The sequence below is a fragment of the Rhinoraja longicauda genome, chromosome 5 (genome assembly GCF_053455715.1).
Source record: "Rhinoraja longicauda isolate Sanriku21f chromosome 5, sRhiLon1.1, whole genome shotgun sequence".
NCBI lineage: Eukaryota > Metazoa > Chordata > Chondrichthyes > Rajiformes > Arhynchobatidae > Rhinoraja > Rhinoraja longicauda.
Genome location: NC_135957.1, coordinates 78,339,462 through 78,483,640, shown reverse-complemented (window position 1 = coordinate 78,483,640; position 144,179 = coordinate 78,339,462). Strand labels below are relative to the sequence as shown.

At 43.5% G+C, this 144,179-nt stretch overlaps 2 protein-coding genes across 10 annotated transcripts in view; one reads left to right on the top strand and one right to left on the bottom strand.

Moving 5' to 3' along the window:
• mrap2a (melanocortin 2 receptor accessory protein 2a) overlaps positions 1-15,726 on the top strand; it is a 17,742-nt gene extending 2,016 nt beyond the window's left edge. Inside the window, exons 2-4 of one of the 2 annotated variants that reach the window (XM_078400247.1) lie at positions 6,326-6,450; positions 10,046-10,145; positions 15,140-15,726. In XM_078400247.1, the coding sequence (XP_078256373.1) occupies positions 6,326-6,450; positions 10,046-10,145; positions 15,140-15,530 (616 nt within the window). In that variant the 3' untranslated portion in view covers positions 15,531-15,726. Of the gene's footprint in view, positions 1-6,325; positions 6,451-10,045; positions 10,146-15,136 lie in introns of both variants that reach the window. The other variant, XM_078400246.1, reaches the window with a different exon arrangement.
• An 8,806-nt stretch (positions 15,727-24,532) lies between these two features.
• On the bottom strand, positions 24,533-139,890 carry cep162 (centrosomal protein 162). Of its 8 annotated transcripts, none has more exons than XM_078399843.1 (28): positions 139,133-139,315; positions 134,623-134,722; positions 125,701-125,839; positions 125,285-125,419; positions 120,857-121,009; positions 116,999-117,185; positions 115,617-115,693; positions 113,717-113,850; positions 107,819-107,846; positions 104,702-104,836; positions 100,397-100,582; positions 92,498-92,579; positions 88,988-89,276; positions 86,619-86,814; positions 85,772-85,941; positions 82,742-82,993; positions 76,033-76,164; positions 73,011-73,123; positions 72,257-72,371; positions 70,128-70,254; positions 68,012-68,175; positions 64,116-64,220; positions 53,438-53,665; positions 47,651-48,285; positions 45,167-45,308; positions 40,984-41,082; positions 34,070-34,204; positions 24,533-24,658 (listed from the first exon to the last, which is right to left on the bottom strand). In XM_078399843.1, exons 2-28 carry the CDS (start codon positions 134,680-134,682, stop codon positions 24,605-24,607), a joined length of 4,272 nt encoding a protein of 1,423 aa, XP_078255969.1. In that variant the 5' UTR covers positions 134,683-134,722; positions 139,133-139,315; the 3' UTR covers positions 24,533-24,604. The 8 variants fall into 8 exon arrangements, with proteins under 8 accessions (XP_078255969.1, XP_078255964.1, XP_078255965.1 ...); XM_078399838.1 differs by lacking the exons at positions 24,533-24,658; positions 139,133-139,315 and adding exons at positions 28,117-29,124; positions 139,825-139,890; XM_078399839.1 differs by lacking the exon at positions 24,533-24,658 and adding an exon at positions 28,117-29,124 and having other exon boundaries at positions 139,129-139,315.
• Positions 139,891-144,179: the final 4,289 nt, after the last annotated feature.

Sequence of the window (144,179 nt, the reverse complement as noted above, 5' to 3'; positions counted from 1 at the left end):
GCCCGAGAGACCTGTTTCTGCATACATTGACTCTATAACTGTATTAATAAACATCTTTTGTCATGGATGGAAACCTCACCCACGTCTCCTCTGTGTCCCACAGTTAATAAGTTAATAGGTTCATAAGTTATAGAAGAATTAGGCCATTCGGCCCATCAAGTCTACACCTCCATTCAATCATGGCTGATCTCTTTCAACTCAAACCCATTCTCCTGCCTTCTCTCCATAACCCCTGTGGTAATCAAGAATCTGTCTATCTATGCCTTAACAATATCCACTGGCGTGGCCTCCACAGCTCTCTGTGGCAAAGAATTCCACAGATTCACCACCTTCTGACTAAAGAAATTCATCCTCACCTCCTTTCTAAAGGTGCGTGCTTTTATTCTGAGGCTATGACCTCTGGTCCTAGACTCTCCCACTAGTGGAAACATCCTCTCCACATCCGCCGTTCACTATTTGAACTTGAACTTGTAGTTCTGCCCTCGCTCCCCCTGACCCCAGACGGAACAAGGATAGAGTTCCCCAGGTCCTCACCTTTCACTCTCCCAACCTCCGCATCCAACACTTCATCCTCCAACATTTACGACACCTTCAATGTGATCCCACCAGCAGTCACATCTTCCCTTCTCCACCCCCTTAAGACTCTGACTATCTACCCAATCTATACCTCTCATCATTTTATATTAGGTCGTTCCTCGGCCTCCAACACCCATTTTGCCTACATATATACAGTATATATAAAATACAGAGACCTCCTTGCTGATATTTGTGCAAAACCATGGTTGGTAGGTCTCCTGTCAGTGGTGCAGCAGTAGAGTTGCTGCCTTTCAGCGCCATAGACCCAGGTTCGAGCCAGACTACGGGTGCTGTCTGTATGGAGTTTGTACGTTCTCCCCACGACCGTGTGGGTTTTCTCCGGGTGCTCCGGTTAACACCCACACTCCAAAGACGTACAGGTCTAAAGGTTAATTGGCTCCGTAAAATTGTAAATTGTCCCTAGTGTTGGAGAGTGCTGGTGTACAGGGTGATCGCTGGTCAGCACAGACTCGGTGGGTTGAAGGGCCTGTTTCCACACGATATCTCTGAAGTCCAGAGTAAAGCCTAAATAAAACGTCTGCTGGACATGACTCTGCCACCAGCCTTGGTGTTCTACGACCAAGCCAATTTTTGATTCCCTCAGCCAAAGTATGCATGGACCCAACGTGCCTTATTCTTCAGGACCAGAGAACCTTGTTGAATGTTTTACTAAACCGCACGTCGAGGGGAAATGGAGGGGTGATGAATGGCAGATTAATGTAAGAAGGAGGACAAAGGAGCGGGGGGGGGGGGGGGGGAGGAGGGAATGGGACTGTACTAGGGTGGGGGTCAACGACATGACAAGAACGAGGGATGGCATGAGATTACTTGATATTAGAGAATTACCCCATTTTTTTCCTCTTTGTTTCCCCTCCCCCTTGGCCCCTTTACCCACATCCCACCCTTCAGCTTTGCATTTTACTCGTTCTCTCCAGATCTGACACACTTTGTTTCCTTTTCATCTCTAGCCTTTCTCACTTACTCCACCCATTTGCCAATGGAACACCCCCTCAGAATTTTACATACTCTTATCAGGTCTCCAACTGTTTTCAGAGAAAACAACACAAGTTATTCCAACCTCTCTTATTAGCTAATTCAAGATTCAAGATTCAAGAGATTCAAGATATCTTTGTCATCCAAAAAACAAGTTTTTTGGACGAAATTCAGTCACCCACAGTCCAACAATAAAGCATTAAAATAGGCAAATTACACAATAAAAGCATTAAAATAGGCAAATGACACAACCCCAAATTACACAACCCCAAAAAGGAACATCCATCACAGTGAGTCTCCTCCAGTCCTCTCCTCACTGTGATGGAAGGCCACAATGTCTTTTCCCTTCCCCTGCCATCTTCTCCCGCGGTCAGGTTGTAGTGGTTGCAGGCCGCGCCGGACGGTGGAAGGTCCGCAGCGGGCCGACCCAAGCCCCGCGTCCGGGGCGGGCGAACACGCTGCCGCTGCACGTCGGGGCGGTCGTGGCTCCCGACATTCAAGCCCCCACCCAGCAGAGAATCTAATACCCTCTAATCTAGGTCTATACTCATTTACCAAAGCTGAACTGTCAGAAAGGATGGTTCATGCCGACATGTAATAAGGTTGTACAGTGTGGATACAAGGCCCTTCGGCCCAACTTGCCCACGCCGACCAACATGCCCCATCGACACCACTCACACCTGCTTGCATTTGGCCCAGATCCCTTAAACGTAACCCATCCATGACCCACCCGTCCAAATGTTTCTTAAACGTTGTGACATTTACATATTCTGTTGTGCTGCAGCAAGTAAGAATTTATTTGTTCTATCATCTGGGACAAATGACAATAAAACACTCTTGACTCTTGATAGTTGAGAGGAGAGATGCAGAAAAAGGAACTGCAGATGATGGTTTCCAAAAAAAAGACACAAAGTGCTGGAGTAACTCTAGAGAGCATGGATAGGTGACATTTAGGGTCGGGAAGCGAGTACTAGTATGAAGAAGGGTCCCAACCAGAAATGTCACCTATCCATGTTATGCAGAGATGCTGCCTGACCCGCTGAATTACTCCAGCACTGTGTGCCTTGAGAGGAAACACATCTATATATTCTTTTTCCAAAATATAACTATTGGTTTAATGTGAATGTTTTTCTGCAATGCAAGTTAGTAAAACATTAGAGGTTTGATTGGGATCTTGTTCAATATGAGTTTAGTTACACTGAACGATTGCAAGACATCACACCATGTATCTCCAACTCGGAGCATCGAACGCTTAAGGTGCCCTGAGATTTGATCCTTTAAGAAGGCATTGCTTGTGAAACTGTCAGACCGATGATTACTAAAGGGACATCCATTTGGAAGAGAGCATGATGTGGGCTTCTCCTCAAGTTACTGGGTAATTGATGAGTGTCTGTGTGATCTTCTCAGCAAAAATGAAAGCACTGCTGTGCAAGGAGTGGGTTGAATCACAAGGGAGATGTTGTGTAGAGGAACAGAGGACACTTGGTTTGCTGTGATGGGGACACAGGAACTGCAGATGATAATACTGTAAGGTTCAGGAACCAAGGCTGCCGGAAAATACAGTGGTGGACCTGTATTGCATTCAAGGTTATGCTTGGTGCTTGGTCCCATATATCTTTTTTATTCTATGTTGGGTCAATAGACAATAAACAATAGGTGCAGGAGTAGGCCGTTCGGCCCTTCGAGCCAGCACCGCCATTCAATATGATCATGGCTGATCATTCTCAATCAGTACCCCGTTCCTGCCTTCTCCCCATACCCCCTGACTCCGCTATCCTTAAGAGCTCTATCTAGCTCTCTCTTGAATGCATACAGAGAATTGGCCTCCACTGCCTTCTGAGGCAGAGAATTCCACAGATTCACAACTCTCTGACTGAAAAAGTTTTTCCTCATCTCCGTTCTAAATGGCCTACCCCTTATTCTTAAACTGTGGCCCCTTGTTCTGGACTCCCCCAACATTAGGAACATGTTTCCTGCCTCTAACGTGTCCAACCCCTTAATAATCTTATACGTTTCGATAAGATCCCCTCTCATCCTTCTAAATTCCAGTGTATACAAGCCTAGTCGCTCCAGTCTTTCCACATATGACAGTCCCGCCATTCTGGGAATTAACCTAGTAAACCTATGCTGCATGCCCTCAATAGCAAGAATATCCTTCCTCAAATTTGGAGACCAGAACTGCACACAGTACTCCAGGTGTGGTCTCACTAGGGCCCTGTACAACTGCAGAAGGACCTCTTTGCTCCTATACTCAACTCCTCTTGTTATGACATTCCATTGGCTTTCTTCACTGCCTGCTGTACCTGCATGCTTCCTTTCAGTGACTGATGCACGAGGACACCCAGATCTCGTTGTACGTCCCCTTTTCCTAACTTGACACCATTCAGGTAATACTCTTCTTACCACCAAAGTGGATAACCTCACACTAATCCACATTAAACTGCATCTGCCATGCATCCGCCCACTCACACAACCTGTCCAAGTCACCCTGCAACCTCATAGCAACTTCCTCATAGTTCACACTACCACCCAGCTTTTTATCATCTGCAAATTTGCTAATGGTACTTTTAATCCCTTCATTCAAGTCTTTAATTTATATTAATTGGGGCACAAATGGTCTCCAGGTTTAATGCAGTGAGGGGTGGGTTGGGGCCATCCACTTGGAGATTAAACTGTAACTGAGCTGAGGGCCACCACAATCAGAACTGCCATTTTGGGGGTTACTGTAATAAATGCTTCATTTTTCTTTTAGTTTGAGTTTAATTTAGTTTAGGGGTACAGCGCCCTTTGGCCCACCGAGTCCTCGCCGACCAATGATCCCCGCACACTAACACTATCCTACACACACTAGGGACAATTTACAATTATACCAAGCCAAATATCCTACAAACTGACACATCTTTGCACAACCAGCACTGCTCCCAGCGGACGAGTCAACAATAACAGCTAAGAACACACAGAAAACTGATGACAATTTATGTATCTTTTATTTATAATGAATGATCTCTTGCTCTCCACTTTGCTGCTGTAACACTGTAAATTTCCCCGGTGTGGGACGAATAAAGGAATATATTATTATTATTATTATTATCTTTGGAGTGTGGGAGGAAACTGGAGCACCCGGAGAAAACCCACGCAGGTCACGGGGAGAAGGTACAAACTCCGTACAGACAGCACCTTTAGTCAGGATTGAATCCAGGTTTCTGGCGCTGTGAGGCAGCAACTCTACCGCTATCATTTTAAAAATCATTTTCTATAATTTAAAATATCTTAAGGTCTCAGCTACGCGATTTTTAAGGCGACTGCCGGCGACTGTCAAAGTCGTAGCAGATCGCCGAAATTTTATTTTACCCTACGACAATGACCACGCCAATGCCAAGTCAGGTCGATACAAGTTTTTTTTTTTGTGAAACTAGCACCTGGCTAAGAGATTACACCGTCTTCGGAAACATCGCGAAATTCCCACGCTTACCTGACCGTCAAACTGTCGCCTCCAATCTACCTGTCAAATGTTCTGACGGTAAATAAATTGGTTAAACAAAACTATCTTCTGGTATCTTCAAATGCCTTTTCTTAATTTAATATTACGTGCTTCTAAATGCATCTGCGACAACCTAGCAAATCTGGGGACAGCATGCGACAGCGCCCGCAATAAGCTACGATACCTGGCGACAAGCCAGCTGTGGCCGAGAAATTTATAGCAGGAAATTTTTTCTGCGATGTGCTGAGATCCGCTACGATTCATTGAAGACTCCTCACGATCATGCCCGCGACACCCCGGCGAACTCTCGGCGACAGCCTAGTCACCGGCAGTCGCCTTAAAATCAACAGGCCCTTTACCGCCTCTGGTTTGTCATTTAAGCAGCCTAAGTATTAATCCATGATTTTGCTAACCATAGTCCTGTGAATATCGCCCATTGTCACAATATCATCAGCTCTGTATTTCATCAGTTGAGATGCAATATGACACTTGTGTTTTTTGAGTTCAACTGTGGAGAATTAATTTTTCCCCGCAATTTCTTTTGTTACGAAGCCAGTTGGAAAGGAACCCATCATCGTTGAGTATTGGAAATTATCCAAGTGTTCTTGTTTGATGTGACACGGTGGGTCACTGAATGACTAAATTGATTCCACCTGCACTCTGAATGGATTTGCAGACAGGTTTCTATATTAAAGTCCAATTATTTAATGAATGCACATTGCAATTTTATTTGGAATATACTTTTGGTTTGATTGGAGGATGGTTTGGGAACAGCTCCATCCAAGAACGCAAGAAATTGCAGAGAATTGCAAACACAGCCCAGACCATCACACAAACCAACCTCCCTTTCATTGACACCATTTATACCTCACGCTGCCTCGGCAAATCAAGGACCCTGGCCACTTCCTCTTCCCCCCTTTCCCATCGGGCAAAAGGTATAGAAGTGTGAAAACGCACATCACCAGATTCAGGGATAATTTCTTTCCAGCTGTTATCAGGCAACTGAATCATCCTACCACAACCAGAGAGCTGTCCTGAGCTACTGTCCTCATTGGGAAACCTCAGCCTTTACTAGGCATTATCTTGCACTGAACCTTATTCGCCTCATTCTCCTTATCTTGTATCTGTCCACTGTGGGCAGCAGCAGGATTGTAATCATGTATTGTCTTTCTGGTTAGCACGCAACAAAAGCCTTTCACTGTACCTCGGTACATGTGACAATAAACTAAACTGAATAAACTGAACTCAAACTCAGGCTGTTATGGTTTGTTACAGGTGTGAAATGTCTACGGATAATCCCACTACCAACAAGACAACTGTCTCTAACAGTGATTATGTCTGGGGCTATGAGTATTATGACTACGAACCAGTTTCCTTTGAAGGTCTGAAGGCACACAGATGTAAGTTTTTAATGTGAACAGTAATGATCTTCCAATGTTCAACAGTTCAACAGTTCAACAGAGCTTTATTTGTCATTCGGCACCAAGGGTTACAAGTGGCAAACTAATCATTTTTTAATCAGGCCAACAATGTGTCGAGCTTATTGGACTGTGGGCTAAGGAGTAATGTTTCCTACATTATAACAGTATAACAGTATAACAGAACTTTATTGTCATTCGGTATAAATACCGAACGAAATTTCAGCAGTCACAAGACACAGCAAAAAAAAGAAAAGAACACAGGACACACGAGGACACAGGACACGGAGGGGAAGAGACTCGACAAGCTGGTCAGGAAGGCCAGCTCTGTCCTGGGTTGCCCCCTCGACTCAGTACAGGCGGTGGGAGAGAGGAGGATGATGGCAAAGATAACATCGCTGCTGGACAACGACTCCCACCCCATGCAGGACATTGTCACTGCACTGAGTAGCTCCTTCAGTGACAGACTCCTTCACCCCAAGTGTGTGAAGGAGAGATATCGGAGGTCCTTCCTTCCCGCTGCTGTGAGACTGTACAACCAGCAATGCTCCCAGCAGACCAGTCAACAGACCAGTTATCAGTAACAGTTTAAAAAAAACACAGTAAATTATGACAATTATCCTTATCTTTATTTTTATTTATAATGAATGTCTCTTGCTATCCATGTTGCTGCTGTAACACTGCAAATTTCCTCAGTGTGGGACAAATAAAGGAATATATATATATATGTCCCGCTGAGTTACTCCTGATGGATTCCAATATATATATATATAATTTTTGGTTTAAATCGAGGGTAGACACAATATGCTGGAGTAACTCAGCGGGACAGGCAGCATCTCTGGAGAGAAGGAATGGGTGAAGTTTTGGGTATAGATCAGCATCTGCAGTTCTTTCCTACACATTAGAATCCATCTGTTCAGATCAGAATCTCTCACCATTTTGAAGACCTGCCATCCTGATGTAGCCCAAAGCAGGCTTGATTTAATGCATGTGCTGCAGAATTTCACAAAATAGGAGGGTGTACAAGGAAGTCAGAAAAACTAACCGGGTGCATGAAACTCTAAAACCTCTGTTCAGCTTTAAGTGGATTAAAAAATATGTAGGAATGGGGTAGGAAATAGGAGAGAGATGCAACAACAATAAAGATACTACAAAAGGCTTGGACAGAGTGGATGTGGGGAGGATGTTTTGAATTTGTGGAATTCTCTGCTACAGAAGACAGTGGAGGACAATTCACTGGATGAATTTAAAAGAGAGTTAGATAGAGCTCTATGGGTTAGTGGAATCAAGGGGATATGAGGAGAAGGCAGGCACGGGTTACTGATTGTAGATGATCAGCCGTGATCACAATGAATGGCGGTGCTGGCTCGAAGGGCCAAATGGCCTCCTCTCGCACCTATTTTCTAGGTTTCTATGTTTCTAAAGCCTTGTCCTCTAATACTTCTATCAGGTCTCCCTGCAACCTCCGGCAGTGTTGCCCCATTTTTTTAGGTTATCGTCACGTGTACCGAGGTACAGTGAAAAGCTTTTGTTGCGTGCTAACCAGTCAGCGGAAAGACAATACACGATTACAGTCAAGCCGTCCACAGTGTACGGAAGTAGGTTAAAGACAATAATGTTTAGATTTTTTAGATTTAGATTTAGAGATACAGCGCGGAAACAGGCCCTTCGGCCCACCGGGTCCGCGCCGCCCAGCGATCCCCGCACACTAACACTATCCTACATCCTAGGGACAATTTTTTTAACATTTGCCCAGCCAATTAACCTACATACCTGTACGTCTTTGGAGTGTGGGAGGAAACCGAAGATCTCGGAGAAAACCCACGCAGGTCACGGGGAGAACGTACAAACTCCGTACAGACGGCGCCCGTAGTCAGGATCGAACCCGAGTCTCCGGCGCTGCATTCGCTGTAAGGCAGCAACTCTACCGCTGCGCCACCATGCCGTGGATTAGTATAAGAACATAAAGTAAGAAACGCTGCCATTGGAGTAGAGGTTTAAAGAGTGGAGCGATTGTAATGAATGATTGCATATCTGCTTCAGGGACCAGCAGGCAGAGAGTCGCCTGGCTTGGGCGTCATCTTGCCTGGATTTTGATTTTATTCACATACGACATTTGGCTTCTGCCATTAATATCATTGCCTGACAAAGTCTGCTCCTCGTCATCACCTCTATGTGGTCCTGGGATAAGCTCCAACCACTGAATCCTTGAAAGATGTATTCCAAGCTCCTGGACTGCAAAGCAAACATTAGCCATTCAGGCCAAGCATTACTGACCTAGCCATGGAGTCATGCTTGGAGCCATTCAGCCCAACTCACCCATGCTGTCCATCTACACTAGTCCTAGATAGAGCTCTTAAGGATAGCGGAGTCAGGGGGTATGGGGAGAAGGCAGGAACGGGGTACTGATTGAAAATGATCAGCCATGATCACATTGAATAGCGGTGCTGGCTCGAAGGGCTGAATGGCCTCCTCTTGCACCTATTGTCTAATGTCTTTTGTCCCTCTTGCCCACATTTGACCCATATCTGCACATCCCTAAATGTTAGACCCAGATAGAAGTGCACAGCATCTCTCTATGCTACAGTGTGGCCCAACTGGTAGAGCTGCTGCCTCACAGCGCCAGAGACCTGGGTTCGATCCTGACCTCGGTTGCTGTCTGCGTGTAGTTTGCAGGTTCTCTCTGTGACTGCGTGGGTTTCCTCCAGGTGCTCCGGTTTCCTCCCACATCCTAAAATCATGCAGGTTTGTGAGCTAATTGGCCTCTGTAAATTGCTGCTCATGAGTGGATGTGAAAAAGGGGGATAGACAATAGACAATAGGTGCAGGAGGATGCCATTCGGCCCTTCGAGCCAGCACCGCCATTCAATGTGATCATGGCTGATCATTCTCAATCAGTACCCCGTCCCTGCCTTCTCCCCATATCCCCTGACTCCGCTATCCTTAAGAGCTCTATCCAGCTCTCTCTTGAATGCATTCAGAGAATTGGCCTCCACTGCCTTCTGAGGCAGAGAATTCCACAGATTCACAACTCTCTGACTGAAAAAGTTTTTCCTCATCTCAGTTCTAAATGGCCTACCCCTTATTCTTAAACTGTGGCCCCTTGTTCTGGACTCCCCCAACATTGGGAACATGTTTCCTGCCTCTAACGTGTCCAACCCCTTAATAATCTTATACGTTTCGATAAGATCTCCTCTCATCCTTCTAAATTCCAGTGTATACAAGCCTAGTCGCTCTAGTCTTTCAACATATAACAGTCCCGCCATTCCGGGAATTAACCTAGTAAACCTACACTGCACGCCCTCAATAGCAAGAATATCCTTCCTCAAATTTGGCTAGTTTACCCTCGTACCTCATCTTTTCTCCCCGTATTGCCTTCTTAGTCATCTTCTGGGATAACATAGAACGAGTGCTTTCTGGCGATCCATGATTGGCGTGGACTCTGTGGGCCGGAGGGCCTTTTACCATACTATCTTTCAATCAAAAAAGAATTTACCAGATTGCTATTTCATGGGAAACATTGCAACTGTGCTAATATTGAAGCTCCAGGAATGAAAAACAAAATGCTCTTTTGCAGACTCCATCGTGATTGGGTTTTGGGTCGGCCTGGCCGTGTTCGTCCTCTTCATGTTTTTCGTGTTGACGCTCTTGACCAAGACGGGAGCACCACACCAAGAGTGAGTGGAGGCATTGCTCTTCTTGAAACTCCCATGGAGGCCGTTAAAGTCATAACACCTGCACTGATGATAGATAGATGATAGATGATAGATGATAGATGATAGATGATAGATGATAGATGGATGGATGGATGGATGGATGGATGGATGGATGGATGGATGGATGGATGGATGGATGGATGGATGGATGGATGGATGGATGGATGGATGGATGGATGGATAAAGCTGGCGTAATTCAGCGGGGCAGGCAGCATCTCTGGAGAGAAGGGACGGGTGACTTTTTGGGTTGAGACCCTTCTTCAGACTGAAAGTCACAGGGAAAGGGAAACGAGACATATAAATGATGATGTAGAATGATTGAAAGATATGCAAAAAAATAACGATGATAAAGGAAACAGCCCACAGGCTGAAGGATCGCCCAGTCTATGTTTGGTCTCGCTGAACCTCTGCCTCACCTGAAAGGACTGTTGGACAGAGTCGAGGGAGGAGGTATTGGGTAAGGTGTTGCATCTTCTGCGAGACCAAACATAGACTGGGCGATCCTTCAGCCCTTGGCCTGTTTCCTTTATCATGATTACTTTATCCATATCTTTCATTCATTGTTCTTTATCTCTCTACATCATCGTCTATATCTCTCGTTTCCCTTTCCCATGACTTTCAATCTGAGACTTTCAATCTCAACTCGAAATGTCACCCATTCCTTCTCTTCAGAGATGCTGCCTGCCCTGCTGAGTTACTCCAGCTTTTCATGGCTATCACCTGCAGTTCCTTCCTACTTAGATGGATAGACTGTGATATGATAATTGAAAGACAGATCAGCCATGATTGAATGGTGGAGTAGACTTGATGGGCCGAATGGCTTAATTCTGCTCCTATAACTAATGATCTAATTGGTATGATAGAAACACAGAAAGTTATCTCAAATCTCTGATGTACCACACCATTACCCCATGCAAATAATTTCAACATAAAGCTGGAAATGTTCGGTTTAATTTAAGGGTGGTTGAATAATAAAAATCCTGCCTTATTTTGCTTCACCTCTAACAATGTCTTATATTATCTGAAAGGGCACCTGATCGTGCTGTGTGGTTTAGATATTGATGTTGTGGAAAACAAACAATTGCCGCATCATTTGTTCTTGTTTCTTCAGACAATATTGACAGTGCAGGAAAATAGCTGCAATTATTTTTCTTTCAACTATAGTTGAAGGCTGAGAGAACAAAACAGTGGGATGATCAGATTAGTTTATTGTCATGCACATCAGAGTGCAATGAAATCCATTATTCATATGGATCTCACAGTGAACATTATATAAATATACTACACCAAGTGGACCAGTTGGGCCCAAACCTCTCCTGCATTGGTGCAACACCCTCTCCGCTCCCCTCCCCACCGGTCCCCTCTCTCCCCACCGGTCCCCTCTCTCCCCTCCCCCCCCCCCTCTCCTCCCTCCCTCCCTCCCCCTCCCTCCCTAGGAGATAGATTTAAACTTTAAAATGTGAATAACTTAATATATAACACCCGATTTCAATGAAACTTCTTCCATTAGCACCAAAGGGACGACGGTGAGGAAGGTGGGCCTAAAATTGTTGCGCTATCGTGTACCGCTTTGACTGTAGTTCAGGAACAAACAAACAAACAAATTAGAGTATTGATATATATTGATATATATAAAGTAATGGTGAACAACAACAGTGCAGAATGGTGCAAAATGTACATGATTGGCAAAGGGTTGCATCTGCAGTTTCTTGTGCCTCCAAAATATGTTTAGTTTAGTTTAGCTTCCAGGTACAGCGTGAAATCAGGCCCTTCGGCCCGCCCATGTCTATGCCAATCACACCTGTTCACACTAGTTGTATGTTATGTCTATTCCATGGAGTGCAGGAGGATGAGGGGAGATCTTATAGAGGTGTACAAAATCATGAGAGGAATAGATTGGGTAGATGCACAGTCTCTTGCCCAGAGAAGGTGAATCGAGCACCAGAGGACATAGATTCAAGGTGAAGGGGAAAAGATTTAATAGCAATCCGAGGGGTAACTTTTTCACACAAAGGGTGGTGGGTGTATGGAACAAGCTGCCGGAGGAGGTAGCTGAGGCTGGGACTATCCCAACATTTAAGAACCAGTTAGATAGGAACATGGATTGGACAGATTTGGAGGGATATGGACCAAGCGCAGGCAAGTGGGACTAGTGTAGCTGGGACATTGTTTGCTGGTGTGGGAGAGTTGGGCCGAAGGGCCTGTTGGGCCGAAGGGCACTGTATCACTGTATGTCTCTGTATGTCTCTACGACTCGATCCCACTTTCTCACCCACTCCTTGCACATTAGGAGTATTTTACAGAGGCCAATTATCTGACAAACCCACACATTTATTTGGGGACTGGGAGGAAACCAGAGCATCAGGAGGAAGTTCAAAAGGATCAAAGGTTTCAAAGGTCTTTTGTTGTCACAGGTACCAATTAAGGTACAGTGATATGCGAATTACCATACAGCCATATGAAAAAAAAGCAACAAGACACATAACAACATAAAAGTTACCATAATAGACAATAGACAATAGGTGCAGGAGGTAGGCCATTCGGCCCTTCGAGCCAGCACCACCATTCAATGTGATCATGGCTGATCATTCTCAATCAGTACCCTGTTCCTGCCTTCTCCCCATACCCCCTGACTCCGTTATCCTTAAGAGCTCTATCTAGCTCTCTCTTGAATGCATTCAGAGAACATAAACATCCACCACAGCGGATTTCCCACATTCCTCATTGCGATGGAAGGCAAAAAAGTCACATTTCTTCCTCTTTATTCTCTCGCTGTCGGGGCAGTCATCTGTCGGGGCCATCAAAGCTCCCGCAGCCGGCGGTCAAGGCTCCCGCGTCGGGGTGATCGAAGCTCCTGTGTCGGGCTGGTCAATGCTCCCGCATCAGCGCGATCAAAGCTCCCACGTCGGGGCGGTCGAAACTTCCACGGCTTGGAGCTCCCGAAGTCGGTCTCTGACCAGAGACCGCGAGCTCCGTGATGCTATGTCCGCAAGCACCCACGGTTGGAGCTCTGAGGTCGATCCCTGATAAAGGGATCGCGGGCTCCGCGATGTTAAAGTCCCGTAGGCTTCCGCGGTGGAGCTCTTGAAATCGATCTCCAGCAAAGGCCGCTAACTCCCCGATGTCAGGCCGCAGTGCGGACGGAGATATGATACGGAAAAAAATCGCATCTCCGTCGAGGTAGGAGATTAGAAGAAGTTTCCCACCACCCCACTCCCACCCCCACATAAAACAAGCTAAAGAACACTAAAAATATATATTTAACACATACGATTAAAATACAAAGAAGGAAAGGACATGCAGACTGTTGGCAGGGCATCCATTGCTGGCGCCACCCGGTGGTTGACTCGGTTACAGAGAGAACATGCAAACTCCACATAGACAGCATCCGAGGTCAAGATTGAACCCTGGTGTTGTGAGGCAGCAGCTCTACCAGCTGCGCTTCTGTGCTGTCCAGTGTGAAAAAGACATATGGCAGCCATGCCTTCATTGTTTGAGGCATTGAGAAAAGGAATTGGGATGTCATATTACAGTTGTAAAAATCATTGGTTGGCCCACTCTTGCAGTATAGTTTAGTTTAGTTTAGTTTGGAGATACAGCACGGAAACAGGCCCTTCGGCCCACTGAGTCCGTGCCGACCAGCGATCCCCGCACATTAACACTATCCTACACACACTAGGGACAATTTACAATTCTACCAATCCAATTAACCTACAAACCTGCAGGAAACATGTTCCCAATGTTGGGGGAGTCCAGAACGAGGGGCCACACGTTAAGAATAAAGGGTAGGCCATTTAGGACGGAGATGAGGAAAAACTTTTTCACACAGAGAGCTGTAAATCTGTGGAATTCTCTGCCTCAGAAGGCAGTGGAGGCCAATTCTCTGGATGCTTTCAAGAGAGTTAGTTAGATAGAGCTCTTAATGATAGTGGAGTCAGAGGGTATGGGGAGAAGGCAGGAACGGGGTACTGATTGTGGATGATCAGCCATATCACATTGAATGGCTGAGCTGGCTCGAAGGACCGAATGGCCTACTCCGGCACCTATTGTCTATTATCTATTGTCTATTGTCAAAGCTGTACGTCTTTGGAGTATATACAGTTGTGTGTTTTTTTGATCGCCACACCTTAGGAGCATTGACGTTATGTGAGAGAAAGAGCAGAAACGATTAATAGGAATTTTGGAGGACTTGTGTCATTAGGAGTGTTTAGATAGGCTGAGATTATTCTAATGCCTGAAAGCATCGATTTAGGGTGAGAAAGGGATAGATTTAAAGGAAAGCTGTGAGGCAGGTTTCTCTTAAAGAGGATGGTGTAAGAGGTGGCAGCAGATACAGGTACAACAACAAGATTTAAAAGACATTTGGAAAAGCACATGGATAGGAAAAGTTTAGAAGGATTAGGACGGCACAGAGGCACAGCAGTAGAGCTGCTGCCTCACAGCGCCAGAGATCCAGGTTCAATTCTGACTATGGGTGCTGTCTACGGAGTTTGTTGTGACCGCATGGATTTTCTCCAGGTGCTCCGGTTTCCTCCCATACTCCAAAGACGTGCAGGTTTGTGGGTTAATTGCCCCTTCTGTAAATTGAAAATTGTCCCTTGTGTGTAGATTAGTGCTAGTGTACAGGATGATGGCTGGTCAGCTTGGGCTCTGTGCGCAAGAGGGCCTGTTTCCACATTGTGTCTCTCTCTAAAGGATATGGGCCAAACGCAGGCAAACAGGACTAGCGTAGATAGGCATAATGGTTGGCATGGACCAGGTGGGCCGTTGGGCATGTTTCCTTGCAATATTGATCAGCCATGATCGCATTGAATGGCGGTGCTGGCTCGAAGGGCCGAATGGCCTACTAATGCACCTATTGTTTATTGTCTAATATTGCTCGATGAATCTATAATTTTTCTTGATTGCGTACTTTGTTTCTGAGAAATGTTTTCTAAAACTTGATCTTTTAGCAGAAACCTGGACCTCACCACAAAGCAACAAAGAGCAAACAGCCTTGCCATTAACTATCTCACGTGCAGAACGGATAAAGCCTTTTGCCACCCGGCTGGTGAGGAGACCCGGTCTCTCTTTCATTTCTACGGAAACAAAGTTGGACATTTGGAAAGACAATTGATGGTCAAAGCATCTGATCCAGGAAACAATGACCTTCCCGCTGAAGAACGAGGTGGAAGGAGTGATGGGGTAGATGATGCCGTGGACTATCTGGGCCAGTTTGACATCCCAAACTGTGTGAGCTCAGATCAAAGCTCCTCGCTGACTGAAGATGATCTACTGATGTGCGAGCAGCCACTTATTCTTAACCAGCCAGAGAGGCTGCAGGTTCTACATCAAATATCTGACTAGCTCATAAAATAACACTGCTAAATTACAGAAATATAATGGTTTAAAAATTGTGAATTGTGCAGAATGTTGTAAAAATAATGTTTGTGTTTGGCCAGTACTATTTTGTTACTCTCTTTCACTGCGCATGTCACACCATCTGTTTTAACAGGCTACCCTTCAGTAGTATAAGAAAATAACTGCAGATGCTGGTACAAATCGAAGGTATTTATTCACAAAATGCTGGAGTAACTCAGCAGGTCAGGCAGCATCTCGGGAGAGAAGGAATGGGTGACGTTTCGGGTCGGGTCTGAAGAAGGGTCTCGACCCGAAACGTCACCCATTCCTTCTCTCCCGAGATGCTGCCTGACCTGCTGAGTTACTCCAGCATTTTGTGAATAAATACCCTTCAGTAGTCATTGATTTCTTTTTAGTAATTACTCCTTCAGGACTTTCCCGTTCTCTCTCAACACATTTGGGCGGCACAGTGGCGTAGTGGCGGAGTTGCTGCCTTACAGTGGCAGAGGCCCAGGTTCGATCCTGACTTTAGGTGCTGTTTGTACGGAGTTTGTACGTTCTCCCCTTGACCACATGGGGTTTCTCCGGGTGCTCCGGTTTCCTCCCCACACTCCAAAGACGTACAGGTTTGTAGGTTAATCGGCTTCGGTAAAGATTGTAAATTGTCCCTAGTGTGTGTAGGATAGTGCTAGTACATGGGGATCGCTGGTCGGCGAGGACTCGGCAGGCCGATGGTCCTGTTTCTGCGCTGTATCTCTAAACTAAACTAAACTAAACACTTCAGCTAATATGAACTACCTTTCAATCATTGTTCTCTTGTATATTTTAATAAGTCCTTTCACACAACATGTTCTGCACCTCCATCACGCGATGTCCCTTTGATCCCATTCCATCGGGTGGCGCCACCAGCATTGGCTGCCTCGCCAACAGTCTATCTGTCCTTTCTTCTGCTTTTGTTATTTTAGGTATGCGTTAAAAGTATGTTTTAGTGTTCCTTGGTTTGTTTTATGTGGGGGGTGGGGGGTGGGGAGTTGGGGGAAACTTTTTTTCAATCTCTAACCTCGACGGAAATGCTATTGTTTCCATATCGTATATGGAAAATAGGCGGCCTACCATCGAGGAGTTGGTGGCCTTTCCTGGAGACCAGCCCGGCGCGGACTATAACATCGCGGAGCTTGCGATCCTTTGTCGGGGATCAACTGTGGAGAGCTCCAACCGCGGGACCTGTGGACTTTAACACCGTGAAGCCCGCGGTCTCTGGTAAGAAGGGGCCGACTCGGGAGCTCCATGCCGCGGAGAGTTTTCAACCGTCCCGACGGGGGAGTTTCGATCATCCCGACGCGAGGGCTTCGGACAGTCGGCAGCGGCGACTGCGGACGTTTCAACAGCCCCGACCGCGGGTGAACAAAGAGGAAGTTGATTGAACTTTATTACCTTCCATCACAGTGAGGAATGTGGAATCCGCTGTGGAGGATGTCTATGTTAAATTTTATTTTATGTGGCTGTGTGTCTTGTTGCTTTTCACTTAGTATAGCTGTATGGTAACTCAAGTTTCACTGTACCTGTATGGTACATGTGACAATAAATTGATCTTGAAATCTTGATCTGGACATCTTCAGTATGAACTGTGAATTTTCAGCTCTGCCCACATGCTATTTCTGATCATTTAAGGTTGGTTAATTTGGTTGTTTAACAGTTTCACATGTTTTCAAATTGTTTAACGTAATATTTAATAAATATTTTTATTACATTGAATTGTTTTAATTTTTGTTTCACACAGGTTGTCAATTAATTTAAAAACAGTATTTAATTCCTTTTTAAAATTCTAAATTAAAGTACTTAAGTATTTTGCGATATATTATAATAGAAGTACTAATATTGCAATATAGAAACAGAAAATATGTGCAGGAGTAGGCCATTCGGCCCATCGAGCCAGCATCGCCATTCAATATGATCATGGCCGATCATCTAAAATCAGTACCCCGTTCCTGCTTTCTCCCCCTATCCCTTGTTCCCTTTAGCCCTATGAGCTGAATCTGACTATCTTGTAAACATCAATTGAATTGGCCTCCACTGCCTTTTGTGACAGAGAATTCCAACTCTCTGGGTGAAATTTTTTTCCCGCATCTCAGCCCTAGATGACCTACCCCTTATTCTTAAACTGTGACCCCTGGTTCTGGACTCCCCCAACAAGGGGAATATTTTCCTGCATTTAGCCTGTCCAATCCCTTAAGAACTGTATATGTTTCCATAAGATCCCCTCTCATCCTTCTAAATTCCAGTGAATACAAGCCCAGTTGACCCATTCTTTCATCATATATCAACCCTGCCATCCCAGGAATTACCCTGGTGAACCAACACTGCACTGCCTCAATAGCAAGAATATCCTTTCTCAAATTGGGAGACCAAACTAGTCTGATTAGCCTGTCATCAGTGGTGGGGAAGATGCTGGAGTCAATTATAAAAGACAAAATTGCGAAGCATTTGTATAGCAGTAAGAGGATCGTTCCGAGTCAGCATGGATTTACGAAGGGGAAATAATGCTTGACTAATCTTCTGGAATTTTTTGAGGATGCAACTAGGAAAATTGACAGGGGAGAGCCGGTGGATGTAGTGTACCTCGACTTTCAGAAAGCCTTCGACAAGGTCCCACATAGGAGATTAGTGTGCAAAATTAGAGCACATGGTATTGGGGGTAGGGTACTGACATGGATAAAAAATTGGTTGGCAGACAGAAAGCAAAGAGTGGGGATAAATGGGTCCCTTTCGGAATGGCAGGCAGTGACTAGTGGGGTACCGCAAGGCTCGGTGCTGGGACCGCAGCTATTTACAATATACATTAATGACTTGGATGAAAGGATTAAAAGTACCATTAGCAAATTTGCAGATGATACAAAGCTGGGTGGCAGTGTGAACTGTGAGGAAGATGCTATGAGGTTGCAGGGTGACTTGGACAGGTATGTGTGAGTGGGCGGATGCGTGGCAGATGCAGTTTAATGTGGATAAGTGTGAGGTTATCCACTTTGGTGGTAAGAATAGGAAGGCAGATTATTATCTGAATGGTGTCAAGTTAGGAAAAGGGGATGCACAATGAGATCTGGGTGTCCTAGTGCAGCAGTCACTGAAAGGAAGCAATTTATTCACAAAATGCTGGAGTAACTCAGCAGGTCAGGCAGCATCTCGGGAGAGAAGGAATGGGTGACGTTTCGGGTCGAGACCCTTCTTCAGACTGAAAGGAAGCATGCAGGTACAGCAGGCAGTGAAGAAAGCCAATGGAATGTTGGCCTTCATAACAAGAGGACTTGAGTATAGGAGCAAAGAAGTTCTTCTGCGGTTGTACAGGGCCCTAGTGAGACCACACCTGGAGTACTATGTGCAGTTTTGGTCTCCAAATTTGAGGAAGGATATTCTTACTATTGAGGGCGTGCAGCGTAGGTTTACTAGGTTAATTCCCAGAATGGCGGGACTGTCATATGTTGAAAGACTGGAGCGGCTAGGCTTGTATACACTGGAATTTAGAAGGATGAGAGGGGATCTTATCGAAACATATAAGATTATTAAGGGGTTGGACATGTTAGAGGCAGGAAACATGTTCCCAATGTTGGTGGAGTCCAGAACCAGGGGCCACAGTTTAAGAATAAGGAGTCGGCCATTTAGAATGGAGATGAGGAAAAACTTTTTCAGTCAGAGAGTTGTAAATCTGTGGAATTCTCTGGCTCAGAAGGCAGTGGAGGCCAATTCTCTGAATGCATTCAAGAGAGAGCTAGATAGAGCTCTTAAGGATAGCGGAGTCAGGAAGTATGGGAAGAAGGCAGGAACGGGGTACTGATTGAGAATGATCAGCCATGATCACATTGAATGGTGGTGCTGGCTCGAAGGGCTGAATGGCCTACTCCTGCACCTATTGTCTATTGTCAAACTGTACACAGTACTCCAGGTGCGGTCTCACCAGGGCTTGTGCAGATTTTCCTAATCTGACATCATTTAGAGGATGGCCCTCTACCTTCTTTACTCCTTTTCATTTCCAACTGCCGGCGGGACATGAACCGCCTCAACATTTCCACTCCCCTGACTAACTCTAACCACTTCCCCGCTGAACATACAGCCCTCCGCTCACTCTGCGGCAACCCTGACGATAATCAAACCCACCGACAAGGGAAGCGCCGTGGTAGTCTGGCGCTCTGACCTCCACTGGGCTGAGGCCAGGTGACAACTTTCAGACACCTCCTCCTACCTATCCTTGGACCATGACCCCCACAGACGAGCACCAGACCTTAATAATCATAATCATACCTTATTAGCCAAGTATGTTTTGCAACATACGAGGAATTTGTTTTGCCATATTGGCGTACCAATAAAACACACAAAATATATTTTAACATAAACATCCACCACAGTGACTGCCCCACATTCCTCACTGTGATTGAAGGCGAAAAAAAGTTCAATCTTCTTACCTTCTTTGTCCTCCCGTGGTCGGGTGCCATGAGCCTTCCGTTGACGGGGCGATCTTGGCTCCCATAGCCGGCAGTCGAGCCCCCCGTGTCGGGGCGATTAAGCTCCTGCATCGGGGGCGGGATAATCTCAGCTCCCTCGCGCCGGGTAATCCGACCCAGGTCGGGGCTTGTTGAACCAACCTTCTGCGGCTTTGGAGCTTCCCGACATCGGTCTCTCCCCGAGACTGCGAGCTCCTCGATGTTGAAATCCACAGGTCGCGGTTGGAGCGTCGATCCCAGGCAGGGGATGGTAAGTTCACGGCCCCACGGTGGGGCTCAAAGTCAGTCCCGAGCAAGGCCACCAGCTCCATGATGTTAGGCCGCAGAGCGACCGGAGATACGATCCAGAAAACAATCGCATCTCCGGCAAGGTAAGAGATTGAAAAAAAGTTTCCCCCGACCCCCCCCCCCCGCCCGGCCCCACATAAAACAAACCAGAGAACATTAACACATACTTTTAAAACACACTAAAAATAACAAAAAATACAAAAAGACAGAGAGACCATTGCTGACGGCGCCCAGTGGAATATCACACACCATTTCTGATTTTATTACTTCTGCTCTCTGCCCTCTAAAGCCTCCTACCTTATCATTCCCCAGCCCCGCATGGCCCGATTTTATCTTCTCCCCAAAATCCACAAACAGAACTGTCCTGGCAGACCCATTGTTTCTGCTTGTTCACATACCTTGACTCCATCCTATCCCCTCTGGTCCAATCCCTCCCTACCTATGACCAAGACACCTCACACGCTCTTCGTCTCTTCAACGACTTCCGTTTTCCAGCCCCTCATATTTACCATGGATGTCCAGTCACTGTACACCTCCATCCCCCACCAGGAAGGTCTTAAAGCCCTCTGTTTCTTCGCCGACTGCAGAACCAGCCAATTTCCATCTACCAATACTCTCCTCCGCCTAGCAGAGCTGGTCTTTACCCTCAACAACTTCTCCTTCGACTCCTCCCACTTCCAAGGCGTAGCTATGGGCACTCGCATGGGCCCGAGCTATGCCTGCCTCTTTGTAGGGTATGTCGAACATTCCCTGTTCCAGGCATTGACTGGCCCTATCCCCGAACTCTACCTCCGCTACATTGCCGACTGCATTGGTGCTACCTCTTGTACCCATGCAGAACTCACTGACTTCATCAACTTCACAACTAATTTCTATCCTGCACTCAAATTCACTTGGACCATCTCCGACATCTCCCTACCGTTTCTGGATCTCACCGTCTCCATCACAGGAGACAGACTAGTGACCAACATCTACTACAAACCTACTGACTCCCATAACCCTAACCCTAACCCTATCTAGACTACACTTCTTCCCTCCCTGCTTCCTATAAAGCTCTATCCTCTACTCCCAATTCCTCCGTCTATGCCGCATCTGTGCCCAGGATGAGGTGTTCCATACCAGGGGATCGGAAATGTCCTCATTCTTTAGGAACCGGGTGTCTTCCACTCTTCCATTATAGATGAGACTCTCACTCGGGTCTCCTCGATATCCCGCAGCTCTATTCTTGCTCCTCCTCACCCCATACGCAACAAGGACCGAGTCCCACTTATCCTCGCCTTCCACCCCATCAGCCATCACTTACAGCATATAATCCCCCAGCATTTTTGCCACCTCCAACGGGATCCCACTACTGGCCACATCTTCCCATCTCCTCCCCTTTCTGCTTTCCGCAGAGACCGTTCCCTCCGCAACTCTCTGGTCAACTCATCCCTTCCCAACCAAACTACCCCCTCCCCAGATACTTTCCCCTGCAACCGCAGGAGATGCAACACCTGACCCTTTAGCTCCCCCCTCAACTCCATCCATGGACCCTAACAGTCTTTTCAGGTGAGATAAAGGTTCACTTGCACCTCCTCCAACCTCATCTACTCTATCTGCTGTCCCAGGTGTTAACTTCTGTACATCGGCGAGACCAAGCGCAGACTCGGCGATCGTTTTGCTGAACACCTCCGCTCAGTCTGCCTTAAACTACCTGATCTCCCAGTTGCTCAGCACTTTAACTTCCCCTTCCATTCCCAATCTGACCTTTCTGTCACTCCTCCATTGTTAGAGTGAGGCCCAGCGCAAATTGGAGGAACAGCACCTCATACTTCGCTTGGGTAGCTTACAGCCCAGCGGTATGAACATTGACTTCTCTAACTTCAAATAGCCATTGCTTTTTCTCTCTCTCCATCCCCTCCCCTTCCCAGTTCTCCCACCAATCTTACTGTCTCCCACTACATTCGATCTCTGTCCCACCTACACCCCGTCATCAGTCTGAAGGAGGGTCTCAACCCGAAACGTCACCCATTCCTTCTCTCCAGAGATGCTGCTCGTCCTGCTGAGTTACGCCAGCATTTTGTGTCTACCATTCAGATAATAATCTGCCTTCTTGATCTTGCCACCAAAGTGGATAACCTCACATTTATCCACATTATACTGCATCTGCCATGCATCTGCCCACTCACCCAACCTATCCAAGTCACCCTGCAGCCTCACAGCATCCTCCTCGCAGCTCACACTGCCACCCAGCTTTGTGTCATCCGCAAACTTGGAGATGTTACATTTAATCCCCTCGTCTAAATTATTAATGATATCAATAATATAGTAGAGCGACACATTGGCGCCGCTGGTAGAGCTGCTACCTCAGTCCAGAGTTCGGGGTTCGATCCTGACCTTGGGTGCTCTCTGTGCAGAGTTTGTACGTTCTCCGTGACCATACAGGTTTCCTCTGGGAGCTCCGGTTTCCTCCCACATCCCAAAAGACAGGCAGGTTTGTAGGTTAACTGGCCTCTGTGAAATTACCCTAACTGTGTCGGGAGTGGGCGAGAAAGTGTTTTAGTTTTTAGTTTTAAAGATACAGCATGGAAACAGGCCCTTCGGCCAACCGAGTCCGCGCCGACCAGCGATCCCGGCGCATTAACACTATCCTACACACGCTAGGGACAATTTCACAATTATACCAAGCCAATGAACCTACGCCTTTGGGGTGTGGGAGGAAACCAATGATATCGGTGAAAAGCCTCGTGGGTCACAGACAGCACCCACAGTCAGGATAGAACCCGGATCTCTGGCGCTGTAAGTCAGCAATTCTACCACTGCGCCACCGTGCCGGCCAAGTGGGATGAGAAAGAATTAGTCTGAAGGGTGATCAAACGGCAGTGGGCCAGTGTTTCCATGCTGTATCTCTACAGCCAAAGAGTTAATCAGCATGGAAACAGGCTTTGGCCAAACATGCCCATTCCGACCAACATGCCCCATCTACATACAGTCCCACGTGCTGGTGTTTGGCTAATATCCCTCTAAACCTATCCTATCCGTGTACCTGTCCAAATGTTTTTTAAACATTGTGATGGTACCAGCCTCCACGACCTCCTCTGGCAGCCCATTCTGTACACCTATCACCCTTTGTGCAGAGTTGATGGGCCTAGCAGCCTAATTCTGCTCCTAGAACTTATCAACTTAGATGACCTCAGGAAAGGTGGAGCCGGCAATGACCCATTGTTGGCTGGGGAAACACATGGGTTCCTCTCCACACCAGATGTTCTGGATTCTTACCAGGGCCCATGGATATATCGGTCGGTGGATTGATTGGCCACTGTAAGCGGGTTAAGTGATTGAGAAATAGGTGGGGTGGGGCAGAGGAAGAATTGATAGAGTTTCCGGAGGGAAGACTAGGGCAGATGGGAGGCCGAAGGTAGGCAAGTACACAACATTTCAGTGTGCCAAGATGATGACTTGCAAGTATGACTGATCACAGCAGCTTTTCAGTGAAGGTAATCCTTACTTTAAATTTGTAGGAGCTTAGAGTAACTAGTGGTTTACGTCTGAGATTAGTTCCACCATTGCACAAGCTGGAGCTTTATTCCAGAATCCTGTTGAAATTGTTGCAGATTTTTGGATTTCAATTTCACCAAACAGGTTTGCCTTTTGGCCCACACGATCTCCCGGTTGCCAAACATTTTAACTCCCTGTCCCATTCCCACACTGACTCCGTCCTGGACCTCCTCCATTGTCAGAGTGAGGCCACATAAAAAATCAAAGGAACAGCACCTCATATTTCGCTTGGGCAGCTTGCAGCCCAGTGGTATGAACGCTGATTTCTCTCATTTCAAGTAACTCCTGCATTCCTTTCCCCTCCCCCATCCTAGTCGTCCTACAAGTATCACTGTTCGCTTCCTTGTATCTTTCTCGTGAACACTTCCACAGCCAACAATGGTCCATTATGGACTCCACCCTTCCTGAGGTCATCTGTTGCCGTCCCAGATTTGTTCTGACCTTCTCTATCTTTCAGTCTGAAGAAAGGTTCTGACCCGAAACGTCACTTATTCCCTTTCCCAAGAGAATGCTGCCTGACCTGCTGAGTTACTCCAGAATCTTGTGTCTATCTTTGGTATAAACCAGCATCTACAGTTCCTTCCTACACAGGGTTAAAACATTCTCTGTTAAACTGTTTTCCACAAGACACATGCTGTAGGTCATAAAGCTACACGAATAAATGCTTTCAGTATAATTTATATTAATTGATCTCAAATCTGTCATGTTACATAATGTATTTATGAACACGTTACTTGCGTTAACTTGAACTGAGATATTCCATCAGCTTGCCTTATTATTAGGAATTTTGAAAAACCATTCATTGGAAATCAGGCCCTGAAAAGAAAATTAATTAGGGTCAAAAGATTCTTTGTGATTACGAAAGAATCCAAATTGCTGCCGCACTCAAATAACCTGCTGCTGGACTGTACAAAGACAAACAAGGCAGCAGATGCTAGAATTGCTAAAATGCGATGCTAACATCACATTTTCAAGTAAAAAAAGAGGCAACCTTCGAAGCTTATGATGGCCATTGTGGATTGAGCACAGGTACTTCGCAAAAGGATTGTTTGTACATCTTCCCTACAGCCATCAGGCTATTAAACACCACAACCTCCAGGGAAAAGGGATGGCATCCTTACAGGAGGGAAGGCGGGTGTGGGACTAGTCAACATTGCAAGATAAGTGTCAGAGATGGTACTGGAGAATTTTGAGGGCCAGGTAAAACTCGGCAGCAAAGGTGATGAAATTGATAAGTTCAGCGAAAGTGAAGAAAGCAGCACCAATGTAGTCATTGATGTGGAAAAAAGTTGGGGGATGGGTGCTGGAATGGGCAATGAAAAAGAATGGCATAGTTAGAGCACTGTTTTCAACAGGGATGTGACTCCATTGATCTGCCGAAAGTGGGAGGAAGCAAAAGACAGGTTGTTGGGAGCATGGACAAGTTCCACCATGCAGGTAAGAGCGTTAGTGGATGGGAACTGATTTGGTTTTTAATCAAAAAGACAGAGGGCTAAAATACCTTCCTGATGGAGGATAGAGATGTATCAAGATTGGATAGTGGTGGTAAAAATGAGCCAATTGAGACGAGAGATTTGGAAGTTAGGGCAATGGTGGATGGATTGAGAGGAGTCCTGGATTTAAATAAGAAAGGATTAGACATGGATAGAGTCTAAGTATAAGAAATTGGTTCAGTGGGGCAAGAGAAACCAGAACTGATAGGCCTCCCAGGGTAGTCCTGTTTATGGATCTTGGGCAGAAGGTAGAAGTGTTAGTGCAGGGTTGGGGCCCAATGATGTTGGAGACCATGAAGGAGAGATTTACTGATATGATGGCATCTAGGATCCTAGAACCATCCAGGATCCTGGCAGTGCGTTCCAGGCACCCACCACTATCTGGGATAACTAAGCTTCCAGAATGAGAGTCACAGCATTGATCCATTTATGGACAAAGGTTGAATGTACTTTCAAAACCACAATACAGTAGTGACTTGAACATGTCCTCTGCTAGATTAGTTAATAATAGCACTAAATGGCTGTCACAAATAATTTAGAATTGATAATGTAAATTTGGCAACTTCATTATTCAAAGGGAAGTCTCACAACTAATTGCAATCCTCACAAATAGTTTATGTTTTTAGTGGAAAAAATAATCTGGCATTTTAATGTGTCGGAAAAAACTGCAGATGCTGGTTCAAATCGAAGGTAGACACAAAATGCTGGAGTAACTCAGCGGGACAGGCAGCATCTCTGGAGAGGAGTGACGTTTCAGGTTGAGACCCTTCTTCAGACTGAAGAAGGGTCTCGACCCGAAACATCACCCATTCCTTCTCTCCAGAGATGCTGCCTGTCCCGCTGAGTTACTCCAGCATTTTAATGATCTGACATCCCAGTAATGTCATAGTTACACAGCAGGGAAACAGGCCATTCAGCTCAACTTTCTCATGTCTCTCTAAACCATTCCTATCCACATTTTACCTGTACACCTGTGCACATCCACATCAGTCTGAAGAAGGGTCTCAACCCGAAACATCACCCATTCCTTCTATCCAGAGTTGCTGCCTGTCCTGCTGAGTTACTCCAGCATTTTGTGTTTATCTTTGATACGAGCTAGCGTCTGCAATTCCTTTATACACATCTTTTAAGTATTGTTAGGTACTGTTTGCAGGTACTATTGCAATATTTAAGAAACATTTAGACAGGTACATGGATAGGGTAGTTTACAGGGATTTGGGCCAAAAGCAGACTGGTGGGACTAGTATAGATGGGGAATATTGGTCGGCTTGGGCAAATTGGGCCAAAGGGCCTATTTCCACACTGTATGATGTCCTTAGCTCCCTACTGTACTCCCTGTACACACATGACTGTGTGGCCAGGTTCAGCTCCAACTCCATCATCAGGTTTGCTGATGACACTGTGGTGGTGGGCCTGATCTCCGATAACGACGAGAAGGCCTACCGGGAGGAGGTGGCTGTTCTGGCATTCTGGTGTCAAGACAATAGCCTCCTCTTGAATGTCACAAAAACTAAGGAGCTGATTGTGGACTTTAGAAGGGCTCAACATCCGAGGACGTACACGCCACTGGAGTTAAATGGGATTACTGTGGATAGGGTGAGCAGCTTTAAATACCTGGGAGTCCACATCACAGAGGATCTGACATGGATAACACACATTGCCGCACTGGTGAGTAAGGCAAGGCAGTGCCTTTACCACCTCAGACAGTTGAGGAAATTTAGGGTCTCTCTGAGGATCCTTCAGTGCTTCTACTCTGGGGCTGTAGAAAGCATCTTGTCCGGGAACATCACAATCTGGTTTGGGAACAGCTCTGCCCAGGACAGGAAGGCTCAGCGGAGAGTAGTGCGTTCGGCTGAACGCACTATGGGAACTACACTCGCCCCCCTGCAGGACCTATACATCAGGAGGTGCAGATCCAGAGCCAGCAACATTATGGGGGACCCCTACCACCCCAGCAAGGGACTGTTCCAGCTGCTACGGCAGGTCAGGCAAACGCCTCCGCTGTCACACTGTGAAAACAGAGAGGGTGAGACGGAGTTTCTTCCCACAGGCCACCAGGACCATTAACTCTCATATCACCAGGGACTAATTTAATTTACTGTATTAAATTTTTTTTTGTGTTAATTTTTTTTTTCCTATTCTGTTTTGTAGTTTAGCACAATCCGCAGGCGTTGTCACTTTCATTTCACTGCACATCTTGTATATGTATGTGCCAAATAAACTTGACTTGACTCTATGACTCTTATGGTACCTGCCTCAACTACCTCCTCTGGCAGTTCGTTCCATATACCCATCACCCTCTGAGAAAAAGTTAAATTAAATCTTTCCCTCGCACATTAAACCCATGTCCTCTGCTTCATGATTCCCCCACCCTGTGTAAAAGACTATGTGCATCTACCCTATCTATTCCTACTGTATGTCGGGTTACATTAATTTGAAGCAATCTTCAAAAGATTACAACCTGAATTTTAGTTTACACCAGTCACTGGATTTACTGTGGAAACTGTATCCAAATTTTTTCCTGTTTGTTCAGTGGTTGGATGAGAAGAAATATTAACATCCCAATTAAGGCAATGTTATAGAATCTACTTATTTGTACATTTATATACAGTGAATGCATATATCAGATTCCATTTTAAAATTACCTCAGAAAACATCAATAGGGTTCCAAATAAAGGGCAAAGGTAGTGTTGAGCATCCTGAGTCTGAAGCTGAACATTTTGATGCAAAACTAGTATGATTTATTATGACAAAACCAAAATAAACTTAAATATACTTCAATTTGTTGTACATTACCAAAAGAAAATATACATTTCATTGGAACAAGCTGACTTTGATAGGTACTTTACCAAAATGTTTACAGTTCAAGAACATACCAAAAAACCCCACTAATATGTACAGTTGTAAATGGACAAAGAGATATTTAATAACTGGTCTCTTCTCCTGTGTTATGGATGGATAATTTTTATTGGGGTATTCCGTTTTAAAAACTATTTGGCAATGTTATTCTCACTGAAGTTGTTATAAATTAAGGGGAAATGGTCATCTAAATCAATCATTGCTTCAAAATAGGTCGTTATGCACCGTTTATACATAATTTACCATATACTGGCCCTAATATCCGATAATGGAGTAGTAACATATGAATGACGAGCATATCTGCCAAAAATATGTACAAAAATATGTACAAAAATATTAATCTGTTCAAAAACAAATGGATGACTATCATAACAGTATTTCAGATACACATCACTGTCTTTCAGATTTGCTAGGTAGTAATATATCAATGAGGCGTTCTGAGTGAAAGGACTTTAATAAGGAAATTAGATGTACTCAAGCAAGATTCCCATAATAGGTTGAGCCGATTGGCTCGAACTGCAGGAAGCTAAAACTGTCAGATAAGGGGAAAGGTGTCAAGCATTTCATCCAGTTTATGACCTTCGTAAACACACGTACAACGGGTTTTGTGAGCAGTCGTCAAGATGGCAGGGCCTCACAGGCTACTTGTCTGCATACACATCCCAGTGAGACACTCTATAACATAATAAAAGTGAATCTTTTTTTATAGTATTACAATTGCCTAGTAAATGTCGAGATATTCTGTCGAATGGAACTAGGAGCTGGAATAACAACTCCTTGTCTCTGCAGTTCACGGAGAACGTCCAGTATCGAATCGAGTTCTGCTCTGAAATTTTCCAGTTCATAATTTTTCAAATATGCCAGCTTCTTCCACTTCTCGACCTCTTGAATATAATCTGCATCAGCACAGTGCCGAGTTTTCTCAATTAACTGAATTGGTAAATAAAAGAACAAAGGATTAATGGAGATGTAATACACAGTGCCATAATGTTGGGACAAAGACCCATCATTTATTTATTTGCCTCTGTACTCCACAATTTGAGATTTGTAATAGAAACAATCACATGTAGTTAAAGAGCACATTGTCAGATTTTAATAAAAGCCATTTTTATACATTTTGGTTTCACCATGCAGAAATTACAGCAGTGTTTATACATAGTCCCCCCATTTCAGGGCAGCATTATGTTTGGGACACAGAAATGTCATGTAAATGAAAGTAGTCATGTTTAATATTTTGTTGCATGTACTTTGCATGCAATGACTGCTTGAGGTCTGTGATTCATGGACTTCACCAGTTGCTGGGTGTCTTCTCTGGTGAAGCTCTGCCAGGCCTGCACTGCAGCTATCTTTAGCTTATGCTTGTTTTGGGGACTAGTTCCCTTCAGTTTTCTCTACAGCATATAAAAGGCAAAGGGTGATTGACTTGGCCACTCAAGAATTGACCATTTTTTTAGGTTTGAAAAACTCCTTTGGTGCTTTAGCAGTATGTTTGGGATCATTGTCTTGCTCTAGAATGAACCATCGGCCAATGAGTTTTGAGGCATTTGTTTGAACTTGAGCAGATAGGATGTGTCTGTGCACTTCAGAATTCATTATGCTACTACCAAGAGCAGTTGTATCATTAATGAAGATACGTGAGCCAGTACCTTCAGCAGCCATACATGCCCAGGCGATAACATCCTCACCACCGTGTTTCACACATGATGTGGAATGCTTTGGATATTGGGCAGTTCCTTCTCTCCTCCATACTTTGCTCTTGCCATCACTCTGATATCAGTTAATCTTCATCTCACCTGTCCACAAGACCTTTTTCCAGAACTATGGTTGCTCTTTTAAATACTTCTTGCAAACTGAAATCTGGCCATCCTATTTTTGCGGCTAACCAGTGGTTTGCATCTTGCAGTGTAGTCTCTGTGTTTCTATTCATGAAGTCTTCTGCGGATGGTGGTCATTGACAAATCCACACCTGACTCCTGAAGAGTGTTTCTGATCTGTTTCGGACAGGTGTTTGAGGATTTTTCATTATTCTAGAGAGAATTCTTCTGTCACCAGCTGTGGAGGTCTTCCTTGGCCTGGCAGTCCCTTTGCGATTAGTATTTATCGGAGTATTTATTTTCAGTATTTATTAGAAACCCACACCATCCTGGCCACACACTCATTTCACCCCTGCCATCGGGAAAAAGGTGCAGGAGCCTGAAAACTGTAACGTCCAGGTTCAGAAACAGTTTCTTCCCTACACCCATCAGGCTATTTAACACTACAACCTCAAATAAGCTCTGAACTACAATAGACTATTATTATTATTGCACTACTTTGTTTGTTTTTTGTATGTACGTATGTGTGTCTGTATATATATATATATATATATATTCCCCCTTCACCTTAAACCTAGGCCCCCTGTAGTGAATATAAGCCCAGTCGATTCATTCTTTCATCATGTCAGTCCCGCCATCCCAGGAATTAACTTGGTGAACCTATGCTGCACTCCCTCAATAGCAAGAATGTCCTTCCTCAAATTAGAAGACCAAAATTGCACACAGTACTCCAGGTGTGGACCCCCAATACCATGTGCTCTAATTTTACAAACTAATATCTTGTGCGGGACCTTGTCAAAGGCTTTTTGAAAGTCCAGATACACCACCTCCACTGTCTCTCCCTTATCCAATCTACATGTTAATGGGAAGTTTAAGAACTTGCTGTTAAAATAGCCAGAAGTGTAATACCTTGTTGAAGATGTAATTTGTTTTCAAACCTATAACCCATCTATGAAATTTGCATAATAATCTCGCTAGCCCCAAGAAAAAATGTTGCAAAAATTGTTTATGTCTTAGGTAATCATTTCAAATTTTTATGCATGTTAATTGTTCAAAATATAAAAATATTTTAGCTTTTATTTAATTTAAAATTATGTATAAATGCCTCCCATCTTTCTGCTTCACTTTATAAAGGTTTAAGTGATCTATGGGAAAACTCTAATGTGATGGGCAGGTTGTAGCGACCATAGAGTGGTCCTAGATGTCGAACCCTCAGATTGGCCAGCAAGGTCACGTGTGGGTGCGACCGTAAGGATTGGTCCAGGGAGTGAGACCGCTGATTGGACAGCGTGGTCACGTGCGGCTTTGGCGCCAAAAAGGTTCAGTTGAGAGACATCTTCGAAGAGAATAGTTAGTTTTAATGGTTGTCTGTAATCTCGTTATGTAAACTTTGTGATCGAATATTGCTGTCGCAATAAACTTCTTCAACAAAGAACAAGCCTCCAGACTCGCCATATTGGTGACCCCGACGTGATCCAGCCGATCACCTACCATGAGTGAACACGACGCCTCGTTTTTGGCTTCTATGCCCGGCGCACCGGAGCTAAGCGCGGTCAGCGTTCACCTTCTGTCGTTTTGGGCACATCAACCACAATCTTGGTTTGTCCATACCGAAGCCCAGTTTCACTTAAGAAACATCTCGGCAGATGCGACAAAGTACTACTACCTCGTCAGCGCTCTACCGCCGGAGACGACCGCACGGGTGATGCGGTTCATCGTCAACCCTCCCGCAGAAGACAAGTATGAGGCCATGAAGGCACTGTTATTACGAACCTTCGGATTCAGTAGGCATGACCGAGCTAAGCGGATCTCGGAGATCGGCTGTCCGTTCTCATGGCTGAAATGTTAGCGCTAGCAGGTGAACACACGGATTGCCTCATTTTCGAGCAGGCATTCCGAGAGAAGCTTCCCGAAGATGTCAAACTCATGCTCACGGATTGTTCTTTTAAGGACCCCGTGGCATATGCAGAAAAAGCCGATGCGCACCCGAGCGCCTCCGCCCCCACGGCCCTGATGGTTGATGCGTCTGACGTGGCGGTGGGAGGAGTTTTGGAACAGCAGGTCGGTGGCCTTTGGCAGCCCTTGGCGTTTTTCAGCCGGCAACTGAGTTCGGCTGAGCTGAAATATAGCGCCTTTGACCGAGAACTTCTGGCTCTCTACTTAGCTGTCCGTCACTTTAGGTATTTCCTAGAAGGCCGCCCGTTTGTGGCTTTTACGGACCATAAACCGTTAACTTTTTCCAAATTGTCCGACCCATGGTCGGCCCGCCAGCAGCGGCACCTGACTGCCATCTCCGAGTTCACCACCTATGTCCGTCATGTCACGGGTAAGCTTAATGCCGTTGCTGACGCCCTGTCTCGGCCAGCTGTTTCCCCCATTTCAGCGGTGGACTGCGAGGTGGATCCCCAGGAGCTTGCGGAGGCACAGCTCCTGGCGGACACCGCGGCATACCAGTCCACCACTTCAGGGTTGAAGTTGGCTCAGGTGGCCTGCGGGCCGGCGGGCACAAAAGTCTGGTGTGATGTTTCCCTCCCCCGTCCCAGTCCGGTGGTGCCGCCCTCACGGGCTGGCGCTCCCGTCCATCCGCTCCACCTCTGCCTTAGTAGCCGCTCGGTTTGTGTGGCATGGCCTGTGAAAGCAGGTAGCTGCTTGGGCCCGTTCCTGCATTCCCTGCCAGACCGCTAAAGTCCAACGCCATGTCCAGCCCCCGGTACAAGAGTTAGTGGTCTGTTTTTTCCACATTCATGTGGATTTAGTGCAAATATGGGAGTGAATGGCGGAAATGATCAAATTGTTCATAGTTCAAAGTCATAGGAGCACAATTAGGCCATTCGGCCCATGGAGTCCACTCTGCCATTCAATCATGGCTGATCTATCTTTCCCTCTCAACCCCATTCTCCTACCTTTACCCCATAACAGGGCCCTAGTGAGACCGCACCTGGAGTACTGTGTGCAGTTTTGGTCCCCAAATTTGAGGAAGGATATTCTTGCTATTGAGGGCGTGCAGCGTAGGTTTACTAGGTTAATTCCCGGAATGGCGGGACTGTCGTATGTTGAAAGACTGGAGCGACTAGGCTTGTATACACTGGAATTTAGAAGGATGAGGGGATCTTATCAAAACATATAAGATTATTAAGGGGTTGGACACGTTAGAGGCAGGAAACATGTTCCCAATGTTGGGGGAGTCCAGAACAAGGGGCCACAGTTTAAGAATAAGGGGTAGGCCATTTAGAACGGAGATGAGGAAAAACTTTTTCAGTCAGAGAGTTGTAAATCTGTGGAATTCTCTGCCTCAGAAGGCTGTGGAGGCCAATTCTCTGAATGCATTCAAGAGAGAGCTAGATAGAGCTCTTAAGGATAGCAGAGTCAGGGGGTATGGGGAGAAGGCAGGAACGGGGTACTGATTGAGAATGATCAGCCATGATCTCATTGAATGGTGGTGCTGGCTCGAAGGGCCGAATGGCCTACTCCTGCACCTATTGTCTATTGTAACCCTTGACACCTGTACTAATCAAGAATTTGTCAATCTCCCCCATAAAAATACCCAAATGACTTGGCCTCCAAAGCCGTTTGTGGCAGTGAACTCCACAGATTCACCACCCTGAGTAAAGACATTCCTACTCATCTCCTTTCTAAATGTGCATCCTTTTATTCTGAGGCTCTGAAATCGTGATTGAAATTGGAGAATGTTATGCCTCTATGAAGTAACTATGCCTCTTTCCTGGATACTACTACAAAATATATCAAAGGTGTAGTAGGAAAGAACTGCAGATGCTGGTTTAAATTGAAGGTTGACACAAAATGCTGGAGTAACTCAGCGGGACAGGCAGCATCTCTGGAGAGAAGGAGTGGGTGACATTTTGTGCCGAGACCCTTCTTCAGACTGATGTAGTGTGGTAGGTTAGGCAGGGAAGTTCTAAAACACTTCCTGCGATTATAAGTAATGATCTGCATCAATTAATTTCAGCTTGACAAGAGATTTATTCAGAGGTTTAAGTTGACTTATGTTCCATTGCTCTAGTTATTTGTCTGGCCTTTTACGATCACTTATTGTACAGTACCTGTTGGAATTCTTGCTCTCTCTGGGCATACTTGAGCTCCATCATCTGAATTTTCCTTTCCAATGCCACAAAGTGCCTCATCTCTGGACTGCGATTCTCCTTGGCTTCCCTGAGTTCTTCGAAGAGCTTGGCCATCTAGGAGTTAAAATTTGGTTGCATATGAATCACGTTTTTGTTTTGCAAAGTATACGTTAGAATAAACATGCAATTGATTCTGCAAGCAGAGAAGAAAGGATGGTCGTTAAAACATCAAAATTCCATGAAATACATAGTTTTTATTTAATTTTATTTTTTTTAGATTTAGATTCTACAGCGCGGAAACAGGCCCTTTCGGCCCACCAAGTCCGCGCCGCCCAGCGATCCCCGCACATTAACACTATCCTACACACACCAGGGACAATTTTTACATTTACCCAGTCAATTAACCTACAAACCTGCACGTCTTTGGACGTTTCTTCTTAGGTAGGACTCTTCATGGCGCCTGGAATGCACAGAGCTCTACCATACTGTGCATTCATGTCACTTTCTGAAAACATCCTTTACGAGGATGTTGCCCGGACTTGAGGGTCTGAGCTATAGGGAGAAGTTGAGAAAGCTGGGACTCTATTCCTTGGAGCGCAGGAAGATGAGGATTGATCTTACAGGCGTGTATAAAGTCATGAGAGGAATAGATCGAGTCTCTTGCCCAGATCAGGTGAATCGAGGACCAGAGAACATAGGTTTAAGGTGAAGGGGAAAAGATTTAATAGGAATCTGAGGGGTAACGTTTTCACACAAAGGATGGTGGGTATATGGAACATGCTGCCAGAGGAGGTGGGTGAGGCAGGGACTATCCCAATGTTTATGAAACAGTTAGACAGGCACATGCATAGGACAAGTTTGGAGGGATATTTGCCAAATGCGGGCAGGTGGGACTAGTGTAACCTGGATGATGTGGGCAAGTGGGCCGAAGGGTGCGTTTCCATGCTGTTTGACTCGATAACATCAGGAATGGTCCCGTGAGAATCACCAGGCGATTTAGGAGCTAATTATCCAAAGATTCAAGGCATTTTTACTATAGAGACATAGAAAATAGGTGCAGGAATAGGCCATTCGGCCCTTCGACCCAGCACCACAATATTCACAATGCCTCTTTGGGCACCTGATAACTTGTTGGAGTGAAGAAAGATGGATGGAAAGAGCTCAGGAAATGCTCTGTAATTGGCAATTACGCACAGGGTAATTAGATTAAGGGCGGCACGGTGGAGCAGCAGTAGAGCTGCTGTGTTTCAGTGCCAGAGACCCGGATTCGATCCAGACTACGGGTGCTGTCTGTACGGAGTTTGTGCGTTCTCCCCGCGTACCTGCGTGGGTTTTCTCCGAGATCTTCATGTTCCTCTCACACTCCAAAGAAGTTCAGGTTTGTAGGTTAAATGGATTGGTATAAATGTAAAAATTGTCCCAAGTGTAGGATCGTGTTAGTGTGCGGGGATCGCTGGTCAGTGCGGACTCGGTGGGCCGAAAGGCCTGTTTCCACGATGTATCTCTAAACTAAACTAAAATTATGCGCAGCGAGATATAAGTTGGTGTGGGCATCATGTTTGGCACAGACATTGTGGGCCGAAGTTCTTGTTCTATGTTCTCCCAGTGGTTGACAAACTGTTCCCCAAATTGCAGCATGGATTCCATTCATCATATCTTCAGAAAGTCCTCTCTATCCTATCTGTTTCATGACAAACAAACCATGATTCTCATCAATGGATCAATCTCAGTGCAGACTGGGGTCACTCAAGGCTATATTTCCACTCAAACCCTTTCTCATCACGATATTGTATTTTTACTTTAACAAGTTTCCGACTGGTATTGAGTTAAGCTACAGGTTGAAAGGAAAACCGTTCTATGTATATAGACCCAAGGTCATTCCAACTTCAGTCAACGAGCTGCAGAACACAGTATGTGCATTCAGCGATGCTGAGCTCCATGTCAGCACTGACTTGTTCATTGAAGCGTACAACTGAAATGAGCTGCACAGATAAAATAAAAGTTAAAAAGTCTTCCACTGCTCCCCCAACAAGTAAAACATCCATAACGAGATGCGAAACAACACAATTGCTCTCCACATAGTAGAACATAATGTATCGCATAGTAACCGGTCCATCAATGTCTGTGACCAGCATGATGCCAAGATAAACTAATCTCATCAGCGTGCATATAATCCATATCCTTTGGGTTTACATATGTTGAGCGTTTGAAGGCACTGGGCTTGTACTCGCTGGAGTTTAAAAGGATAATGGTGGACCTCATTGAAACTTATCGAATAGTGAAAGGCCTGGATAGAGTGAATGTGAGGAGGATATTTCCACCAGTGGGAGAGTCTAGGACCAGAGGCCACAGTCTCAGAATAAAAGGACATACCTTTAGAAAGGAGAGGGTGGTGAATCTGTGGAGGACGTCAATGGATATTTTTAAGGTGAAGATTGACAGATTTTTGATCAGTACGGATGTCAGGGGTTATGGGGAAAAAGCAGCAGAATGGGGTTGAGAGGAAAAGATAGATCAGCCATGATGGAATGGCGGAGTGGGCCGAATGGACCAATTCTGTTCCTAGAACTTATGAATATCCCTCCATTCCCTGCATATGTCAAATCTCTACGTGGGGAGTGCAGGGAAGTCAAGCAAAAGTGGTGGTAAAAGCAAACCATCTTCAAAGCTCTCTGCCATTTTGCCCTGTTAAGCAGCTCCTCCAGAAACAAATGAAATGGAGTGACATCCGCCCATTTCATCCTTGAAGGACTGATAAAGGAAGGGAGGAAAAATTGAGGCAGCAGGATTTGTGCATCTCGTTCTAATCTTGGTACGGTTATATTACAGTTGTACAACTGGTTATGTTACAGTTGCACAAGATGTTGGCGAGGCCGCAATTGAAGGATTGTGTTCAGTTTTAGATATTAAGCTGAAAAGTGCGCAGAGAAGGTTTATAATAATAATAATAATAATGCATTACAGTTATATAGCGCTTTTCATATACTCAAAGACGCTTTACAGGGATTTAGAGAACATAGGGAAGTGAATAAATAGATAAATAAGTAAACGAACAGAGAAAGGAGACAGAAGGTGAGGTGACCTTCAGTGGTTGAAGGCAGTACTGAACAGGTGAGACTTCAGTGATGTTTTGAATGTGGTGAGTGTGGAGGAGTCTCTGACGGTTTGGGGTAGTGAGTTCCATAGGGTGGGAGCAGCGATGGAGAAAGCCCTGTCCCCCCAGGATCTGAGTTTGGTCCGGATGTGGGGGGATAGGAGATTGGCAGCAGCAGAGCGGAGGGTGCAGGTGGGAGTGTGCCTGTGGAGGAGGTCGGTCGGTCAGGTAGGATGGGGCCAGGTTATGGAGGGCTTTGTAGGTCATGAGGAGGATTTTGTACTGGATTCTCTGGGGGATGGGGAGCCAGTGGAGTTTGTAAAGGACGGGGGTGATATGGTCACGGATCGGGGTGTGGGTGAGTAGACGGGCAGCGGAGTTTTGAATGTATTGAAGTTTACTGATGATTTTTGAGGGTGCGCCATAGAGGAGGCTGTTGCAGTAGTCCAGACGGGAGGTGATGAAGGCGTGGATGAGGGTTTCTGCAGCTGTGGAGGAGAGGGATGGACGGAGACGGGCAATGTTTTTGAGGTGGAAGAAGGCTGTCTTTGTGATGTGTTTGATGTGTTTGTCGAAGGAGAGGGTTTGATCAAAGATGATTCCAAGATTCCGGATGTGAGGGGAGGTGGATACTGGGAGACCACCAATATTGAGGATGAAGTTTTGGGTGGATTTGGTGAGCGTTTTTGGACCAATGATGATGATTTCAGATTTGTTGCAGTTGAGTTTGAGGAAATTTGATTGAAGCCAAGATTTTATTTCAGTGATGCAGTTTGTCAGTGTAGAGTGTGTGGTGGGGGAGATTGACTTGGTGGAGATGAGGAGCTGGATATCATCGGCGAAGCAGTGGAAGTTGAGACCATGACGGCGGATTAATTGACCAAGGGGGAACAGGTAGAGGATGAAGAGGAGGGGGCCAAGGACTGAGCCTTGGGGGACACCTTGGGGGAGGGGAGCGGTGGGGGATTTACAGTTGTTAATGGAGATGAACTGGTGCCTGTCAGAGAGGTAAGATTTGAACCAGGATAGGGCTGTGCCGGTGATGTTAAAGGAGGTTTCAAGTCGGGTGAGGAGAATGGAGTGATTTATGGTGTCAAAGGCGGCGCTGAGGTCAAGTAGGATGAGGATGTTGAGGTTGCCAGCGTCGGAGGAGAGGAAAAGGTCTTTTGTGATTTTGAGGAGCGCAGTTTCAGTACAGTGGTTGGAGCGGAATCCGGATTGGAAAGTTTCATACAGGTTATTGGTAGAGAGGTGGTATTTGAGTTGGGAAGCTACAGCACGTTCCAAAACTTTGGACAGAAAGGGTAGATTGGAGATTGGTCTGAAGTTGTTTGGGGTGTCAGGGTTGAGACCAGTTTTTTCAGAATGGGGGTGACAGCAGCGATTTTGAGGGATGGCGGGACGATGCCAGTGGACAGGGAGGAGTTTATTGTTGCAGTGATAAGTGGAGAGAGAGCAGGAAGGCAGGCCTTGACAAAGCTGGAGGGGATGGGGTCCAGAGAGCAGGTGGCAGTTTATGAGGATGTGGCTAGGACTCAAAGGCCAGAGCTTTCGTGAGATGTGGGCAGGCTAGGACTTTATTCCATGGAGCGCAGGAGGCTGAGGGGTGATCTTGTAAGGGTGTATAAAATCATGAGGGGAATAGATGGGGTGAATGCACTGTCTTTTATGCAGAATACAGGGAATCAAGAAGGTGAGAGGCGAATGATTTAATGGGAACCCGAGTCAACTTCTTCCACACAGAGGGTGGTAGGTATATGGAATGATCTTCCAGAGGAGGTATTAAGGCAGGTACCATCACAGCATTTAAAAGACAATTGGACAGGTACATGGATAGGGAAGGTTTAGAAACATAGAAAATAGGTGCGAGTAGGCCATTCAACCTTTCGAGCCAGCACCGCCATTCAATATGATCATGGCTGATCATCCAGAATCAGTACCCCATTCCTGCTTTCTCCCCATATCCCTTGATTCCATTAGCCCCAAGAGCTATATCCAACTCTCTCTTGAATACCATCCAGTGAATTGGCCTCCACTGCCTTCTGTGGCAGATAATTCCACATATTCACTACTTACTGGGTGAAAATGTTTTTCCTCATCTCAGTCCTAAATGGCCTGCCTACCCCCTTATTCTTAAACTGTGATCCCTGGTTCTGGACTCCCCCTACATCGGGAACATTTTTCCTGCATCTAGCCTGTCCAATTCCTTAATAATTATATGTTTCTATAAAATACCCTTTCATCCTTCTAAATTTCAATGAATATAAGCCCAGTCGATCCATTCTTTCATCATATGTCAGTCCCATCATCCCGCGAATTAACCTGGTGAACCTACGCTGCACTCCCTCAATAGCAAGAATGTCCTTCCTCAAACTAGGAGACCAACACTGCATACTCCAGGTAGTATAAGAAAATAACTGCAGATGCTGGTACAAATCGATTTATTCACAAAATGCTGGAGTAACTCAGCAGGTCAGGCAGCATTCTTCAGACTGAAGAAGGGTCTCGACCCGAAACGTCACCCATTCTTGCATACTCCAGGTGCGGTCTCACCAGGGCCCTGTACAACTGCAGTAGGACCTCCTTGCTCCTATATTCAAATCGTCTCGCTATGAAGGCCAACATGCCATTTGCTTTCTTCACTGCCTACTGTACCTGCATGCTTACTTTCAGTGACTGACGTACAAGGACAGCCAGGTCTCATTGCACCTCCCCTTTTCCTAATCTGACACATTGTAGGAGCAAAGAAAGAGTTTGTTTGAATATAAATATTAATTCAAAAATTAATTACTTTTCCAAAATTATTTTTTAAATCAATTAAAAATTAATTTTTAATTGCAGGAATGGATAGAATTTTATTGAGTCATACATAATTAATCATATTGGTCTGGCTCTCCAAATCTTCAGTCAACTGTTTGAGAATCCCCCCAAGTATGGTCTCATATCTAGAATTTGATCTTCTCCCTCACAGCCCCAGAGTTCAATCCTGACCTCGGGCGCTGTCTGTGCGGAGTTTGCACGTTCTCTCTGTGACCACGTGGAGTTCCTCCAGGTGCTCCGGTTTCCTCCCACCCCAAAGACGTGTGGGTTTGTAGGTTAATTGGCTTCTGCAATTTGACCCTGGTGTGTGGGAGTAGATGAGAAAAGGGAAAAACAAAACTAGTGTGAACGGGGGATCGATGGCCAGCGTGGATTCAGTTGGCCGAAGGGCCTGTTTCCAGACTGTTTCTCTGGGTATACTTATGGATTGGCTTCCGATAGTTTTTAACGTTCTATTTAAATATCATATATATAGGTGGAACCATATGTTAATTCCATCTATCATTCAAGGGCAAAAGGAGATTAAAAAAAAAGTTCTGTTCTGCATAACCTATGTACATTAGTGTAATTTTAAACAAAATTGTTGTAGTTTAAGTTAATTCCATTTTGTTCAACAGAATTATCCCTGAAATCTACTTCCATCTACAGTTGTCTGCTCCTTTTTCACATGGAAGTGTTACAGTAAACCCCTTTTTATCTTTCCTTGCTAACATTTCTTTTTTTTCAACATGAATTTACATTAGTGTGAATGTATGACTGAAATGAACTCTCAGGCAATATTACATGGATAGGTTACGTTTCAGGTAAAGACCCTTCTTCCATTCTGAAGAAGGGTCTCGACCAGAAACATCACCTGTCCTTGTTCTCCCGAGATGCTCCCCTACCCGCCGAGTTACTTCTGCACTTTGTGTCCTTTTGTGTATTAACCAGCATCTGCAGCCCTTTGTTTCTACTCTCCGGCAGCGCGAAGGTCAAGTACCTGGGTCTGCAGCTTTTCCTCGCGGAGTTTTGCAAACGAAAGTGCCTCGCGTTCTTTCTGCAACTCAGTAATCTGTTCTCGAAGGTGCTTTATCATAACCTAAAATAAAAAGGCAAGGAGAATTTTATGCACAAGAACTGTTTTCAAAGAATATTCATATAGTCTTTTACAGTATCAAATCATAAGATGCTTTATAGATGATGATCAAAAGAAACAGGTGTAGTTGAAGCCACTACAAAAACAGGCTTTTATGTGTCTTTTAAATGGACTGAGGTAAAGGGATCCCTGGATAGTTATTGAGTCGTAGAGCACGGAAACAGGCCCTGCGGCCCAACTTGCCCATGCCAACCAGGATGCCCCATCTACCCACGTCTCACCTGCCTGCATTTGGCCCATATCCCTTTAAACCTTTTCTAACCATGTACCTGTGCAAATGTCTTTTAATTGTTGTTAATAGTACCTGCCTCTTCTGGCAGCTCATTCTATAATACCTTCTGTGTGAAAAAAATGCCTCTCAGGTTCCTATTAAATCTTTCCCCTCTCAGCTTAAACCTACATCGTTTGGTTCTTGATTCCCTTACAATGGGTAAACGACTGTGTATTCACCCTTCCTCTTCCCCTCATGATCTTATATACCTTTATGAGATCACCCCTCAACCTCCTGTGCTCCAAGGAATAAAGCCCTAGCTTGCCCAACCTCTCCCTATAATAAGTGCAAATAGAATCAGGACTGCACAAGTTATAGTGAGGCAGGAATAGAAACATAGAAAATAGGTGCAGGAGGAGGCCATTCGGCCCTTCGAGCCAGCACCGCCATTCATTGTGATCATGGCTGAACATCCACAATCAGTAACCCATGCCTGCCTTCTCCCCATATCCCTTGATTCCACTAGCCCCTAGAGCTCTATTTAACTCTCTCTTAAATCCATCCAGTGATTCGGCCTCCACCGCCCTCTGTGGCAGAGAATTCCACAAATTCACAACTCTCTGGGTGAAAAAGTTTCTTCTCACCTCAGTTTTAAATGGCCTCCCTTATATTCTAAGACTGTGGTCCCTGGCTCTGGACTCCCCCAACATTGGGAACATTTTGCCTGCATCTAGCCTGTCCAGTCCTTTTATAATTTTATATGTCTCTATAAGATCCCCTCTCATCCTTCTAAACTCCAGTGAATACAAGCCTAGTCTTTTCAATCTTTCCTCATATGACAGTCCCGCGATCCCAGGGATCAATCTCGTGAACCTTCGCTGCACTGCCTCAATTACAAGGATGTCCTTCCTCAAATTAGGAGACCAAAACTGTACACAAGACTCCACATGTGATCTTACCAGGGCCCTATACAACTGCAGAAGAACCTCGTTACTCCTCTACTGAAATCCTCTCGTTATGAAGGCCAACATGCCATTAGCTTTCTTCACTACCTGCTGTACCTGCACGCCAACTTTTAGTGACTGGTGTACAAGGACATCCAGGTCTCGCTGCACCTCCCCCTTACCTAACCTGACACCATTGACATAATAATCTGCCTCCTTGTTTTTGCCACCAAAGTAGATAACCTCACAATAGTGAAAGGCTTGGATTCAGTGGATGTGGAGAGGATGTTTCCACTAGTGGAAGGACTAGAGGTCATAGCCTAGGAATTAAAGGACCATATTTTTGGAAGATGAGGAGACATTTCTTTTGTCAGAGGGTGGTGAATCTGTGGATTTTTTTTGCCACAGAAGGCTGTGGAGGCCAAGTCAGTGGATATATTGAAGGCAGAGATAGATAGATTCTTGATTAGTATGGGTGTCAGAGGTTATGGGGAGAAAGCAGGAGTACGGGGTTAGGAGGGAGGGATAGATCATCCATGGTTGAATGGTGGAGTAGACTTGATGGGCCGATTCTACACCTATCACTTATGATCTTCTGAAGACAAGTTGAATTTCAAAGATGGATCATCAATGGGAGGCAATGGAAAACAAGGCTTCATAAGGAACAGGTTGAAGTCAATGCAACCATCCACGGAAATTCCAATGCACTAGTTTATGTAGGATGTAAGCATGGGAAGTCAGCAAAGATTTTTGTCTCTGAAAGTGAAAATAATATCAGTTATCATTACAATAAACACTTGTGGTAGGGACATCAATAACTTTGAGATGTAATCCAGCAAGTTGATTGATTTGCTGCACATAAAGACTGAAATTCTGCTTACTTTCAGCAGGAAACACCAAGCTCAGTTTTAATGTATTCCACTGAACTGATAGAGACTAAACACTGAATAGTTTTATTCGTCTACGATATTGTTACATTGACAATTGTATTTAAAGGGACCCAAAATACTCAAAGTTAACATGCAGATAACACAAGCAATTAGGAAGGGAAATTATATAAAGAGCTTTATTTCAAGATGATTATATGTAGACATTTCTTTCTCTAATGATATAGTTGCCTGATGTGACAGCATCAGGAATATAATTTACATGTCTGGTTTCATCTCCCCAATTAAATACTTGAGACCGAGGGGATACCATTATGCTTCATTCACTGTATTGATTCCTTGGATGGCAGATTTATTGCATGAGGAGAGGTTAAGTAGATCAGGCCTATACGCTCATGTACAAAGAGAATGAGAAGCAGTTGGAGAGGTGACAGTTCCTTTAGCTGTTGAGTTCCCCATATCCCTTGATTCCTTTAGCCTTAAGAGCTAAATCTAACTCTCTCTTGAAAACATCCAGTGAATTGGCCTCCACTGCCTTCTGTGGCAGAGAATTCCGATTCACAACTCTCTGGGTGAAAAAATGTTTCCTCATCTCGGTCCTAAATGGCCAACCCCTTATTCTTAAACTGTGACACCTGGTTCTGGACTCCCCCAAAATCAGGAACATTTTTACTGCATCTTGCCCGTCCAATCCATTAAGAATTTTATATGTTTCGATAAGATCCCCTCTCATCCTTCTAAATCCCTGTGAATACAAGCCTAGTCGACCCATTCTTTCCTCATGTCAGTCCTGCCATCCCGGGAATTAACCTGGTGAACCTACGCTGCGCACTCTCTCAATAGCAATAATGTCCTTCCTCAAATTAGGAGACCAAAATTGCACACAATACTACAGGTGCGGTTTCACCAGGGCCCTGTACAACTGCAGTAGGACCTCCTTGCTCCTAAACTCAAATCCTCTCGCAATGAAGGCTTTCTTCACTGCCTTGCTGCACCTGCATGCTTACTTTCAGTAACTGATGTACAAGCACACCAGGTCTTGTTGCACCTCCCCTTTTCCTGACACCATTCAGATAATAATGGGATGCAGAGCATTAGGCCCTGGGGATTTATCTGCCTTCAGTCCCAACAGTTCACCTAACACCATTTCCCGACTAATGTGGATTGCACTATTGCACAGTAATAGCGAATAACTCACTTTCAATGTACAAAATAAATTCTACCAGCCGATTCCTGGGTCGTTCTTTACAAGGCACTGTCTGATATATCGATTTGTATCTTCCATTGTGACCAAATTAAACTCGGAAAGCCATCATTCGCTAAAAGTTTTGAATAAATGGCACTTGATCACGTCATAAAAAGAACTCTTCACAATTCAGAAATGATTCCCCACTACCTCAATATACTCCTTTATTTTGTACATTGAAAGTGAGTTATTCACTATAACTGTGCAGTAGTGCAATCCATATATATATATATATATATATATATATATATATATATATATATATATCTCATAATAAGCTTCATATTAAAAATCTGCAGAAACAGGAACTGCAGATGCTGGTTTATTTTTTAAAAAGGATACAAAATGCTGGAGTAACTCAGCAGGTCAGGCAGCATCGCTGGAGAATGTGGATAGGTAATGTTTCAGGTCGGGACCCTTCTTCAGGCTGATTGTGTTGAGGATGAAAAAATTGCAAGAGGTGGGGGCAGGCCAAAGCCTGGATGCAGGTGATGGGGGTTTTGATAGGCAGATGGGTTGGTCAGATAGTCTGAAGAAGGTTGCCATCCCGATATTCTCCAGAGATGTTGCCTGACCTGCTGAGCTACTCCAGCACTCTGTGTTCTTTTTTCTATATTAAAAAACTGTTCCATTTAATGAATCCAAACTGTTTATGAAATTGTAAAGCCATTATTAATACACAATAGTCCTGAATACCAATACATTAAATTGTGTTAGATTGTAAGTAAATTGCATTTACCTCTTGAGCAGTGATTTTATTTGTCAATTCAGCCACTTTGGAGGAGGAGTGTTCCAGTGCATGCTGCGTCAATATCTGCTCTATTTCTTGTTGATGAGACGCGTTTAATGCTGCAACGTGCTCGGAAAGACCACCCTGGGTTCTACAGCAAAGCAAAGAAATGTTCAGATACAAGCTATTATCAAACACCAGCCAAAAACTGGCACAAAATGTTTATTCCAACTAAGAATCACATTGGAAATCAGATTTAAGCACACAATTTCATTCGATGTTTTAATTCAGATTTCAGTTTGGCTTAATTGTGACCAGTGTCAAATTTTGGCTGAGGCTTCGTTCCACGAATTGTGTACGTAAACCAGGTTGACAATTTGGTGAATTACTGAGGAAAGACGAGTCAGACCTTGAGTTTTTTTTAAATTTCTAAGGACCCATTTCTTAAATCTTTAGACTTCAGAGATACAGTGCAAAAACATGCCCTTCAAGTCCATGCCAACCAGCAATCACCCCGTACATTAACCTACACACAACTAGGGACAATTTTACAATTCACTGAAGCCAATTAACCTACAAAGCCACAAGTCTTTGAAGTGTGAAAGGACACCGGAGCGACACGGATAAAACCCATGTGGTCACAGGGAGAACGTACAAACTCTGTACAGACAGCACCCGTGGTCAGGATTGAACCCGGGTCTCTGGCACTGTAAGGCAGCAACTCTACCACTGCGCCATTGTGCCACCCACAATCTCTCTACTTGGATTCTAGTGAAGTATTTCTGGATACAAGAAACGCAGCACAATTCAAGCTCTCTCAAAAAGAACCGTAAAAATATTCAACATTGTATCACAGAATAACTGGGTAAATAGTGAATATCAGAAGAGGCATTGGTGATCTTTTATGTCTACCATAATAAGCAGCAAGGATGATTTTCTATTATTTTCCATTATTTCTTCAACAAGTACCCTCGTGCAAAGCTATCAGAACTTTACCAAGTAAAATATTTGTGGTGTTTTGTCGACACAATAATCACCACTAGATTCAATATATTTGAAGTCCTGTGAGATATTACACAGATAATGAAATTAATTGAGCAATTATATGCTCAAAGTGTGTAAATGAAAGGCATTACATTTCAGTGAGTAAAGAGATCAGATAGAAAATTAAAAGAAACTGCAATGGGAACTGGGAGTACCAATAAATAATAAATACTATTTGCATCTCGAGGACTACCATTGATAAGTAGACGACTAAGACTAAATGGATTTAGTTTAGTGAAACATATTAATGGCGGCATGGTGGCGCAGCGGTAGAGTTGCTGCCTTACAGCGAATGCAGCGCCGGTGACTCAGGTTCGATCCTGACTACGGGCGCCGTCTGTACGGAGTTTGTACGTTCTCCCCGTGACCTGCGTGGGTTTTCTCCGAGATCGTTTTCCTCCCACACTCCAAAGACGTACAGGTATGTAGGTTAATTGGCTGGGCAAATGTAAAAATTGTCCCTAGTGGGTGTAGGATAGTGTTAGTGTGCGGGGATCACTGGGCGGCGCAGACCCGGTGGGCCGAAGGGCCTGTTTCTGCGCTGTATCTCTAAAAAAAATCTCTAAATCTCTAATGCAGTACTATCTGCTATTCTGGATGCCACATTTTTTTAAAAGATGGAGGTACTGAAGAGAATGCAAAATAAATTGTGGGAGAATAAACTGGAACCCTTGTGTCTCCAAAATAAATGGTTTTGGGGTTACTTGATAGAAGACTTGAAGAATGTTTCAATGATATAAAGGGCCATCATTGTAAAAACATGTAGAAACAAGGAATTGCAGGTGCTGGTTTACCAAAGAAAGATACAAAACGCTGGAGTAACTCAGCGGGTCAGACCAATGAAGGCCAAAGAAAAAAACCTTGCATCTTCCATTGTCAACAAATCAAACCTGTAAAGTCAAGTTACCCCAGCATTTTGTGTTTTTCTTTGGCCTTCATTGTAAGCTCCTGATCCAGAATTTTAGAATTTTAGAGGAAGCTAGATAAGTGAGAGAGAAGAGAAGGATAGAGTTACAAGGATGGAGAAAAGCTTAAATGGAGAACACCACTCAGAGCTTGTTAAGTAGAATGGACAGGTCTTGACCTACATAATTTGCTTTTGCAAAGATATAATATGGTGTAAAATTTCTATTTACTCATTTTTAACAAATCTATGTTGTGTGTGGTACGTCTGATCCGTTATGCTATCAGCTATATTAAAAATGTGATCCTCTGTCATTGGGCCCTGGCACATTTCATATTGAGGCAGGAAGAGAAACAAAATTGAGGACAAGATACTTCTAAATGGCCCTCAATTAAGGACATCGAGGTGAGGAGGTAGCAGTGGCCATCAGGGAAAAGGCTGGATGGTGATCTTCCTCTAGTTTTTAATCTAACCACATGCAACAACTACTCAAGTGCAATTTACTCAAGTAAATAGACAAAAAGAAAACTAAAATTTGTCTTTACCTCCTTACTTCATTTTCATACTGGGCCAATTGTACTCGTTGCTGGTCCATTTCCAAAGTCAATCTTTCTATGTTGTTCTTCAACATGTCGTTTTCTTTCAGAACTTCTGATATATGAGAACCAGAGAAGTCATTTGGCTGATAAGATTTTTCATCAAATTTTACTGGGAAAGATAGTGTAGACTCTTTGCCTTTTTTGGACTTCTTGGTGGACTTCTGTCGAGCATCGTATTTGTCAGTAGCTGTTTTATTATTAAGCAGCAATCTTCTCTCGGTCTGAAGATGCTCTAAAGTCTTTGTAAGCTCTTGTATCTCTCGGTTTTTAGCAGCTAGTTCTAAATTGAGTTTTTCAATCTTAGCTTGTTGATATGAATTTTGCATATGCTGGTCAACCATTCGAAGGGAGCTATCTTCTCTTTCCATCAGTTTTACTTCTGCATAATAAAGCTGATTTTTTAGCTTTTCAATGTCAGCCCTGAGACGATTTTCTATGGACTTGTGGGCCTCTTTCAACTTGAGAATTTCCTCTTCAAGTATCTTCATTTTGGGATTAGGTTCATCTATTTTTTCCTTTTCATTAACTATTTTGTATGTTAAATGTTGTTCAAGCTCTGAGATTCTCTGTTCATACTGAATCTAGAAAACAAGCAGTAATTTACTTTACTTTAGTTTATTGTCATGTGTACAAAAAAGCTTTTAGTTTGGTTTAGTTTCGAGATACACCACGGAAACAGGCCCTTCCGCCCACCAAATCTGCGCCAACCAGCTATGTAGATACAAGATACAAGATCTGCACCATAGAAAACATGTTATCAGGATGCATCACAGCTTGGTTTGAAGAACAGCTCCATCCAGGACTGTAAGAAATTGCAGCAAATTGTGGACACAGCCCAGGCCATGACACAAACCAACCTCCCTTCCATCGACTCCATTTATACCTCACGCTGCCTCAGCAAGGCCAGCAACATAATCAAGGACGAGTCGCAACCTGGCCACTCCCTCTTCTCCCCTCTGCCATCAGGCAAAAGATATAGAAGTATGAAATTGCACACCACCAGATTCAGGGACAGTTTATTCCCAGCTGTTATCGGGCAACTGAATATCCTACCAATACCAGAGAGCAAATGCTGAACTACTATCTATCTCTTTAATGTCCGTCGGACTACGCTTGATCGGACTTTGCTGTCTTTACCTTGCACTAAACGTTATTCCCTTATCATGTATCTATACACTGTAAATGGATTGATTACAATCATGTATTGTCTTTTTGCTGACTGGTTAGCACGCAACAAAAAGCTTTTCACTGTACCTCGGTACACGTGACAATAAATTAAACTGAACTGAATCAGGCGCAAAGAATTGCAGATTATGTAATTTTGAGCAAAACACAAAGTTCTGGAATAACTCAGCAGGTCAGGTAGCATCTCCAGAGGGAATGGATAGATGACGTTTCTGGTCAGGATCCTTCTTCAGACTTGAGAATTCCAGTACTGGCAACATCCTCCCAAAACTGCTTTCTAACCTCTCTCATGCAAAAGCATCCTTTCTGCAATGGGGTATATGCAGTTCTAGCATAAACCTCTGTTCTTATGTGTTATGCCGTGTACTTTCACCACATGTTATTTTTTTTCTATTACAAATCTCAAATTGTGGAGTACAAAGGCAAATAAATAAATGATGGGTCTTTGTCCCAAACATTATGGCGCGCACTGTACCTGTCTAATTGCTTCTTGAACGTTGCGATTGTCCCTGTCTCAACTACCTCCTGTGGCAGCTTGTTCCATATACCCACCACCCTTTGTGTGAAGTTATCTCTCAGATTCCTATAAAATCTTTCCCCCTTCAACTTAAACCCATGCTCTCTGGTTCTCGAATCCCTTACTCTGGGCCAGTGACTGTGCGTCTACCTGATTTAGTCCACTCATGATTTTATATATCTCTACAAGATCACCCCTCATCCTCTTGCGCTCCAGGGAATAGAGTCCCAGCCTACTCAACCTCTCCCTATAGCTCCGACCATTGAGTCCTGGCAACATCCTCGTAAATCCTGTTGCGCCCTTTCCAACTTAACAACATCTTTCCTATAACACGGTGCCTAGAATTGAACACAATACTCTCAATGTGGCCTCTCCAACGTCTTACATAACTGCAACATGACCTCCCTACTTCTATATTGTACGTTCTCATACAAATCATTGATATAGATAACAAATAGTAATGGGTCCAATAACAAACCCTGAGGCACATCACTAGTCACAGGTCTCCAGTCCGAGAAGCAACCTTCCACCATCACCCTCTGTTTGCTTCCATGAAGCCAATTTTCTATCCATTCAGTTATCTCTCCTTAGATCCCATGTGATCTAACCTTCCTTTGGAATCTTTATTAAACAATGGCAAAACGCTTGTTCCTAAGTGGCGTAATAATTTACTTACATTATATCTTGCAAGACCCGAGCCATCCTGTAGATGGCTCAAGCAGGAAGCTGAATGATGTGGTTGCCATTGTGATGCCATCTTTATGATATCACTCGTACATCATTGAATATGACGTCAGGTTGGGGGGGGGAAATTGGATATTCCAAGGAAAGGGAAATGTTTTTAATTACTGAACATGTTAAATGGACTGCGCACATGTTAAACGATGGAAGGTACTAAAAATTAGGATTTAACACACTGCTCTTCCACAATGTGGTCCATCACTGTATAAAGTTCGTAGTCCACCCTGGGTAGTTCTATGGAACTGACAAAATTTGCAGCAAAGCGTTAACTACGGTACTCTGAAGCACCAATTGCCACTTTTGATTGTTGTAGTTGACATACGAAAGAAAGAAGACTAAACTCTCAAATGGTCTGAAAAGTTAAGAGAACTTAAATGAAAAATGTTATGAAAAGTCACTCAAGTTGAGAGAAAACTGAGCAGTTTTGAAACATTAATAATGAAAATTTTAAATAAGGTTTCAGCTATGAAATACAAATGTATATTAGGTAGATAGACACAAAGCGCTGGAGTAACTCAGCGGATCAGGCAGCATCTCTGGAGAAGATGGATGGGTGACGTTTTGGGTCAGAACCCTTCTTCAGAAAGGTAAGTAATGCCAAGACAATTGACATAGGATCAAGCAAGGAAGCACATATGGAAAACCTACAAGATACAAGCAGGAGTGGGAATATGTCCCCAGGCCCCTCAAGCTTGCCCTGCCATTCAATACAAGCATAGCTGGTCTATGCTGGCTTTAACTGCTCTTTTGTACCAGTTCCCCATAACCTTCAATTCATCGACTGTCCAAATATTTATCTCCACCTTAAAAACAAATCTAATGATCTGGCCTCCCCCACCCTCAGGGGTAGAGAAATTTCAGACTCACTACCCTCAGAGATGTTTCTACAAACCTGACATTTAAATGACTAATCCCTTGTTTGCAACTCTCCCACTCATGGAAACATCTCAACATCTATCCTGTCATGCCTCCTTTGAATTTTTGTTTGAATAAGGTCACTCCCTCATTCTTCTGAACTGTGGACACAAACCATCTTGCGGTGTTTGTACGTTCTCCCTGTGACCCCGTGGGTTTCCTCTGGGTGCTCCGGTTTTGCCCCACATCTCAAAGACGAGCAGGCTTGTAGGTTAATTGGCTTCTGTACATTGCTTCCAGTGCTTAGAGAGTGGATGTAAAAATGGGAAAACATAGAACTAGTGTGACATATGACCACGATGGTCGACGTGGACTCGGTGGGCAAAAGGGCTTGTTTCCACGCTGTATCTCTAAACTAAACCAATTAGACTGGCTAATCTCCTGTGGATTGCCTTCAATGCTATTATATCCTTTTTTGGATAGCATGGGGACAAACCTGTGCACAGAATTTCAGGTGTGGTCTCAGCAAGGCCGTGTACATCCATAAAACTACCTTGTTTGTTTAAAGTCCAATCCCTTTGCAACAAAGGCGAAAATACTGCGTGCCTTCTAAACTACTTGTTGGACGTGCTGGCTGCCATGTTGAATTATGCACTAGGACGCCTCAATCTCTGTGAACTTCATTCATTTACAGTCTCTGTTTTTCTCCACGGTAACCTCAATGCTCATCCTAAAACTTCTGGATCTTGGCCTCAACTGGCCTCTGGACTTACTGACCTCAGTCGATTAGTCATAATATTTCCTCAACCTTGACCTTCAACACTGCTGTCCCTCAGGGTTTTGAGCTCAGTCCCCTGCTCTACTCCCTGTACACGCATGATTCTGTGGCCAAGTACACCATCGACAATCTTTAAGTCTGCTGATGATACCGTTATCGGCCACATATAGACACAAAATGCTGGAGTAACTCAGCAGAACAGGCAGCATCCCTGGATAGTAGGAATGCGTGACGTTTCGGCTCGAGACCCTTCTTTAGACTTTATCTCTGTATGCTTCATTGTCACCTTCTCCTAGCTCACAATGATCTATTCTACATTTTCCTTGATCATCATCCCCTTTAAAATGAAGTAGTCTGAAGCAGGGTCTCGACCCGAATCGTCACCCATTCCTTCTATCCAGATGCTGCCTTCTGAGTTACTCCAGCTTTTTGTGTCTATCTTCAGTGTAAACCAGCATCTGCAGTTCCTTCCTACACACCGTCATCAGCCTGTTCTGCAACAATGATGAGACGAAGTACAGGAAAGAGATCGAGAACCCAGTGTCATGGTGTCAGGCCAATAACCAGCTTGTAATGTCACCAAGGCGAAACAGTTGGTTGTTGACCCAAGGAAATGATGGGGTGAACACCACCCTGTCCTCATCGACAGAGTGTAGAGTTTCATAAAGTTTGAATAGTTTCACAAATTTTAAAAATCGGCACATCACTGAAAACATGATCAATAGTCAATAGTCAATAGTCGTTTATTTGTCACATACACATAAATGTGTAGTGAAATGAAACATTACCCGCAGTTGAACAATAAGACCAATAAGAATAATCAATAAAAATGCAATAACACAGACAATCACAAACTAACACCAAACAAACAAACATCCATCACAGTGAGTCTCCTCCAGTCCCTCCTCACTGTGATGGAAGGCCACAATGTCTTTTCTCTTCCCTGCCGTCTTCTCCCACGGTCAGGCTGTTGGAGTTGCCACGTCGGGGCGGTCGGGACTCCCGACATTAAAGCCCCCGCTGGGCGGTGAAAATCCCGCGGCCTATTCCAGGCCGCGCCGGACGGTGAAAGGTCCGCGGCGGGCCAACCCAAGCCCCGCGATTCGGGACGGGCGAACACGCTGTCGCTGCCGCTGCCGGAGGTCCCGATGTCGGCCCCCATCCAGGGGCCTGCGGGCTTCCGACGTCCACGCGGCTCGCGCCGGAGCCTCCAGAGACGAGTCGCAGCCGCACCCGCAGCATCCGAAGGCAGCCAGCGCCACAGGTGGTGAGTCCGGGACGCAGGCTCTGCGAACCAGAGCCCCAGGTGGTCCCAAGTGCATGGCCGATGGTAGGCCGCAACGGGAACGGGGACACAGAAACAAAGGTCGTGTCTCCGTTCGGGAGAGAGAATTTTACAGTTCCCGTTCCCTCCCACCCCCCCCCCCCCCCAAACATAACATACAAACCCTACACCATATTAAAACTACAATTCAGACAAAAACAACAAAAAACACAAAAGACAGACGGACTGCAGGCAAGCCGCAGCTGCGACGGCAGCGCTGGCTCCTCCCTAGACTATCAATTAATAAAATAATGTTACAATATTGCCCCAAATTTTGGCATCAGCTAACTATTTATTTATAAGGGTACAGTTTTAAATAATAATGATCTGTACCTTTATTTTTTGAAACTGTTGTTCCATTACTCTTAAGCAATTCTTTGCTTCTTCATCTTTCTTCTCTAGGTCAGCTTCTAGCTTCTTTATCCTTTTTTCGAGAAAAGCTCTTGAATGGAGGTTGCCTTCAGTTTCAGCTGATGCATCAGGTACAGAAGCCGAGGCGTAAATAAGGGCAGGCAAGGAATTTGGATAGCGCCTTCGAATGATTTCTTCCATTTCTTTCACCTGAGACAAGAATGAGAAATTACCTTGTACAGTATATACACTTTCTAGTTTAATAATCTATTGTACCTAGATAAAGTAAAATACTGCTTTGCATACAATCCAGTAATACCATACGCCGAGGGCATCACAGTGGTGCAGCAGTAGAGTTGTTGCCTTACGGCGCCAGAGACCTGGGTTCGATTCCTGACTACGGCCCATTGTCTGTATGGGCCCTTGTCTGAATGGAGTTTGTATGTTTTCTCTGTGACTTGTGCGGATTTTCTCCGAGATCTCCAGTTTCCTCCCACAATCCAAAGACGTACAGTGTTGCAGGTTAATTGGTTTAGTATTGTTGTTCCTACTGTGTGTTAGTGTGCGGGTATCACTGTTTGGTGCATACTCAGTGGGTAGAAGGGCTTATTTCAATGCTATATCTCTAAACTAAATAAGCACAATCATGCATAAACAAAAGAGTTCAATGATTGTAGCATGTAAAAGTAGTGACCACTATCATTTATGCCTGAAGGGTGTTCTACTGCATTTTTAATTAATCTGGGGGGGGGGGGTGGGGAGATAATGATGAAGAAAATGTGACAATGCCATCTTACACCACCGGGAGGTGCCGCGATGGCAGCCTTGCCTACAGTCTGTCTGACTTTTTCGGTTTTTTTTGTTCTTTTTGGTGTGTTTAGAAAGTATGGGTTTTTCAATCTCTTACTTTGCCGGAGATGTGATTGTTTTCTGGATTGTATCTCCGGTCGCTCTGCGGCCTAACATCGTGGAGCTAGAGGCCTAGCTCGGGACTGACTTTGAGACCCACCGCAGGCTGTGGACTTACCATCGGAGCCGATTCCTTGCCTGGGATCGACGCTCCAACCGTGGCTTGTGGACTTTAACATCAAGGAGCTCGCAGTCTCGGGTTGAGACCAACGTCGGTAAAGTCCAAAGCCGCACGAGGTTCGATAGCCCTGACCCAGGGTAGATCGCCCGGCGCGGGGCTGAGATTCCCCCCTGATGCAGGAGATTAATCGCCCCGACAAGGAAGGCCCGCCGCTGGCTACGGGAGTCAAGATCGTCCCGTCAACGGAAGGTTAGAGGCCCCCAACCGCTGGAGGACAAAGAAGGGAGAGATTGAATTTTTTTTCGCCTTCCATCACCGTGAGGAATGCAGAGGAGTCGCTGTGGTGGATGTTCATGTTAAAATGTATTTTGTGTGTTCTGTTGCTTTTTATTGGTATAACTGTATGGCAAATGAAATCCCTCGTATGTTGCAAAACATACTTGGCTAATAAAGTTTGATTATGATGATGATGATTATGATACGAGATGATAGTAAAGTTGGTTTACTTCAGTTGTAAATAAACTATCTTTCCTAATCCTGTGAACTTCAATTCATTGCTTTACAGATACCAGACTTAATGGGGTGAATACCCTCTGTTTCAGAGAAAACCATGTGCTGATCACCTGTTTAAAATGACTATTAGAACCAAATGAGCACCTGAGACTGTATATGCCCTCCTATAGTCCTGTCACATAAAGCTTCAATACTCCTTCACTGACCCAGTGTGCTCAACATTATTCATGTTATTCCCTTTAACATGTACACTGTGGATGGCTCAAATGTACAATACAATACAATACAATACAATATATCTTTATTGTCATTGTACAGGGGTACAACGAGATTGGGAATGCGCCTCCCATACGATGCAATAATTTAATTAGCTAGTCAGTATTAATTTAAGCAACCCAATGAAACAAATTGTAACAGTTTTAAAACAGAATAAAGTGCAAGTAGATCTGTGCCGGATCACTGTGCGATGTGACCATCCGGCTCAGCAGGACCGGTTCATAGCAGCTATGGCCCTGGGGATGAAGCTGTTCCTGAGTATGGAGGTGCAGGCGTAGAAGGCCTTGTATCGTCTGCCCGATGGTAGAAGTTCAAACAGACTTGCAGGGGTGTGAAGAGTCTTTGTGGATGCTGGTGGCTTTTCTGAGGCATCGTGTGTTGTAGATGCCCTCCAAGGCTGGTAGCTGTGTTCCGATGGTCCTCTGAGCTCTATGGACTACCCGCTGAAGAGCTTTCCTCTCTGCCTCCGTGCAGCTGAGGTACCACACGGGGATGCCATGTGTTAGGATGCTCTCTACGGTGCAGCAGTAGAATGTCGTCAGCAGCTGTTGGGGTAGACCAGACTTCTTCAGTGTTCTTAGGTAGAACAGTCGTTGCTGTGCCTTCTTGACCAGCGCAGCAGTGTTATTGGACCATGTTAGGTCTTCCGAAATGCGAGTGCCCAGAAACGTGAAGCTGGACACTCTCTCCACACTGATAAAGATCGGGACGTATTCCCCGTTGTGTGACCTACGGAAGTTGATGATCAGCTCCTTGGTCTTGGTGGTCTTGGTGGTATTTAGGGATCCTAAATCATGCATTGTCTTTTTGCTGATTGGTTAGCATGCAACAAAAGCTTTACATTGTACCTCGGTACACGTGACAATAAAGTAAACTAAACATTGACTCGTACCAAACCAACCACTTATACTAATTCGAAAAACAAACTCATCATTCACTCTTTGACCACATATGTGGGGATGTGGGATGTGGGGATGTGGGAGGTTCCATAACCTCTGAAGAAGGCCAGATGAAATAGGTGATTAGTTCCTGCTGGCCTCAAGCATCAGTGTCCCTTTGATACAAAATCCAATTAAATATAACATAACATCTCACGATGATACCAATGTTTTTTTTTACAAATCAAACTTCTCACTGTTATGCTCTTCATCACAAAGAATTCTTGCATAAATAACATCGTCATCTTAACGTCCACTAATCAGCCTGCTTGACCAATCCATTAATTAGTTTCCCATGTGTAAGAAGGAACTGCAGATGCTGGTTTCAACCTGACACAAAAAGCTGGAGTAACTCAGCGGGACAGGCAGCATCTCTGGAGAGGTGACGTTTTGGGTTGAGACCCTTCTTCAGACTGGTTTCAAGTTTCCCATGATTGGTATGAAGCTGTTTTCCTCACTGTCAAACACGGTCCAATGTTGGAATTATCTGCCTTCATAATTAGGCCATTTATATTTAATTCTAAATCTTTGCGATATACTTTTTTAAAAATTAGATTTTTAAATGTTGATTCCTAAAGATGTAAATTGCGGGATAAAACAGCTTCTTAAAGAAACTGGAAACAGACTCTGATCCTCATATGCCAGTTCTCTTTTGCTAGGGACATGGTGCTGGAAGGACTAGACAGCTGCTTTTATGGTACAACAATTTAAAATTGAGAAAGGAATAGTCCATGTAATTGAATCTAATTTAATTTAACATTGATGTTGAGCAAGTTAATGGAAAAAGGTTGTTGGCAAAATCTGCGAGGGAAACATGAAACATCATTTAGGAAATTAAAAATTAATGAAGGGGAATCAGCGCAACTTTGTTGAGAGAAATAGTGTTTGACTACCTTGTGTAATTTTGTTTAGGTAAACCTGAGGTGTAAACCTGGTGGCATATTCAAAGTAGTCAACATCAATTTTAACAAAAAGTCCACCATGTAGGATTTTGTCGAACCAGAGAAAAACAAAGTCCAGATCCAAGAGAAAATGTAATTTCATGTTCTCCAGAGATGCTGCCTGACCGCTGAATTTCCCCAGCACTTTATGCCTTTTTTCAAGTTAAATTTGGGAACTTTAATGATTGCAATAAATTTTGAAGTGGAGTGCTGAGGGGCTTAGAGCAAGATCCCTCAAGTTATCTGGTATACATAAATAATTTATATTTAACTGCAACAATTAAGGGTGTAACAATTAAGCGGTAGAGTTGTTACTTACAGCACCAGAGACTTGGGTTTGATCCTGACTACAGGTGCTGTCTGTACGGAGTTTGTACATTCTCCCCGTGACCGTGTGGGTTTCCTCCCACACTCCAAAGACGTACATGTTTTGGTTTAATTGGCTTCGGTAAAAATTGTAATTTGTCCCTGGTGTGTAGGATAGTGCTTGTGTATTGCTGAGGACCACTGGTTGGCACGGACTCGGTGGGCAGAAGGGCCTGTTGTATCTCTAAACTAAACTAAAATAAATAAAATGACAAAGTTTGAAGTTGATACAAAATGAGCAATGTGGTTAATAGTGAGGAAGACACTTGTAGGTGATCTTCTTGCGTTTGAGGCAGCAGAAATTATGTAACGCCCTCCAGGCGCTGTAGCCAGTGCAATGTGCTGTTGTCAAAGGCCGTGAGGTCTACCCCTCCACCAGGGGGACGGGGGACAGTGCAGTCGAAAATGACGTGCTGCGCTGTTTGCTGGTCTGCTCCACACACGCAGGCTGCTGATCAACGCAACCCCCAACGATGCATGTTGGCGTTGAACCGGCCGACCACTGTGCGGAGCCAGTTCAGGGCGACCCACTCTTTGCGGGGCATGTCCGAGCCGGGTGGGGCTGTGGTGTTCGGTGCGATTGTGAATTGAGGAGATTGCGATTTCTGTTCCCAGCTGGTTCTCCATGCTCCTAGTATGTTGAAACCGGAGCCAAAGAGGGTCGCTGCATGACGAGAGAAAGGGTGACGAGATGACAGGCGTTGAGGTCCCAGTTGCTGTGAATCCTGGGTGAGGTGGTGGAAAGGATGTTTGGCGTCCGATGGGGCCTTGCACACCAGCCTATGAGTGAAGAACTCTCTGTGAAGCTTGGCTTGTGTGATACCTGCGAGCACCGGTAGGAGATCCGTCGGAGTAGGGCGTAGGCAGCCAGTGATGATCCACATGGTGTCGTTGAGGGTGGCGTCTAGCTTGCTGGTACGACGTACTCAGCGGCGCTGTACACGAATGCAAGAGCACTGGTTCGAAGAGTAGATGTTCTGGCACCCCATGACGATCCGGCCAAGCAACGCAGGAGGTTGTTCCGTGCCGAGACTTTAGCACGGAGAGCTTCAAGGTGTTGCTTGTAGGTCAGCTGCCGATCTAGTTTCACCCCGTGGTATGTAGGAAATGGGTTGTAGGGTAGGGGTGACCCATTGAGGGTGATGGTTAGCTGGCGTTGAGCTTCCTTGTTGTTCAGGAGAAAGGCCGTTGTGGTGGTTTTTGCCATACTCAGTTTTGGTCTCCAGGTCTTAAGGTAGCCCGTGACAAGTTCCATATCCGCCGAGAGCACATACTCAACATTTGACCAACTCTTCTCCAAGTGCAGTAGGGCCAAGTCATCTGCGTATCCATACTGGCACGAGGTTGTACATGGCAGATCGCTGATATAGAGATTGAAGAGCATGGGGGCCAGTACCGAGCCTTGGGGGACTCCATTTCTTAGGCGTCGCAGTCGGCTAACTAGGGTTACTAGGTTAATTCCAGGAATGGCTGGACTGTCATATGTTGAAAGACTGGAGCGACTAGGCTTGTATACACTGGAATTTAGAAGGATGAGAGGAGATCTTATCGAAACGTATAAGATTATTAAGGGGTTGGACACGTTAGAGGCAGGAAACATGTTCCCAATGTTGGGGGAGTCCAGAACAAGGGGCCACAGTTTAAGAATAAGAGGTAGGCCATTTAGAACTGAGATGAGGAAAAACTTTTTCAGTCAGGGAGTTGTGTATCTGTGGAATTCTCTGCCTCAGAAGGCAGTGGAGGCCAATTCTCTGAATGCATTCAAGAGAGAGCTAGATAGAGCTCTTAAGGATAGTGGAGTCAGGGGGTATGGGGAGAAGGCAGGAACGGGGTACTGATTGAGAATGATCAGCCATGATCACATTGAATGGCGGTGCTGGCTCGAAGTGCCGAATGGCCTCCTCCTGCACCTATTGTCTATTGTCAATTGTCTATTGATTGTCCGTCGCTGGTCTTGAGTACAAAACTGCGGTTGGCAAGGATGTTGGCAAGGAATGATGGTCAGGGATGGTTTGGAGGAGCTTCAAGATCAGGCCCTGGTGCCACACAGTATCATAAGCTGTGGTGAGGTTCACCAGTGTGATGCCCGCCTGGTGACCCTTTTCGAAACTGTCTTCGATGTCATTGGTCAGCTTGACTATTTGGTGGGTGGTGCGGCGTCCAGGCCGAAATCCGGCTTGTTTAGCGGGTAGTTGAGGGTCAACGATTGGATCGAGCCGGGCCAGGAGAAGCCATTCGAGGAGCTCGTACGGGATACAGAGGAGTCAGATGGGCCGATAGTTCCTTGGGTCGTCCGCAGGCTTGTTTGGTTTTGGTAGCGCAATGACGGTGGCTTTCAGCCAGATCTTCGGAATGGACTGACCAATGAGGCAAGAGGAGTAAAACTCACGGAGCCAGGCCAGGGATTTAGGACCGCAGTGTTTCAGGAATTCTGGGGGATGTTATCAGGACCCTGAGCTTTTCCACACTTCAGTTAAGAGATGTAAGCAGAAAGTTCTGCAGAGGAAAAGGGTGCTGACAGGTGCCCATCAGCGCATGGAGCTTTCCAAAGATTAGTGGATTCCTGTTTGACAGAACGAGTACGGTTCTTGTCCGTGTCTTTGGAGTGGCTATTGGCCAGGAACTGGTGGGCGATGGAGTTGGCCGTGACAGGGCAATGCTTTGGGCGGGTACTTTGACCGGTGAGGCGATTGAAGGTCTTCCACGCCACCCTACTGGAGTGTGTGAAGTCGATTCCTTGGACTGTCTCTTCCCACCACTCTTTGCGCTTCTTGTCAAGGCAGTTTGTCAGTTCCGCAGCCTTGGAGGCAGCCTCTTCGCCAGGTTCAGCGTGCAGGAATGCGTCGTAGCATGCGTCACACTCTTCGTCCCATGTGGGGATGTACCGGTGATGATAGCCGCGAGGAATGGAACTCTTTGCTGCCCTGATGAGGAGTTTGCAGAGGGCTGAGTAGGCATTGTCCAGCTTGGTGGGGGTGGGAGTGGGAAGGATGTCGATCCAGAGGTCCACCAGACTTGTGAACTGGTCCCACCTGGCCTTGCGGAAATTCCACCTCTTCGCAGGTTTGGTTGGGACCGGCTCGATGGGGTTGTCCGGGATAATCAGAGATGGACGATGTTGTGATTTCGGGAAGTGATCAAGGGTGATGGTCCATTCCGGTTTGCAAAAGCCAAGTCACGGTTGGTAGTGGTGTTCCACCTGCCAGAGCGGAAGCTGTCCAGTTGTTTTGTGTCGTACAGGAGTTGAACGGCAAAACAACTGAGGCCCAGTCTTCTAGTGCAGCGCCATCTGGGTTAGTTGAACGGTAGCCCCAGGTGGTGCTGTGGCAATTAGAGTCGCCAGCGTACATGCAGGGCCAACCAAAGGCGGGGATGGAGTCTTTGTGAAGCCTGGTAGAAGGTGGCTTGTATACATTGATGACAGTGACACCTTCGACTTGCGTTGCCACCCATTCCACGTCGGAGTCAGGAGGGAACGTTGCAATCGCTTGCCATTTTGCTGTGTTCCTTACAAAAGTGGCAATCCCATGGGTGTCGCTCAGTGTAGGCGGCCAGGGTATAACCAGGGATCTTCAGGTGGGAGCTGTCACTTTTGTGAGTCTCCTGGAGCAGGATTGCAGTGACTTTGTGGGTCTGTAGCAGATGTTCAATGATGGTGGTCTTTGCCTTGGTAAGGCCTTCCACATTCAGCTGCAGCAGGGTGATGCCATCCGGTTCGACATCCGTAGGTGCCTGCCCTAAGAAGGCGCATGCTCCGGGTTGGTGCCAAGCTGCAGCGACTGAGGTTGCATTTGGGCTGCAAGCTGTTTTTTCTGCTTCTGCTGTCTCTGTTTGTTGTTGTTCGCCTGACTGGGGCCAGTTGACAGGGCTCACCACAGGGAGGTCGACAACATGAGCCCCTCATGTTGTCGTGATAGTAAAGGAGGACAAAAAAAGTTACAAGTAGAATTCAACCTTTGGAGAGGTGATCTAATGCACTTGGGAGAGCCAAAGTCATAAAGGAATACACAATAAAAAAGTCAGGCATTGAATAAAACAGTGCAGAAAAGATGAAGGATCCAAGATATCCATAGATCTTTAAAGATGGCAGGACACGCAGAAAGGATGATCAAGAAAGCATTGAGATCCTTGCCTTTACTAGTCATGGCTCAGAATACAAGGGAAATATGATACTGAGACCCTGTAAATACTATTTATTCACAAAATGCTGGAGTAACTCAGCAGGTCGGGCAGCATCTCGGGAGAGAAGGAATGGGTGACGTTTCGGGTCGAGACCCTTCTTCAGACTGGTTGGGCCCACTGTGTATCCTTCTGAGCATTACACTTTACACAACAACACTGCCTTAACTGAAGAACAGGTCTTGGTTAAACTGGGGTTGTTTACTTTGGATCAAGGAGGACAAGGAAATGTAATTGAGGTATTTAAATTTGACAAAAGCAGAGATAGTGTGAACAGGAAGATCCCATTTCCACTAAATTCAATAACTAGATACCAGGGAGGGAAGTATTGAAAAGAATTTGAGGAAATACTTTTTTCATCCAAAGAGTGTCAGTGGTCTGGAACTCACCACCAGGTCGTGGAACTAAAAAGTGCAGGAAGGAATTGCAGATGCTGATTTACGCCGAACATGGACACAAAATGCTGCAGTAACTCAGCGGATCAGGCAGCATCTCTGGAGAAAAGGAATAGGTGACCTTTCGGGTCGAGACCCTTCTTCAGACTAGTTTACTCCAGCAGTTTATGTCTATCTATCAGAGGAGGTAAAATGCCGTGTTGGCCAAGGGCTGAAATGGGGAGTTGAAGTGCCATAACTAACAAGGAACTGTGAAAAGTCTAAATAGCTCATGTTTTATTCAGCATGGGAGATGGGCAGAATAGGCTTTCACAATGATTCACAATGCCCTCATGCTGTGAATAAATGAGTTAAAGCAACATCCCGGTAAGAAACAAAATCTACAAATGTGAAGTGATTAGATTTAGCTTGCACAGTTAATTTGCATATTAAAGTATAGAATAAATTTGGTAAAGTATGACGGTTTTCTCACAAATTTAATTAGGGTACATTAAAAACCTGTGCTAATTAAAGGTTCTTTGATGAGAGTTGTTTAAGAAGCAGAGATATCTGTTGTAAAAAAATTAGCAAAAATGCAAAATATTAATCCTGCTCAAAGAGAGCTTTTTTGTAACTCTACGCACGAACTGTACTCATTCAGATACCAACCTTCAATAGACAATTTAATTATTTGACTTAAACCAGCTGCCAATGCAACAGTAACTGAAGCAACAATTTGAAAAGTCTTATCTGGAATATTGCTTGAAATATTAATCATATATCACAGTAGATGCAAAACAAATTATATCATCATCAACATTTTTATCTCTTTCTCAAAGAACTCAATTAAATTCATGAGCAAGAAATGCATTTCTCAAACACACTGGTAATCTCCGTATGGTTTCCAAAACTTCCTTGCACTGATAGCAAGTAGCCACTATCTGATTTCTCTCCCCACCTCCATTTTAGAAATGCAATTGTGCAAAGGGCTCGCTACATTTTACTGGTACAATGCCAATAAAGGATATTGTATTGTGTTGTATTTTCAAGTGACAAGACCAATTTATCTCCCAACAGCACAGCTCCGTAAACAGTGAAATCAGCTGATACCCTGCCCCACCCAATCACAGATATTCCCATTTAACTGTCCATCCTTCCCCATCCTCTCTCCAACATTAAAGCTAACTTGATTACTCACTTTTCTAGTTCTACGTGGAACAGTACAGCACAAGAACAGACCCTTCGGCCCATAATGTCTGTGCTGAAAATGATGCCAAACCCATCTCCTATCTATCTGCGCATAATCCATATCCCTCCATTCCCTGCATATCAATAAGCCTATCCAAAAGCCTCTTAAATGACACTATCATATATGCCGCAACGTGCACTAGGCACTCACCACACTGTGTCAAAAAAAAAGTTGCCCTGCACATCTCCTTTAATCTGTGCCCACAATATCCGTGTCAAATAAACAGATCTCCTCTGCCTGTATGTGATCCATAATCTTCCATTCCCTGCATATCCATTGTCTACATAAACACATCTTCAATGCAACTATTGCATCTGCTATCATCATAAGTTATGGGATCATAATTGGGCCATTCGGCCCATCAAGTCTACTCCGCCGTTCAATCTTGGCTGATCTAACTTTTTCACTCAACTCCATTCTCCTGCCTTCGCCCCGTAACCTTTGAGGCCCTTACTAATCAAGAATCTGTCAATTTGTGCCTTAAAAATATCCAATGACTTGGCCTCATCACCATCCCAGGCAGCATGTTCCAGGCACCTATCACCCTCTGCGTGAGAAACTTGCTCCACAAATCTCCTTTAAACGTTGCCCCTTTCACTTTAAAGCTATGCTCTCGAGCATTTGATTTTACCATTTTGGAGTGTAGACTTTGATCTGCAACATTAGATCTTTCTTTTTCCATAGATGTAACTTCCTACTGAGTGTTTCCTACAGTATTCCAATTGGTGTTCCATTACTTTATAATGTTAATAAAAAGTTGACAACCAGAGTTTGAAAAAATAAACAATACATACTTGTCGCTCAAGGTCCTGAATTCGCTTGGCTTCAAGTGCTCTGCCCTTTGCACGTTTCTCAGGAGGTGAATTTCTGACTTTGGAATCAGCTGCAAGCTTTTCAATCTGTTAAAGTTGAAGAGAGAAAATTGAAGAAATGGTGAGTATGCAAATATGTACCCTGAAAGACTTGACCGAGGAAATTACAAATATAATAACGGTAATTGGAAGCTGAAGGATTGTCAAGAACCAGAGGATCTAGGTTAAAGGTGAAGGGGGGAAAGAATTAACAGGAATCTGAAGAGTAACAATAGACAATAGGTGCAGGAGTAGGCCATTCGGCCCTTCGAGCCAGCACCACCATTCAATGTGATCATGGCTGATCATTCTCAATCAGTACCCCGTTCCTGCCTTCTCCCCATACCCCCTGACGCCGCTATCCTTAAGAGCTCTATCTAGTTCTCTCTTGAATGCATTCAGAGAATTGGCCTCCACTGCCTTCTGAGGCAGAGAATTCCACAGATTTACAATTCTCTGGCTGAAAACGTTTTTCCTCATCTCCGTTCTAAATGGCCTACCCCTTATTCTTAAACTGTGGCCCCTGGTTCTGGACTCCACCAACATTGGGAACATGTTTCCTGCCTCTAATGTGTCCAACCCCTTAATAATCTTATATGTTTCGATAAGATCCCCTCTCATCCTTCTAAATTCCAGTGTATACAAGCCTAGTCGCTCCAGTCTTTCAACATATGACAGTCCGGCCATTTGGGGTAATTAACCTAGTAAACCTACGCTGTACGCCCTCAATAGCAAGAATATCCTTCCTCAAATTTGGAGACCAAAACTGCGCACAGTAATGTAGGTGCGGTCTCACTAGGGCCCTGTACAACTGCAGAAGGACCTCTTTGCTCCTATACTCAACTCCTCTTGTTATGAAGGCCAACATTCCATTGGCTTTCTTCACTGCCTGCTGTACCTGCATGCTTGCTTTTAGTGACTGATGCACGAGGTCACCCAGATCTCGTTGTACGTCCCCTTTTCCTAACTTGACACCATTCAGATAATAATCTGCCTTCCTATTCTTACCACCAAAGTGGATAACCTCACACTTATCCACATTAAACTACATCTGCCATGTATCCGCCCACTCACACAACCTGTCCAAGTCACCCTGCAACCTCATAGCATCTTCCTCACAGTTCACACTGCCACCCAGCTTTGTGTCATCTGCAAATTTGCTAATGGTACTTTTAATCCCTTCATCCAAGTCATTAATGTATATTGTAAGTACTTCGGACCCAGCACCGAGCCTTGCCGTACCCCACTAGTCACTGTCTGCCATTCTGAAAGGGACCCATTTATCCCCACTCTTTGCTTTGTCTGTCAACCAATTTTCTATCCATGTCAGTACCCTACCCCCAATACCATGTGCTCTCATTTTGCCCACTAATCTCCTATGTGGGACCTTGTCGAAAGCTTTCTGAAGGTGGAGGTACACCACATCCATGGCTCTCCCCTGTCAATTTTCCTAGTTACATCCTCAAAAAATTCCAGAAGATTAGTCAAGCATGATTTCTCCTTCGTAAATCCATGCTGACTCGGAACGATCCTGTTACTGCTATCCAAATGCTCCGCAATTTCGTCTTTTATAATTGACTCCAGCATCTTTCCCACCACTGATGTCAGACTAACTGGTTTTTATTTTCTCGTTTTCTCTCTCCCTCCTTTTTTAAAAAGTGGGATAACATTAGCTACCTTCCAATCCACAGGAACTGATCCTGAATCTATAGAACATTGGAAAATGATCACCAATGCATCCACAATTTCTTGAGCCACCTCCTTAAGTACCCTGGGATGCAGACCATCAGGCCCTGGGGATTTATCAGCCTTCAGTCTCATCGGTCTACCTCATCTTTTCTCCCCGTATTGCCTTTTTAGTTATCTTCTGTGCTCTTTAAAAGAGTCCCAATCCTCTGGCTTCCCACTCTTCTTTGCTATGTTATACTTCTCTTTTATTTTTATGCTGTCCTTGATTTCCCTTGTCAGCCACGGGTGCCTCTTACTCCCCTTAGAATCTTTCCTCCTCTTTGGGATAAATTGATCCTGCAACTTCTGCATTATTCCCAGGAATACCTGCCATTGCTGTTCCACCGCCTTCCTTGCTAGGGCCTCCTTCCAGTCAAATCTGGCCGGCTTCTGCCTCATGCCTGTGTAATCCCCTTTGCTATACTGTAATACTGACACTTCCGATTATCCCTTCTCCCTCTCAATTTGTGGAGTAAAACTTATCATATTATGATCACTGCCTCCTAATGGCTCTTTTACCTCGAGTCCCCTTATCAGATCAGGTTCATTACACAACACTAAATCCAGAATTGCCTTCTCCTTGGTAGGTTCCAGTACAAGCTGTTCTAAGAATCCATCTTGGAGGCACTCCACAAACTCTCTTTCCTGGGGTCCATTACCAACCTGATTTTCCCAGTCTACCTGCATGTTGAAATCTCCCATAACCACCGTAGCATTACATTTGCGACATGCCAATTGTAGCTCTTGATTCAACTTGCACCCTATGTCGAGGCTACTGTTTGGGGGCCTGTAGATAACTCCCATTAGGGTCTTTTTATCCTTACAATTCCTAATTTCTATCCATACTGATTCTACATCTCCTGATTCTATGTCACCCCTTGCAAGGGAGTGAATATCATTCCTTACCAACAGAACGACCCCACCCCCTCTGCCCACCTGTCTGTCTTTTCTGTACGTTGTGTACCCCTGAATATTCAGTTCCCAGCCCTGGTCCTCTTGTAGCCATGTAACTCCCACAACATCATACTTGCCAATGTCTAACTGAGCCTCAAGCTCATCCACTTTAGTTTTCATACTTTGCACATTTAAATACAACACTTTAACTTCGGTATTCACCTCCCCTCTCACACCGTTAAATAATTGACCCTGACCTTACTCTCTTATCCCATCTAGAACTTCCTTTTCCATTTATTCCAGAGTCCTTTGCAATTTCTCCTGTATTCGCTTCCCCTTTAACTCCATCTTCATATTCCCAATTTGTCAACCCCTCCCCCCCACTACTTAGTTTAAAGCCACGCTTGTAGCACTAGCAACCCTGCCTGCCAGAATGTTGGTCCCCCTGCTGTTAAGGTGTAACCCATCCCTTTTGTACAGGTCACCCCTACCCTAGAAGAGATCCCAGTGGTCTAGAAATCTAAATCCCTGCTCCCTGCACCAGCCCCTCAGCCATACATTCATATCCCCGATCTCTCTGTTCCTGCCCTCACCAGCACGAGGTACAGGTAGCAGTCCAGAGATAACCACCCTCAACGTCCTACTTCTCAGTCTTCTTCCCAACTCTCTAAACTCACGTTGCAGTATCTCCTTCCTCTTCCTCCCGACGTCGTTCGTGCCCACGTGCACAACTAACTTTTTCAAGCAAAGGGTGGTGGGCATATGGAACAAGCTGACAAAGGAGGTAGTTGAGGCAGGAACTATTACAACGTTTAAGAAAAAATTAGACAGATACATGGCTAAGACAGGTTTGGAGGGATATGGGCCAAAGACAAGCAGGTGGTGGGACATGTTGGTCGGTGTGGGCAAGTTGGGCCGTAGAGCCTGTTTCCACGCTGTATGACTCTATGATTATAATGGCGACTTTGATACATATACATAAGGCATTGGTAAATCTGATTCTATGTGACTGCAGAATGATGCTAATGTGAAGGATATGAACAAGTAATGAAAAATAGAGTAGAGTAGCACAGCACACAAAAATATTGCATTATGTAACAGAATTTCCGAGTGATTCTGTAATAAGTATTCAACACTGCCTTGAGAAAAGGCTCAGGTAGTTCAAGATCTATCTGACATATACAATTCTTTAATAATCAGCCAGGTTTATGCAGTACCTGCTCCTTTAGCTTCTCAATCTCTAAATTTGCTGTTTTAAGCCGTACTGTATCCCTGTCCAACATCTCCTGGTTTTCTGCATACCATTGCAACCTCTTGGTGAGACGATGGATTTCTTGCTTACTCTGTTCTTCCATTATTTTCATTTCAAAATCTTTATCACCTGTATTTTTAAAACAAAAGTCAGAATACAAATAGCTATAAGGTGGAGTTTAATGAAGATGTGCTAGGCAAGCTTTTTTTACACAGGGCAGTGTGGCGTGTAGGGGTGGTGGCGATAGCAGATAAGATAATGATGTTTATCATAAGATCATGAGTGATAGGAACAAGAATTAGGCCATTGGGCCATCAAGTCTACTCCGCCATTCAATCATGGCTAATATATCCCTCACTCTTAACCCCATTCTCCTGCCTTCTCGCACACCTGTACCAATCAAGAATCTATCTATCTCTGCCTTAAATATATCCACTGACGGCCTCCACAGCCTTCTGTGGCAAAGAATTCCACAGATTCACAACCCTAACTAATGAAATTCCTCATCTCCTTCCTAAAAGAACACCCTTTAATTCTGAGGTTATGACCTCTAGTCCTAGACTCTCCCACTAGTCGAAACATCCTCTCCACATCCACTCTACCCAAGCCTTTCACTATTCTGTACATTTCAATGAGGTCCCCCCTCATTCTTCTAAACTCCAGCAAGTACAGGCCCAGTGCCGTCAAACGCTCATCATATGTCAATCTACTCATTCCTGGGACCATTCTTGTAAACCTCCTCTGGACCCTCTCCAAAGCTAGCACATCTTTCCTCAGATATGGTGCTCATAATTGCTCACAATATTAAATTGTTTAAGAAGCTTTTAGATAGGCCCATGGAGATGCCAGGAATGGAAGGATATGTGTCACTTGCAACATTTCAGGTCCGCACCCTTCTCCAATCCAAAAGATTACCTGGACTTGAAATGTCGCCTATCCATTCCCTCCACAGATGCTGCCTGACCTGTTGAGCACTTTGTTTAGTTATTTGGTCTGCTTTCAATTATCTACTAAATTTATAAGCATTATTCCATTTGGAGGCATGAAGCTGCAGAGAGCTCAGATAGCAGAAACATAATTACTGATAAGTAAATCTTCCAGGAACTCGACCTTTTAAAGGAAAATATCTGAAAGGAGAAGTACATTCTGATGGCCTTGAAATCAAGGGAAATTAATAGTGTGCAGTTTAAAAAAAAAACAGGCAATCAATATGCGACATTACTTCTATGGTTAAAGGGCACAATGATAAATCACTCTAATTATCCACTCTGTGCTGGAGACCTGAAGAGCATTGATGGGGCACAGTGGTTGGGGAAAATTTGCGAAGCTTGAGTACAAATGTTCAAAACGATCATAGTGATGAAGTATTTAGATTGAGGAGGAATCCAAATGGTACAGATTTTCCAAGCCCTGGGGACACAGTCCATAAATAAGAAATCAAAAGTATAAGTAATTTATCAACAGATTCAAGAACAGATTACCAAAGGAAGAACTGAAAGTCATATTCTGTTTTTAAGAACTGGATAATTACACTTTTGGGAAATATGGTTAATATTTATAGAAAAAATAAGCTAGGTAGACCAATATTCAAAATACTATTGGTTAAGCAGCCACCTGTGTACTTAAGAATAATGTTACCGTAGAAAATAGTGGGACGCAAGGGTCTATGGATGAATCTTAAGCAAAAAGCAAGTGCTCTGGAAATCAATGCATCAAGAACATCTGTGCAAGGAAATAGACAGAAGACGTTTCGGATCAGGACTTTTCTACAGACTGATGCCTCCATCTTATCTGAGCAGATTAAATCACTCCATCGGCCTGCAGAAACCTCTGTTATTGTATGTTCATTTCCCTCCTCAGATGTTGCCGTTACCACTGAGTTCCTGTACATTTTGTGTTTTCCTAAAAAAATTAGTATGTCTTTACATTTTAACAATATAGAATTTAAAACTACTGACTTCACGTCTTCTGGTCAAATATTTCCAATTTAAGGTCACCGCCAGCTTTAATACTTCATTATTTATCTTTAATAATCGCAACAAATAGCTATGAATTGGTTAACTGCACAACCAATAACTCGCCTGAGGTATTAGTAAGTTGTTCTTTAGCCATATTACATTCTTTCTTCATTTTTTCTAGGTCCACCTCTAATGCTTGCTTCTCTTGTTTAAGTTTTTTTATCTCTTCTGTAAGCTTAACCTCTTCTCTCTGAAAGATGGGATCAAACAAAACATATTAAAATCACAGATAGAGCATCAAGCTCCCACTCAGTAGACCCGTAATATATGTCAAATGTTGTGTGGGAGGTAATTTGCAGAAGCATGCAATTTTTTAGTGGTGGGTAGTTTAGTTTAGTTTAGAGATACAGCGTAGAAACAGGCCCTTCTGCCCACCAAGTCCACGCCAACCATTGATCACCCGTACACTAGTTCTATACTACACATTAGAGACAATTTACAGACACCAATTAATGTACAACCTTGTACGTCTTTGTGATGTGGGATTTAATCGGAGCACCCAGAGAAAACCCATGCGGTCACAAGGAGAACGTGCCCACCCCATACGGACAGCATCCATAATCAGTATCAAACAGTATTAAACGGACCAACCCCGGGTCTCTGGCTCTGTAAGGCAGCAGCTCTACTGCTGTGCCAGTTTTCAGTTTAGTTTCAGTTTAGTTTATTGTCCTGTGTACCGAGGTACAGTGAAAAGCCTTGTTGTGTGCTATCCAGTCAGCAGAAAGACAAGACATGATTACAATCGAGCCATTTATAACATAGATACAAGTATAGGGAATAACGTTTAGTGCCCTTTCTAGGGGTAGGAAAAGGTGGTGTTTGAGAGGAGCAGATATTCCCAGTTCACTTATTTTAATAATACAATCTAATAAAGAAAGTGATGAAGTGGTTTAACATAGAAAATAGGTACAGGAGGAGGCCATTTGGCCCTTCGAGCCAGCACCGCCGTTCACTATGATCTTGGCTGATTATCTAAAATCAGGACCCCGTTCATGCTTTTACCCCCATACAATTAAATGTAACATCTCCAAGTTTGCAGATGTCACAAAGCTGGATGGCAGAGTGAGCTGCGATGAGGATGCTATGAGGTTGCAGGGAGACCACATCTGGAGTATTGTGTGCAGGTTTGGTCTCCTAATTTAGGGAAGGCCATTCTTGTTATTGAGGGAGTGCAGTGTAGGTTCACCAGGTTAATTCCCGGGATGGCGGTTCTGACATATGATGAAATAATGGGTCGACGGGGCTTGTATTCACTGGAATTTAGAAGGATGAGAGGGGATCTTATGGAAACATAAAATTCTTGGACAGGCTAGATGCAGGAAGAATGTCCCCCATGTTGGGGGAGTCCAGAACCAGGGGTCACAGTTTAAGAATAAAGGGTAGGTCATTTAGGACTGAGATGACGAAAAACTTTTTCATCCAGAGAGCTGTGAATCTGTGGAATTCTCTGCCACAGAAGGCTGTGGAGGCCAATTCACTGGATGTTTTCAAGAGAGAGTTAGATATAGCTCTTAGGGCTAATGGAATCAAGGGATATGGGGAGAAAGCAGGAACGGGGTACTGATTTTGGATGATCAGCCATGATCATATTACTCAATGGGCCGAATGGCCTTCTCCTGCACCTATTTTTTATGTTTCTATGTTAAGCATCAAGAAAGACCCTTCAGGCTGCGGCTATCACTGACAGCAGGCCTTGTTTTGTCCACCGCAGAACCTAAAGAGGGAAGCCACCGAGCCCAGTCCATGCTCGTCCCCGAGGACTGGAGAGTATGGGAGTCGGCGACGATGGACGTAAGAACAAAGGGCCGGTGAAAGGATCCAGGGGTCCTACCTTCCACACTCGTGAGATCGGCTGCGGGAGGTGCCCCCGGGGCACAAATGCTGAAGGTGGCCAGGAGAGGAGAGGGACGACGGGTCGCTGGACGATCTGGATGGAGGCAACAGCTGGAGGCCCCCTACAGTCAGGATAACGGGCCTTTACAGCCAGCAACAGCTCGGACTTTGGAAATGGCACCAAAGCCTGGTGACTCTTGTATACAGTCTCAGTGGGCTATATACTTTGTACTTAATCTGGGATTTTGTTTATGTTTGGCATGAATTTACTGAATAGTATGCACAAAAAGAAGAATTTCACTGGACCTAGATACATGTGATAATAAAGATCCATTGAACCTTTGAAGACCAGGACTCACCTGTTGTATTCTAAGCTGTGAAAGCAAGTCGTCAATATTCTGATTTTTATTTTGCTCAGATGGCTGTACATCATGGATTGACACTTGCTTCATATTATTCTTCTTCAACTGTTCCCTGATGAAAAAAAAGCAACAAAAAAAATTCCCCATATAAACGCAAACATTAGAGAGAATTGATTGTTTAAATATGTTTTAAATACAGTTAGATATAGTTCTTTTAATTTAAATACAGTTAAATCTGCCTAACTCTAGCACCCATAGTCAAGATGGAACCTGGGTCTGGCCCTGTAAGGCAGCAATTGTCAATGAGGGGTGGGGGAAGGTTTAAGTGTGGAAGCAATCACTGAAATCAACATCTAAAAGAAAACCTAAACATTGATGAATGTTTTGATCATGCATTCATTATCATCATCGTCAATTTTTCTGAGACTCCATCTGCCAGGTTAGCAGCCTTAAGCTAATGTCTAAGTGAGCTTCAATGTAATTCACTGACAATGTAGCTTCAAGCAAGTGATGTCAAAACAAAAGCTGCATGGCAATTGCCAGAGATGTGCTGAACCAAGAAAATAAATAAGGAATCATGTTTGAATGTACTCAATAATAATCATGTTTAGCAATCAGATTTTTTATAAGATTCAATGGCATCGTGCAAATAAAATGTTGCAAATACCATTCAATTTTTATGGCTTTAGTAAATTAGGATTTGAGACCATCAATTTGCACTTCTATTTGGAAAAAAACATTAAAGCCTTACTTCAGTTGTCGTATTTCTGTCATTAAGTGGCGGGATTCATTGAACATTTTCTCTTCATTTCTTTTATTAGCCTTTTGCAAATCTTTCACCTGCGTGTAAAGCCTTTCATTTTCCTGAAACAATAAATATTCTTAAAGGAGCCAACAAACCAGATTCGTTTTATAGCAAAAACTATTTGTAATGCAAACAAAGTGGTGGAGGGCCGGGAGGATTACTTGGCAAAAGAGATGGTGGATAGCAAAAGGAGATGATAATGAGAGCAAAACAGAAATAAAAATGGATGTACAAAGTTTACAGCAAAAAGGCAGAAAAAGCAAAAGCAGGAAGGAAGCAATAAAAATCACTAATAAAAATGCCTTCCCTGGCTCACGGTGGGAAATTGGAAAACAGATGCCAAGATGCAGTTTGTTCTGCCAGTTTTGTATAGATCAGTCAAATCTGATGGGTGGCGGGTGTATGGAATAAGCTGCTGGAGGAGGTACTGTAGTTGAGACAGGTACGTTTAAGAAACACTCCAAAGATGTACAGGTATGTAGGTTAATTGGCTGGGTAAATGTAAAAATTGTCCCTAGTGGGTGTAGGATAGTGTTAATGTGCGGGGATCACTGGGCGGCACGGACTTGGAGGGCCGAAAAGGCCTGTTTCCGGCTGTACATATATGATATGATATATATTTAGACAGGTACATGGATAGGACAGGTTTAGAGGGATATGGGCCAAAGGCAAGCAGGTGGGACTAGTGTGGATGGGAAATGTTTGGCCGGTGTGCAAGTTGGGCTAATGGGCCTGTTTCCGTGCTGTATCACTCTATGAGGGATTCTCACCTACAGCACTAGCGCACTCCCACTGATTCTGTCCCTGCTGTTATTAGCATTTGGCGAATGAGAGAAGATTGGCCGATGGCAATGTCAAAGTATTCAATAATTTAATCAAACACATTCTTCTCTTAATTCACACCGACCATCCTGATTAATCTGGGAGTTTCTACACAAAGGTTTCTGCTGCTTCTTGGAGTACATTCCAATAATGGTCCCACCATCAATGTTAAACTAATTGACCTGGGGATACTTGGTTTATTCCGTCCAACACAGCAGTGTCAGCATTCCTCCAATGCTCTGGCATCTTCCTGCAGCCAGAGAGGAATGGAAAATTATCAGAGCCTCGGTAATTGCCTCTCTTACTTTTAAATTCTGCAACGTATTTCACTTAGTCAATAAGCATATTCCCCATATCATCATTTCCTTTTTACCTTACTTCTTCTTTTGCTCTTTACATCCTCATAAAAGATCTTTCTATTTTTTTTGCTTTTACTTGTCAATATTTTATATACATATTTGGTTTTCTTACCTCCCTTTATCTTTGTTTAGTTTTCATTTTACTTATCAATATTTTTACATACTCTGATATTATCTTAGGCCCCCTCGGTCATGGCTGACCATGGGTGATGAATCCTAGTTGGCTGCTTGCTCCACACCTCGGCTGGAGCAGCGTCGCTTGTGGCTGAAGAGACCAACGCGGGAGTGACAGTCTCTGTGGCAAAGGTCACATTTGTGTGTGGTCTCTGGTCTGTTGAAGTTGCTGCGCTCCTTTCTGCGTGCCCGCTTGTCTGCCGCTGTGTTCATCAGTTTCTCTTCCCCCGTTTTGAGATGTTGGTTCAGATTACCTCTCCACCTCGTACGGTCAGCTGCAAGGCTCTCCCAGGACTCCACATCGATGTCGAGCGCCTTCAAATCTCTCTTGCAGACATCCTTGTAACGTAGCTGGGGGTGGCCAATGGTTCTCCTCCCAGATGTCAGCTCTCCATAGAGGATGTCTTTTGGAATACGACCATCCTCCATGTGGTGGACATGACCCAGCCACCGCAGTCTGCGCTGTCTGAGTAGAGTGTACATACTCGGAAGGCCAGCGCGAGACAGAATCTCGGTGTTGGACACTGTCTTGCCAGGATATACCCAGGATACGGTGGATGCTTCTAAGGTGGAAGGTGTTGAGTCTTCTCTCCAGTCTGGCATATGTAGTCCATGTCTCACTGCCGTACAGCAGCGTGCTGTTGACACAGGCGTTGGAGACTGCTATCTTTGTCTTCACTGTCAGCTTTGGGTTGGTCCACACTTGAGTTGTGAGGCGAGCGAGAGTTGTAGCTGCCTTCCCGATCCACTTGTCAATCTCTGTGTCCAAGGAGAGGTTGTCGGTGATGGTGGAGCGGAGATACGTGAACTGAAGGATGGCATCGAGTTCGTAGTCGTCGATGGTGATGACAGGCGGTGCCTCTGTATCGTCCCAGAACGTTCGTCTTCTTCAGATATGTACTCTAATATTTGTATTTTAGACATTTTATATACTTCTCAGTCAGAAGGGTTCCAACCCAAAACATCACCTATTCCTTTTCTCCAGAGATTCTGCCTGACCTGCTGAGTTACTCCAGCACTTTGTGTCTGTCTTCAGTATAAACCAACATCCGCAGTTCCTTCCTACACTTTTTATATACTGATTTTCTTTCAAATGTCACTTAAAAGAGCGCAAGTCTTATGCGCAATGTCCATTGTGTGCTTGACTACATGGGTTTGATGTTGGAAATGTTAATCAATTAATTAATTAACACCTAATTAATAAATTATTTGTGCCTTGAGAAATCCTATTTTTGCGTGAACATAATACAATGGTGTTAAATTTATTGAAAAATTGGGAGTGGCTAGGTCATGTTTTTTGATTGTACTGAGAGAAAATTGGAGGAAATTACATGTTTTGTGCAGTATGATTAATGAATGAGCAAAATACAAAATACCAATGAGAAAAGAATATGAAGTAAGCAATTTAGAGATAACATGGCAGCATAACACATCATCAGGCAACGATCAGTTTGGCAAGCAAGATAGGCAAGACTTGGATAGTACACTAGACAATCAAGACAGCGTTGAAAAATATTTTAACAATTTAAAATCATATAATTTTTTTTCACGATGACAAAAACAAACCACAGACTCGTCATTCAGAAAGAAGACAAAACAACACCATCAAATACCTGATCATAGCCGTGAATAATAGTTTCTTGCTCCTGAACTTCCTTTTCAATTAACTTGAGTTTTTCTTCAGTCACAGAATCCAATGTACCTTCAATTGTTAATTTTTTCTTATTTGTTTCCAAGCTGCACAGCTTTTTGATATAAAATATTATGATATTAGGGGTTATAAATTTGAGTTAATGATGCGCATAAGATATTTCAGAGGTTTAATATTGCAATGTATGCCACTCTTAAGCTTGAAATGAAAAAACAATGATTCCACTTAATTCAAGAATAAATGATTTTGGCATTTTAAGAGTAGCCCTATTATCAAGTTAGGAAACCAATTTATACCCACCCTAGTTTCAGAGGTCACAGAATGCCCATATTACCAAATTCATCCCTATGAACCCAAATATGTTCCTTTGATAAAACTAAATTTAATATACGAATATTTATGGAAAAGCATTCCACTTGTGTTTGGTGCATGGGAGTTACGTTTGTTTGAGTAATTGTTGATTGAATAGTTTGAATTGAGAGTCACAGGTATCCATTGTAGACGACTGCATGGAATATGACAGTCATAGTCATAGAATCATACAGCATGGAAACAGTCCTTTTGGCTAACCTAAATGCCCCATCTACACTAGTCCCACCTGCCCGCTTTTGGCCACATCCCTTTAAGCCTTTCCTATTCATGCATCTGTCTTTTAAATCTTGTTGGAGCAGCTGCCTCAACTACCACTTCTGGCAGCACATTCCATAAACCACCACCCTCTGTATGACAAATTTGCTCCTCAGGTTTCCATTAAATCTTTTCCCTCACACCTTAAACTAGTGTCTGCTGGATCTTGACTCCAATACTCTGGATAAAAGACTGTGCATTCCCCCTATCTATTCCACTCATGATCTTGCACAATAAGATGCTGGGAATTTTAACGATTCACCACCTGATTAATTAAGAGGTGCAAGGCGTAAACTGTAACTATTTCAGCTGCATGAATTTTCTCTACATTTAATGTAACTGTGGACGGCACAGTGGCGCAACGGTAGAGATGCTGCCTTACAGCACCAGAGACCCGGGTTTGATCCTGACTGCGGGTGCTATCTGTATGGAGTTTGTACATTTTAGATTTTTAGATTTAGATTTATTTTTTAGATTTAGAGATACAGCGCGGAAACAGGCCCTTCGGCCCACCGGGTCCGCGCCGCCCAGCGATCCCCGCACATTAACACTATCCTACACACCCTAGGGACAATTTTTACATTTGCCCAGCCAATTAACCTACATACCTGTACGTCTTTGGAGTGTGGGAGGAAACCGAAGATCTCGGAGAAAACCCACGCAGGTCACGGGGAGAACGTACAAACTCCGTACAGACGGTGCCCGTGGTCAGGATCGAACCTGAGTCTCCGGCGCTGCATTTGCTGTTTACTCTACCGCTGCGCCACTGTGCCTCCCACACTACAAAGCCATACAGGTTTGTAGGTTAATTGGCTTTGGTAAAATTGTAAACTGTCCGGAGCGTGTGTGTGGAATGGCGCTAATGTGCGGGGATCGTTGGCCTTCGTGGACTCGGTGGGTTGAAAGCCTGTTTCCATGCTGTATCTCTAAACTAAACTAAACTAATCCTCATCCATATCAGAGTTCTCCCTAGCGCTGTCTCCAAGTGAGCCAAATCAAACATGAAGGCATAAATGCTTTAAAATTCATCACCACAAATGAGCAACGAGATTCAAGCAAAGATGAACAGAATCAGGCAGATCATGCTTCATCTGGACCATTCCATGCTGGTCCCAGGTGTCATGTGAAACAGTATTACCTGCCGTAGGCAACTAGGCTCAGGCAGCTCAAATTGCCAAAAGCTATTTTGTAAACTATTTATAAAATGCATCTGAAAATCAAAGCCAATTAAAAAGTTGGAATTTAGATAGAAATAATTAAAAATTGAGCTACTTTAAAAAATTTGGATAAACACAATTTTTAAAATTGTACTACTTAAAAAATAATAAATAATTATGTTTTAAATGAATTTTGTTAAGATACAGAAATAGTAATTGAATAAAAAAATTTAAAAATCTATTTCCTCTTACTTTTTCAATTATTGATTCCAAATAAGTGAATGGATTGGCATAAAGATGAGGGAGAAGGTGTGAAGCATATCCAGGCTCTCAGCGTAGCATGACAGAGCTTTGCTTCCGGACACGGTACAAAGTCCAGTGACAGAACAGGGTGGTCAGGATAGTACTGACCTATACACTGCAGCTGGTTGGCAGTTCCCTGCAGAATTTACTAGCATTAAAATAAACTGAAATCATAAACCATGGCCTGGTTTGCTCCAGTGGAATTTAAAGACCCAATCACACCGTTCAAAGAAGCAGAAGGGGTTTACACTGCTCCAAACTATAGTCCCTCACTAACACGTGAAAAACGTGTCAATGTATCCATGTTGCCTTTTAGGATATTCTGGTGTGTACAAAATAAAATCCTCAATTTCCTACACAAGTTGCAAAACTTTGTCGACACCCTTCATTTGGCGACTATTGCATACCTTGGGTATGCAAGCAAAGAATTTACTGTGACTTGTACATGTGACAATAAAGTATTCATTCATTCAAATAATTCATTAAATGTGAAACAAAACAAGTTTTCAGAGATTGCAAAGATGCATATTTTGTTTGCTTACGAAACACCAAAATACTAACTAATGGGGGCTCTTCACAGCGTTATTCCTTGGACACGATAACAGCCAGTGGGAGATCTTGCAAATACCACAACCCTTAGTTATCAGTAATGGGGAGAATAAATTCAGCATCGTTGGGCGGCACGGTGGCGCAGCGGTATAGTTGCTGCCTTTCAGTGCTTACAGCACCGGAGACCCGGGTTCGATCCCAACTACGGGTGCTGTCGGTACGGAATTTGTACGTTCTCCCCGTGGGTTTTCTCCGAGATTTTCGGTTTCCTCCCACACCCCAAAGACGTACAAGTTTTGTACGTTAATTGGCTTGGTAAATGTAAAAATGATCCCCAGTAGTGTTAATGTGCGGGGATCACTGGTCGGCACGGACCCGGTGGGCCGAAAGGGCTTGTTTCCGTGCTGTATCTCTCAACTAAACTATTTGTAGCCTATCCTAAGGCAAGGCAATTCCAACAGGCCACATTCTGTGGCACAATTACTTTGTTACATTGAACAAAATGTAAATAACATGGTTAATTACAGAAAATAAGCCAACACTACTGCTTCATTGTGCAGGAAGGAACTGCAGATGCTGCTTTAAACAGTAGACAAAAAAAGCTGGAGTAACTGGAGGAAAAGGTGACATTTTCAGTCGAGACCCTTCTTCATTGTTGAAGGGCGAAAATAATCTTAAACTCCCCCACCCAACAGAGGATTACCTTCATTAAAAGAACTGTAGCAGTTCAAGAAGGAGGCTTACAGGACAGGAAAGAGACTCGTTTTTAAGAGCAGTGACAAAAATGTCTAAGTGGAGGTGATGGGGAATATTCTTTAATGCAAAAAATTGCTATGGTCTGACATCCATTGTCTGAAGAGGAAGTGAAGTAGCTTTCAAAATAGAATTACATATAATTTTAAAATGGAGAAAACTGCATGATGGTGAAAAAGAGCAGTATGCTGCACAGGGGTCAAAGACAAAAACAGCAGAAAGAACATTACACAATTGGGTGTATTCCATGAAACACTAATAAATGATTACTCAGTGAACGTCTTTTACCCAGAGTAGGGGAATCAAGAACCAGAGGACATAGATTTAAGGTGTGAGGGAATTTAATAAGAACCCAAGGGGCTATTTTAGCCCACACAGGTAAAGGGAAAATGCTGCCAGAGGAGGTACCGAGGGAAGGTTTAGATTTTTTTGTTTAGTTTAGATACAGCTTGGAAACAGGCCTTCGTACCAACGAGTCCGCACCGACCTTTGATCCCCGTGCACTAACACTATCCTACACACAAGGGACAAATTACAAATTTACAAAAGCCAATTAACCTACAAATCTGTACGTCTTTGGAGTGTGGGAGGGAAACTGAGCACTCTGAGAAAACCCATGTGGTCAAGGGGAGAATGTACAAATTCTGCAGACAGCACCCATGGTCAGGATCGAACCCGGGTCTCTGGCGCTGTAAGGCAGCAACTCTACCGCTCGTTGGGACAAAAGGCCCGTTTCTGAGCTGAATCGAAACTAAACTAAAAAATCTAAACCTTCCCTCAGTACCTCAGATAACACATGGCAAGGAAAATGTACAAGGCCACAGGGAAAAGTCAAGGAGGTGGAACTAAGACATTGCCCTGGTAGAAGTTCAGCCTGATGTGATGGGCGAAATGACTTCCTTCTGTGCCGCAACTAATTGTTATTCTACATAGAGTCATGGAGCTGTAGAGCATGGAAACAGAGCCTTTGACTCACCATGTCCATGCCGACCAAGTTGGCATAAAGGGCTAGTCCCATTTGCCTGCATTTGGCCATTTAGCCTTTGTATGCATATATCTGACCATCTTAATCAATGGAATAATAAGCGTTTACGGGTTGATAAATTTGCCCTTGGAAGCAAAAGTCTTTTCAGATATTTTGCAACCTCCTTTAGAATGCACACCCAGAATTCATCAAATCTAACTGCATGAGATGACTGCTCAAATTCTTAGATGAAAGCACGGTTAGTTGGCTGGGACATTTGAAAACTAAAATTAGATGTTTTTATGCATTTCTCAGCAACTTAGCACTGTTACAATCTTCCCGGAGGGATCTCTTTAAACGTGACCAGATTCAAAATTATATGGTAGCAATTATCCCGCTATATTCACAGTTCCCAAATCAGTTTCATTCTGGATTACATATTCATTCGCAGAAGGAACTGCATTATTCAATAGGCATGGATGCGTTATACTCCATTGACTTTACTGAAAGCCAAAAATAAGATCCGATTAACACGAGAACCAAAACCAAGCTAGTGCCCTCCACAATGTTTGGGACAAAGACCCATCATTTATTTATTCGCTTCTGTACTCCACAATTTGAGATTTGTAATAGAAAAAAATCACATGTGGTTAAACAGCACATTATCAGATTTTAATAAAGGCCATTTTTATACATTTTAGTTTCACCATGTAGAAATTCCAGTATTCTATGTTTATACATAGTCCCTCCATTTTAGGGCACCATAATGTTTGGGACACAGCAATGTCATGTAAATCAAAGTAGTCATGTTTAGTATTTTGTTGCATACCCTTTGCATGAAATGACTGCTTGAAGTCTGTGATTCACGGTCATCACCAGTTGCTGGGTGTCTTCTCTGGTGATGCAGGTATGAGACTGCCAGGCCTGTCTTGCAGCCATCTTTAGTTTATGCTTGTTTTGGGGACTAGTCCCCTTCAGTTTTCTCTTCAGCAAAGAAAAGGCATGCTCAATTGGGTTCAGATTGGGTGATTGACTTGGCCACTCAAGAATTCACAATTTTTTAGCTTTGAAAACCTCCTTTGTTGCTTTAGCAGTATGTTTGGGATCATTGTCTTGCTGTGGGAAGAACCGTCGGCCAATGTGTTTTGAGGCATTTGTTTGAACTTGAGCAGATAGGATGTCTATATACTTCAGAATCCATTGTACTACTACCATCAGCAGTTGTTTCATTAATGAAGGTAAGTGAGCCAGTAACTTCAGTAGCCATACATGCCCAGGCCATAACACCCCCACCACCGTTTTTCACACATGATGTGGGATGCTTTGGATATTGGGCAGTTCCTTCTCTCCTCCATACTTTGATCTTGCCATCACTCTGATATAAGTTAATCTTCGTCTCATCTGTCCAAAAGACCTTTTTCCAGAACTGTGGTTGCTCTTTTAAGTACTTCTTGGCAAACTGTAACCTGGCCATCCTAATTTTTGCGGCTAACCAGTGGTTAGCATCTTGCAGTGTGGCCTCTGTATTTCTGTTCATGAAGTTTCCTGCAGACAGTGGTCACTGACAAAGCCACACCTGACTTCTGAAGAGTGTTTCTGATCTGTCGGACAGATGTTTGGGGATTTTTCTTGATTATAGAGAGAATAATTCTGTCATCAGCTGTGGAGGTCTTCCTTGGCCTGCCAGTCCCTTTGCGATTAGTAAGCTCACCAGTGCACTCTTTTTACTTCATGATGTTCCAAACAGTTGATTTTGGGAAGCCTCAGGTTTGGCTGATGTCTCTAACAGTTTTATTCTTGTTTCTTGGTCTCATAATGGTTTATTTGACTTTCATTGGCACAACTTTGGTCCTCATGTTGATAAACAGCAATAAAAGTTTCCAAATGTGATGGAAGGACTGGAGGTAAGACTAGGTGCAGAGAGCTCTCATACCTGCATTCAGAAGGCAATTTAACACACCACAGCAATTACAAACGCCTGTGAAGCCATGTGTCCCAAACATTATGGTGCCCTGAAATGGGAGGGACTATGTATAAACACTGCTGTAATTTCTACATGGTGAAACCAAGATGTATAAAAATGGCCTTTAATAAAATCTGACAATGTGCACTTTAACCACATGTGATTTTTTCTATTACAAATCTCAGATTGTGGAGTACAGAGGCAAATAAATAAATGATGGATGGGTCCAGATATGAAAAAACCCAGCAGATATACAACGATTCCAATTTAGGTAATCCATCCTGTTGTTAAAACACATTTCCAGTTGGATTTTTTCTGCTTGCATAGTTTTTGAGAACGCCAAAAGCATATTTACCTTTGATTGAAGCATATAAATCTCCTCATTTAATTGAGGAAGTTTCTTCAGTTCTTCATTCTTGCCAACAAGTTCTTCTTCTTTTCTTTCTAGCTTTTCTTTCAACTTTTCAACCAGGCTGTGCTCTGTGCTCCATTTCTCATGTGCCTCTTCTAGTTTTTGCAGTAGGACAAGTTCCCTACAAACGCTACCGGGCTCCGACAATCTTTGTCCATTTCCTTTTGAAAGCTTTCCATCGTCTCTTGTAATTAACTTAAAAAAAAAAAATGGTATTGTGGGAAATATAGAGTATCTATCCTCTGACTTTACAGATCGTCACCACATTGCACATCAGTAATCCTGATACTGAAAAGCCAGATTGCGACTTATTTTATACACAGTATTATGGTTCTTTGAGTTGACTTATTTATAGACAATAGACAATAGACAATAGGTGCAGGAGTAGGCCATTCAGCCCTTCGAGCCAGCACCGCCATTCAATGCGATCATGGCTGATCACTCTCAATCAGTACCCCATTCCTGCCTTCTCCCCATACCCCCTCACTCCGCTATCCTTAAGAGCTCTATCCAGCTCTCTCTTGAAAGCATCCAACGAACTGGCCTCCACTGCCTTCTGAGGCAGAGAATTCCACACCTTCACCACTCTCTGACTGAAAAAGTTCTTCCTCATCTCCGTTCTAAATGGCCTACCCCTTATTCTTAAACTGTGGCCCCTTGTTCTGGACTCCCCCAACATTGGGAACATGTTTCCTGCCTCTAATGTGTCCAATCCCCTAATTATCTTATATGTTTCAATAAGATCCCCCCTCATCCTTCTAAATTCCAGTGTATACAAGCCCAATCGCTCCAGCCTTTCAACATACGACAGTCCCGCCATTCCGGGAATTAACCTAGTGAACCTACGCTGCACGCCCTCCATAGCAAGAATATCCTTCCTCAAATTTGGAGACCAAAACTGCACACAGTACTCCAGGTGCGGTCTCACCAGGGCCCGGTACAACTGTAGAAGGACCTCTTTGCTCCTATACTCAACTCCTCTTGTTACGAAGGCCAACATTCCATTGGCTTTCTTCACTGCCTGCTGTACCTGCATGCTTCCTTTCATTGACTGATGCACTAGGACACCCAGATCTCGTTGAACTCCCCCTCCTCCTAACTTGACACCATTCAGATAATAATCTGCCTTTCTATTCTTACTTCCAAAGTGAATAACCTCACACTTATCTACATTAAACTGCATCTGCCATGTATCCGCCCACACACACAACCTGTCCAAGTCACCCTGCAGCCTTATTGCATCTTCCTCACAATTCACACTACCCCCCAGCTTAGTATCATCTGCAAATTTGCTAATGGTACTTTTAATCCCTTCGTCTAAGTCATTAATGTATATCGTAAATAGCTGGGGTCCCAGCACCGAACCTTGCGGTATCCCACTGGTCACTGCCTGCCATTCCGAAAGGGACCCATTTATCCCCACTCTTTGCTTTCTGTCTGTCAACCAATTTTCTATCCATGTCAGTACCCTACCCCCAATACCATGTGCTCTAATTTTGCCCACTAATCTCCTATGTGGGACCTTGTCGAAGGTTTTCTGAAAGTCGAGGTACACCACATCCACTGACTCTCCCCTGTCAATTTTCCTAGTTACATCCTCAAAAAATTCCAGTACATTTGTCAAGCATGATTTCCCCTTCGTCAATCCATGCTGACTCGGAATGATCCTGTTACTGCTATCCAAATGCTCAGCAATTTCGTCTTTTATAATTGACTCCAGCATCTTCCCCACCACTGATGTCAGACTAACTGGTCTATAATTACCCGTTTTCTCTCTCCCTCCTTTCTTAAAAAGTGGGATAACATTTGCTATCCTCCAATTCACAGGAACTGATCCTGAATCTATAGAACATTGAAAAATGATCTCCAATGCTTCCACTATTTCTAGAGCCACCTCCTTAAGTACCCTGGGATGCAGACCATCAGGCCCTGGGGATTTATCAGCCTTCAGTCCCATCAGTCTACCCAAAACCATTTCCTGCCTAATGTGGATTTCCTTCAGTTGCTCCATCACCCTAGGTTCTCCGGCCCCTAGAACATTTGGGAGATTGTGTGTATCTTCCTCAGTGAAGACAGATCCAAAGTAACGGTTTAACTAGAGATACAGCGCGGAAACAGGGCCTTCGGCCCACCAAGCTTGCATTGACCAGCATTCCTTGCACACTAACGCTATCCTGACGATACATACTAACGATAATTTACTATTTGACCAAGCCAATTAGCCTACAAACCTGTACGCCTTTGGCGCGTTGGAGGAAACCGGAGCACCTGGAGAAAACACATGCAGGTCACGGGGAGAACGTACAAACTACGTACAGACCGCACCCGTAGTTAGGACCGAACGCTGCTTTCTGGCGCTGTAAGGCAGCAACTCTACCGCTGCGTAACATTGGGTCGGGAACCTTCTTTCAGTATATGTTCCATGTTTAGGTATGCAATAGGTAGAGTATAAATGCATTAAGGAATATATCAAATATTCCTTTTTATACATGGTTAATTCCTTATTATGATCAATGTGATTAATAATTATTCTGATTATCTGGTGTTTGGGAGGTTTTTAGATAGAACAAGGATATGCAGGGAAAGGAAGAATATGGATGATGTGCGGGCAGATCAGACTAATTTAACCTGAACTTATGTTCTGCACAAACATTGTGGGGTGAAAGACCTGTCTTTCAGGTCTATGTTGTACTGTTCTATGTTGAAACAAGGAACTGCAGATGCTGGTTTACACAAAAAGACACCAAGTGCTGGAGTAATTCAGCGGGTCAGGCAAGCATCCCTGGAGAACATGGATAGGTGACGTATCGGGCCGGAACCCTTCTTTCAGTCTATGTTTAGAAACATAGAAAATAGGTGCAGGAGTAGGCCATGTAATAGGTATAGTATAAGTGCATTAAGGAATATATCAAATATTCCTTTACACATGGTTAATTTATTATCAGTCTATTGACAGCAAGAACGTTGCTTTACCTGTTCTGGTACGTGGCCACCAAGTAATTTTGTATGATTTGGCACACTGTTCATCTGTCGCTGAAGCGGTGTAGAGGACGACTGCATTGAAGTCAACAGTGGATTTTCAAGGTTATTTTCAGCAGGTTTTTGCTTTTCTGATCTGATTGTCTGCGTCATAAATAATTGTCCTATTTGAGAAAAGGGAAAAATAAAGTAGAAAATTATATACTGTGATCATTTTAGCATAAAAAGCACGATTGAATTTTTATGGAGGAAAAATAACTCGCATTGACAAAAAAGTAACATAATACATAATATAAAGAGATGAACATGCTAAGAATAGAACACCAATCAAATGATGCTACTTTTAAAAATGATTTTATACAATACTTACTAAGATTACTCTCTTCACTTTACATCAAAGTAATATGTCTCTACAGTGTATTAGGGCAGAGTTTAGTTTAGTTTAAAGATACAGAGTGGAAACAGGGCCTTAAAAACTCTTCAGTCTGAAGAAGGGTCTCGACCCGAAACGTCACCCATTCCCTCTCTCCAAGATGCTGCCAGACCTGCTGAGTTACTCCAGCATTTTGTGATTCCTTCGATTTGTACCAGCATCTGCAGTTATTTTCATACACTGCATAATAGCAATGTGCAAATATCTTTATCAGACAGACTGCAGTTGTTCAAAGCATCCTTGTCTCAAAAATAACTTGTGTAGACCATAAACATTGGATTTGCCAATAACGCCAAAACTCCCAAGAATTAATGGGGAATTAAAATGAAACACTGATGGGTTGACACCATTTCAAAATAAATACTCTCTCTATAATTTTTCAGTCTACTAGAAAAAAAAGGATATTACCTTTAGGTCTAGTTTTAAAGCCTTTCACTGGCACAGCTTGCTTTGTTGGCGATAAATGGGTTTGTTTTTCACTAGCACCAAGGGGATCTTTCTTCAATGGACTAACTTTGCCATATCCCGAGCTTCTGACAGATGTGTAGTTTTCACCAAAGTGCTTCTTGTTTTTTAATTTAGGGCTTTTGGTCTTGGCGTAAATCTGCACGGCAGTAACAATTTGGATGACATTATTCAATGGCAGGAGAAAATAAATAAATCATTAGACTAAATATGTGTATCATTTTTAAAAATATTTTTGAGAAATCATAAAGTCAACTGAAACATATTACACTTAGAAGCAATCCTGTAATCCCACAATTATGGCAAGACCCAAGATTAAATCGGCTATTAGACCAAATGGTTTTTGATTACAAAACAATACTCTCTTTAAAAATGGTGAATGAATGACCTAAAAAGTTCTTACTGCTTTTCTAAAATACAAATCTCTACAACATAGTGCTGAGTATTGTTTGGGCTGGAGAAATAAATGATAGGGGGTTCAGTTTGTATTGTCTCAGTGTAATCACAAGATAGCATAGATTTAAGCCATTTGGTCCATCGAGTCTACACCTTTCGATCATGATTAATCTGTCTTTACATCTATAACCTTTGACATCCTTACTAAACAAGAACCTATCAATCTTTGCTTTAAACATACACAACGACAGCCATCTGTGACAATGAATTCTACAAATTCGTCTGGCTAAAGAAATTTGTCATCTCTATTCCAAAGGTACATCCTTTTATTCTTGAGGCTGTGCCCTCTGGTCCTAGACCTCTCCACATCCACTCTATCTCGGCCTTTCATTATTTGCTAGGTTTCAATGAGATCCCTCCTCATCCTTCTAAACTCCAGCAGATACAGTCCAAGAGTCATCAAACAATAGACAAAAGGTGCAGGAAGAGGCCATTCGGCCCTTCGACCCAGCACCGCCATTCAATGTGATCATGGCTGATCATTCTCAATCAGTACCCCGTTCCTGCCTTCTCCCCATACCCCCTGACTCCGCTATCCTTAAGATTTCTCTGTTTAATTTCAATTCCTGATGTAAACAGACAACATTTAATTCCAGTGCATCATCTAAGGTCTTAGTCAAATGAGGAACTTTAGTTTATAAAATGGCAGTGCATTAGAAGCAAAATCTATACTTCTATTATTCACTGAATGCCAATCTATAAAGGTTTGTTAAATGGGAACAAAAACAGGGTCTGTAGTCCCTCATACTCCAAAATTTAATTTTGTAAAAGCAATGTTGCACCTCAATCCCATTGTTATTGCCTCTGCTCTGATTTCTCACAGAAGGCATTACTGAAAAAAAAAATTGATTGCAAAATTGAAAACCCCAACAGTCCGTGAATTTAAAAAAAAAAGTATTTTGCTTTCATTCCAACAAAAACTTCCATTGCTCAAAAAATCTGACATTTCAAATATGATGCATAGTCTTAAATCTTTATTCAGTGTACCTGCTACTCAAGTTGTTGAGAAGAATTTGTGCTCACTATAATCATAAAGGAATAAACCATTAAATATAACCTTAAAAGATTAGTGCTTTCATCGGGATTTTTTTTCAAATTTTAGCTTTAAAAAATATTCAGAATAAAATTTGCATTGAATCATTGAAAGCTACAGCATGGAAGTAGGCCCTTTGGCCCACCAAGTACACGCCGACCATCAATCACCCATTCGCACTAGTTCTATGTTGTCCCACTTTGTAAATGGACCCCTTGTGTGTAAGGAGTGGATGAGGCCAAATAACCTACAAATTCATGTCTTTGGGATGTGAGAGGAAACTGCAGTAACCAGACGAAACCCAAGCAGAACGTGCAAACTCCACATAGACAGCACCTGAGGTCAGGATCAAACCCCAGGCTCTGGCGCGGCGAGGCAGCGGCTCTACCAGCTGAGCCACTGTGCTGCCCTGTGCACATTATATCATTGCAATTTTTACACATCTTCATTAGACTGTAGGGAGAAGACAGATGAGGGATTACATTCCTCACACAAGGTTACTTGCTAGAAACATTATAATGCATTGCCTGGAACCTTTGTCTGATATTAGCATTAAGATAAATTGCTAGAGCACTGAATTCTGTCAAACTCAATTATCATCTGCCTTGCAAAGAATTGAAATGGGAATAGAGTACAATACCAAAATAAGAAAACATATTTTATTCTCCAGCAATGTCAGTACATGACACAGACTTGAAAACAGTAGGGACACACAAATAAATATGAAAGATAAATGTAAATTATCTTATCATACATTGACTATATTTGAACACAGAGGCCCAAAGTAAAAGTTTGCATAATATATAAAATGAATAAAGTGTACCTGAAAATCTCGGTGGGAAACAGCTTGTGAAGTGGAAGCTATGAGACTGTGTTTGATTGCAGAATCATTTTTAATTTCATTCATTAAGGCTTCCACGTCATCAGAAATTCTACTTGTTAGGTTCGCATTTTCCTTCAATGAACTCCCAGATACCTCTTGGAATGCGTTGTGTCCTTCACATGAAGTGTTAGAGTTAAGCTGTGGTTGAAAGAGACTCGGACCACTGGAATCCTTCAACATGTGTTTGCTGGATGTTGCTGCAACTTCACCCTCCCGCTGAGCAATTGTACTACCAAGTGAGAGATGATGAAAATAATGATATTGCATTTGTGAGATCTGGATGCAAATGCCTAACCAAAATTAAGTACAATTATGACCTGATCTTTGCATGCAAAAAAAAACCCCACTTCTGGCAAAAAAAGATGCCAAGTGCTAGAGTAACTCAGTGGGCCAGGCAGCATCTCAGGATAACATGGATAAGTGATGTTTTGAGTCAGGGCTCTTCTTCAGACTGTAAAAGTCTTCAAGCTCTTCTTCAGTCTGAAGGAGGGTCTCATCCCGAAACATCACCTATCTACATTCGCCAGAGACGTTGCCTGACCAGCTGAGTTACTCCAGCACTGTGTCTTATAATCTGCTGTTGCAGTTCTTATAATCTACATTTCTGGCAAATGTTATATACAATATGGAAATATATACATTTTTTTAAAAAGCAAAAAAGACTATAAATAAAACACATTATAAAAGAAAAAATGCTACAAAAATTGGTCATGTCTAAGAGCATCTGTAAAATGTCATTTTATTACTTCAAGGAGTTTTTTCCGAATACTCTGCAGTAAAGAGATAAAGTAGACCTGTGCTGTTATTAAATGGCACTTCACAATCAAAGTTCTTGAATAAGTATAGATTGAACAAAAAAGAATACGAAAAAATGACAGATATCAGTGATAGCGAAAGGAAATTCAAATGCTATTTTAGACAAATCATTTCAAGGCTACGAAAGATCTTGGCATAATTGGTTAAATGAGAGAAAATTATATCTTCTAGCAATGGAAATGCTTGTTCAGTGGTTATATTACAAAACTTGTAGTCCAGTCATGGACTCAAGAGCCCAGAAACAGGCACTTCGGCCCAACTTGCCCTGGCCTACCAAGATGCCCCATCTACACTCGTCCCATCTGCACACGCTTGGCCCATATAGCCCTATAAACCTGTCCTATCCAGGTACGTATCCAAATGTCTTTTACATTTTTTGTAGTACCTGCCTCAACTACCCTCTCTGGTAGCTCATTCCCAATACCCACCACCCTGTGAGAAAAAAATTGCTCCTCAGGTTCCTACTAAATTTATCCCCTCTCACCTTAAACATATTTCCTCTGGTTCTTGATTCCCCTACTCTGGGAAAGCGACACTGTGCATCGATCCTATCTATTCCCTTTATGATCAGATACACCTCTATGAGATCATTCCTCAACCTCCTCTGCTCCAAGGACAAGGTCCTAGCCCATCCATCCTCTCCCTATGACTAAATAAATGAAAAAAGTTGTGTGAAATTGCTATGAAAATACATTGTAATAAAAAAACCCCGGCACTGGCATTAACCTAAACATAGGAAGTGGACATGACCAAGGCAATTTCAACCCAGTCAATCCAACAAAACTAACTTTAGGAAGTCTTTCTTGTTAACATCTGGGAAATAATGCCAAAATTACAAGAGCTGTTAATCAATCCCTTAACAGTGTAATTCTTACTATACCATTTGGCAAAATGTCCCATCACTGAATTGTGAACGGCCTGTGAGGAGAGGATGTTTCCACTAGTGGAAGAGTCTAGGACCAGAGGCCATAGTCTCAGAATAAAAGGACGTACCTTAAGAAAGGAGATGAGGAGGAATTTCTTTAGTCAGAGGGTGGTGAATCAGTGGAATTCATTGCCACAGAAGGCAGTGGAGGCCATCAATAGATATTTTTCAGACAGAGATTAATAGATTCTTGATTAGTATGGGTGTCAGGGGTTATGGGGAGAAGGCAGGAGAATGGGGTTGAGAGAGAAAGATAGATCAGCCATGATTGAATGGCAGAGTAGACTTGATGGGCCGAATAGCCTAATTCCTCTCCTATAATTTATGAACTTATATCAAAAAGGAAACTCAAAACAACTTTTAGATTAAATTAAAGCAAGCAGCTCCAAAATAATAGTGCCATGTAATAGATTTTCTAGTCCTACAACATACAATACCTCAACTGTTCTAGATCATCAAGTTGGGAGTTGAATATACTGCACATGCAAGTTTCATTCAAATAAATGAGCCATTGTCTTCAGTCCGCATCACAACCTTTGCTTCCTATTCATTGACCATCCTTCAGGCTGCTACATGTCTGAAACTACACCAGACATGTATTTATATTTAACACCAGCACAAGTGTCAAGCCAGATATCAGTGGCACTGGGACTTCCTATTCCAACCTTGCTTCCTTTATTTGATGGTGAAGCACTCATTAAGGATTCACTTATGTTTGAATTTACAGTTTTAATCAATTTAAAAAAAATCTCTTAAGATTCTAAAATAAAAACAGAGAATACTGCAAATCAACAGATTAGGCGATATCTGTTAAGACACAAAGTGCTGAAGTAACTCAATGGGTCAGGCAGACCCTCTGTGGAACATGGATAGGTGATGTTTCCAGTCGGGCCCTTCTTCAGACAGTCTGACGGTCCCAACACAAAATATCACCAACCCAAGTTCTCCAGGGATGCTGCCTGACCTGCTGAGTTTCTCCAGCATTTTGTGTTTATTCTTGGTAAACGAGCATCAGCAGTTCCTTGTTTCTGCAGGCAATATCTATTGTTAGACTTATTTTTAAAAAGTTGATCACCTTCAGCCATGATTGAATGTCGGAGTAGAATTGATGGGCCGAATGGCCTGAATTTGCTCCTAGAGCTTATGAACTATGAACCTCTCCAAACATGCTGGTATATTGTCCGAATATTTTCAAAGTTTTGTGTTTTATTTTCTCATTTCCAGCATCGACAGCTTTTACTTCTTGATTGTCAATAAGCGACCTACATGTTAGCTTATTTTTCCATTGATGAAATTCTGTGCTAGCCAAAGAGCTAGATAGAGCTCTTAAGAGCTCTTAAGGATAGCGGAGTCAGGGAGTATGGGGAGAAAGCAGGAACGGGGTACTGATTGAGAATGATCAGCCATGATCACATTGAATGGCGGTGCTGGCTTGAAGGGCCGAATGGCCTACTCCTGCACCTATTGTCTATTGTCTACCGTAGTGAATTTATATTTACATCCAATTTAAGGATGCTCAATGTGGTTTTCACAAAATGTTCATTAAAACAAATGAAAAGTGGCATGACAGCCACTTGTCCTGAAAAAAGCCAGAAAAAAGCAGGCAAAAAAACCAAACTGCTTGGAGATCACAAAATAAATAAATAAAAATAAATATTATGAAGCTTGAACCAGATAATTGTAATTATAATTCATTTATTTTTTCTCACCTGATTGAATGCAAGTCAAATCCTCTTGGAAATAGAGCGTCCCCTTTAATAGGTTTCATTAGTTCTTCCACTGTAGGCAAATCTTAAAAATAATGTGCAATTCATTTGTAAGTTTTGATCCACAGGAAATAAGAACAAAACCAAGCTGCAAGACCAAAATCTAGCATCATGCCTCCATTTTCTCCTCTTTAATGTCACTTATTATTCATTATTTAAAAAAAAGTATTTACATTGCCTCTTCTGCAGGCTACCAAAAACTATTTGCAACCAAAAAATTAATTTTGAAGCATATTATTCAGTGTTGGGCAAGTAAACAAGACAGATACATTTGAAGTAGTAAACCAGCTAGTCTGATATTCTTGGTAGAGAAAAGTTCCCAGGATACTAATAGGACTCTATGTGTAGTGCCATGGGATTTTTTTTGTTATATCCACCAGTGGTTTCAGCAGCTCATCCACGTGAAAATGGAGCACCATCAAAACAGCACAATGAGTGCTGACCTATCTGACGTCCTTAAGTTCTGGAGTGGAGCTCGAACCCTTTATAACATAACATATATAACATATAACTACAGCATGGAAACAGGCCTGTCCGGCCCTACCAGTCCACGCCTACCTTTCTCCCTGACCTAGTCTCATCTACCTGCACTCAGACCATAACCCTCCAATCCCCTCCTATCCATATACCTATCCAATTTACTCTTAAATAATAAAATCGAGCCAGCCTCCACCACTTCCACCGGAAGCCCATTCCATACAGCCACAACCCTCTGAGTAAAGAAGTTCCCCCTCATGTTACCCCTAAACCTTTGTCCCTCAATTCTGAAGCTATGTCCCCTTGTTGGAATCTTCCCCACTCTCAAAGGGAAAAGCCTACCCACGTCAACTCTGTCCGTCCCTCTCAAAATTTTAAAAACCTCTATCAAGTCCCCCCTCAACCTTCTACGCTCCAAAGAATAAAGACCCAACCTATTCAACCTCTCTCTGTAGCCTAAGTGCTGAAACCCAGGCAACATTCTAGTAAATCTCCTCTGTACCCTCTCCATTTTGTCGACATCCTTCCTATAATTTGGCGACCAGAACTGCACACCATACTCCAGATTCGGCCTCACCAATGCCCTGTACAATTTCAACATTACATCCCAACTTCTATACTCGATGCTCTGATTTATAAAGGCAAGCATACCAAACGCCTTCTTCACCACCCTATCCACATGAGATTCCACCTTCAGGGAACAATGCACAGTTATTCCCAGATCCCTCTGTTCCACTGCATTCCTCAATTCCCTACCATTTACCCTGTACGTCCTATTTTGATTTGTCCTACCAAAATGCAGCACCTCACACTTATCAGCATTAAACTCCATCTGCCATCTTTCAGCCCACCCTTCCAAAAGGCCCAAGTCTCTCTGTAGACTTTGAAAATCTACCTCACTATCAACTACTCCACCTATCTTAGTATCATCTGCATATTTACTAATCCAATTTGCCACACCATCATCCAGATCATTAATGTAAATGACAAACAACAGTGGACCCAACACAGATCCTTGGGGCACTCCACTAGACACTGGCCTCCAACCTGACATACAATTGTCAACCATTACCCTCTGGTATCTCCCATTCAGCCATTGTTGAATCCATCTTGCAACCTCACTATTAATACCCAACGATTTAACCTTCTTATCTAATGACTCAGTGTGGAGAGTGCTACCAAGTGAGTAAATTTCGTACTTAATGTATCTCAAAATATCAACCACCTCTGATAAAGCTAAATAATTTCAACTACAATTCCATTTCAAAGTGCTTTGCTCCATTTACGCAGGTTGCACTGAACATTAATGTCTAATTTCCCATGTGCTCTAATTAAAACAAAATTTTCATACTAAACCCAATATTGCATGCAACCTCTGTTGAATTAATTTGCTGATTATATTTCATCAGTTTGACATTGCAATGCCCATTTCTTCCAGTTAAAGGAAGAAAAACATAGCAAATGTCATAATGTTGATTGAACATAAACATAGACTGAAAAAGGCCCAAAGAGACGCAAGGAACTGCAGGTGCAGGAATCTTGAGCAAACCACAAAGTGCAGGAGGACCTCAGGGGGTCAAGCAGCATCCGTGGAGGGAATGGATAGGTGTTGTTTTGGGTCTGGACTCTTCTTCAGATTGATTGCAGTGGGGAGGAGAAGGCTGTAAAAGAGAAGTGGGGGCGGGAGATAGCCTTAATAGGTGGATACATGGAGGTGCAATGGAACTTGGGAGTGCTGGTGCAGAATTGCCAAAAAGATAATTTGCAAGTCGAATTGGTAGTAAGGAAAGCAAAGCCAAAGCTAGCATTTATTTCAAGAGGTCTAGAATACAAAACCAAGGATGTAATGCTGAGGCTCCATACGGCGCTGGTTAGGCTGTATTTGGAATATTGAGCAATTTTGGGCACCATATCCGAGGAAGGATATACTGGCGCTGGAGACGGTCCAGAGGAGGTTTACAAGAATGATTCCAGAAATGAGTGGGCTAACATATGATGAGAGCACTGGGCCTTTAGAGTCATAGAGTGATACAGTGTGGAATCAAGCCCTTCGGCCCAACTTGTCCACACCGGCATACATGTCCCAGCTACACTAATCCCACCTGCCTGTGTTTGATCCATATCCCTTCAAACCTGTCCTATCCTTTGAAATCCATCTACCTGTCCAACTGTTTCTTAAATGTTGGGATAGTCTCTGCCTCAACTACCTCCTGTGGCAGCTTGTTCCACACACCCACCACCCTTTGTGTGAAAAAGTTACACTTCAGATTCCTATTAAATCTTTTCCCCATCACCATAAACCTATGTCGCAGGGGTTTAGTAGGATGAGGGGGACCTCATTGAATAGTGAAAGGCTTGGATAGAGTGAATGTGGAGAGGATGTTTCCATAGTGAGATAGTCTAGGACCAGAGGTCATAGCCTCAGAATTAAAGAATGTTCCTTCAGGAAGAAGTTCAGGAGGAATTTCTATAGTCAGAGTGTAGTGAATCTGTGGAATTATTTGCCACAGAAGGCTGTGGAGGCTGTCAATGGATATTTTTAAGGCAGAGATAGATATATTCTTGGTTAGGACGGATGTTATGGGTTATGGGGAGAAGGCAGGAGAATGGGGTAAGGAGGGAGAGGTAGCTCAGCCATAATTGAATGGCGGAGTAGACTTGATTGGCCGAATGGCCAAATTCTGCTCCTATCAGTTCAAGGGTTGATGTGAAAAGTCTCGATCATAAGTGTCACCTATTCATATTTTCCTGAGATGCTGCCTGACCTGAGAGGTCGCCTGTCCATTGCCTCCACAGGTGCTCTCTGACCTGCTGACTTCCTCCATGTGTCATGTTTATGTCCATGTGGATTTAGTCCAGGACTCACACAAAGGAGGACTGGGCGTGGGATAATTTGTAATTTTGTCAGCACCCTTTATCTGGCGACTCTTTGCATAAGGAAAGAATAAATAATATCACTGGCACTTGTCACGTGACAATAAAGTATTCATTCATTCAAATTATGAAGAACCACCAGTTATTTTTATTGTTAATTTCAAGTAACAGATTCTTGACTTTAAGATCAATATTTTGATGTATTGATTTCCGGATCCGAATTTTATATAGCTGACAATTAGCAGCGTGTTTGCAGTGATATATCATAATTTTATCTATTATTTCCACACTGACAAACATTTTCCTTTACAACTGTAGTTCGCAGTCAATATTTACTATGGTAAGATAGCCTTGTCATGTGCTCATATGTACAAACGTCAGAAATTGGATAATCTTCTATGAGGATTTCGCTTGTTTTTTTAATCATAAATGGCATATCTCAATTTTTAATGCGAGTGTATATAAAGTAACAGTTAATATTGTTTATTGTCAGGTTTTAGTCATGTGACGGGTAGAATTTGGTCTTGTGCTTTTTAGCTTCTGCTTAAAATGCAGAATGTGTGTTTTGTGCCTGTTGACCCCGACACATATCGCATCATGAAGCAGGAGAGCTAGATCGGAGACGTGACAAGTTCAGGATGTCGAGCCAAATCTTTGACGATGAATAGTGTAAATTGTTGTTTTGTACAAATTAACTAACTAGGGTTCTGGTTCACAATGGCTGTTAATACAATACAATGACAATAGTCAGAGAGTTGTGAATCTGTGGAATTCTCTGCCTCAGAGGGCAGTGGAGGCCAATTCTCTGAATACATTCAAGAGAGAGCTAGATAGAGCTCTTAAGGATAGCGGAGTCAGGGGGTATGGGGAGAAAGCAGGAACGGGGTACTGATTGAGAATGATCAGCCATGATCACATTGAATGGCGGTGCTGGCTCGAAGGGCCGAATGGCCTACTCCTGCAACTATTGTCTATTGAATTGTTCTAGGTCAGTTATGTGTGACAGCAGGCGTATAGAGATCCTGAGATTTCCTTCACAATCTGTGGGGAGTAGGATCTAAAGAACTTCCATGACTCTAAAAGACATTTGGACAGATGCCTGGATAGGAAAGGTTTAGATGGATAGGAGCCAACTGCACACATGTGGGACTAGTGTAGATGGGGCATCTAGGTTGGCATGAACAAGTCGGACAGAAGGGCCTATTTCCATGCTGGATGACTCTATAAATTTGGAACTAAAAAAATGAATGTTGAAAGAAGTCAGGAGGTCAAGCAGCACCTGTGGAGGCAGACAGGTGTAATCATCAGTCCTGATGCAGGGTCTTGACCTGAAATGTTTGACTTCTACCCTTTGCCTCCACAGATGTGGCTTGACCTGCTGAGTTCTTCCGGGATTGTAGTTTTTGATCTGTTGTGATAGCAAAGTACTGCAGAGAACAGTGCATGAGGCACAGTTATTCAAGACTTTTCTCAATGATTTGACTGAAAGGATCTTATTTCCATGTTTGCTGGTAATGCTAAACTAAGGAGGATTGTGAATACACAGGAGAATGTATGGAGGATTCAGACAATACGGACAAACTAGGTGAAGGGTGGAATCCTCCCTTCACCTAGTGGAAAATATCCTTGCAACAAGCCAAGTTTTTAAAAAAATGGATGTTTGAATGGCAGCAAGAAGACAGGACGTAAAAATGCAAGGTTATTCACATCTATGAACATAACAGAAAAGCAGAGGAGGTGTGAAATGGTGAGAGGCTGGGTAATGCTGCTAATCAAAAAGGGACCTGGGATAGACACGAAATGCTGGTGTAACAGCAGGTCAGGCAGCGTCTCTGGAGAAAAGGAATAGGTGACATTTTGGGTAGAGTAGTAGCCCTTCAGACTTAAGGGCCTGTGCCACTTAGGCGATTTTAAGGCGACTGCCGGCGACTAGGCTGTCGCGGACAGTTCGCCGGGGTGTCGCGGGCATGATCGCGAGGAGTCTTCAAAGAATCGTAGTGGATCTCGGCGCGTCGCTGAGAAATCAACAGGATTGAAATTTCTTGGCGACAACTGGCTTGTCGCCAGGTATCGTTGCTTATTGCGGGCGTTGTCGCATGCTGTCCCCAGGTTTGCTAGGTTGTCGCAGATGCATTTAGAAGCACGTAATATTAAATTAAGTAAAGTCATTTGAAGATACCATAAAATACTTGTGTTTAACCAATTTATTAACCGTCAGGACATTTGACAGGTAGATTGGAGGCGACAGGCGGTCAGGTAAGCGTGGGAATTTTCGCGATGTTTATGGCCATCAGCAATTTAAAGTAGGCTCCCAACCCAGATATGCAACCCAGAAACCAGATATGCATCTCCCGTACATTTTCAAAGAATGCCCACACTCCGCACAAAAATCCATTTAGCCACGTTTAAAATTAAATTTCTTAATACTGCTATTAGTAAACTGGAAGTCAATCCAGTTTATGCCTTGTTACCGTGAAGCTTGGTTTTCAAGTAACCCAGGCAAGATGCTATATTTCAAAACTCTCAAGTAATTACAGACTTGTCAGTGATTTCAGCGAAAATTAGGACTCCGGAGAAGCATTGATAAGCGTGGGAATTTCGCGATGTTTCCGAAGACGGTGTAATCTCGACCTGACTCGGCATTGTCGTGGTCATTGTCGAAGGGTAAAAGAAAATTTTGGAGATCTGCTACGACTTTGACAGTCGCCGGCAGTCGCCTAAAAAATCGCCTAAGTGGGACAGGCCCTTTAGAGTCAGAGAAGAGAGAAATTAGAGATATCGAAGGTACATCGAACAAACGAATGCAAGATATGCCCTTGGTCCTACCCACGCAGTCAAAGGGAGAATGCGCACCCTCCACACAAACAGAACTCAAATTGCAGTGGTGAGGCAGCTGATCTGCAAGCTTGGGTGCCACTTGGCTTCAATTCTCTCATGTTTAGTAGAAAGAAAGGAATCTTGATCAAACTTATACTTTTTTAAAAACCAGTTTCAGCCAGCTGTTTACAAGGAGGATGCTTCCCTTGAGTGAGGATCTTGAACCAATGTCACAGTCTCATAAGGGGTGGATCAGTTAGGACAGAAAGGAGAAGAAATCACCTCACTCAGAGAGTGGTAAACATTTAGCATATTTTACAGTGAGAAATATGGAAGCTCCATTATTGGATTCTTTTAAAACAGTTTTTAATAGATTGCTGAATATTAAGGGAATCAAAGAATATGGTGATAGTGTTGGAACATGGTGCTGAAGTACTTCAGCTTTGAGTCTTTGGAATTCCTTGCCACAGAGGGGGGGCGGCACGATGGCGTCGCGGTAGAATTGCTGCCGTACAGCATCAGAGACTCAGGTTCGATCCTGACTGTGGCTGCTGTCTGTACGCAGTTTGTATATTCTCGCCGTGATTGCGTGAGTTTTCCCCGACTGCTCCAGTTTCCTCCCACATTCCAAAGACATACAGGTTTGTAGATTAATTGGCATCGGTAAAGACTGTAAATTGTCCCTGGTGTGTAGCATAGTGCTAGTAAATGGGGATTGCTGGTTGGCACAAACTCAGTGGGCCGAAGGGCATGTATCCGCGATGTATCACTAAACTAAACTAGGGTTTAATTAAGGTACAAACAGCAACATTTCTAATGAGCAAGAATTTTGGGGAAAGAGCTGAAAATTGTACCAAGAATTTTGGATCAGCCACAATGAGCTTGAGCAGCTGAATGCCTTACTCCTGCTCCTCACCAACAACTTCTCCTGGACCACACATATTGAAGCCATGACCAAGAAAGCACACCTACACCTCTACTTTCTTAGAAGGGTGAGGAAGTTTGGCATGTCCCCTACAACTCTCACCAACTTCTACAGATGCATCATAGAAAGCATTTTATCAGGATGCATCACAGCTTGGTTTGGGAACAGCTCCATCCCAGACTGCAAGAAATTGCAGCAAACTGTAGACGCAGCCCAGATAATCACTCAAACCTACCTGCCTTCTATTGACTCCATTTATACCTCGGCAAGGCTAGCAGCATAATCGAAGTTGATTACTTTTGTACCCTGGCCACTCCTTCTTCTCCCGTCTCCCATCAAGCCAAAAGTACAGAAATGTGAAAACGCACACCTCCAGATTCAGGGACAGTTTCTTCCAAGCTGTATCAGGCAACTGAATCATCCTACCACAACCAGAGTGTAGTGCTGAACTACTGTCTACCTCATTGGTGACCCTGGCATTAGCCTTGATTGGTCTTTGCTGGCTTGCACTAAACGTTATTCCCTTATCATGTATCCATACATTGTAAATGGCTCAATTGTAATCATGTATCGTCTTTCTGCTGACTGGATAGCACGCAACAAAAGCTTTTCACTATATCTCTGTACACCTGACACTAAACTGTACTGAACTACTTCTTATGATATTTAGTACGTTAGGTAACTAAATAAGCACACTTATTTTTACAAGAAAATGCCTGACTCAAATTCCAACTCAATTTTCTGCTCACCAGATTCAGTTGTGGAAATATTCTTTGCCGAGTCTCCAACATGGCTCTGAGGTTGCAGAGCAAAGTTAGTGTCTCTTCCATTTATTGAATCTTGTCCCGCCCCTGTACTTTCCAGAGACTGATCAATTTTACGATACGCTTGATGTAGGGCTTCAATATCACTGTTAGTTTGCCCACAGGAATTAGCTGGAAAAAAAAATAATTATTACAAAACCTTCCCAAGCATGATGCAGTAATTTGATGTAGTAACTTTGTATTAGCTTCAGAAGATGAACAATATTAATATCCCTACTTACTGAATTATTTTGCGACAGCACACTTAAAGAAACTTAATAGTTTGCCAAAATCTCTGCAATCCAACTAAATTCCACACAGGAATGTAAGTTTTCAACTATTGACATTTTACATACATAAGATCTGTTATTTCATAAAACACATGACTTTTGCAGCATGTTCTTTGCAATTTCATAAATCATTCAGAAAACTCATTAGGAATAGGAATCTCTCCTCTACAAGCAAGGATCGCTTTTGATCGATTGGTTTTGAACAGAATTGCAAAGTCACAATGTAAACATGAATGGGATGACAGAACACAATCTTTCATCGACGGCATTTTTTTATTACTCTTGTACAAGTCATGGCACTTTGTTCAGTACAACATTCCATTAAATGTGAGGTTATCCAGTTTAGTGGTAAGAACAGGAAGGCAGATTATTATCTGAATGGTGTCAAGTTAGGAAAAGGGGAAGTACAATGAGATCGGGGTGTCCTAGTTCATCAGTCACTGAAAGTAAGCATGCAGGTACAGCAGGCAGTGAAGAAAGCTACTGGAATGTTGGCCTTCATAACAAGAGGAGTATAGGAGCAAAGAAGTCCTTCTGTAGTTGTACAAGGCCCTAGTGAGACCACACCAGGAGTATTGTGTGCAGTTTTGGTCTCCAAATTTGAGGAAGGACATTCTTACTATTGAGCGAGTGTAGCGTAGGTTCACGAGGTTAATTCCCGGAATGGCGGGACTGTCGTATGTTGAAAGACTGGAGCGACTGGGCTTGTATATTGTGGAATTTAGAAGGATGAGAGGAAATCTTATTGAAAGATATAAGATCATTAAGGGATTGGACATACTAGAGGCATGAAACATGTTCCCAATGTTGGGGAAGTCCCGAACCAGGGGACACAATTTAAGAATAAGGTGTAGGCCATTTAGGACGGAGATGAGGAATTACTTTTTCACTCAGAGAGTTGTGAAGCTGTGGAACTCTCTGCCTCAGAAGGCAGTGGAGGCCAATTCCCTGGATGCTTTCAAGAGAGAGTTAGATAGAGTTCTTAATGATAGCGAAGTCAAGGGATATGGGGAGAAGGCAGGAACAGGGTACTGATTGTGGATAATTAGCTATGATCACAGTGAATGGCGGTGCTGGCTCGAAGGGCCGACTGGCCTACTCCTGCACCTATTGTCTATTAAACAGAAATAAATTGGTGTCATTAAATAATGGCAAGTTTTAAATTGCATCCTTGTTTACAATAATAATTAGATCATAACAATACAGAATATTAATGCTATTCATAGAACAGTTCAACACCAGAACAGGACCTTCAGCCCACAATGTCCGTGCCAAATATGATGTAGACCATCACTTATAGAGGTGACGTTTCGGGTCGAGACCCTTCTTCAGACGTCTTGACCCGAAACATCACCCATTCCCTCTCTCCTAGATGCGGCCTGACCTGCTGAGTTACTCCAGCATTTTGTGATACCTTCGATTTGTACCAGCATTTGCAGTTATTTTCCTACATCACTTATATACCTGCACACAATCCATATCCCTCCATTCAATGGATATCCACATGCCAATCCAAAGGTCTCTTAAATGCCACTATCGTATCTGCCTCAACCGACGAATCTGGCAGCGCATTCCAGGCACTCACCAGCTTCTGTGCAAAAAAAAAACTTGCCCTTCTCACATTCAAAATATGCCATCCTTGAAAAAAGATTCTGATTGTGTACTGCAATCTATGCCTCTCATAATATGATATAGTTCTATCAGGTCTCCCCCTCAACCACTGGCATTCCACAGAAGACAATCCAAGTTTGTCCAACCTCTCTCCCTGTAGCTAATACCTGCAAATCCAGACATCATTTTGGTAAACCTCCTCTGTACCCTTTCCAAAGCCTCCACATCTTTCCTGTAGAGGGGTGACAAGAACTGCACACAATACTCCACATGCATTCTACCCATAATCCTATAAAGCTGCATCATGACATTCTCACTCTTATCCTCAATGCCCCTACCTATGAAAGCAGGCATACCATATGCCTTCTTCACTGCTCTATCTACATGAGCTGTCATTTTCAGGTAGTTATGGACTTGGACCCCAAGATCCCTCTGTACATCAATGTGGTTAAGGGTCATGCCATTAACTGTATATTTTGCCCTTACATTTGACCTCCCAACACCTCACACTTGCTCGGATTAAACTCCATCTTCAAGAAAATGCAGAGAATGCCCTGAAATGATTGTGAAGTGTTTCAGCTTTTAATGCAATCTGAACATAAATTGCAGTGGTTTTGCAAAGTGATTTCTCATACTATTTGATTTAATGAACTGCAAAATCTACCTTGAAGCGATGTAAATTAGGCAATACTTTGGAATGGATTTTTGAAAAAATAACCAAAGGTATTTCTAATATATTTAAGACCTCTGGTTCAGTTTTAGTCAATTTGTTTTAATCAGAAAAATGAAACAGTTTTAGGCAGCATCTTGTGCATCACCAGAGAGTAGTTACTTTAAATTATATCGCAAAGCAAAGCAGTTGGTTATAAATTTATCAGGTTAGCCCAGCTCACTATATTATCCAAAAAATCTGCAATGAACTGAACACTCTTAATTCCTGTTGCTGCTGTTCTATAGTTGTTATTTTGGTCCCAATCTGAGTCAAAAGTTCATGATATAGGAGCAGAAGTAAGCCATTTGGCCCATTGAGTCTACTCCACCATTCAATCATGGCTGATCTATCTTTCCCTCTCAACCCTCTCAAGTTAGGAGGAGGGGGAGTTCAACGAGATCTGGGTGTCCTAGTGCATCAGTCAATGAAAGGAAGCATGCAGGTACAGCAGGCAGTGAAGAAAGCCAATGGAATGTTGGCCTTCGTAACAAGAGGAGTTGAGTATAGGAGTAAAGAGGTCCTTCTACAGTTGTACCGGGCCCTGGTGAGACCGCACCTGGAGTACTGTGTGCAGTTTTGGTCTCCAAATTTGAGGAAGGATATTCTTGCTATGGAGGGCGTGCAGCGTAGGTTCACTAGGTTAATTCCCGGAATGGCGGGACTGTCGTATGTTGAAAGGCTGGAGCGATTGGGCTTGTATACACTGGAATTTAGAAGGATGAGGGGGGATCTTATTGAAACATATAAGATAATTAGGGGATTGGACACATTAGAGGCAGGAAACATGTTCCCAATGTTGGGGGAGTCCAGAACAAGGGGCCACAGTTTAAGAATAAGGGATAGGTCATTTAGAACGGAGATGAGGAAGAACTTTTTCAGTCAGAGAATGGTGAAGGTGTGGAATTCTCTGCCTCAGAAGGCAGTGGAGGCCAGTTCGTTGGATGCTTTCAAGAGAGAGCTGGATAGAGCTCTTAAGGATAGCGGAGTGAGGGGGTATGGGGAGAAGGCAGGAACGGGGTACTGATTGAGAGTGATCAGCCATGATCGCATTGAATGGCGGTGCTGGCTCGAAGGGCTGAATGGCCTACTCCTGTACCTATTGTCTATTGTCTATTGTCTAACCCCATTTTCCTGCCTTCTCCCCAGAACCCTTGACACCCTTACTAATCAAGAATCTGTCAATCTCCACCTTTAAAATACCCATTGACGGCTTCCACAGCCTTCTGCAGCAATGAATTCCACAGATTCATCACTCTCTGACTAAAAATATTACTCTTCATCTCCTTCCTAAACCTATTCTGAGGCTATTGCATCTGGTCCTAGACTCTCCCACTAGTGGAAACATCTTCTCTGCATCCACTCTATCCAGGCCTTTCACTATTCTGTATGTTTCAATGAGGTCCACCCTCATTCTTCTAAACTCCAGCGAGTACAGGCTCAGTGCCGTCAAATGCTCATCATATGTTAAAGCATCTTTGCTATTACATGAAAAATTAAATTGCTGCTATAAAGAATATGCAAATGTATATACTTAAATGTGTATTACTTTTGTTCTTGATAATAGGTTAGCATATTAATCCATTATCTTCTTTACTCAAACACAGATGACAGACTAGAATATTATTGTTTATTACTTACCTGTGGCATTCATTTGAGATGCTGTGTCCGGTCCAATTTTTTCATCTGTTGATTGCTTTTCTATAGATCTGTCATCCCCAGATTGTAATAACTTCTGTGTATCCAGCGTTGAATCTAATGAATCTAGCAGTACGACTATAAATTATAATAACAGATAAGTACACCTCACAGCAACACAGATTAATAGCCAGGTAATCAAATTGCATACAAATGCATTACACAATCACTGCAGAAGAATTGCTAATGCTAAATAATTTCTCTCTCCCTCTATTCATTTCAAAAAGGTAACATGGATATTTTGAGGTGGTTATACACAAAATGATCACCATTGAACTGGTAAGCAGTTACACTACTCACTATATGTACTGCAGATGGATGCAAGACATTGTGATATAAAGGAAAAGAGTGCATTTTTTAGTGAAGCTTCATGATTATTCTAATTAGGACTTTAGAGATATTCAGTGTGGAAATAGGTCCTTCGTTCCACCGAATCTGCGCTGACTAGTGATCATCTTGTACACTAGCACTATTCTACACACTAGGGACCATTTACAATTTTACAGAAGCCAATTAACCTTCAAACCTGTACGTTTTCGGAGTGTGGGAGGAAAGCGGAGCACCCAGAGAAAACCCATGCGGTCACATAATGTGCAAACTCCATACAGATAGCACCCATGATCAGGATCAAACTCAGATCTCTGGCGCTGTAAGGCAGCATTTCTACCTCTGCTGCACTGCTAATTCTGATTTGGGAACAGGGAAGATTTTTAAGACATCTTAGATATTTAAATGTTACCAATTATGATGTTATATTTTCCATAGTTATTTGGTAAGTCGATTAATATTATCTGTAATAGCACTTCCATATTAATTCCAAAGTTTCTCGTTTGGATTTTTTTCCCCCCTTGCTCATGTCTAATCCTAATAAGGCTATCTCTCAATTCTGTAATGACAAGAAAGCATTATAATCTTCATAGCTTGTCTGCCCTATCTATGGATGCTAATTTTCATCTTGTGTTTCAGAATAAAAATACCATCTTTTATAATTCCTTATCTTTTCAAATTAGTCTATCTACATTTTCTCTTTTCTGGAGGAGGTAATGTTAAAAAAAATGCTTTATACAGAAGCCTCAAGATTTGTTTCCAGTCTGGTTGTGGAATAATTTCCTTGCTAGGCAGATTTCCCTCTTTGGGTATGCTAAACATATAAATAAAATGGTTGTAAAGAAAGTAAAATATTGTTTCTTGCAAGGGAACAATGTAAACACAATTAACCTTAAAGTATCTTCTTATATCACACAGAACAGTACAACCCTTTGACCAAACATGATACCAAGTTAAACTAATGTCTGCTTGCATGTGAGCCATATTTTTCTATTTCCCGCACATCCGTGTAATTACCTAAAAATGTCTTCAATGCCTCCATTGTATCTGCTGTCATCACCACCCCTGGAAACACATTCCAGGCACCCTCTATGTAATACACTTACCCTACATATCTCCTTTAATCTTTGCCCCTTTCACCTTAAACCTATGCCCCCTTTGTCTTTGACATTTCCAAACTTGGAAAAAGGGTCTGACCGTCTATTCTATCCATGCCTCTCATAATTTTATAGGCTTTTATCAGGTAAAAACTATCAAGTTAAAACTAAGAGACGAAAACTTGTTAAATAGTTGTTTTGATAAAAAAAGTCTATTGAGATTAACAAAAAGGGTTAGGGCTAGGGGGATTACGAGAGAAATTTCCAGAAAGAAGTCCTGAGTGATCAGATGTCGCAAATCAGTTGTGGAACATGAAGATGATATGAAGAAATCTAAGAAACCTCACAGACATGGCCTTCTGGATGGAGTCAGAGTCATACAGCATGGAAAAAGGCCCTTTGGCCTGATTTGAGCACACCTACCAAAATGTCCAACCTGCCTGCGTTTGCGCTCTCTCTCTCTCTCTCTCTCTATCAATGACTAAAACTCGTCTTGTTTGTTTGTCAGTTAGTGCGTACCCGAAATACAACCAAAAAGGTACACGATAGCGCTACAATTTTAGGCCCATCTTGCTCACCATTGGTCTGCGGTTCAAATGGTTGTTATATTTTAAAAGTTATTCACTTTTTAAACTTTAAAAATCACCTTTTAAACTTTAAAAATCACTTTTTAAACTTTAATAAATCCCTTTCCCATTTGCCCTGCCCATCAGTTGCGCCTGTGCAGTAATACCTCCGTGTTCATCTAATACTTATGTAAGATGGCCGCCGGATCCACGCGTGCGCAGTTGGGGGAGGGTTGCCACTTGGAGGGGGGCGGGACCCGCCAGAGTGATGGGAGTGGAGGCCAATGATGGGGGATGGGGGTGAGGAGAGCTTTCCTGCTGCTGGCCCCGCGGTGGCCGCCCGGGGCTGGGATGAGTGGCTCCCTCTCCCCCCTCGGCCCAGTGGGATTTTTAAGGTGGTTGAGGGGGGGATTGAGTGGGTGAGTGGAGGAGGGGGGGGATAAGGGGGGGTTGAGGGGGGGTGGAGTGGGCGAGTGGGGGGGGGGGGGGAGGAGGGGAGTGGGGGGAGGGGGAGGGTGCTACACCAATGCAGGCAAGGTTTGGACCCAACAGGTCCACATTAACTAGTATCCCTCTAAACCTGTCCTATCCATGTACCTGTCTTAATGCTTTGTAAATGTTGCAATAGTACCTGCTTCAACTACCTCCTCTGGCAGCTTGTTCCACACACCCACCAACCACCCTTTGTGTGAAAAAGTTACCCCTCAGATTCCTATTAAACCTTTCCCCCTATCACTTGGTGCAGAGTACTGCTGCTTCATGGCAGGCTTTCCAAAAGAAACTGGCTGAAGGGATGCAAATCGCAAAAGATTCAAATATCTTGCAAAACCTATATTTTTATATAGAGAAGGAACCTGGGCTGGTGACAATGATGTCTAACAACATATAATTACCCAGCACTAATTACAATTGAATAAATACAAAGAACTTGAGAAATGCAAGTGTCATCTTTACCATGTACATTGGTAACATTTGGATCAGTTTGCATTCACTTACATCAGTAAAATTTAAACAAAAATGGGAAATATTCAGGTGTCAATGATTCTAGAAATATGAAGGGAAATACTTACCTTTTGCTAACATGCCTGGCTTTGCTTCCTAAAATAAAAGTAATGCAGATTAATTGGGTTATTTCAAACAGCACCATGACTGTTTTTCAAAATACAACAGTAATTTTGAAAACTATAATGCTTGCTTCATACATTTGTTTAATACATCTCCTTAGACATTTAATACAAACGATTTACTGAAAGTGTCCACAAACGTAGCAAAAAGTTATATATGAAGAGAAAAGCAGGATGAAACTAAGGATGGATGAATAACTAATCTGAAAATTCAACACAACAAATCTTTACATTTCTAAACACCATGCCCCGTCTCTAACTTTAGCTGTAAGTTATGCTCAAGATTTTTTTTCCGTTCCTTCAGATGCTTTGCAGGTCCAAGTTTTCTCTGAAGCACATAAAAGTACAAGAACAAAAGAATACACAGCCTGCAGCTGAAAGATTGGCCCATTCTGCTATCCAAGTACATGGCCACTCATTTGTAAAACACGCTTACTAAAAATGTAAAACACAAGCCTCCTAATAATCCTTGTAATCATATTTGACTGATGAACTCTGGCTTTCCATCTCGTGCAACTACAACAACCTTTCTGATGTCTTATCCAGCTCCAGCATTTTTGACTGCTGAATCGGTCTCACCCATTCCATTACCATGGCAACACTGTACCTTCATTAGACTTGTTTTTTTCATTTTTAAGGTTATACCTAGTTTATGCCACTGAATTCACCTGCTAGATTTTCACAGATCTCACAACTTAGTGGTCTCCTTTTCTTTTCACTCTGTTGTAGGCAATTTCGACTTCACTTATCGCAACGATTAATATTTTCATCTCAACTGGTGGCCATTTATCTTTTATTCCAATGGCGTAGCTTGAAGCCCCACTACAAAGCCTGGCAGCAAATTTTGCATTATTGTCACCGAGATGGCCTGGATAAAACTTTAACCTGAAGGCCCAACTACAACTAGGACTGCCTTAGTCGAGGTAATAGTCTAAGTTTCCCCACATACTTAGACACATTTTATTTGCTTAGGCAGCGTAGGAATCAGTCTGTCCAGGGAAAGAGGTGTTGCAGGGCTGGTAGTCCCCATTGTTTGTGGGCCTCAACGACACAAAAGAATTTTACACAAGTTACATCAAAATGTGCATTTGATGTCACAATGTACGCTCAACACCCTCCAAATGTTATGTCACAGATAGGAAAGATTTAAAGGGAGATGGGTCAAATATGGGCAAATGGGACTATCGGGGATGAATAACTAGGTCGGCATGGAAGAGTTGGGCCAAAAGACATGTTTATATGTTATATGCAGGACCTAAATCAGATATATACAAGCGCACTGCGTGCATGCCTGTGGTCAGTGTATGCATGCAGTTCTTAGACAAAATTCTGACAAATGGCACACAGAAACATTGTGCTCTCATCTGATTGTTCCACTGAGAACAAACAGGTTTCAAATAACCCAAATAATACATTACATCTAAAACTTGAATATGACTCCAAAAAAAATCAAGTAAACCTACTTGATTAAATTAAATTCCTTAATAAAAGAAATTTCTTAATTCTTAATTTTATTTTCAAATAATTTTAATTTTCTTTAAATTTCTTAATTCACCCCTTTCTCAAGGGCCATTAGGAACAGGGAGTAAAACGCTCACTTATCTACTAAAGTCCACCTATCAAATGCTCACCTATCTAATAATGCCCAGAGCCGATGTCCAATGAATAAAGACAACAAAAGTGTATCTAATATCTGAAGAACATAAACAAGAAAAAATGTATATTTTTTAAATGTAATCACTTAATCGTCTTTATTTTGGATTACTTGACCAGTTTTATTGATTTCACAAATGCAATTAGTAGTTTAAAAACACACCAGTTAGAATAAGCTGGTGTGCCAGGTGCAAGCTGAGGACTGGCAGCACTTGCTCCATGTGTTGAACAAAGCCCCAGATTCTATGGTCTCTCTCATTAAGTACCATTGGATGTTATGCAATCCACTGTCTCCTCTCTCTTTGTTTGGCCACACAACTCTCCCCAGCTTGGGATTTCTCTACTTAACAGTTGTGTTACAGGCTGCTAAAAAAGCCACCGTTCTCAGCAGAGCAGTGTTATTGGTAACACCAATCCCATTAGTTTGATATCACCGATCCCATTAGTTCTCAGGAACACATCCTGACTGCCAAGTAGAGTCAAAGAGCATTATATATGTTGAACAATCCCAGCCTATCCAGCTATGCCTCATTGCTGGAATGCTCTATTCCATGCAATGTCACAGAAAGATTCCTTGACCTGCTCTCCAGTGCAATCAAGTACTTCCCTAGTAGAGTCATAGAGTGATACAGTGTGGAAACAGGCCCTTCGGCTCAACATGCCCACACTGGCCAACATCTCCCAGCTACGCTAGTCCCACCTGCCTGCGCTTGGCCCATATCCTTCCAAACCTGCCCAATGCATGTACCGGTCTGTTTCTTAAAAGTTGGGATAGTCCCTGCCTCAACTACCTCCTCTGGCAACTCATTCCATACACCCACCACCCTTTGTATGAAAAAGTTACCCCTCAGATTCCTACTAAATCTTTTCTGCTTTACCTTAACCCTATGCCCTCTGGTCCTCGATTCCTACTCCTGGGCAAAAGACTCTGTGCATCTACTCGTTCTATTCCTCTCATGATTTTATACACCTCTATAAGATCACCCGTCATCCTCATGCACTCCAAGGAATAGAGTCCCAGCCTACTCGCACCTCTCCCTATAGCTCAGACTCTTGCGTCCAGGCAATATCCTCATTATGTGGCAAACTGGATCCAAAATTAGCTTGGTAATAGGAAGCAGAAGGTGAAGGACTGTTTTTCTGATTACAAGTGTGTGATTAGCAATTACTGCACGGATCAGTGATGGGAATCAATTCTTGTTTTTTAACTGCATCAATAATTTGGACATGATTGTTATAGGTATGACTAGTAGGTTCGCAGATGACACCCAGAAGGTGGTGGGGATAAGGAATGAGCTGTCGTTGGAGGTAGAAACAAGGAACTGCGGATGTTGATTTACAAAAGAAGACAAAGTGCTGGAGTAACTCAGCAGATCAGGCAGCAACTCTGGAGAAAAGGAATAGGTGACTTTTCGGGTCGAGACTGAAGAAGGGTCTCGACCAGAAACTTCACCTATTCCTTTTCTCCACAGATACTGCCTGACCTGCTGAGTACTCCAGCACTGTGTGTCTATTTTGGTGTAAACCAGTATCTGTAGTTCCTCCCTACACATAGTTAATGGGTTGATACAGGTGAGGAGGGTTTTCTCATAGACAGATGGTTAAACAAAGGCCAGAGATGAAAAGACAGAAGCTGTGAGACAAAAAAGATTGAAGAGTTGCAGATTGTGAAGCTAGAGGAAGAAATGTAGTTGGAAGGGGAGGGGGAGGGTAGAAATGGGAGCGAGTCCAGGTATCGCACAGGCAAGGGAGGGGAGTGGGGGAAGAGAGAAGGAGAGGGTTATGCAGTTGTCTAAAATTGAAGTATTCAATATTCATACCGTTGGGTTGTAAGCCATCCAAATGGAATACGAGGTGTTGCTCCTCCAGTTTGCATGTGGCCTCACTCTGGCAATGGAGGAGGCCCAGCACAGAAAGGTCAGTATGGCAATGGGAAGGGAGTTAAAATGGTTAGCAACCAGGTGATCCAGCAGGCAAAACGGTACCAGTCTATGATTGATCTTGCCGATGTACAACATTTAAGAGACACTTGCACCGGTACATGGATAGAGAAGGTATAGAGGGAAATGGGCCATATTGCGGGCAGCTGGGACTAACGTAGATGGGGCATCTTGGTCAGCATGGACCAGTTGGGCTAAAAGGCCCGCTTCCGTGCTGTATGACTCCACGACACAGTAATCTGTGGTATAGATGAGTGTAGGAGAGTCTCAGAGAACAGGTCAATCAGGTTGTGGCAAGGGGTTGGATCCAAAATGGTCTGCCCCACAGCTGCCAGTGGAGCGCTATCTATGGCAAAGCATCTGTGCAATGGGCAGGAGGGTGGTGCAGCGGTAGCATTGCTCCCTGACAGCGCTTGCAACGCCGGAGACCCAGGTTTGATCCCGACTACGGATGCTCTCTGTACGGAGTTTGTACGTTCTCCCTGTGACCTGCGTGGGTTTTCTCTGAGATCAGTGTTTTCCTCCAACACTCCAAAGACTTATAGGTTTGTAGGTTAATTGGCTTGGTATAAATGTAAATTATCCCTAGTGTCTGTAACATTAGTGTGCAGGGATTGCTGGTCAGTGTGGACTCGGTGGGCTGAAAGGCCTGTTTCTGCGCTGTATCTCGAAAACTAAAACTAAATTAGTGGCTATTCATTCTGTTAAGACTATTATAGACAATAGACAATAGACAATAGGTGCAGGAGTAGGCCATTCAGCCCTTCGAGCCAGCACCGCCATTCAATGCGATCATGGCTGATCACTCTCAATCAGTACCCCGTTCCTGCCTTCTCCCCATACCCCCTCACTCCGCTATCCTTAAGAGCTCTATCCAGCTCTCTCTTGAAAGCATCCAACGAACTGGCCTCCACTGCCTTCTGAGGCAGAGAATGCCACACCTTCACCACTCTCTGACTGAAAAAGTTATTCCTCATCTCCGTTCTAAATGGCCTACCCCTTATTCTTAAACTGTGGCCCCTTGTTCTGGACTCCCCCAACATTGGGAACATGTTTCCTTCCTCTAATGTGTCCAATCCCCTAATTATCTTATATGTTTCAATAAGATCCCCCCTCATCCTTCTAAATTCCAGTGTATACAAGCCCAATCGCTCCAGCCTTTGAACATACGACAGTCCCGCCATTCCGGGAATCAACCTAGTGAACCTACGCTGCACGCCCTCCATAGCAAGAATGGCGGCACTGTCTAGTTTATTAGTTTATTGCCTAGTTTATTGCCTCCCTCAAAATACATATATTAGGACAAAGTTCATAAGAACTTACATATGATGTTGTGGCGTGAGCCACAAGATATCTCCTTACTCTGCAAGAGGTTCACTTGCACCTCCTCTAAGCTCATCTACTGTATCCGCTGTTCTAGGTGTGGAGTCCTATATATCGGCGATACCAAGCGCAGGCTCGGCAATCGTTTCACTGAACACCTCCACTCAATCTACCTAAGCCTACCTGATCTCCCGGGTACTAAGCACTTTAACTCCCCTCCCATTCGCACACTGACCTTTGTGTCCTGGTTCTCCTCCATTGTCAGAGTGAGGCCCAGCGCAAATTGGACGAACAGCACCTCATATTTCGCTCGGGCAGCTTACAACCCAGCGGTATGAACATTGACTTGGCTAACTTCAAGTAATCCTGCTTTCCCTCTCTCCATCCCTCCCTCTTCCTAGTTTTCCAACCAGTCTTACTGTCTCCAACTATATTTTATCTCTGTTTGCTTTGTTGTTAACTTCTCCCAGCTAACAACGATCCATTCTACATTTTCCTTAATCCTCATTCCCTTTGTCCTATTTTTACACCTTACACTTCCTTCTCTATTTATTTCCCTCTCCCCTGACATCAATCTGCAGAAGGATCTCGACCTGAAACGTCACCCATTCCTTCTCCCCAGAGATGCTGCCTGTCCCGCTGAGTTATTCAGGCAGTATTTTGTGTCTATCTTCAGTTTAAACCAGCATCCGCCATTCCTTCCTAAACGTTTACTCTGCATTATTGGTTCCCCAAAAGAGCAAAGAGCAAGTACTTTAGAATGAGTTGAGGATCACCCTGACTGATATGCTTTACAGATGGAGATCCTTACTACAGAGCAAATATTGACCATTGCACTCGTCTAATCCAAGTACTTTTTAACAAAATGATTCGCAACCTAAATCACATGACTATTCTTAGCAAAAATTCAAGTTTTGAACATGATTACCTGTTCTTTGGCTTCTCTTGCATCTTTAATGCTTTCTAGAATATATTTAGCTTCCATTATATTAGCATTTAATTCAAATTCTTCACCAATCTCAACAGAATCCTCTTCAAAATCTTCACTATAGTGTCTTGAAGCTGTTCAAAATTTAGAACAAAATGTATTCTGCAGATATGTCATGCACACTTCCAAAAACATTTCCAAATCAAAATGTTTGTTAATGAAAAGATCTGTACAACCAGAGAAGAGTAAACAATGTGCACTTTGTTTCAAGGATACTTCTTTCCAGTCTTGCATTGTATTTAGACTAACATTGCTTTTACATAAACCCGGCTGCAGCATTTCATAAACTAAGGTTGCATATTCAGTAGTGCGCACTACTAAACAAAGGCCCGATCACATTAAAGATGATCAAATATGTTAGAATCCAAATTATTTTTTTATTGTGGCAACACAGTTTAATTTCCCGATAGTATTTCAATAATTTATTTGCCATGTGTAGATAGATTTAAAATGCAGCTTCTGCTATTCAGATTTTTAAGTGCATACCTAGACACGGAGAGTCATACAGTGTGGAAACAGGCCTTTCGGCCCAACATGCCCATGCCGAACAATGTGCCCCATCTACATTAGTCCCACCTGTCTGCATTTGGCCCCTTATCACTCTAAACCTATCCTATCCATGTACCTGCCCAAATGTTTTTTAAAAGCTGTGATAGTACCTGCCTCAACTACCTCCTCTTGTAGCTCATTCCATATACCTACCACTCTTTGTGTAAAAAAGTTTCCCCTCAGATGCAGTTGCCCCTATACTAGCATCTGACTTCCCATGCCTTACAGTTCGGCCTTTACAGAAGTCCAAGATGTACTGCAGTACTAATTAATTTTTCCAAAGTTACCGCTAAATAATATTGAGATTATGATTCAATTACATCTCAATATGCAATACTTTTCTTAAACAACAATCAATTTCTTTTATTGCAGATTTATTCACAAAATGCTGGAGTAACTCAGCAGGTCAGGCAGCATCTCGGGAGAGAAGGAATGGGTAACGTTTCGGGTCGAGACCCTTCTTTAGACCCTGTCCTTCTCTCCCGAGATGCTGCCTGACCTGCTGAGTTACTCCAGCATTTTGTGAATAAATACCTTTGATTTGTACCAGCATCTGCAGTTATCTTCTTATATATCTTTTATTGCCCTGGTCAACCTTGACATTTTTTTTAAAATAAAATATTTTTGGATTTTATTTCCAAGAGTGATTCTTATCCAAATAAATTCTTGCATTCATAAAACTCCAAAATTTCAAACACTTGGCAATGATCTTAGCTTTATATTCTCTGATATTGGCAATACATATTTCCAATATTCTTAAACTGATCTTTTGTTATTTCAACTCTTCCTGTAACATCCACTCTTGGGGGCACGGTGGCACAGCAGTAGAATTGCAGCCCAACATCGCCAGAGGCCCGGGTTCAATCCTGACCCGGGTTCAATCCAGTGCTGTCTGTGTGGAGTTTGTATGCTCACCCTGTGACCGCTTGGGTTTTCTCTGGTTTCCGACCACACTCTAAAGATGTACAAGTTTGGAGGTTAATTGGCTTCAGTAAAATTGGAAATGATCCTTAGTGGGGTAGAATAGTGCTAGTGTACGGGGTGATCACTGGATGGCACAGGCTCAGTGCGTTTTCACACTGTATCCCTAAAGCCTAGTCTTCTACTGAAAACTCCACTGATGTTACAATTGAGCAATGAGATTGGAGTATTTTTAGAACCCGTAACAAGATAAATTAATTTAGTGAACAAGTTCTTAGCTACAATTTGCAATTTGTTTGCAGTCTTCTCAAAAGAATTTCATTCACACAAACATCCATAAACCTCGCATTTCTCTAAGGTCTTAAATTACCGGTGACACTTTTAGGTCTTGGAGACTCATCTTCATTTGTTTCCTCCTCCTCTAATGCTGCAAACTCATCTTCTTGTCTAGAAACAAAATGCAAAATGTAACGTTGTGAACTGTCATGTATAACTACGCCACAAAATAATCTAACATAATCATCAATTTCCATCCAGTAACTTACTCCGTACTAAATACCCACAATTACTTAACTTTCTAGTGCATTTGTCTGCTATAATTCTTGATTCTAAAGAATGCATAAATCTTTTATCACATATTCAATTATATTTTATAAATAAAGCTTATTAAGACCTCTGGTGTATTGGTTTGGTCTACTGCAGCTTAACATGCATACAATAGAATTGAATGCCCACAAAATACAGAATATAAACATTCTCAAGATATTGCACTGAAAAGGGATAATCAGAAATGGGTTTTTGAAAGAATCTAACTGCAGGACAACTAACAGTAATCAGTCATTTTGTCACTGAAATGTGGAAAAGGCTCAAAGGATATGAGGGAGTGAATGACTTTCTCCTGTTGCTTTTTTCTTGACTTATTTGTTATAGGACTTCAGCAGTCCCGAGCTCCTATCAACCTCATTGGAGACCTTTGGAGTATCTTTGATCAGACTTTACCATGTGTTATTACGATATTCCCTTTATCATGTATCTGTATACTGTGAATAGCTCGATTCTAATCACGTGTTGTCTTTCCGCTGTTTAGCGCGCAATGAAAGCTTTTCACTGTACCTCGGTACACATGACGATAAACTAAACTCAACTCATAGGAGGAGAAATTAGGAAAACTAAGCCTAAAATCTTGAGTTACAAAAAATAATAATAAGCAATTCCATGGAAAGGTAAAAATTCTTAAGGAGCTGGACATGTCAATTGTAGATTTTGATGTTTCACTGGCTAGAATGTCTTGAACCAAGAGTTTTTGTCTTACAATAATTGGTCAGCAATTTAGGACAGACGAGAATAAATTTATTTCCAAAGAAAAAGGTGGAAACTCAGTTACTGGGTATTTTCAAGGAGTTGATAAATTTTTAATTATGAAAGCAATCAAGGTAAAATATAGCCATGATCTTATTAAATGATACAGGACAGAGGAAATGGCCTACTTTTGCTTAGGTTCCTAAAAGTATCACAGGAAAAAGATCAGAGTGATTACTCTATCTTTGCAAAATATCTTGCTGTAATGGTGAACAATAATATTGCTTCAAAATCTGGTATTTGTGACATCTCTAAGCACATACTCCATGTACAAGAATATTGGAAAAATAAATATCTTCTCCCATTTAAAAAATTGGAAGCATATTTATCAAGGTCCATTTCAAGATACTGATTTTCATAACTTTCACAATTCACCCTGGAGAATCAACTTACTGATTCAAAGCATTTATGGGTGTTGAACCTGTCGATTCAAGATCTTTGATTAGCTTGGAATAGTCAATAGTAGAGGAAGCACCCGTCTCAAGATTAGCAAAAAACTGTTCTTTCTCCTCTTCTTCTTCGAGTGTATCAAGTCCAGGTCCAAAAGTGGTTTGTGCAGGGCCTGATGCCATAATAGAGTCTACAAATGAAAAAAAAACACCTCTGTTAGGTTTGAAGAGTATTTTATAAACTGGATCCTGACTATTTATGGATCAGACTATTTATTCAAATGGTCACATTGAATGGTGGTGCTAGCTCAAAGGGCCGAATGGCCTACTCCTGCACCTATTGTCTAAAATGTATGATTAAGTTATGAAGAAAGAGTTTCATTTAAAAATGCACATACCTAATTTCATTGAAGACATACTTGCTCCAGTGGTCAACAGTAAATCACAACAGTCCATGTCCCCCCACTACCCTCCCCTCCCACCCCCACCCCCTTATCCCACTCTACCCCCACTCCTGACTCCCTCCCTACTCCCCTCCCATCTTTCCCCCCCATTCCCGACTCCCGCCTCCCCACTCCCCTCTTCCCCCCACTCCCGCCTTCCCCTCCCCACCTCCACACCCCCTCCCTTCCTTCCCTCCCCACCTTTTCCCCCCACCTCCACTCCCCCTACCCCCCACCCCCTCACCCCCACTCCTCTCCCACCCCCCGACCCCCACTCCCCCCTCTCCTGCCCCCCTCCCCGCACACCATCCCCACTCAACATCAACGGGCCTCACGCTACGCCTTTACTTTGGGAAATCCAACCATTCAGTGGTGCTGCTTTTTCCTGCATACAGGCAGCAACTGAAGAGCGCACCTCCAGAGGTGAGGACTGCACAGAGCTGGTCTGGGGAGGCAGAGGAACAACTGCAGGATTGCTTGGAGTCAGTAGACTGGACAATGTTCAAGGACTCGGCAACGGACCTCAATGAATATGCCAGTCGTTATAGACTTCATAAGGAAATGTGTGGAGGACCGTGTTTCTACAAAAACCTTCCGAGTGCTTCCTAACCAGAAGCCTTGGATGAATCTGCAGATCCACATTCTTCTGAGGACCAGATCCCAGGCATTCAGGTCCGGTGACGCAGAGGTCTATAAGAAGTCCAGATACGACCATGATAAGGCCATCAAAAAGGCCAAAAGGGACTTCCCCTCAAAGCTGGAGGATGGGGCGGATGTTTAGCAACTGTAGCCAGGCTTGAATGCCATCACCTGTTACGTCGAAACCTGCTACACATTCTACGCACGCTTTGATAGGGAGAACACTGATGTGCCGTCCCGAGCCCCCATACTGTGATGGTATTACAATCAGTCACAGAGGCCAATGTCAGAAGATCCTTCAGTGGGGTGAACGCTTGGAAAGCGTCTGGACCTGACGGTGTACCCCGTCGAGTTCTCAAAACCTGTGCAGACCAACTGGCTGGAGTTTTTGCGGACATTTTCAACCTCTCATTACTGAGGTCTGAGGTTCCTACCTGCTTTAAGAGGGCATCAATAATATCGGTGCCCTAGAAGACTATCGACCAGTGGCACTAACGTCTGTGGTGTTGAAGTGCTTTGAGAGGTTGGTTATGGTGGATATCAACTTCTACCTCAACAAGAACCTCGACCCAGTACAGTTTGCCTACTGTCACAACAGGCCAACGGAGGATGCGATCTCACTGGCTCTCCACTCCACACTGGGCCACTTGGACAATAAAAACACTTACGTCAGGCTGTTGTTTATAGACTACAGCTCAGCATTCAACGCCATCATCCCCTCCAAGCTGGTTACCAAACTCACGGAACTGGGTCTCTGTGCATCACTCTGCAATTGGATCCTCAACTTCCTCATCCACAGACCACAGTCTGTTCAGATTGGCAGAAATACCTCTTCCTCATTAACAATCAGTACGGGAGCACCTCAAGGCTGTGTGCTCAGCCCCCTGCTCTATTCAATCAATACTTATGACTGTGTAGCCAGACAAAGTGCGAACTCCATCTTCAAGTTCGCCGATGACACCACTGTTGTTGGACGAATTCCAAATGATGCTGAGTCAGAGTATAGAAGTGAGATCGACCGATTGATCAAATGGTGCCAGCACAACAACCTGGCTCTCAATATCAGTAAAATCAATGAACTGATTGTGGACTTTGGAAAGGGAAGGACGAGGACCCACAATCCTGTTTATATCAACTAGACGATGGCGGAGAGAGTCAAAAATTTCAAATTCCTGGGTGTGCATATTTCCAAAAATCTTTCCTGGACCCAGCACACTGATTCAATTATAAATAAAGCATATCAACACCTCTACTTCCTGAGAAGATTACGGAGATTCAGTATGTCAAAGAGGATTCTCTTGAACTTCTACAGATGTAGAGTAGAGAGCATATTAACTGGTTGCATCTTGGTCTGGTTCGGCAACTTGAACGCCCAGGAGCAGAAAAGACTGCAAAACGTTGTGAACACTGCCCAGTCCATCACCGGTTCTGACCTCCCCACCATCAAAAGGATTTATCAGAGTTGCTGCCTCAAAAAGGCAGCCAGCATCATCAAGAGACCCATATCATCCTGGCCACACACTCATTTCACCACTGCCATCGGGAAGAAGGTACAGGAGCCTGAAAACTGTAATGTCCAGGTTCAGGAACAACTTCTTCCCTACAGCTATCAGGCTATTAAACACTACAATCTCAAATAGACTCTGAACTACAATAGACTATTATTATTTCACTAATATGTATGTGTATGTTTTATATATATAATAATAATAATAATACATTACATTTATATAGCGCTTTTCATATACTCAAAGACGCTTTACAGGGATTTAGAGAACATAGGGAAGTGAATAAATAGATAAATAAGTAAACGAACAGAGAAAGGAGACAGAAGGTCGGGTGACCTTCAGTGGTTGAAGGCAGTACTGAATAGGTGAGACTTCAGTGATGTTTTGAATGTGGTGAGTGTGGAGGAGTCTCTGACGGTTTGAGGTAGTGAGGTAGGAGTGTGTGTGTGTGTGTGTGTGTGTGTGTGTGTGTGTGTGTGTGTGTGTGTGTGTGTGTGTGTACTTGTGAGTATGTGATGTGTGTGTGTACTTGTGAGTATGTGTACATATACACACACTGAACTTTTTTTCTCTCGTTTATCATTTAGAAACATAGAAAATAGGTGCAGGAGGCCGCCATTCGGCCCTTCGAGCCAGCACCGCCATTCATTGTGATCATGGCTGATCATCCACAATCAATAACCCGTGCCTGCCTTCTCCCCATATCCCTTGATTCCACTAGCCCCTAGAGCTCTATCTAACTCTCTCTTAAATCCATCCAGTGATTTGGCCTCCACCACCCTCTCTGTGGCAGAGAATTCCACAAATTCACAACTCTCTGGGTGGAAAAGTTTCTTCTCACAGTTTTAAATGGCCTCCCCTTTATTCTGTGGCCCCTGGTTCTGGACTCGCCCAACATTGGGAAAATTTTTCCTGCATCTAGCTTGTCCAGTCCTTTTATAATTTTATATGTGTCTATAAGATCCTCTCTCATCCTTCTAAACTCCAGTGAATACAAGCCTAGTCTTTTCAATCTTTCCTCATGACAGTCCCGCCATCCCAGGGATCAATCCCGTGAACCTACGCTGCACTGCCTCAATTACAAGGATGCAATCCTTCATATTGTTTACAGTGCACTATGTGTACATATTATGTTGTGCTGCAGCAAGTAAGAATTTCATTGTTCTATCTGGGACATATGACAGATAGACTCTTGACTCTTGCCACCACCACTGCCTCTGGCAGTTATTCACTGTTTTACACTTCCAATTCCATTCAGAAAATATTTCGTACCATTTGGTTCCAAACTGTCTCTGCTGATGGACACTGAAGACCGCTCATCACCTTGGAGCAAAATCTTCTCCGCTTGTTGCTCTTCTTCAGTCTCTGCAATGGATTGTGGGAATCTCTGAGATTTGAGATAGCTCTGATTGGTTGGCAGCATATCTGTCATTTTGTAAAAAAGTGAAAAAGCATCACAATTAGTTTGAAAAAGCCATATTTCTGTGGTGAATTAACATGACAGCCAGTACCAGATCTAATAAATCTTCTGGAGAGACTACATACAGTGGAAAACCAAAAGGAATTTGGTGCCCTTTGTACAGAAGTATTGAAAGGTTAAAACAGATTAAAAAAAAGTAATCAAGACTAACTGAATTTTAGCCTTTACCACATGGGGGTTGAAATATAAAAGTGAAGTGATTCTTCAGTTGTAAACAAAATCTTCCATCAATTGAATCCTCCAATTTGAGGTCGGTAACTAACCTAGAAACATAGCCCCCTCCTCTCTTCCCAGTGCACGCCTGGGCATGCACCCATTTCTCCCCTTACACCTATATTTCTTCCACTGACTTCACAACTAAGATCTCTTCTATCCTTAACTCACACTTTTTGTCTTTTCATGGCTGGCCTTTGTCCAACCACCTCCCTTTCAAACCCACATCCTCCCCTCACCTTTATCCACCTATCATTCACCAGGCTTTGTCGTGCCCCAGCTCTCTTCCAACTATCTCCCCACCCATCACACAATTAGTCTGAAGAAGGAACCTGACCCAAAATGTCATTCTATCCATTTTCTCCACAGATGCTGCCTGACCTGCTGAGTCATAGAAACATAGAAAATAGGTGCAGGAGTAGGCCATTCAGCCCTTCGAGCCTGCACCACCATTCAATATGATCATGGCTGATCATCCAACTCAGTATCCTGTACCTGCCTTCTCTCCATACCCCCTGATCCCTTTAGCCACAAGGGCCACATCTAACTCACTCTTAAATATAGCCAATGAACTGGCCTCAACTACCTTCTGTGGCAGAGAATTCCACTCCAACACTTTTTCTTTGTTTTGTAAACCGGCATTTGCAGTCTCCAGTGTCTACGTCTTCCATTCTGCAGTACTGTATTCATTTTAAGTATCTCAGGAACTAAAGTATATCAACCTTTATGTGGTTGGAGGAGTTTTGCCACAATGGTACTGGGACATATAGGGTTAATTATAAAGGAAGGTTGCAAACATAAGCCTGGTCTGTTTTCTTGAACTGAAAAATTGAGTGATGATCTAATTTAGGTGTCTTTATCCTTTCCTCCATAAGGACCTCTTGACACACAACCAAAATCTATTGATGTCAGCTCTGTCCCCAAGTTTCTCAGTCTAAGGCCAATATACACTTCATATTTGTCCCCTTAATAACATCCCAAACACATCCAGCTCAGCCCATTAATTTGAATGGAGTTGCCGATCTTCACTTTTAAAGATGTTTACATACGGGTTTTTAAATTTCAATTTATCTTTTAATTAATTGTCAAATGATTAATGTATTTTAAATAAATGTCAATTTTAAAGTATTTTTAAGTGTTAACAAAAAAAACCTCAACTGCTGCCAAATTCCTCTGATGATCAAAGAAACCTTGAGTCATGGAGTTACCCAGCATGGAAAGAGGTCCTTCAGTCTAACTTGTGCATGCTGATCGAAATGCCTACCTGAAGTAATCACATTTGCCTGTGGATGGCCCATATGCCTCTAAACCCTGCCTTTCCATGTACATGTCTAAATGTCTTTTAAATGTTGTAACTGTACCCACCTCTACCACTTCCTCTGGCAGCTCGTTCCACATAATGACTACCCTCTGTGAGATAAAGTAGTCTCCCTGATTCCCTCTCAATCTCCCCTTCCCCCCCCCATTAAATCTATGCCCTCTAGTTTTTGACTCCATTACCCTGGGAAAAGACTGTGATTATTCACCTTATCTGTGCCCCTTGTGATTTTACACCGATCAGCCAAAACATTATGACCACTGACAGGTGAAGTGAACAACATTGGTTATCTTGTTACAATGGCACCTGTCAAGGGGTGGGATATGTTAGGCAGCAAGTGAACAGTCAGTTCTTGAAATTGATGTGTTGGATGCAGGAGAAATGGGCAGGAGTAAAGACCTGAGCGACTTTGACAAGGGCCAAATTGTTATGGCCAGACGACTGAGTCAGAGCATCTCTGAAACAGCAAGGCTTGTGGGGTGCTCCCGGTCAGCGGTGTTGAGTACCTACCGACAGTGGTCTGAGGAGGGACAAACCACAAACCGGCGACAGGGTGTTGGGGGCCCAAGGCTCATTGATGCGCGAGGGCAAAGAAGGCTATCCCGTCTGGTCCGAACCGACTGTGGGAAGACGACAAGCCGGTGTGATGCTCTGGGCAATGTTCTGCTGGGAAACCCTGGGTCCGGCCATTCATGTGGACGTCAATTTGACACGTGTCACCTACCTAAATATCGTTGCAGACCAGATACACCCCTCCATGGCAATGGTATTCCCTGATGGCAGTGGCCTCTTTCAGCAGGATAATACGCCCTGCCACACTGCAAACATTGTTCGGGAATGGTTTGAGGAACATGATGAAGTGTTCACGGTGTTGCCCTGGCCTCCAAATTCTCCAGATCTCATTCCGATTGAGCATCTGTGGGATGTGTTGGATCGACAAGTCCGATCCACGGGGCTCCACCTCGCAACTTACAGGACTTGAAGGATCTGCTGCTAATGTTTTGGTGCCAGATACTACAGGACACCTTCAGGGGTCTTGTAGAGTCCATGCCTCAGCAGGTCGGCGCTGTTTTGGCGGCACACGGAGGACCAACAGCATATTAGGCAGATGGTCATAATGTTTTGGCTGATCGGTGTATATACCTCCACGTGGTCACCTCCCAGCTTCCTACACTTCAGAGATAAAAGTCACGGCCTACCCAGTTTCTTAGAACTCAAGACGTCCAGTATCAGGAAAGTACTTGTGAATCTTTTCTTCACCCTTTCCAGCTTAATGACATTCTTTCCGTAGCTCGGCGATCTGGACTGTGCAGAATACCCCAAGCGTGGTCTCACCAAAGTCTTGCACAGTTGTAATATGACATTGTGGGAACTATGTAGCTGCACCCTTAGGCTTCTCTGCTCCACGACATTCACTAGGGTCCTACCATGGAACTGTGGAAGTATTGCCCTGGTTTAACTCACCAAATTTGCATTTGTCCAAGTTAAATTCCATCTGCCATTCCTTTGATCACTTTACTATTTGTTCTAGATCTTGTTGTAATCTCAAATAATCTTCTTCATTGCCCACTATACCACCAATTTTGTGTCATTCGTAAACTTACTAACCAGACCAATATCACTCTTATCCAAATCGATAATACAGATGACAAACCACAGTGAACACAGCATTGATCCCCGCAGCACTGTCACAGATCTGAAAAACACCCATCGATCATCACCTTTTGACTTCTTCCACCAAGCCAATTTTATATCCAATTGGGCAGCTCACCCTGGATTCCATGAGATCCAACCTTCCATAGCAGTGTACCACGTACAAACTTGCCAAAGGCTTTGCGGACCATGTGTCCATGGGACAACGTATACCACCCTGCCTTCATCAATCCTCTTGGTCTCTTCTTCAAAAAAATCTAAATTAATGCCATGTACAAAGCCATGCAGACGATCCCTAATCAGTCCTTGCCTTTCCAAGTGAAGGGTGATCCTGTCTCTAAGAATCACCTCCAGTAACTTTCCCACCACTGATATTCACCAGTCTGTATTTCCCTGGCTTGTTCCTGCATCCCTTCTTGATTAAAGGCACAAGTTAGACATCCTCTTGTCTTCATGTACCTCATACGTGGCTAACAATAATACAAATACCTCTGCTAGGGCCTAAGCAATTTCTTCCCTCACATCTCACAATCTCCTAGGATAGACCTGGTCAGGCTCCAGGGATTTATTTTCAGACTCAAGAATGGTTCCAAAAGTCACCCATCGTTTTCCTCTAGAAATGCTGCCTGACCCGCTGAGTTACTCCAGTACTTTGCTTCTACCTTTGGTATAAACCAGCATCTGCAGTTCCTTCCTACAGATGGTCTCCAGAGATGCTACTTGACCCACTGAGTTACTTCAGTACTTTGTGTCTGAGAGCTGGTTGCTTGTCTTTTCAATTGTCATTGAATGAAACAATTTAAATACACTATTCTATCCCTTAATAATTTATGAGCTCTAAATGCATTTTACATCCTAGCAGTGTGGAAAATGCTATTCAAGTCCAAGATCTATCCTGCTTTCTAAGCAACTCTTTATGGTTAAATGTTGTTGGAAGCTTATGCATTTCCAGGCAAGCAAAATTCACCCACTATGAGAACTTATTACTTGCTCCACAATACAAGCAGGAGATTAAATATTAAAAAAAACCAAATACCCTCATGTGAACCTGGGCTTTGTGATTGTGGGTTTCCATTGTGTTCGTCACCGATTTCTTTCTTCAGTGTTTCAGTGCCAGCATCAATGACAGCTGGTTGTCTTTTCAGTTTGGTAAACCTTCTCAGAGGGGGTTCTTGGATAGAGAAGATTAGAAACGTGCCAAGAAGTTCAAGCAGATAAAGAATAGAAAATAAAGCAATTTAAATGGTAAGCAACAGGAAAATAGAAAGACAACAATTTGAAAACTTCAATTCAAATAATACAAAATAGAAGTTTAAAAAAAATTGAAGAACACACAAATTGGAGTAAAACTACATCAAGGTTTCCAAGTATTGATGCTGTGCTTCCCTCCTGTGGTCAAACTTCAAAGAACTGCAATCATAATGTCTCTGCAAAAGGAAAAGAGCTACTTACGCCCTTCATCAGAATCGTCTTCATTAATCCACCACTGTTTTGCCCCCTTTTCGGTTTCCTTTCTATTACGCTTCCCCAGTGAACTCAGAACACCGGATTTTGGTGAATTTCCTAAATCAACAGATTCATCTGAAACAGACTGGAAAATGTGTACACAGTGATCAGTACAAGGAGGAGAGTTGGACTGCTCAATTAATAATTGTTTTTTTAAACATAGCAAAGGTAAAATAATAACATGCATTAAACAAACATTTTTTTCCGTTTAATGAAATTAAAAAATTTCAATTTAAGTTTTTTTGTTACAAGCACTTTTGCAATATCCTTTATCCATGTATTTCCAAATACACAGGACAAGATGTTAGAAATCCAAAGTGCCAAATGTCAACTTGCTCCCGGTGGTGATGGGAAGCTTATGCACTCACTTATGTTCCTCCGATGTTGAGAAGGGCTAGGCAGACACGTCATTGGGGTTATCAAGTGGGCACCTACTTTATAAGATTGTTCAAAGTTTGGTAAAAATCCATTTATGGTTTTATGTTAAAACATTGGAGTTCATTGTAGTTGGAGAATTCAGAGAAATATAGGCACAATTTATAACTAAAAAGGAAGTTTTAGATGTCTTAGTGGATTCAACATTGATAAATACCCAGCGGCCTTATACTGATCCCAGGTTGCTAAGGCAGGCAAAGGGATGAAATTGCCATGGTTCTGAAATCGTTACGAGCCACCACAAGCAGTCAATAAGTGGAGTACAGAAAATGTTGTACCCTTTTTCAACAAGGTCTGAACGGATATGGTGTGTAATTACAGGCCTGTTTGTCTAACATGTCTTTCAGTGAGAAGGAAATTACTGGAAATTTCTGAGGGACGGACTTAATCTAAACTTGCATGGATTAATCAAAAAATAGCCTGCATCATCTTGTTGGGGGTAGATGCTTGTCTGACTAATTTGATTGATTTATTTTTCCCTCCAAGAGATAGCAGTTGATGGACTTCTGTGAAACCTTGAGCAAGCTCCCAAGTGGAACTAGAGCTCACGGGCTTTAGGACAATTGAAACTACACAACTGTTCAATTTCATTTTGAAAGCGATTTTTTTTAGACGTTAACTATCAACTATAATCTCATTATATAATAGAAACGACCAAGGAGCTAAATGGCCTAGTTGTTGTCAAGACTCTTCTGTGTTAGATTAACATCTCAACTAGTCATCCCCAGGTTTAAAATATGTCCCACAGGTAAATTAGAGTGGTTCTGTATACAGCACTCGTTATAACAGACTATACCAGGGGGGGGGGGAATGATGTTCAGCCATGATCACATTGAATGGTGGTGCTGAATCGAAGGGCCGAATGGCCTCCTCCTGCACCCCCCCCCTATTGTCTATTATTGCCAATTGTCCTTTATAACCAAGTACGGTATTAGCAGTGTATTTAGTTGAAAGAAAGAACTGCAGATGGTGATTAATAGACAAAAGAGACACAAAGTGCTGGAGTAACTCAGTGGGTCAGGCAGCATCTCCAGATAACATGGATAGGTGACGTTACGACCCTGCTTCAGACTGATTCAGTCTGCCGAGTTACTCCAGCACTTTGTGGCCTTCCATTTAAAAACTAGGCACTAATGCTGTTGGTCTGCACCAGAGAGCCCTTCTTCACCGGTTCATGTGGCTGTTGTTGTGCCTCTTGTTGTAACACCTGTCGACAGCGCTCTCTTCAGGCCGCTGCCAATGATAAGACAAGACTGATCACCGTGGCCTCCTTTCCCTCTCACCTGCTGGTCGAATATGTCGGCGACTCCAGGGGAGATGGAGGAGGATCCGATGGAGGAAGGTAGGGTGGGAGGGAGAGAGGCTGAGTGGACAGAGTGACGGGAGAAGGAAGAGGCGGCAACGGTCGAGCACATAACGTGAAGGAACAAGCGGCAGCTAGTGAGATGGAAGAGAGCCTCACAGTGGGTCACAAGTTCACAAGTTATAGGAGTAGAATTAGGCCATTTGGCCCAGCGAGTCTACTCCGACATTCAATCATGGCTGATCTCTGCCTCCTAATCCCATTTTCCTACCTTTTCCCCATTACCCTTGATACTCATTCTAATCAAGAATCAAGAATTTATCTATCTCTGTCTTAAAAATATCCACTGACTTGGCCTCCACTGCCTCCTGTGGCAATGAGTTCCACAGATTAACTACCCTGTCTAAAGAAGTTCCTCTTTACCTTCATTCTAAAAGTGCACCCTTTAATTCTGAGGCTATGATCTCTGGTCCTAGATTCTCCCACCAGTGGAAACATCCTTTCCACATCCACTCTATCTATGCCTTTTATTATTCTGTAAGTTTCAATGAGGTTCCCCCCCTCAACCTTCTAAACTCCAGCGAGTACAGGCCCAGTGCTGTCAAACGGTAATTATATGCTAACCCACTCATTCCTGGAATCATTCTTGTAAATCTCCTATGGTCCCTCTCCAGGAACAGCATATCCTTTCTCAGATATGGGGCCCAAATTTGCTCACAGTTCTCCAAATGCGGCCTGACTAGCACCTTATAGAGGCTCAGCATTACATCTCTGTTTTTGTATTCCAGTCCTCTTGATATAAATGAATTTGCCTTCCTTACTACTTATGAATTTGCCTTCCTTACATTGAATTACTACTGATTTAACTTGCAAATGAAATTTTTGGGAGTCCTGCCCCAGCACTCCCAAGTCTCTTTGCACTTTCGATTTCTGGATTCTCTCTCAATTTAGAAAATAATTGACACCTTTATTCTTAATACCAAAATACATGACTCTGCACATTGCTATACTGAATTTCATCTGCCACTTTTCTGACCACTCTCCAAACCTGTCAAAGTCCTTCTGCAGAGTCCTTGCTTCCTCTACACTGCCTGCCCCTCCACATATCTTAGCATCATCTGCAAACTTGGCCCCCAAAGCCTTCAATCCCCTTATCCAAATCATTAATATACAACGTGAAGAGAAGCGGCCCCATCACCGACCCTTACGGAACTCCAATAGTCACTGGCAGCCAACCTGAAAAAGCACCTTTTATTGTAACTCTGCCTTCTGCCATCCAGCAAACCTGCTATCCATGCTGGTATCTTCCCTTTAATTCCATGGGCTCTCATCTTCGCTGGCAGCCTGGCATGCGGCACCTTATCGAAGGTCTTCTAAAAATCTAAGTAAACAACATTTACAGCCTCCCCTCTGTCCTGCTATTAACTTCCTCAAAGAACTCCAGCAGATTCATCAGGCAAGATGTTCCCTTCACAAAACCATGCTGACTTCAGCCTATTTTATCGAAAACTTCCAAGTGCTGCATAACCTCATCCTTTGTAATTGACTCTAATATCTTACCAACCACCGAAGTCAGGCTAACCAGCCTATAGTTTCCACTCTTCTGCTTTGCTCCCTTCTTGTATAGCGGGATGATATTCACAATGATCCAATCTTCAGGAACCACTCCTAACTCTAATGATTCTTGAATATTGCAACCAATGCCTCAACAATCTCTGAGGCTACCTCCTTCAGAACTCTGGGGTGCAGTCCATCCAGTCCAAGTGACTTATCCACCCTCAGACCTTTACGTTTTCCTAGTACCTTCTCTTAGTAATCGCAGGTGACTGTGAACTGAAGAAAGCGCAGTTCCAGGGGATACAATCTGAGCCGCACCAATGGTCGCTTCAACTAGACCGTGCGGTGAATGAAAAAGGGCTCATTCAGGCACCTTGCGAGTCGGGTGGAGGCCCTCGGAAGCCTGCTCTCTAAACGGCTGGGGAGACAGTGCGAGTCGAGGGTCCGTCCACTATAACCAAAATCCATTATAAAGGAGTCCGTTAAAATAAGGGTTCACTGTACTATTATTTTTTTATTATTTTTATTTATTTAAATAGGTGCTGGAGGATGCCATTTGGCCCTTCGAGCCAGCACCGCCATTCATTGTGCTCATGGCTGATCATCTACAATCAGTAACCTGTGCTTGCCTTCCCCCCATATCCCTTGATTCCACTAGCCCCTAGAGCTCTATCTAACTCTCTTTTAAATTCATCCAGTGAATTGGCCTCCACTGCCTTCTGTGGCAGAAAATTCTACAAATTCACAACTCTCTGGGTGAAAAAAATTCTTCTCACCTCAGTTTTAAATGGCCTCCCCTTTATTCTGTGTCCCCTGGTTCTGTCCTCCCCCAACATTGGGAACATTTTTACTGCATCTAGCTTGTCATTTTTACTGCATCTAGCTTGTCTAGTCCTTTCATAATTTTATACGTCTCTATAAGATCCCCTCTCATCCTTCTAAACTCCAGTGAATACAAGCCTAGTCTTTCTAATCTTTCCTCATATGACAGTCCCTCCATCCCAGGGATTAACTTTGTGAACCTACGCTGCACTGCCTCAAAACTGCACACAATACTCCACATGTGGTCTCACCAGGGCCCTATACAACTACAGAAGGACTTCTTTGCACCTGTACTCAAATCCTGTTATGAAGGCCAACATGCCATTAGCTTTCTTCACTGCCTGCTGTACCTGCACGCTTACTTTCAGTGACTGGTGTACAAGGACACAAAGGTCTCTTTGCACTGCCCCTTTACCTAATCTGACACCATTGAGATCATAATCTGCCTCCTTATTTTTGCCGCCAAAGTGGATAACCTCACATTTATCTACATTATACTGCATCTGCCCACTCACTCAACCTGTCCAAGTCACCCTGCAATCTCCTAACATCCTCTTTGCAGTTCACACTGCCACCCAGCTTTGTGTCATCCACAAACTTGCTAGTGTTACTTCTAATTCCTTCATCCAAATCATTAATATATATTGTGAATAGTTGCGGCCCCAGCACTGAGCCTTGCAGCACTCCATTCTCCACTGCCTGCCATTCTGAAAAGGACCCGCTTATTCCTACTCTTTGCTTCCTGTCTGCAAACCAATTCTCTATCCATGTCAATACACTACCCCCAATACCATGTGCTCTAATTTTGCTCACCAACCTCCCATGTGGTACCTTATCAAAGGCTTTCTGAAAGTCTAGATCACTGCATCCACTGGCTCTCCATCATCCATTTTACTGGTCACATCCTCATAAAATTCCAGAAGATTAGTCAAGCAGGATTTCCCCTTCATAAATCCATGCTGACTTGGACCAATCCTTTTACCGCTCTCCAAATGCGCCGTTATTACCTCTTTAATAATTGACTCCAGCATCTTCCCCACCACCGATGTCAGGCTAACAGGGGTCTATAATTCCCCATTTTCTCTCTCGCTCCTTTCTTGAAAAGTGGGATAACATTAGCTACCCTCCAATCCACAGGAACTGATCCAGAATCTATTGAACATTGGAAAATGATCACCAATGCGTTCACAATTTCTTGAGCCACCTCCTTGAGTACCCTGTGATGCAGACCATCAGGCACTGGGGATTTATCAGCCTTTGTCTTTACTAATCTTTTTCTCTTAACATACCTACAATACAATACAAACTTTATTGTCATTGTGCAGTGTACAAGTACAGAGACAACGAAATGCAGTTAGCATCTTAACCAGAGTGCATGTGATGGAATAGTAAAACATATAATATATACATATATGCACAGTAGCGGTAGTGGAAATTCCGGTGAGCGAGATCAGTCACTGATAGGAGGAGTGCCCGAGGGGGGGTGGGTGGGGGGGGGGGGGTGGCAGCAATCACCGAAGCGCAGAGTTAAGTAAGGTAACGACCGCAGGAAAGAAGCTGTTCCTGAACCTGCAGGTCCGGGAACGGAGAGACCTGTAGCGCCTCCCAGATGGGAGGAGGGTAAACAATCTGTGGTTGGGGTGAGAGCTGTCCTTGACGATGCAGCGCGCCCTTCGCAGACATCGCCTACTCTGGATAGACTCAATGGAGGGGAGTGAGGAACCGGTGATGCTTTGGGCAGTTTTCACCACCCTCTGCAGTGCTTTCCGGTCGGAGACAGAGCAGTTGCCATACCATACTGTGATACAGTTAGTAAGGATGCTCTCGATAGTGCAGCGGTAGAAGTTCACCAGAATCTGAGGAGACAGATGGACCTTCTTTAGTCTCCTCAGGAAGAGACGCTGGTGAGCCTTCTTGATCAGTGTTGAGGTGTTGTGGGTCCAAGAGAGGCCATCAGAAATGTTGACACCCAAGAACCTGAAACTGGAAACACGCTCCACCTCCGTCCCGTTAATATGGATGGGGGTGTGCGTACCACCCCTAGTCCTTTTGTAGTCCACAATGAGCTCCTTGGTCTTCTTGGTGTTAAGGACCAGGTTGTTGTCAGCGCACCACGTTGCAAGTAGCTGGACCTTCTCCCTATAGGCCGACTCATCGTTGTCGCTGATGAGGCCAATCACCGTTGTATCATCTGCAAACTTAATAATGGTGTTAGAACCATGTACAGGTGTGCAGTTGTAGGTGAAAAGGGAGTAGAGGAGAGGGCTCAGCACACAGCCCTGTGGAACGCCGGTGTTCAGGGTGATGGTTGAGGAGGTGTCGTTGTCTAATCTAACAGACTGGGGTCTGTTGGTTAGAAAGTCCAATATCCAATTGCAGAGGGAGGGGTTGATGCTCAGGTCGTTGAGTTTGGCAATCAGTTTGGAAGGGTTGATGGTGTTGAATGCTGAGCTGAAATCGATAAACAGCATTCTCACGTAGGTGTCTCTGTTGTCAAGGTGGGAGAGGGCGGAGTGAAGTGCCGTGGAGATGATATCCTCCGTACTCCTGTTCTGGCGGTAGGCGAACTGATAGGGTTCCAGTGTGGGAGGTAGGCAGCCTTTGAGGTGTGCCAAGACCAGCCTCTCGAAGCACTTAGTGATGATGGGAGTAAGTGCAACTGGGCGGAAGTCGTTGAGGCTCGCTGCAGTGGAGTGTTTTGGCACCGGCACGATGGAGGTGGTTTTAAGATTCGTAGGGACAGCTGCTTGGGCAAATGACAAGTTGAAGATGTCAGTCCAAACATCTGTCAGCTGCGCAGCACAGACCCTGAGGACGCGCCCGGGGATACCATCAGGGCCAGCAACCTTCCGTGCATTAATCCTGCTCAATGCCGTACACACGTCGGTGGGGGCGAGTGTGAGGTGCTGATGATCAGCAGGGAGCACAGCCTTGATGGCCACCTCTTGATTGTCCCTGTCAAAGTGGCCATAAAAGTGATTATGCTCCTCAACGAAGGAGGCGTCGCTGGATGTGGGGATCGAGTTGGTGGGTTTGTAATCCGTGATGGCCTGGATGCCTTGCCACACGCGTCGGGAGTCGGAGTTGTTCTTGAAGTGCTCCTCGATCTTTAGCTTGTAGCTGTGCTTGGCCTTCTTGATGCCCCTCTTCAGGTTAGCTCTGGAAGAACTGTAGGCCCGAGCCTCACCTGACCTGAAAGCGGTGTCACGTGCTTTCAGCAGTAGTCTGACCTCAGATGCCTAAAGATGCTTTTACTATCCTTCTTTATATTCTTGGCCAGCTTCGCTTCGTACCTCATCTTTTCAGCCCATATTGCCCTTTTTGGTATCTTCTGTTCTTTGAAAGTTGGCCACTCCTCTGGCTTCCCGCTACTCTTTGCTATCTTATACATCTTTTCTTTTAGTTTTAATCCATCTCTAACTTCCCTTGTCAGGCACAGTTGCCTCTTACTCCCCTTAGAATCTTTCTTCCTCTTTGGAATGAAATGATCCTGCATCTTCTGGATTATGCCCAGGAATTCCTGCCATTGCTTGTTCCACCGTCATTCCTGCTAGGATCCCTTTCCATTCGACCTAGGCCAGCTCCTCTCTCATGCCTTCATTCTCATGCCCTTTGTTCAACTGCAACACTGACATTCCTGGTTTAACCTTCTCCCTCTCAAATTGCAGATTAAAACTAATCATATTATGGTCACTACCTCCACGCGGTTCCTTTACCTTGAGTTCCCTTATTAAATGTGGTTCATTGGACAACACTAAATCCAGAATTGCCTTCTCTCTGGTAGGCTCCAGTACAAGCTGCTCTAAGAATCCATCTCGGGGGCACTCTACAAACTCCGTTTTTTGGGGTCCAGAACCAACCTGATTTTCCCAGTCTACCTGCATATTGAAATCCCCCATAACTACAGTGGCATTATTACCTTTGTTACATGCCAATTTTAACTCCTGCTGTAACTTGCACCCAATATCCAGGCTACTGTTGGGGGTCTGTAGATAACTCCCATTAGTGTCTTCTTACTGTTACAATTCCTCAACTCTATCCAGTAACTCTATATCAACAGTCCCAATGTCACCCCTTGCAAGGGACTGAATTCCATCCCTCACCAACAGAGCTACCCCACCTCCTCTGCCCACCTGCCGGTCCTTTCTATAGATCGTATAACCCTGAATATTCAGTTCCCAGTCCTGATCCTTCTGCAGCCATGTCTCTGTAATCCCCACAATGTCATACCTACCAATCCCTAACTGAGCATCAAGTTCATCCACTTTACTTCTTATACTTTGCGCATTCATATATAGTACTTTTAATCCTCTGCTCATCTCAGCTTCCACATTGATTCCAATTACACTTGGCCATTCTCTCCTATTGCTTTCTGTCCTGTTAATTCTGGGGTGCTTCTTAATTATTCCTATACTCTCTTTCTCTTTAACTCCATCCTTGTCTATCCCATTTGAAATACCCCCCCCCCCCCCCCCACTATTTAGTTTTAAACTGCCCGTGCAGCAGTGGCAAATCTGCCTGCCAGAATGCTGTACTACCAAACTCGATCATGACGTTACCTATTCTCAACACAAGATAAATTCCCAACATGCCAAATTAAAGCTCTTGAGCACAAATCATTTGTACTGCTGCAGGTTACCGTTATCTTGAAGATCATGCATCTTACAAAAGCAAACTATAAAAGAATTACCGACAAGTAACATTCAATTTATAAGTATCTCCAACATAAACTAGAGTGAAGATAATTGTACCTCTTTCAAGAATTGTTCAAACTGTTCTTCTATTTCTTCCTTGGTGAGTTTATGATTCATGGTTTCAGGGTGACAGTAGCCGATTCTTCAGATTGGTACTCTAGAATTACATAGCACAGAATTTTAATCAACGAGAGTACAAACGATTTGAAGAAAGCTTTGTGAATGAACCGGTAACAGAGGCTTTTGGTAAGGCGGTTAATTGGAGTGTGGGATAATCAGAGATGAAATCAGTTGGCAGGGATGGGGAGGTGGATACTGCATGTTGGGGAATTATCAACAGATTAGATAGGTGGATAAAGAACCACAGGACGAGGATCACAAATTGGAGGGTGGAGGGGCTCCAAATAAAACAGAGTGAGCAATTATTAAAGGAGACCTATTCAGCATGATGCCATGGTGGAAACTGTTTAGATGGATTCACTTTACACAGCACCAAAGCTCACAGGCAGTGTGAAAATCCAGTTTAACAAGTTGGGCCCACGGGTGGTAAAGGTGACAAATATGCCACAGAAAATCTTTTAGAAGGATGAGGAGGGGAGAAACTCATTGAAACTTACTGAATAGTGAAAGGCCTAGACAGAGTGGATGTGGAGAGGATGTTTCCACGAGTGGGACAGTTTAAGACCAGAGGCTATATTCTCAGAATAAAAGGATGTACCTTTAGAAAGGAGATGAGGAGGGATTTGTTTAGTCAGAGGGTGGCGAATCTGAGGAATTCATTGCTGTAGGCGGCTGTGGAGGCCAAGTCAATGGATATTTTTAAGGTAGAGATTGACAAATTCTTGATTAGTACGGGTGTCAAGGGTTATGGGGAGAAGGCAGGAGAATGGGTTTGAGAGGGATAGATAAATCAGCCATGATGGAATAGCAGAATAGACGAAGGGCCTAATACGGCTCCTTGAACTTATGAAAATAAAGCAAATACAGATACACAAAGGATGCCATTGCACATCCAATTTCTCTGAGCATTTCTATGTCAAGGACCCAAAATGAAAAGTCACATTCTCTGCGCTTCTACTCTACTCTGCAAGTTCCAAATTTTCAACAACATTTTGACCTTCATAGATATTGTATTGCATAGTGCAAGTAAAATGTACTACAATGTGATGAGATTTATATGCATATTAATTTTTAACTTAATAATATCAGTTGGCTATACCAACATCTTAGTTAGTGTATTCATTAAAAAAGTAAACAACCTAAACTATAACGCTTACCCCATCCAACATGCCCAATGATTCAATGATTCAATGTATCAATTATCATTAATTATCATCCATTATCACATGTACTCAGGTGCAATGAAATTCCTTTTTTGCCTGCACTTCAGTGAAAATCTTACTATATACTTGCACAATCAAACTGAAGTACAAGAATGCAAGCATAGTAGGTTGCACTGAGGCAATAGACAGGATTCGATATGTCTCCATCACCATCTTGTAGCCTTCAAATTTCATAGCTCTTAACAAATGCTGTCTTTACTTGGCCTGAAAGGCTCATTGTCCTGGCGATGATACTGGGTCGGAGTTGCAATGGTCGGCCTGATCATGTGACATTGTCAATATCTTCCACTGCTGCTGCGTGCTGCTGCAGGCGCGTCTAATCCACGTGCTTGGCCTCTTCGAGTGACGGCCGATCCGATGATCTGCAGACTGCTTTCAGAGTTTTCCGACCAGTCTGACTGTCCCTGATTACATTTGATCTGTTTGCTTTGTTGTTACCTTCTCCTAGCTAACACCGATCTACAACCCCTTTGATGTCTCGTTCTCACACCGTACACTTCCTTATCTCTGTATCTCCCCTCCCCTGACTCTCAGTCTGAAGAAGGGTCTTGACTCAAAACATTACCCATTCCTTCTCTCCAGGGATGCTGCCTGTTCCGCTAAGTTACTCCAGCATTTTATGTCTATCTACACTTCATCCTCAATGACTATTAACACAGGAGCACTTCAGAAAACTCATCAATGCCTCCACTTTCTTAGAAGATTGAGGAGATTGGGTATATCCACAAACACTCACTTGAATTTCACCAAGTGTACGGAAGAGATCATATTGACTGGTTGCATCGTGGGCTGGTTCAACAATTCGAATACACAGGATCACAAAAACTAATGGAACTGCCTGGGCCATCACAGGTACTCAAGTCCCCCACCATCAAAGAGATCCACAAGAGGCACTGCCTCAAAAACACAGTTAATATCATCAAAGATCCACACCACCAATGCCGCATTCTCTCATCTTGCCACTACCATCAGGACAAAGGTGCAGGTTCCTGAGAATCGTGATCCCCAGGTTCCGACACGAAACGTCACCCATTCTTTCTCTCCTGAGATGCTGCCTGACCTGCTGAGTTACTCCGGCAGTTTGTGAAATAAAAATCTCCAGGTTCAAGAACAGCTTCTTACCACCAAACACCAAGCTCTTGAACACTGCATAACATTAACCGCAACCCCACATCATCAAATATGACCTACTAAAGACTTTGTTTCTGTTACACTATTTTCAATTTTGCACTATTACAGTTTGGTTACCAAGTTTTACTGATACTTAATTTATTGTATTACAGATTATTGTATATTTATGTGTGTGTTATTGCGTTAATGGGCTGTAAAAATTGTGGCAAGTAAGAATTTAATTGCTCCAACATGTCTCTTGATTTAAGACACCTCTACTCTGCAGGAATCATGGACTTGCTCCATGTTAATCCCAGAATTCAAGGACGCTCACCCTTGCACCTCAAAATTCAAGGACATTCAGAGTGTTGTAGAGGTAGCCCAGTCCATCGCATAGTTCAGACTTCCCACCATCTACATTCCAAGCTGCCGCTGAAAAGCTGCCAACATAATCAAAGAACTGTCCCACCCGAAACTGAAAACATGCACCACCAGACTTAGGAACAACTCCTCCCCCATTACCAGGCATCTGAATTGTTCTCCCTAAAGCTCGGGTGCTGTTATATTCACCTCTATCCCATTGAGGACATTGGATTTTGTCTGTCGAACTGATGAGCTACAATGCGGAGAACTCTATTCTGCATACTGTACCTTTCCTTTGTTCTATCTATTGTATTTAAGTTTGACTTGATTGTACTTATGAAGTATATCTGATCTGTTTGGAAAATGCATGCAAAATAAAGTTTTTCAATGTCCCCTTATTTCCAAGGGATTGTCTCCCCTGCTCTGCACAGATATCAAGGGCTCACTCACTCCACTTGTTCTGCAGCAAAATTTGAAGTTTATTTCATCCATATTTTCTCCTCTCTGCAAATTTTCAATGGCTCTCTCATGCTCTCTCCACCCGTCTTAACCACCGGCTCACTCCGCTTTTGCCCCTGCAGAATTGAAGGATGTCTCTTTCATCCGTGGTACTTTCTCCTCCCTGCAAAAGGTCAATTGTGCCTGAAGCCCTCTGTCAGTGGATCATCAACTGCCTGACAGACAGGAAGCAGCTTGTGAGGCTGGGGAAGCACATCTCGGACCCGCAGACCCTCAGCAGAGGAGCACCGCAAGGCTGCGTACACTCCCCTTTCCTTTACTCTCTCTACACCAACGACTGCACCACCACAGACTCCTCTGTCAAGCTTCTCAAGTTTGCAGACAACACAACCCTGATTGGACTGATCCAGGATGGGGAGGAATCTGCCTACAGACGGGAAGTGACACAGCTGGCATCCTGGTGCCATCGCAACAACCTGGAGATCAATGCTCTTAAGACAGTGGAACTAATTGTAGACATCAGGAGAGCTCCCCCTCCCCTCCCCTCCCCCCACTCATCATCAACAACACCACCACAGTCACATCTGTGGAGTCATTTAAGTTTCTTGGAACCATCATCGCCAAGGACCTTAAATGGGGGCCACCATTGACTCCACAGTCAAAAAGGCCCAACAGAGGATGTACTTCATGCGTCAGCTCAGGAAACACAATCTGCCACAGGCAATGAGGGTCCAATTCTATACTGTTATCATTGAGTCCGTCCTCACCACCTTCATCATGGTCTGGTTTGGCTCAGCCACCAAGCACGACATCCAGAGGCTGCAACAAATCATTCAATCAGCTGAGAAGGTTGTTGCCTGCAACCTTCCCTCCATTGACGAACTGTACACTGTAAGGGCCAGGAAGCGAGCAGGCAAGATCATCTCTGACCCCTCTCACCCTGGGCACAAAATCTTTGAAGCACTTCCCTCTGGAAGGCGACTCCGGACTGTCAAAGCAGCCACAGCCAGACATAAAAACAGCTTTTTTTCCCCCGCGAGTAGTAGCTCTACTCAATAACCGAAAGTCTGTAGTCTCTTTTTGCTTTCTTTGGTTTATTTCACTCACATGTTTAAATTGCAATGTTGTATTCTGAATGTTTTATGCTTTATTCTTAATTGTTTACTGTATGTTCGCGTTGTTACATGCACCAAGAAAGGCACATTGCTTGCATGTGTACATACTTGGCCAATAAACGTTCATTCATTCATTCATGCAGTCAATGGCTCTCTCCAGCCGCCTTTATCACCTACTGCAGTCTGTAGATGGGGGTCTCTCTCCTCTCGCCTGTCCGTTCCCTGCACAGATGCTGCCTGAGCGCCACACTGACTGGGTTTCCCCCAGCGCTGTGCTTTGCCGCCAGCCTCTGCCGTTGCCCGACGTCCCCACTTGCTGCACGAACGGCTCCCGCTCGCGCGGTTGCCGGGGCCGCGCGCTCGAACCGCCACCGGCACAACAACAACAACAGGCGCCGCTGATTGACGGCTAGGTCGGAGAGAAGGCGGGACCTCCGCCAATCCCTTGAGTGACTGCGGGACCGGCCGCACAGCGTCCAATCTCTCGAGGCGGGCACCAATCGCCGCCTGCCAAGGGCGGGACTTCCGCTTCTTCCCCCTCCTCCCCAGTTCAACCGCGGTCGCCATGTCGGATCCCCGCTAACCAACAACCGCTCTGATTCCACACACTAAATTCCGGAACAACTCAGCGGGACTGACAGCATCACTGGCGAGGAATAGGTGATGTTTCAGGCTTCTGATTCTCTCTTCCCCCCCACCTACCCCTCCCGGTCCCTGGCTAGTAGCGTTAAATAAGTCTAAGATAGACACGAGATGATGGAGTAACTCAGCGGGACAGATGGCATCACTCTGGAGAGAAGGAATGGGTGACGCTTAGGTCGAGACCCTTCTTCAGACTGATGTTAAATAAATAAGTCTCCTCTACTTACCCGCGGGATGGTTGTTGTCGAGTGAGAGCTGGCGGCGCCTGCCTGCAGGGATGGACGGACGGACGGCGCTGGGCCACGGCTCCGGTTGCGGGGCAACGAGACGCCGGGAGGAAGGGAGAGAAGCCGCTGGTCCAGCCGACGGAAGCCGCCGCCGGTCAAAATCCATTCCCAGAACGCGTTCGACGATTGAGATCGAGCTATGGATAAGGAACCCATGCGTAAGAAGGAACTGAAGATGCTGGTTTAAACCGAAGATAGACACAAAATGCTGGAGTAACTCAGCGGGACAGGCAGCATCTCTGGAGAGAAGGAATGGGGGACGTTTCGGGTCGGGACCCTTCTTCAGGTTGAAGGGTCTGGACCCAAAATGTCACCCATTCTCTCCAGAGATGCTGTCTGTCCCGCTGAGTTACTCCAACTTTTTGTGTCTACTATTATAAGGAACCATGCCACAGTTATAGCCTGTTGCCTGTACCATCGTTACTTTTTTTTACATATCTTTCATTCATTGTTCTTTATCTCGACATCATCGTCTACATCTCTCGGTTCTCTTTCCCCTGACTCTCAATCTGAAGAAGGGTCTGGACCAGAAATGTCACCCATTCCTTCTCTCCGGAAATGCTGCCTGTCCTGCTGAGTTACTCCAAAATGTTGTGTCCATCCATGGTTACAGAAGACAGAGCAATAGTAATAATGACGTTTCTCAAATTAGGAGACCAAAATAGCACACAATACTCCAGGTGCTGTCTCACCAGGGCCCTGTACAACTGCAGTAGGACCTCCTTGCTCCTAAACTCAAATCCTCTCGCAATGAAGGCCTACATACACATGAAATTAGAAATAGAAAGACAGAGATTTTAGATGAATGTTTGAATAAACACCCAAATACAGAAAAATTGATATCATATATTTATAATATTCTACTGGAAAACGACGCTCCAAGTACAGAAATATATAGACAATCATGGGAAAATGAATTAGGTCAAATTATTAGACCTGATATATGGGATGAAAGTTTACAACACATACATCACTGTTCGCTAAATGCTAGACACTCTCTTATACAATTTAAAATATTACATAGACTACATTATTCAAAAGCTAAATTACATAGTATTTTTCCAAATATATCTGCCATTTGTGACAAATGTCAGCAATTGGAAGCTAATTTAACGCACATATTCACAAACTGTGAAAAAATCACTAAATTCTGGACAGAAATATTTAAAATAATTTCGAATGTTGTTAATAGGAAGCTGATCCCTGACTCAAACTTAATAATACTGGGAATATTAGAAACAGATCAATTATTAACAACGAATCAAAGAATTTTTATTGATTATAGTTTAATAATTGGGAAAAAATTAATACTGAAATTCTGGAAAGGTCCTACATCCCCCACAATTAAAATGTGGATTACAGGAATGTCGGAGACACTTCATCTGGAAAGATTGAGACTTGTACTAGTGGACAGGTTGAATCTTTTCAGAGGAATATGGTCTCCATTTATTGTATATTTAAAGGGTCAAAATGGCTTGGTTCGAGGACATGACCGTGGCCTGAATAATGGAATGGAGGAAGAATTATGAACAATAAATCATGGATATATCTCCAATGATAGATAACTTTTTTAATACTCCATTCATTTCTCCAATTTGGATCTCTTATTTTAATTTTATTTTTCTCTATCTTTTCCTCTCTTAAAAAAAAAAGTATAGAAATATGTAGGACATAATTGTTAATATTAATAATATCACGAATGTATGTAATAAGTAAATTTTATTAATATGTATTTATGTTTAATAAAAATATTTATCAGCAATGAAGGCCTACATGCCATTAGCTTTCTTCACTGCCTGCTGTACCTGCACGCTTGTTTTCAGTGACTGATGTACAAGCACACACACAGGTCGTCTTGCACCTCCTCTTCCCCTAATCTGACACCAGATAGTAATCTACCTTGTTCTTGCCACCAAAGTGGATAACCTCACATTTATCTAACTCTTGCATCCCCTCTCTCTGCGTCCCTCCCCCACCCTAGTTATTGTACTAGTTTCACTGTTGTCCTGTTGAGTTTCACTGTCTGTATAACTCATTATCACCTACCCTACAGCCAACAATTGTGCATTGTGGGCTCCACCTTTCCTTGATTATCATTGCTTTATGTGTATCTTCCAGTCAATTCTGTATCTGTACACAATGGATGGCTCGATTATAATCATGTATTTTTCCGCTGACTGGTCAGCGCACATGTAAAGCTTTTCACTGTTCCTCGGTACACGTGACAATAAACTAAACTTGAACTCATTTGTTCTAAGTACTGTCTGTATCTCTCTTTCCCTTTTCCCATGACTCTCTGGGGAAGTGTGAATAAGGGTCTTGACCCGAACCGTCACATATTCCTTCTCTTCAGAGATGCTGCCTGACCCACTGAGTTACTTCAGCTTTTTGTGTCTGTCTTCGGTTTAAACCAGCATTTGCAGTTCCTCGCTACACAACCCCTAGTTCCTGTTTAGTGTAAAAGAAAGCCCCCTCTGCTTACCCGTGGATGGTTATTCTCCTGTGAAAGCTGGCGGCGCCTGCCTGCGGGGATGGATGGAGTCAGGCTCTGGCTCCGTTTGCGTTGCGGGGCAACAAGATGCTGGGAGGAGAGTAAGCCGCTTGTCCGGGTCTGGGAAGGAGAGTGAAGTTGTCACCGGTTGAAATCCATGCACAGAATGTGCTCGGCGATTGAGGATCAATCGATCTGAGGACAAGGAACAAAGTCATGAATAAATGAATTGTAATTTATTGTCACACGTACCACTTGCACTAAACATTATTCACGTTATTCCATCTATCGTGTAAACTGTGGCTGGCTCGATTGTAATCTTTCCGCTGATTGGTTAACACGCTGCAAAAAGCTTTTCACTGTACCTCGGTACACGTGACACTAAACTAAACTCAGCTCAACCAAGACAGTACACATGCTGTTGCCACATGTCTGGCACCAAAAATCTATAAAAAGTACCGAACCGTCATATCCACTGCGAGCCGCTGCTCGTGGCAGCTGGCAGCCTTTCCCCGGCCAGCTCCCCCATCATTCTTGGCCCACACTCCCGCCGGGCCCCCCTACGTTCTCTGCAGCCCTTCAATTGGGTTCCCCCTTCATTCTCGATGGCTCCCTGCCATGTCCCCCCATTGCTCTTGATGCTCCACCTCTCTCTCCGTCCCTCCTCGCTCTTGGTGGCGTGCTACTTGTTGACACCAGTAACCCGGGGTTGATTCGGAGTCTGTGGCAGGCAAGCCTGGCCTACCGGCGGGTCTGTGATGAGCAGTTCCCCCATTGGCAGTCCGTGGCAGGCGGGTTCTCCATAATCGGTCTGCGGTAGCATGCCGGGCTTGCTTTGCTGGCACACTCCCGGCACGCTGCTTACTGAGACATCTGTGCTGGTGTTACATATGTGCTGGACTAACTTGGTGGGTCAAGCAGCATCTCTGTAGGACGTGGATGGTTCAATGGTTCTTTACTTGTGACATACACAAATGCACAGTGAAATTATTTTTGCATATATTACACATGCAGGCACTGCCACGTTTTGACACCATTTCCAAAGTCAGGTCGGCCCGCGCGCTCGATGTACCAGAGTAGTTCCTGCGAACTGTCCCTCTCCTCGGCTGCTTTATTTGGGTGCCTGGGGTACCTCCTGCAGCCAATCTTGATGGCACTGGAGGCATTCACCTGGTTCACCCCACTACTAGGCAACATTTTGGGTTGGAGGCTGTGTTACTCCAGCACTTCGTATCTTTTTCAAAATCAGCATCTGCAATTCCTTGTGTCTACAATTACTGACAACGGATTAATGAAGTTCTTACTTGCTCTTAGCAGGCTTGTTAATACAATTTTCATTGATAATATATATACATCCACAGCCACAGCCAGACATAAAAACAGCTTTTTTCCACGAGTGACAGTTCTACTCAATAACCAAAGTCTGCAGTCTCTATTTTGCTCTGGTTTATTTTCACCCATATGTTTAGACTGTAATGTTGTATCCTTATTGTTTTGATGTGGTTATGCTTTATTCTTAATTGTTAACTGTATATTTGGAAGCGGATCACCAAGGCACATTCCTTGTATATACATACTTGGCCATTCAACTTATTCATTCATTCATTCATTTATTCACTATAAATTACAGGCACTGGACTTTGTGTATGGAATTGATGCGCAACAATGCTGAGAACTATATTTTGCACTCTGTACCCTGCACTTTGATCCATCTGTTGTACTTGAGTTTGACTTAATTGTACTTATGTATGGTATAATCTGATCTGATTGGATAGCCTGAAAAACAGCTTTTCACTGTACCACG

What these genes read in the sequence shown, in the direction of transcription:
- cep162 (XM_078399838.1), bottom strand. Translation starts at nt 134,682, where the DNA reads ATGAATCATAAACTCACCAAGGAAGAAATAGAAGAACAGTTTGAACAA. An exon ending in GCCAGGCATGTTAGCAAAAG is followed by an intron (nt 104,837 to 107,818) that starts GTAAGTATTTCC and finishes TATAATTTATAG; the next exon opens with TCGTACTGCTAGATTCATTA. An exon ending in GAGAGCAAGAATTCCAACAG is followed by an intron (nt 29,125 to 34,069) that starts GTACTGTACAAT and finishes TTACCAATTCAG; the next exon opens with TTAATTGAGAAAACTCGGCA.